At 48.4% G+C, this 138,536-nt stretch overlaps 24 protein-coding genes across 24 annotated transcripts in view; 12 read left to right on the top strand and 12 right to left on the bottom strand.

Annotated features, from left to right (window-relative positions):
- ENH_00036880 (ATP-binding cassette sub-family B member 5, putative) overlaps positions 1-401 on the bottom strand; it is a gene marked incomplete at both ends in the record, with an annotated part of 2,211 nt that extends 1,810 nt beyond the window's left edge. Inside the window, 2 exons of the mRNA XM_013585097.1 lie at positions 1-50; positions 323-401. The exon at positions 1-50 is cut by the window's left edge and continues 57 nt beyond it. Of these exons, the coding sequence (XP_013440551.1) occupies positions 1-50; positions 323-401 (129 nt within the window). The remainder of the gene's footprint in view (positions 51-322) is intronic.
- A 4,426-nt stretch (positions 402-4,827) lies between these two features.
- On the bottom strand, positions 4,828-6,959 carry ENH_00036870 (myosin heavy chain, putative; the record flags this gene model as incomplete). Its single annotated transcript, XM_013585096.1, has 5 exons — positions 4,828-5,016; positions 5,232-5,486; positions 5,648-5,873; positions 6,118-6,503; positions 6,771-6,959. The coding sequence occupies 5 exons, from the start codon at positions 6,957-6,959 to the stop codon at positions 4,828-4,830; spliced, it is 1,245 nt and encodes a 414-aa protein (XP_013440550.1).
- Positions 6,960-14,060: 7,101 nt separating this feature from the next.
- ENH_00036860 (hypothetical protein, conserved) lies at positions 14,061-14,784 on the top strand (the record flags this gene model as incomplete). Its single annotated transcript, XM_013585095.1, has 4 exons — positions 14,061-14,111; positions 14,278-14,392; positions 14,508-14,587; positions 14,737-14,784. The coding sequence occupies 4 exons, from the start codon at positions 14,061-14,063 to the stop codon at positions 14,782-14,784; spliced, it is 294 nt and encodes a 97-aa protein (XP_013440549.1).
- A 2,650-nt stretch (positions 14,785-17,434) lies between these two features.
- Positions 17,435-17,986, top strand: ENH_00036850 (hypothetical protein, conserved; the record flags this gene model as incomplete). The annotated part of the gene is made up of 1 exon (XM_013585094.1): positions 17,435-17,986. One exon carries the CDS (start codon positions 17,435-17,437, stop codon positions 17,984-17,986), a length of 552 nt encoding a protein of 183 aa, XP_013440548.1.
- A 1,746-nt stretch (positions 17,987-19,732) lies between these two features.
- ENH_00036840 (hypothetical protein) lies at positions 19,733-20,491 on the top strand (the record flags this gene model as incomplete). The annotated part of the gene is made up of 2 exons (XM_013585093.1): positions 19,733-19,847; positions 20,217-20,491. The coding sequence occupies 2 exons, from the start codon at positions 19,733-19,735 to the stop codon at positions 20,489-20,491; spliced, it is 390 nt and encodes a 129-aa protein (XP_013440547.1).
- A 20,433-nt stretch (positions 20,492-40,924) lies between these two features.
- ENH_00036830 (hypothetical protein) lies at positions 40,925-42,995 on the bottom strand (the record flags this gene model as incomplete). The annotated part of the gene is made up of 4 exons (XM_013585092.1): positions 40,925-41,056; positions 41,261-42,061; positions 42,412-42,566; positions 42,887-42,995. 4 exons carry the CDS (start codon positions 42,993-42,995, stop codon positions 40,925-40,927), a joined length of 1,197 nt encoding a protein of 398 aa, XP_013440546.1.
- A 4,150-nt stretch (positions 42,996-47,145) lies between these two features.
- Positions 47,146-51,858, bottom strand: ENH_00036820 (hypothetical protein, conserved; the record flags this gene model as incomplete). Its single annotated transcript, XM_013585091.1, has 4 exons — positions 47,146-47,792; positions 48,034-48,268; positions 48,460-48,530; positions 48,885-51,858. 4 exons carry the CDS (start codon positions 51,856-51,858, stop codon positions 47,146-47,148), a joined length of 3,927 nt encoding a protein of 1,308 aa, XP_013440545.1.
- Positions 51,859-60,662: 8,804 nt separating this feature from the next.
- Positions 60,663-63,498, bottom strand: ENH_00036810 (hypothetical protein, conserved; the record flags this gene model as incomplete). The annotated part of the gene is made up of 8 exons (XM_013585090.1): positions 60,663-60,820; positions 61,223-61,517; positions 61,652-61,735; positions 61,855-62,208; positions 62,336-62,440; positions 62,636-62,763; positions 62,883-63,161; positions 63,288-63,498. 8 exons carry the CDS (start codon positions 63,496-63,498, stop codon positions 60,663-60,665), a joined length of 1,614 nt encoding a protein of 537 aa, XP_013440544.1.
- A 1,704-nt stretch (positions 63,499-65,202) lies between these two features.
- On the bottom strand, positions 65,203-66,417 carry ENH_00036800 (hypothetical protein; the record flags this gene model as incomplete). The annotated part of the gene is made up of 1 exon (XM_013585089.1): positions 65,203-66,417. One exon carries the CDS (start codon positions 66,415-66,417, stop codon positions 65,203-65,205), a length of 1,215 nt encoding a protein of 404 aa, XP_013440543.1.
- Positions 66,418-73,147: 6,730 nt separating this feature from the next.
- Positions 73,148-75,671, top strand: ENH_00036790 (Tyrosine kinase-like (TKL) protein, putative; the record flags this gene model as incomplete). Its single annotated transcript, XM_013585088.1, has 3 exons — positions 73,148-74,926; positions 75,150-75,369; positions 75,466-75,671. 3 exons carry the CDS (start codon positions 73,148-73,150, stop codon positions 75,669-75,671), a joined length of 2,205 nt encoding a protein of 734 aa, XP_013440542.1.
- A 1,272-nt stretch (positions 75,672-76,943) lies between these two features.
- ENH_00036780 (actin, putative) lies at positions 76,944-78,282 on the bottom strand (the record flags this gene model as incomplete). Its single annotated transcript, XM_013585087.1, has 2 exons — positions 76,944-77,387; positions 77,596-78,282. The coding sequence occupies 2 exons, from the start codon at positions 78,280-78,282 to the stop codon at positions 76,944-76,946; spliced, it is 1,131 nt and encodes a 376-aa protein (XP_013440541.1).
- Positions 78,283-85,427: 7,145 nt separating this feature from the next.
- Positions 85,428-86,065, top strand: ENH_00036770 (hypothetical protein, conserved; the record flags this gene model as incomplete). The annotated part of the gene is made up of 2 exons (XM_013585086.1): positions 85,428-85,469; positions 85,589-86,065. The coding sequence occupies 2 exons, from the start codon at positions 85,428-85,430 to the stop codon at positions 86,063-86,065; spliced, it is 519 nt and encodes a 172-aa protein (XP_013440540.1).
- Positions 86,066-88,002: 1,937 nt separating this feature from the next.
- Positions 88,003-91,169, top strand: ENH_00036760 (GTP-binding conserved hypothetical domain-containing protein, putative; the record flags this gene model as incomplete). Its single annotated transcript, XM_013585085.1, has 7 exons — positions 88,003-88,506; positions 88,624-88,677; positions 89,108-89,186; positions 89,397-89,842; positions 89,972-90,065; positions 90,261-90,412; positions 90,534-91,169. 7 exons carry the CDS (start codon positions 88,003-88,005, stop codon positions 91,167-91,169), a joined length of 1,965 nt encoding a protein of 654 aa, XP_013440539.1.
- Positions 91,170-91,556: 387 nt separating this feature from the next.
- On the bottom strand, positions 91,557-92,062 carry ENH_00036750 (hypothetical protein, conserved; the record flags this gene model as incomplete). Its single annotated transcript, XM_013585084.1, has 2 exons — positions 91,557-91,715; positions 91,859-92,062. The coding sequence occupies 2 exons, from the start codon at positions 92,060-92,062 to the stop codon at positions 91,557-91,559; spliced, it is 363 nt and encodes a 120-aa protein (XP_013440538.1).
- A 1,790-nt stretch (positions 92,063-93,852) lies between these two features.
- Positions 93,853-95,460, top strand: ENH_00036740 (hypothetical protein, conserved; the record flags this gene model as incomplete). Its single annotated transcript, XM_013585083.1, has 6 exons — positions 93,853-93,947; positions 94,073-94,167; positions 94,292-94,380; positions 94,864-94,997; positions 95,107-95,182; positions 95,374-95,460. 6 exons carry the CDS (start codon positions 93,853-93,855, stop codon positions 95,458-95,460), a joined length of 576 nt encoding a protein of 191 aa, XP_013440537.1.
- Positions 95,461-96,181: 721 nt separating this feature from the next.
- Positions 96,182-96,931, bottom strand: ENH_00036730 (hypothetical protein, conserved; the record flags this gene model as incomplete). The annotated part of the gene is made up of 1 exon (XM_013585082.1): positions 96,182-96,931. The coding sequence occupies one exon, from the start codon at positions 96,929-96,931 to the stop codon at positions 96,182-96,184; it is 750 nt and encodes a 249-aa protein (XP_013440536.1).
- Positions 96,932-98,173: 1,242 nt separating this feature from the next.
- ENH_00036720 (hypothetical protein, conserved) lies at positions 98,174-99,552 on the bottom strand (the record flags this gene model as incomplete). Its single annotated transcript, XM_013585081.1, has 4 exons — positions 98,174-98,521; positions 98,697-98,776; positions 98,958-99,016; positions 99,161-99,552. 4 exons carry the CDS (start codon positions 99,550-99,552, stop codon positions 98,174-98,176), a joined length of 879 nt encoding a protein of 292 aa, XP_013440535.1.
- A 1,230-nt stretch (positions 99,553-100,782) lies between these two features.
- On the bottom strand, positions 100,783-101,460 carry ENH_00036710 (hypothetical protein, conserved; the record flags this gene model as incomplete). The annotated part of the gene is made up of 1 exon (XM_013585080.1): positions 100,783-101,460. The coding sequence occupies one exon, from the start codon at positions 101,458-101,460 to the stop codon at positions 100,783-100,785; it is 678 nt and encodes a 225-aa protein (XP_013440534.1).
- A 5,533-nt stretch (positions 101,461-106,993) lies between these two features.
- Positions 106,994-108,321, top strand: ENH_00036700 (Dynein heavy chain family dynein heavy chain, related; the record flags this gene model as incomplete). The annotated part of the gene is made up of 3 exons (XM_013585079.1): positions 106,994-107,352; positions 107,461-107,783; positions 107,972-108,321. The coding sequence occupies 3 exons, from the start codon at positions 106,994-106,996 to the stop codon at positions 108,319-108,321; spliced, it is 1,032 nt and encodes a 343-aa protein (XP_013440533.1).
- Positions 108,322-112,178: 3,857 nt separating this feature from the next.
- On the top strand, positions 112,179-113,392 carry ENH_00036690 (hypothetical protein; the record flags this gene model as incomplete). The annotated part of the gene is given in 3 exon segments (XM_013585078.1): positions 112,179-112,508; positions 112,698-112,925; positions 112,931-113,392. Coding segments are annotated over 3 exon segments (1,020 nt in total).
- A 69-nt stretch (positions 113,393-113,461) lies between these two features.
- Positions 113,462-115,626, top strand: ENH_00036680 (hypothetical protein; the record flags this gene model as incomplete). The annotated part of the gene is made up of 5 exons (XM_013585077.1): positions 113,462-113,790; positions 114,079-114,377; positions 114,493-114,677; positions 114,787-115,011; positions 115,291-115,626. 5 exons carry the CDS (start codon positions 113,462-113,464, stop codon positions 115,624-115,626), a joined length of 1,374 nt encoding a protein of 457 aa, XP_013440531.1.
- A 142-nt stretch (positions 115,627-115,768) lies between these two features.
- ENH_00036670 (hypothetical protein, conserved) lies at positions 115,769-116,857 on the top strand (the record flags this gene model as incomplete). Its single annotated transcript, XM_013585076.1, has 3 exons — positions 115,769-116,107; positions 116,258-116,368; positions 116,552-116,857. The coding sequence occupies 3 exons, from the start codon at positions 115,769-115,771 to the stop codon at positions 116,855-116,857; spliced, it is 756 nt and encodes a 251-aa protein (XP_013440530.1).
- Positions 116,858-131,777: 14,920 nt separating this feature from the next.
- On the top strand, positions 131,778-135,477 carry ENH_00036660 (RNA helicase, putative; the record flags this gene model as incomplete). Its single annotated transcript, XM_013585075.1, has 7 exons — positions 131,778-132,830; positions 133,042-133,488; positions 133,642-133,703; positions 134,141-134,310; positions 134,422-134,642; positions 134,970-135,232; positions 135,351-135,477. The coding sequence occupies 7 exons, from the start codon at positions 131,778-131,780 to the stop codon at positions 135,475-135,477; spliced, it is 2,343 nt and encodes a 780-aa protein (XP_013440529.1).
- A 2,203-nt stretch (positions 135,478-137,680) lies between these two features.
- Positions 137,681-138,536, bottom strand: part of ENH_00036650 (protein phosphatase methylesterase 1, putative) — a gene marked incomplete at both ends in the record, with an annotated part of 2,750 nt that continues 1,894 nt past the window's right edge. The window contains 4 exons of the mRNA XM_013585074.1: positions 137,681-137,782; positions 138,020-138,067; positions 138,184-138,293; positions 138,399-138,442. Of these exons, the coding sequence (XP_013440528.1) occupies positions 137,681-137,782; positions 138,020-138,067; positions 138,184-138,293; positions 138,399-138,442 (304 nt within the window). The remainder of the gene's footprint in view (positions 137,783-138,019; positions 138,068-138,183; positions 138,294-138,398; positions 138,443-138,536) is intronic.

The raw sequence follows: 138,536 nt of genomic DNA, 5'->3' as shown, positions 1-138,536 counted from the left end.
TTCCGTGGCGATGGCCGAAATATCTGCCAAAAGGTCATTTTGCAGCAAACCTGAATTGGCGAAGACAGCAGCAGCAAGGGCCAGGAGCAATTAGGCAAAGCAGCCGACGCTGCCAAGTGCTGCAGCAGCAGCAGCAGCAGCAGCACCAACAGCAGCAGCAGCAGCAGCACCCGCAGCAGCAGCAGCAACACTAGCAGCACCCGCAGCACCAGCACCAGCCCCCGCAGCAGCGCCTGCCGCCGCAACTGCAGCAGCAACTGCAGCATCTGCAGCACCATCATCACTACCAGCAGCAGCTGCAGCAGCAGCAGCAGCAGCAGACCGAGGCTGCCGATGGCGCGTGCTGCGCCGCCAGTGCCCAGCAGCACGCAGGGCACCGCCAGCATCCCCAGCGCAGCCATTTGCGGCGACAAGTAAAACATGAGGGCCCCCCCGACGCTGACGTTGACCACCGCCGCCAGCAGCTTCTGCGCGCCGCTGGTCACCACTTGCTGCGCCGCACGCACCCGCAGCAGCAGCAGCTGCTGCAGCAGCAGCAGCAGTCGCAGCCGCAGTCGCAGCAGCAGCGGCAGCAGCAGTCGCAGCAGCAGCAGTGGCAGCGGTGGCAGCAGCTGCGAAAGCAGCAGCTGCAGCAACCGCAGATGCTGCTGCAGCAACTGCAGCAGCAGCAGCAGACCAGCAGCAGCAGCAACAACGGCAGCGGGGGCGGGGCTCGGCAGCAAGAGGCAGCCGCGGCTGCGGCGGCAGCAGCAGCTGCTGCTGTTGCTGCTGCGCTTGAGCTGCAAGTGCTTGCCTGCATGTCTTCCGTGTCATTCAAGATCCGACTCGCCAAAGTCCCTGTGCTGTTGGAGTCGAAGAAAGCTGCTTCTTGTCTGCAGCAAAAAGTTCAGGTGTACAGACACCGCAGGTGCCCAGACACCGCAGCTCTGCAGCGCCTCGGGCGCGCAGCAGACCAGGTGTACAGACACCCGTGCAGCCAACTCAGGGGTCAATCCGCCTCCAAACCCTAAACCCTAAACCCTAAACCCTAAACCCTAAACCCTAAACCCTTACCTCAGCAAAGTCGCAAAAAGCCGTTTCTGCATCTCCACCACCAAATGCCAACGCGCACACGTAAACAGTGCGTCCTGCGCACCCACCACAAACCCCAAACCCTAAACCCTAAACCCTAAACCCTAAACCCTTAGGCCCCAAATTGGAGACTAAAAGTGGCAAAAGACACATGAAGAGACACAAAGTCATGGCTGCAAGCAGCAGGAGTACTCAGGCGCCGAGAGGGCTGACAAAAAAGAACGAAAGAGAGAGACAAAAGCCGCGCACAGCAGCAGCCCAACAGCAGCAGCAGCAGCATCAGCAGAAGCAGCAGCAGCAGCAAAGCAGCTGCTGCCGCGGCAGCGAGACGCAGGCAGGCACGTGCTGCGCAGAAGAGACTACCGCCGTTGCCAGCAGCAGCAGCAGCAGCAGCAGCAGCAGCAGCAGACCCTCGTTACGGAGCTCAAGGCCTCCACTGCTGCTGCTGCTGCCGTCCGCAGCACCAGCGGCAGCAAAGCGCCACTGCGTGGACCCGAAGGGGCCCCTAGGGGGGCCCCCCCCTCCATAAGGAGAAGGTCAGAGGCCCCCTGAAGAGGGGGCCCCCCATCTGCTGTACCCTCTTTGCAAGCAAGAGCAGCAGCACAGTCAAAGACACGGCCCAGCAAGTAGGAGCGGGCAAAGGAAGCAGCAGCAGCAACAAGAGACAGAGCAGCAGCAGGAGCCAACAGCTGCAGCGACAACGTAGACCTCAGCTCCTTCAGCAGCCTGCAGCGCAAGCAGCAGCAGCAGCAGCAGCAGCAGCAGCAGACGCACAAGCAGCAGCAGCGACAAACGCAGCACCTCAGACATCAGCAGCATCAACAGCCCCAGCAGCAGCAAAGAGCAGCAGCTGCTGCTGCTGCAGCAGCCGCTCAGGCGAGGCTCTACGGAGACGGCAGAGAAGCATTTGCTGACGCCCCCAGCAGCAGCAGCAGCAGCAGCAGCAGCAACATGCCTCGTTAGTCCTATTGCGTCTCTTTTTTCTGCTCCTGCAGAGCCAGCGCGGGGCAGCCGACACAAAGCGCCCCACACAAGACGGGGCCCCTTCAGGACCTTTTCAGCAGCAGCAGACAAGGGGGGCCCCCAGCAGCTGAGGGCTCGCCTTGCTGCTGCTGCTGCTGCTGCAGCAACTCCCTTAGCGGATCCTCGTTCTGCGCTCGTTGCTGCTGCTGCTGCTGCTGTTGCTGCTGCTGCTGCAGGGCCAGCCCACAGCCTCCCACAGCCAAGATCGCGGCGAGAGAGCCCCGGGCCCTTCTGCTGCCAAACTGCAGCAGCTTGGCTGCTGCCAAGTAGCTGTGGCTGCGCAGAAGCAGTTTGTGCCCACTGGTGGGCCCTGCGAGCAGCAAATACCGTGGGGGGGCCCCCAACGGGGGGCCCCCCTAGGGTGCACCGTGGGGCCCCCAGAGCACTCTCTGGGGAGCTTAGGGGGGACTTGGCAATAAAGCCACAGCCTCTAAATGCAGCACCGTGACCTGGGCTTGCTAGTAATGGGTGGTAAGCACGAAAAGAGAAGGGGGCCCCAGGGGGGCCCCCATGGGGGGCCCCGCCTGCGCTCGCTGCCGGCCGTGTGTCTCGGTGCAGAATGAGACCTTTGGAAGCAACTAATGCTACAAAGTGGAATACAATGAGAAAACAAAATGGAAGGGGGAAACAAAAAGACAAACGGGGGGCCTTCCAAGGCATCTTCGTTGGGGGCCCCCCTAAAGCCAGTCGGCCTCGGACGGCCGTAGACGACTCTGAGGGCGCCTGTAGCAGCCCCGCGTGTCCTTGCAATGGAAAGAGCACTGCATGCTTCAAATAAAAGAGAAAAAACATCAAGAGAGAGAGGCGAAGACTTATAGAGAAACACTCGAGGTACCCCGGCAGGCCCCACCGCAAGGGCGGGGCAGCCGTGACTGCACAGGCAAGGAGCCGCTAAAGGGAGAAAAAAGGCAATTAAACAGCTACAAGAATGAGTGAAATGCTTTATTTGATTCATTACTTTTATTCTTGACACAAGTTAATGGCGAACTCAGTAAACAAACAGGTTGCTGCCAGAGCAGCCTCTGTCTCGGGGTGTCGGCCACAGCTCAACGCGCCTACTGCTCTCCTATATCTTGTGAAACGCTGCTTTGTGAATTATTTCAAACCATTTAACAACATTCTAGTAGTGTTTTTGATTCTTTATCTGGTGCGTACACTCTAGTTTTGGGCCTTGGCCTGGTGCCGACTGCAATCGGGCGCAGGAGCCGTACAACACAGCTAGTAGCGCTTGAGAGGACAAGGACTGGGACTTTCTCTTCCTAATTTTCAATTGTAGTTTTTAATTGTCCATCTGAATATTCGAGGAGATTCACTTTTGTTTTCCAGTCTAGTCTTTCAGTCCGGTGTCTTGCTCCCCTTCCCAAAACACTCGAGACATCGCTTGTAGCCTCGCCTTTTTCCTACTGTCCCGCCCCATCAAGTGCTTCCGCAGCTGTTTCTCAAAATTGAAATCTTGAACTTATGCAGTCCATTATATCATTCTCTCACGCTTTTCTGACCCCTACTGCCGCTGTATGGTATCAAAAATATGCCACAGCACATGCATAAACCAATTGAACAAGGAGTCGCACAAGCAAGAAAAAGGTGATACGTACAACAATAGGTATCGTTATTAATAATTGCAAAAGCCTCTCATTTTTGCTCAGTGGAAAGGAGGTACACGAGGGCGGCTTTGCTGCGAGCTTAGGGAGGGCACACAGGGAGGTAGCTGTGACCCATATTAGTGCAGAAGAAAGACGCTACATTCTTTATTTAAAAACTTTTGCGAGAGTACTCCGTTGACACTGACTGTGAAAGGCGCGGTGGAATCCTCACTTCCCAGATGACCGTGCAGCCCTACATAACTGATTCGAAGCGTTCGAATCTGGTTTAAAGCAGTTTCCTTGTTCTATAGATATGCCCCGTTTGTCTCGTTTTTGGGCTCATAATTTTATATTCAGCCTCCATGCAGGCGACAGTTATGCTGTGTCCTCTGCAAGCATAATAACTACCTGTTTTTACACTGCCCAGCTACAGTAGAGACTTTGCTACCGCTGTAATCACAGGGACTAGCAGCAATCCGTAAGAACCCTCAGTTGAGATAAGCAATTGGGGTACACATGCAGCAGCAACGTCCTTCAACAGATTAGCATATTCACTTGAGGCTGCATGCAGCTAATTGGAGCTCGCCTCAACTAAACTTCTACCAGCACTAACAAGCTGTCTGCCATTAACGGCACCTTATGAAGATATCAGCAGCTAAATGCAACTATTTGGGCAGTATTGGGAGCAACTTAAATAGTTGGTGTGGGTGTGCCGACTTATGAAGGGCAGCTTTTTGCACAGAACCCCAACCGTCATCACTATAGAAACGTCAGACACACAGTGCGTCCGGCTAAAGGCTCAGTCGTCTCTTTAAGTGGAGTACCGCTGCCTTCAGGACCTCGGTAGTGACCACACTTGACCACGAGAGCTAGCCACAGCACTGGCTGTCCTAGCATTTAAGTAATAGTAGCCCGCGGAAGCACGCGTTATATTGTGTTATGTACATATTATAGCTATTCCCTGCCTTTGTAAGCCCCGAGGGGGCCCAGTAGCCAGTAGTTCTGTTCTGCGGGCAGAATTGTCTACGTGGGTCCTGGTAATTCAGCTCAGCAAGCGACTGATATCCTGCCGAGCCGCAACGCGTTGTGTTCATCTAGCCTCTGCTGGTTATAATTATTCCAATACTACCTACGCCAAACCATATTCAGCTTATATGGCGTGGAGCTCTGCGTCCTCATGGCTTGTCGACGCTAGAATGACTTGTAACTGTTCTATGCCATTCTTCAAACGCAGATGCAGTTCATCTCGCTGCCGCTGCCACTCCCGCTGCTGCCGCTGCAATTTTGCTGCTGCCATACGCCCCTCTGCCTGGGCCCGCTGGCACTCAGCCTGGGTGCGCTGCAGCCACATCAACACCAGAAGCAGCGGCAGACGCGCCATCAGCTTTAGCGCCAGCAGTAGGTGCAGTGGTACTTGTCAAGATTGCAGGGGAAGCAACAGAGAAAGAAACAGCGAAAGTGCCAGGGTGGTCTTTGCACCGTAGAATTTTAGGTGAGGCGAACTACATTAAATTTTAGAGTTTCGAGTTAAGTCTTCAAAGTATTAGTCAGCACCCTAAGCTCGTCCTTAAGTTGCTCCTGCACTTCTTTGAGAGCTCTTATATTGGCCTCATTTTTCAACGCCTCTGCTTGTGCTGATTTGAGTTGTTGTTCTTGCTCCTCTATTTGTTGCTTGTGCTGCTGCAGTTGTAGCTGCTGCTCGGCTGCCGTAGCCTCTGCCACTGCTGCGACTGATTTAAGGTTCTCTTTTGTCGTCGTGTGGCTCTGCTGTTCCTCTGTGAGCTTCTGCTGCAGTTGTTCTAGCGCTCTCTGCAGCAGCAGCAACAGAAACATTCTACAGGTCCTCTCACCGATTCGTTCAAGTGATTGACGTTTGAACCTGAGATTTGGTGATAGATTCATCATGCTTACACTTCATGGCTCCTAATTTACGGTTCAGGGCTTAGCGCGTATGGGGACAAATGTAGCACCTGGCGAGAATTGAGAATTGTGCGCTGTCTTTGCTGCTCCGCGTCTGCTGCAGCAGCCCTTGCTGCTAATTGCCTATGCTTAGCCCGTAGCTCTTCGGCAGCTGTGGCTGCTGCTGCAGCTTCTTGTTGCAACTCAGCCACTTGCTGCTCCAGCTGTTGTTGCTGTTGTTGTTGCAGTTCCTCCGTCTCTCGCCGCTCTTGTAGCCTTTGCTTCAGTTCCTCTACCCTAAGTGCACCCCGGCCAAGACCCTAAGTCTTAACCCTAAAGGAAAGGAGGCCAAATCCTTACGTATGAGCCTTAGAGCCTCCATTGTAAATCCTAAATCGTCTAGAATAAACTCTGAAGCCTGAGCTACAGACTCCCATTGCTGTACCCTCTAGCGTAAAAGCCCCTCAGAGCATCAACTCTAATGGCCGGATCTACATGCCTATCCGTAGGCATTAAGCGTTTAACGTTATTCCATAATTACTTTTGCTGAGTGCGCTTCAGGTCGGCAGCTATGCTCTGTCTTTCTTCGAGAGCTTCTTTTTCGCTCTGATGGTGGCGCTGTGTTTCTTGCTGGAGCTCTTGCTGCAGCTCAAGAATTCTGTGTTGCTGCTGCTGCAACTGCTGCTGCTGCTGTTGTTGCTGTTGGAGCGTTCCATCCTGCTGCTGCATGAGCTTATCTTTCTCTTCCAAAAGTTGCTTTTGCAGCAGTTGCTGCTGCTGCTGCAGCCGATCAACTTCTTGCTGCAGCAGTTGCTGTCGCCTCTCTGCTGTGCTTTGCTGCTGCTCAAGTTCTGCCTGCGCGCGCGCTGTGTCTTGTTGCTGCTGTTGCAGTAGGAGCTCCGCCTGTTGCAGTTGCAGGTCGCGCTGCTGCAGCCATCAGGGCACGTAATAAACAGCGAATCAGCGGGCAGCATTGAATCCTTAAGATCCAAGGCCAAAATCAAAATTAAGGCATAGGGGCTACAGTTTGGGGTCCAAAAGCAAGAGTCTATGGGTTATGCCTTAGAATCTAGGGGCGGTACTGTGGCAACTGAGAATCAGAAACAATCTATGCAGTCAACAAAGGTGTACGCTGCCTCTGTAGCTTGATAACTGAGGCAGTCGACTGCCGAGCTTGCTGGATAGCTGGCTGACTTGAAGGTCGCTGAGGAGTTTCTCATTGGCGTCCTGTTTGTCGTCCAGCTGCCTCTGAAGCATGCTTTGCTGCTGTTGCTGTTGCTGCTGCTGCTGCTGCTGCTGCTGTATTTGCAGCTTCTGCTGCTGCACCAGAAGTTGAGCTTCGCACAGTTCTCTGTACCTCTGCTCCAAACTGCCCTGCCACATCCAAACCCGGACAGCTCTACAAATATCTAAGCGGTCTATTGTCATCAGTGTAATCTATAGGCAGCTGGCTTGGCAGCGTGGCAGCGTTGCCGTATGTTTGCCTAGGCAGCTAGCTAGATGAGCAGCTGCATTCGTGTAACGAACTTTTAAGTGGGCATTCTCCTTGAGGAGCTCTCGGCGTTCATCTTGCATTAAGTTTGCTGAGGTAAGGCAGAAAAACAGATAAGCAGTTCTTCGTCTTAAGGCTCTCCCGAGCTACAGGCCTCAAGTCCTAAGCCCCAAGCTTTTAACCATACACCCTTGCTGACACTTGACCGTGGCGCTTTGTAGCTCGCAAAGCTTTTGCTTTAATAGTAAGTTTTCTCGTTTCGTCTCATTGTGTCTCTGAGCCGACGACGTAAGATCTGATTCCAGACGACGCAGCAACCGAGCGCTTTGCTGCAACAGCGACGGCAGCATAGTATTTGAGGAGCAACAACAGCAGCAACAACAGCATTCTTACTTCAAGATGGACTTAAAGAACTCCGATTAGCGCGTACGTTTCGTTGTATACACTTCAGGGGTTGTTTTCGGCTTTTGCCTTTGTGCTGTAGGTAGTTAAGGTCACCTGCTCAGTGCTCCTTAGCTCGGCCTCCATTTTCTTGATGTAGTTATCTGTTTGCTGCTGCTGCTGCTGCTGCTGCTGTTTCATTTCTTGATCCTGCATGTGATTTACAGTGCGCTGGTGTCCCCGGCTAGGCGGCTGATGCTGCTGTGGCGGCATCGAGTGCAGCTGCAGCAGCTTGTTGTTGTCGGCGCAGCAGTTTGATATTTGACGGAGCGTCGAGGGCCTGGCCCCATTGCCTGCAGGTTGACCCATGCTACAAGACGTGTATGAAAAATCATGCGTACACACATTATGAATGCATGTATGAACATTTGTACACAGATATAAACGGATATATGAAACTGCTTAACTACGCTGCTTCCTCTTGATACTCATATCTCCACATGCGTAGCTGTGGGCCAAAACCCATATGCCTGCCAATGCTCGTAAAGGTCACGTATATACTTCAATCTGCATATGTGTTTTCATCTTTTTGGTTAGAACTATGAAAAATGTATGAAATTTACATCTGCGAGTTGTACATTAGCTCCACAAACTCTCATGGCCGTTGACCAGAATCACTGTCTATGCCCGCTGGATCGCAAATCAGTGCAGCTTATTCGGTTTATTTGGGAGTTTCGTTTGTTTCCTGTCTCGCGAACGCAGACTAGCCGAAGAGATGATATCATAATATTGCCTTATTTTTTCTTTTGCCCACCCGCAAGGTCTAGAACGGTAATCCATCTGTTTGGCCTCAGCGCCATGGCCAGCTGCGCACTGCCTTCCTCCCCTAGTGAGTTGTTTCGTAAATGTATCTCCTTTAGGTTCCGACTGTGCAAACGCCTCCAAATTCCTGGGAAGCATTGCCGTCTGAAAGCTGAATTTTACACTCTACGGATCAAAGTCCTTGCCCCTGGCGGGGTGGTTAGCGTACGCACCTGTTTCTGAGGATCAACTCGCTGAGGGCGTCAGCAGCGGCGCTGCCCAGCTGGCAGTGTATAAGTGACAACAGTTGTAGAGACTCTAGTCCCCGTATGCTCTCGCACAGCAAAGGCACGGACCCAGACCCACTGCAGTCATCCCCTGCAGCAACAACAAGAGCAGCGGCACCAGACGCCGGCACTGGCAGCAAGCATGTTAAAAAGTATTGTTGTTTCTCGTAGAGCCACCACATCTATATGTTAATACTTTTATCTGATACAGTACGTGCCTCGCTACGTTTACGTCTCGTGTTTCAAGTCCCACGACTTAGAAGCGTACCGGAGCCAATCGGGTTCCAGTCAAGCCTGAGTTGCCTCAGCTGCCTGAGATGGCAAATAGCTGGAGCTAGAAGTTTGAACCCTTTTTCCGATATATTATTACCCTATATGTAAGGCGAAAGGATACAGAACGTGGGACAAGGCCTACAGCAGAGGAAAGTGCCGTATTTTACTGCTTGCATAACTACATATTTGCAGCCCACATGCGTTGTATATGTATATTTTCGCAGATATATATATATATGTAGATTGTAACATATGCCAACGAGTGTTCTTCTCCTCAGCGGTCAACGGGCAAGATTGCGTCTCATCACAGCTCCTAGTTTGTAGGAAGTTACATTGACTGCTACCACAAGTGTTTCCAGTAGCACTAGCGACTGTTTTCGTTAAAGTATAAAGTATCATCATTCTTACTATCACCAGTCAACGTCTAAAGTATTTTATGTTGCATAAACATTAGCTACTCTTACTACCGCTATCTATCCTAGTCCCTCTAAAACGTATTTCCTCGACAAGAAGATGTTTTTGAAGCTTCGTGCTGCGCATTGGAGCGTACGTACAGCTAAGTCAAGAACATGAATCGAAGTCCATTTAAGGAGACGGCTGGCGATGGCACTGCAGGCTCCATCGCCGAGACACTTTTCAGCGAGGAGCAACTCCGAAAGAGGACTCTCGCCCAGCCCGCGAAGCAGCTCATCCACCTGCAGCAGCAAAGATCCAGCGCATCTGGAAGCAGCAGAAGCAGCAGCTGTCGCATCAGCTCTGCTGGCGGTGGCTTTGTTCTCGGTGCCACCGTAGCCGCTGCTGTTGCTCAATTGCCGCTGCAGCACTCCTGAATTGCTAGAAAGATTGTTTTCCGCTGAAACCTGCAGATCTGAGTCTTGACGGTTCGTAGGCTTCGAAAGGGTTCTCCCGAGCGGGTACCCAGAAGCACATCCTGGGGTGTCTAGCATTTCGTAACCAGACATCCCTTGCGAAATTGAATCCACGTGGCTTCGTAGTCTCGTCTGCCCTACTTTAATAGAGCCGCTTGGCAAGACCAATAACGGAACCACCACCAACACCAAGAGTAACTCTATGCTTGTAAGAACCTAGTTATCCACTTGGCCTCAATGTGGTTACCTCTCAAAAAAAGGGAAGAGGAAAGAACAAAACTATGCTTCTTCTGTTTTTTTCCCTGGCACGCATTTATAGGTTTTAAAAATATGCTTGCCTTACCAATTCACTAACTCACAGACACATGGCAAAGGGATCTCTGCGAGCAATTTCTGGAGCTTTGGCCATCCAGACAAAACAGATTACAAGCCTTCGGCACTAAATATTGCCTTCAAGTCAAATAACTTGAATCAGATTAATTTGTAGTTACATGTAGCATGCTGCTGCGCTAGGCGAACAGAAGACACAAAGATATAGGCCACTTCATGCTTGATGCATCCAAAAATTAATTGGGGCTTTGCATGCAACCACACCCAGGCTCTCTCGGCATCGGCTACATTAAATACTGATCATTCCTCAGGTCAAGATCAATCCCTTATCGTTCTAGTCCATTAGGAGCCCGTAATGAATACAGAGGGGAGAATTTCGTGGTGTAGAAAACTTATGCTGTTCCACCTGTGACCTGTGTTTCCCTATAACAGCACCTCCTTGAATTGAATTGCTTCTCCTACTGGACAGCGAAGCTCACAAGAAACGCAGAGAGTAATGATGTGCAGGGAAACTGTTAGACGCTGCTCGCCAGATGCAGGCAAACTCCAAAAGCCAATAGAAACAATGAAGGATCCACAGATCCACATAACAGGAAGGCGAATAATGGAACCACGCATTGTACACTGCAGTTCTCAATGGCTGCCACTACCAATAAAAGAGCCAGAGCTGCGGTGTGCACAACCTAGGTCTGGTTTTCTTTGTGTGAGCAGCGCACAGCCCCATTTCCGTAAGAAAACGAGCCTTGAAGCCGGCCAGAGGGGTTAAGAAAAGACTTCTGAGCCGATTCTTAGCTTGCTACCATGTGGTGGCACTTCGAACAGCAGAACATCTACTCCTGGTGTTCCCTCGCATGCATTTTAGCGTGGACTGTCCACCAACTGTAGACCAAATAAAGGGAAAGCGACGCATCACCGCTAAAATCAGCACAGTGCTACGTTAAGTCTGCCCTATCATTCTTGTGAGCCCGTGGCCTAGTAGGGAACCAGTCCTTCACTTCTACAGGTTTTGGGGCCTCCATCCCCTGTTGCAAATATTGGTTGCAACTCCTTCATTACAGGGGATTCTGTGAGTTACGAATCTCCGAAATAAGCCACACGCTCATCACAGAAAAAGTATTTTGCGCCATTCGGCATAGTGGTTTCATGATCATACTAAACACTGTCCTACAAGCAAATAACACAAAAAGAGGTCTTGCCAGCAGCGACGAAATGTGGGGAAAGTGACCAGGTCGCACACCAACCTTTGCCCTGAATGGTGCGCATCTTAAAAGACATCTTAAATACCGTATTCTTCTAATTATACTTGCACTTTTTCTCTGAGATATGCTAGCACTGGCTATGAATGTGGTCACGGTTTTCCTTTAAAGTCAAAATTATCATTCCGCTTTTTGGTGCTCCTGCGCTCACAAAAGCTGCACCCTTATACATCAACACTTCACAGATCTGGAAGGCCCTGCACAGACGAGCAAGAAAAGATCAACTTTGAACAGTTAATTGGACTGTTTTGTGCCTTCGCTCTTCGGTTTGGTTGCTTATGTCATGCGTACATTGCGAGAACGGCACAATCCTAGACATCCCTCCTTCTAGAGACAAAGCATGCGCTCCCTTGGTTACTATAGTGCGTCTTCTGCGTTTGCACCTCATAAGGCAACTACTGCGGTGGAAGTATCTGCCTCCTGGTGAGTATTTGCGACAAATTGTGAGCGAGCATGGCCCACTCTGGTATGTTCCAGTATGTCAGGAAGATTTAGTCCTAGGAGGGTTTCAAAGCCGCATGTGAGCTGAATAATTCAGAGCAGCAAATAATTAGAGCAGCAACAAATCTTTTTTCCTCAGTGAATTCCACAATATTCGGGGCAACAGAAAACTCGTAATGGAAGATGATGTCGATCCCTCCTCGATGCAGGGGCCATGCCGGCTGCAAGCAAACAACTTCTTTGGCACACTCACAGAGAGCTCGGTGTTCGACCAATCTAACGTTCATGAGCTCCTTCTTTCTCCCATTAATGTCTGACGCTGATTTGGGAAGCAGTAATCGCAGCTTTGAAGGGTGCAAATTTGTATGGAACCTAAAAGATTTTGTGCAGTATCCTAGGCGCGGCTCGGCTTCAGGCTGTGTTCTGGTTGCACAGCTTCATTCCCATCACCACTGCAAAAGGATATTGTTGAGCATGAAGAAGGTTCCAAACAAAATCACTGGTTCTTTCAGCCCCCACTTCTGTAATTGTCTCCTCTGCATTAGTTGCAATTATGACTCCAATCTCTACTTTTTGAAATACAAGGCGCTGAAGGCCATTCCGGGGCTACATTGTACTGCTGCGCTTTACATCTCTTACTTTCAGCGATGGACTACAAATTTTGGGTAATACAAAGTAAGGAGACTAGTATGTGGGTGTACGCTAGTAATAACTCAGATGCGTCTGTGGAATTGAGCATCCCCACAACATCTAGCGAGATCTCGAGCAAAGCGTTCTGTATCGCCTATACCACCGTTTCCTCAGGGCATTCGTCCGCACATTGGCATAGCACTGCTCTTCTGCGAACGAACAGGAAGAGCATCATTTTGTCTGCGCAACTACATCAGTAACAAGTGAGCTCATGTTTCTCATAAGTTATCTGACTCTGAATGCTAAAAAGAATTCGCGTCTAATCTCACGAAGAATCACCAATCCTGCTGTTTACTCATCTTCTGCGTGAAGGTCGCTGAAGGGACATTTGGTCTTATTGTGTTCACAAATATGCAGAAGTTTCCATGGCAGCAAGTAGACTGCCGATGAGTAGCTTAAAGCATGTCAGATCCCGTAGGAGTTACAAGCCCCCCTATGCTGATTCCCCTTTATGTAGGATAACCGGATTTCTGAATTGTTTAGCCTTAGCCGTCTAAATTCTTTCCTACAGTTCGTAATGTGTCTTTTAGAAGTGCATGCATTTCACTTCCAGCCCCGTGGATAACTGCATGCAACTGCTTGCGACAGTGCAGTCAAGCTTGGGTGCGCTTTCCGTAATAGTATTGTGCTCTCTGAAATATATTGTACTACTCTAGCTTATTCTTGTAGCCCGCCCTCCTAGCTGCAGCTATGCCTGATAACCTTTTTACTAAAAAATATTTGGATTAGATGGCTCAGAGAGACTCTCGGCACTGATAGCTGTAGATCCGTACATATTTATACCGTACCTTTCATGCTACAATAATACTACTAAGCATGCAGGGTTTGCCGTCAAGCCTGCCGCGTTAAATATTTTTACACTTTCCTGGCAGTTTAACGTTGTGGCCTCAAGATACCTGGATATCATTTTGAGGAAAATTCAATCTTGCGCACCCTGGAAGCGTTTCTGTTCTATTTTGACAATGGAACACAGTGTTAGTCGGACATGCTGCATTCTAGCAGCCCTATCAACTCCCCAAGTTACACGGTTGCCTTACATTCGTAAACAGGACTAAGTATCGTGCAGGAGCCTATGTTTTAGTACTACTGCATATTCCACGGGTCACCCGTAAATATGAGCTCGATGCTTAGGAGATCATTAGACTGAGCTGCATATGCAGCGTCTACTATTGTTCCTTTTGTACAGCCTGCATCAGACGAGGGGCGTAGCTGTCTGGTCTCCAGCGGAAGAGGAGATTCTCAGCCTACGCACAGCACCAAAGCTTCGTCGTGCTCAGTTAGCCGCTTGCTTGATGGCACAAATGCGGAGCATCTAAAAGTTATGCAGGCAGAATTCGCCCGACATGGGGGACGATTAGACTTGCAGCAGGTGAGAACCAACTAATTGCTCATCTGGCGCCCTTTCCAACTCTACAATGCATTTGTTAAAGTCACAATTTCGCTCAGTCATTCCACAAAAATCCATTTCTCTCGTATGAACCCTCGCTGCTGACTGCGATACTCATAAATCTTGATATTCTTAACATAAATAAAATCCTAGAGTTGGTAAGCGTTCGTTTTGCGAGGGCAGAGGCACTAATGTGTGATCATCCGTATGTCTATACGAACTTATCGACTCCGTCCGTCTGTGTACGTATTGGCCTACGCATTAGTTCGCTGAGTTGATGTTTCAAATAGCTCCATGGAAGTCATCAGAGGCGGCACCTCCTCTATCAGTGAGTTTGCCACAAACTTTCAGTTTGTCAAAGAATTTCTCCGTAATGTCGTTCTTTTCATCACCAACTCATGCAAAGGGTACAACGCCAGCGAGCATTTGTTTGCTTGTAGAGGGGGCCACCGTTGTGTAATTCCATACACAAGTTGACTGCGAATGCTTTTCAGCTCCGGGAAGATCAGCTTCAGACAGAACAGGCCACTGGGAGAAAAAGCCCGTCGGCACTTGAAGATGAGCATCTCCTCTCAGCTGAGCGCTTTGCATTTGAATTGGCCGACCAAAGTACGTCTACCGGAGTGTCGCCGCAGCACTGCGCGTACCACCAAAAACCTTGTTCTGGGCGATCCTTTGCCTTTGCCATTTTGGGCAAAACCACCGCGTATTTGTGTCACTTCAGCAATTTTAAGCAGGGCTGCGCTCATGGCTGAAGCATTTGAGGCCGTGGACGTCAACGATGAAGGCTTTATTAGATGGGAGGTCAGGCGGGGAGGGAAACCACATCGTACTGGAGTAACCGGATTCCCACTATACTGAGGATCACTTGCATCGCGTTCCAATGAAACTTACGTCACAAAGCGAGTTTTGTCTGCATCTTCCAGTCGGTTTCTGTGAAATTTTGCGTGCAGTCAATCACCAGCTACTTGGAGAGGAGCCTCGCCTCAGGCAGGTTCTGAACCACTCACACACTGTGCTCGTTCTTGATACAATCTCGCCACTAGAGTTCTGCCTAAAAGTAACTAATAAAGCCCCTGGAATTAACCTGGATAATCAGGCTCGCAGGCCTACGTTCGGTGAATCAGCGTGTTGATGTGAAAATGTGTGCGTAGCTTTGGCGGTAACGAGACTCTGCACCCTGTACGGCCTATTTCAGTCAGCAGGACAGCTACGATGAATCCAACCCATTGCTCAAGGAGGACAACCACCTTGTAGCTGTCTTCCCCTAGATATCCTTCCGTGCTGATTGTCCTGTGCCCCTCCCCTTTTTCCGCACTGTGTAACACAGCTAAAGCCTAGGAAGTAACCCTGTAGTAAGCTTTTGGACTGCATCCCGTACTTTCATGTTGTCCTGCGTGTTTAAAAAAATCAGTACGCTTTTACTTCTTCGAAGCCATTGAATAGCTCCCAAGACCATATCAAGAGGCAAGCCTCTAAATTACTAGAGCGCATCGCTGCACAGAAAATCCGTTAAAGGAAGTCAATACAATGTTTACAAGAACTACAGCTAATCGGCTGATATAAGCCCTTTTCGACTTTTAGGCTATGCGCATTGGCTCAATAATTGCTACTTTTGAAATGGGTCCATTCCCATGACAGGCTAATGTTTGTTGAGCCCGTAGACAGGCTCTACTGCATTTATCAGTCCTCCAAGTTTTTACATATTTTGAATGCGAGTTCAGTAAGCTGCGTCAAAACCCATTCCGGCTCTCCGAGTCGGCATTACTGCCCTAGAAGAGATTAGGTAATTTTTCTGCAGCAGAATCCCGCCACAAGGATAGTGCTGAGTACATCCAATCTGATTGTGTTCTGCTCAAAATGTGCAGAAAGAAGTTGTGTGCCAAGTCCCATCCTTGTCAGGTAAGCTAAAGAATCAAAACCTCTGTATACACTTACGCGTCGAAGGTCACCTCGCCCAACTGAACTATGGCACAATCTTTTGCTCATGTATGCCATATATCTGCGGCTTGGAGCAGGCGCCATTATAGACGTGTGCTACGTAGATGCTTACGGGAAAGTTGCTTTAGCAGGTGGGACTTACATGCAGAACATAGAGGCTGCAGTGAAAGTTATCTGGCATACGCTACGCGCAGCTGGCAAGCAGCTTTCATTCAAGTTGCAGTAACTCGATTCTTTCGGTATGCCGAAGCCTTTGTCGCTTAGCGCATGGCCAATCTTGCAGGGTACGATGGAAGCATCCGTATGATGACAACGAACGGATTAATGCTTACCGAAAAGCTGTCTTACAAGCACCATCCACCGAGTTGTCTCGAATGGATGAGTGGGCCTAACAAGCTACTGAGGTTAGCCCACGCTGTCAAATTTGGCTAAATTTTGAGTTAAGACGTTCGGGTGTTTCCTGCTTATTGCACAATGCATTTTAATTTTTTTTATTGCTGCATCGCACGACGTTTCCCTTATCTGTAAAGCAGCGACGCAGCAGCTATTCTGCCGGAATGTGCGTGATAGCTTATTTTGGATATGCGTTTTCTTAGCGGATGTGTTGACGGAACAATCCAGCTATGGGATTTGATTACGTTTTCCGAAATAAGCAGCAAAAAGGCCCACAGTGATTTTATAAATCAGATTCTCCATGCTCCCGGTATGTGTTATTCGCCACGCCGCAAGCCAGTGTGCATGAGATTTTAATTAGGCCGCACAGAGAAAAAGTAACAAAAATTGGAGTGCTTTCGAAGCAATTCAAGCCCTTGCGATAATTTTGGGTGATACTGCCATACTCAGATGAAGGGGCTTTTGTATCAGCTTCAGCGGACGCGACCTTGAAGATTTGGGACGCGCAGCTGCTGGAGTGCAAGCATGTGCTAAAGGGCCATTCACGTAGTGTGACTAGCATTGCTCACTCAAAGGATTACAATTGTTTTATTAGCGCTGGTCTTGACCAGGTCAGGCATCCGAAAGCCTGCACTGTGTATTCGAGGCATTCCTTGTCCTAAGAATCTTCGCAAAACAGCCACAACATCGCAGACAGGTTGCTTACTACCGCATGTTAGCTAATGCTCTCTGTCTTTGCGCGGATATCAGGATGCATTGGTGTGGAGCCCATGCAATTTGAGAAAACCTATTTGTCACTTGAGAGGCCACCCGTACTCCCTCTGCGGGGTGGTCGTCGTTCCCGGTACCCCACAAGTTGTGACCGCAGATGTCTCAGGAACATTGCGTCTGTGGGATCTCCGCAATTTTCGTTCACTTCAGACATTTGGAGGGAGTACGTAATGGCAGCGCTCATTTGTTGACTATGCCCCTTGACATGGAGACAAATCGCAGACAGGCCAAAATGCTATGACAGCAAAAATGCATAGACAAACAGGCTGTCCCTCGATTTCAGCTAGCTTTAAAGCCTGATGATTGTCTGACACTGATACAGGGGCAACTTGTTACGGAGACCTGGCATCTATTTGCGCTCTGCCCCCATACACACAGTACGTAAATGGGCAGCCTCATTAGCCACAGTGGTATAGCATTCAAGCTGTTGGAGATACTCTCGGATGCCGCTGCACTATTCTGCATGGTTTCAGGATTGTGACGGGAGGATCGACACTTGATGTTTACACCTGTCAGCAGATGTCTGTCGCTGAGAAGCGCTGCACGATGCCGGAAGAATTGACAGCAGCAATTCATAATTCGCAAAGCAACAGCATTCTGACGATTAGCAAGACGAAGGTCCTCTCCTGGGATGCAGCTCAAGGCGAGGTTTCTAGGGTGGGTCTGCAGCAGGAGCTTGCGATAGGAAAAGGCAGACTTCTCACTAGAAAATTCGCGGAAGCACTTTTCGCATCTAACATTACGCTGACCATTCACCCAACGTACTATTCGAGTTGTACGCAACAGGTTCTTCACGATGCCGATGGTCCTGACGTGACGGCTGCAAGCCTGGATTCCAGAAAAAGGAAACTGTATCTCGGAGATAGTACTGGGGGAATTTCTTGCTTCAATGCTTCCACTGGAGCCGAACTCTCGAAAGCGCAGCCGCATTCTACCGAAATTACCCATATCTGCCCATGGCCAGGAACGAAGTGTTTCGTCTCTGCTTCCTCAGATGGCCTAGTGCTTGTTCAAGAAGAAGTTACAACAACGCAAGTCACTGAACTGGCAGGGTTATCTGCACATTTCAGAGCTCTTAGCGTTTTCTATCTTTCGTGATTTTAGTAACAGCTCTTTGCCGCACTAATTTTAAGGTCTGAAGGCGCACAGCGGAAAGCAAATCATCTGTCGGCAACAGGCAGCCAGCAACCTGACCATAAAATTTGGCTTCATGTTGTATCCTTCCGTTATCGTGAGGCGTGAATAATATCTTTAGGACTCAAGAGACGCAAGTCATTTTTCAAGCTAATGTTGGCAAAGAAGGACTCACGTGTATGACAATATGCGAGAGTTCCAAGCTGCTTGTTTGTGGAAGCAGCAAGTCTGTCCACCTATTCTGCCTGCGGCGATTACGCAAAGAAAGCACGTTGGAGAGTTTTTCGTAGGTCAACACTATGTAGAACTCACACAGCTTGCGTTTCGCCTATACCACCTACCATACCCGCTCCCTCCATATTAAGTGCTTGTAGGAAAATGCTTGCATTTGTCTATTCAAGGCTGTGCTCACCCTGATGGCGGTTCTGTGACCTCAAACGGAAGCCCTTAGTATGAAAATTCGAAATTCTAATGCATCCCATGCACCAAAACCACGTATGCCAGCTATTTCATCGTGCTGTGCCTGCTTCGTGTCCCAGTTCCTCTGTCCAAGCCATTGATGTCTCACCGACTGGGGAATTCCTCGTAGCAGGCGAAGAGTGTGAGTGTCTGCTTGCAAGCACCTAGTTGCGCACTCCCAGACCCACAACATTTTATCAAAATCTGTACCTGGCCGTGTAACACTTGCGACAGTACTTCATGGTTCTTCGAAAATCCTAATTCATGAAGAAAGGTGCCGTTCGTCAGAGCAGCCACCAAAGAAAACAATGAGCGCATTACCGCCCAGAAGTAAATTTGGGTAGCGTGTTGACTGTAGCTACATCATGCGCCAGAAAAGAAGATAGGAATGTTTCGTCGAAGAAGAGGTCCATGCTTTGTCCCTTCGCGTGCAGCTGGTATCATATCCATTTGGCACATGTCCGATTCTGACCAACGCCGGTCATGGAACTTCTTCTACTGCTGGGAAAATATTTCCCAGCTCGAAGCGTTAATGTGCGATGGCCTTACTGTTGAAGAGCTGCAACATCAACGACAGGAAGATCAGCAAAATGCAAGAGGCACTCAGGAAATGAGGTTTACGTACAAACGAAGATTATTCTTAACTCCAAATGATGTACAGAGCCTTGTTGTACCCGCAAGCACAAGGGCCGTCAAGGTGAACAAGTTTGCCACGAGCAGCTTACAGGTGTACAGCGCTGATGAGCGAGTGAGCTTTGGGCACTAACCAAGCAAGAGTCTTACCGGCATGCAGCATGAAGTGCGTTCCGGATGCTGAGCACTGCTGAGCCATATTCGTCTCCAGACTGAGTGCCTTCAGCAGCCGTCATGCTGACAATGCACAAGCAGGGGCATGCTGGTGTTGTCGCACTTCCTCATAGGGCACTATCAGGTTATGGGATCTTGGCAAAGTCCAAGAACGCCTGTCAGTGCATCCACTTCCCTGCCTTCCTAAACAGTGCAAGTCTATTGGCTTTACTACGAGAGCTGATGACAAAGCTAGTCCTCGTTCAACCAAAAGTCCTCTACTTGGCAGGTACGTTCCACATAGACTGAATTTCAGCACCTACCTTTCCCCAGAAGCCCACATCACGCTAGAACGAAGCAAGAAGATCTGCACTGGAAGGTATCTTAAGTCTAAGACGAGACATTGGGCACTTTTTCTTATCGGCATCATCAGCACTCCGTTCTTGCAGAGTAAGGCCAGGAGTCATGGCTGCACGCTCAAGAACGTTCCTTACTCAACCAGTATCTGAGCCTACCAGTCAAGGCAGTGGCGAGGCCAGTGTACATCAAGCCCCCCGCAAAAGAAGGGATGGAACACACGGTGAGTAATCTTTGTTTTCGCTTTCGATCTCACCAGCCCCGTACATCGACTTGTGGAGCCGCATGTTCCTCGCGCGTGAAATATCCTTTTACACACTCTAACAAGGGCATGGTGCAAAAAGTAGTGCAAGCGCGTCAATGTGTGCGCGTGTTTTTACCAGAGCTACGGTCTAGTAGAAGATTCCTCGGTATGCTGCAATTGTACCAGCTAAGGACAGTAGCGGTACTTCAAAAGGCTCTATTCCCTGTATATTTTGAAGTCTTTCTCCCTCGACGGTTGCTGCATTTGCTGTTATTCTTCTTATCAGCTACAGAACTGAGACGGTGACTGAAATTTCTGTTGTGCTAGCAATTTGTCTGCACGATGCAGAAGCCACCCTACTGCATGAAAGCTCAGCGCACAGGGACGCAGTGCTCTCCCTCGACCTCTGCGAAGCTGCAACATCATCTGACGCTGTTCATCCAGAAGATGCTTCTCTGTCTAAAGCGAATGGCTATGTTCGATGGATTCTTTCCGTCGGGACTGACAGAGTTGTTAAGGCGTGGTCTGTGGACCTTCAGCGCCTTGGGCAGCTCACATCTGTCCGTTTCATCAACTCAGAACGGCACGCTTTGGCAATACACACCTCCTTCCTGATTAAATGAGATGCAAATGCGCCCAGAGTTGTACAACTTTTGCATGGACCTGTAATTCATATGCTGCTGCAGGAGGTGCCGCGTGTGTGGACACCACTAGGGAATAGGTGGTCGGAACGAAGGAGAAGTGTGCTGCGAGCCGCGGGACTGAATCTAGCGGTTCTTCGTCAACGGCTTAGATGCAACATTATACAGAGACAAGACAACCATTCGAACCAATCTGAAGCTGTAGACGAGAATGTGATGCTGCCATCATCGCCTGACACAGGTAGCACTGCCAAGTATCAAAAACAAACAAGACAAACAGTGTGCTGCATCTACTCCAGGCAACCTACAGCACCGCCAATCCATTATGTAGCCACGAAGAGCAGTCCAATTCTGGTTGCTTGCAGCGATGAAATCCAAACGCATAGGGGCGCCTACCACAGCGGCCCAGTTGGCAGCCTTCCACTTGAAGACATGGCCTAAAAGGTTAATTTCGGTAGATCAGTGGCCGTGCTCTTGCAGCAAAATTACAACTCGGCAAATAATTGGCAGTACCTAGATTTCAGAGTCGAAAGACGCTCTTGAACAGCGAAGCACAGACAGCTAGTGATATTAATTTGGTGCATTTTCTGCGAATCCAGGAAAAACCCCCTGAGAGCTGGCGAAATTAATGCTGCAATTAAATTTGAGCAGGTGTGTTTCATGGAAAGTAGCAAGCAGCAGCAAATGAATGTAACTGAAATTGAGCCTTTACTCGGTAAGTATGCTAGTAAAAGATTTTTCGAACCAGCTGAACCGATGCGCCTTGTAATTGATGCATTCCTTTGAATGCAGATGCTTGACGAGCTTCTAGGGAATTGAAATTATCGGGATTGACGCTACGACAACCCGCCAGATTGAAGAAAGAAGGAAAAGAAGCATGCTCAAAAGGTGTCACCAAGGAAAAATATTAGAATGCGCATTCTGTCTCCTCATCGCATTGCCGAGTTTCGCGTTCCCAACTGGCAAGCTGCTTTATAAGTCTATGGAGCACGTGTACATGGAGAAAGTAGTCTAGGCTGGCGACGATGATATCGTTTCTCTCGTTTGGAAAGTAAAATCGAATATCTGGGTAAATGTAGGGCTACCACTGAATGAGATGAATGTTCCACCCATTATCCCTGTTAAATATGTGCGGTCATTCATTGTGGTGTGCGACGGGTGCTCTTACGTTCCATTACCAATGTCGTAAACTTGACACGCAAACGTAGCAAGCTAAAATGCTCCCTCCTGTTCTAGAAAAGCTTCACTGCTTCCAGGGTTTTATGAGGCGTCACCTCGAAAGCCCAATTGTTGTGCTTGCTCACCATCGACGGGGACAGAACTGGCGAGCATTAGGCTTAGTATGCCGCCGTCTTTTTCCTTCAACCCGCAGCGCGAGGACTTTGCTTTGCTTGACCATTCATTCAACTACGCTGCCAAGGCTGATTCCTTGGCAAATCTTTTTTGCAGCTCACGCAGCAAAGCAATTGATGCGTCTCAAATCTTCCGCGAGCAAAATCAAGCTTCGCTGAAGCATGCCAGTCTGGTAGAGCATTATTTTATCCTTGCTTTCGATATTTCTTGCTCTAATGTTGTTTTTGAAGTGGCGCCTTGAAATCATGCTGCATTGTGAGCGTTTTCTCTGTATCTAGGCATTGAGGATTTCTCAAAGTTTCTACTAGTTATGCAGTGCTGTAAATAATATAGATTCTCTGGAGGCACTTAATCGCAAGGCGAATGTTCTTCTGTAGGAGACGCGCGCGACGAACCAGTGAGTCTACACGGAGGTGTCCTTGGAAAATACTAGTATACTTAGGAACCGTGGACAAATTTTTTGCATGTTTGTAACTGAATCGCTAATCACTTGAACGAGAGCGCTACAGCTTTGTATGGTTGTTTGAGAGCTTCACTGGCTAACTGTGAGAAAATTTTTGCACAATTCTACTCAGACTTTAGGCCTTTCGACTGAAGTTGGCAAATATTATCCTTCTCCAGTTGCTTATCTCAGAAATATGTTCGTCAGCATAGAGTTCAGCAAATGCCGCATAGACGACTCCAAGCACAGATGATTCCGCGAAGGCTGATGAGAATTGTCTCCCTTTTGCAGTTTGCATTCACTGTCCCCCGCTGTCTACAAGTAAACAATGTCGGGTACAGCACGCAAAACTAAGTTCCGTGTACTCCAGATCTGGCACGGTTACTCAGGCTGGCAGTTAGTACGCCTGGTGTACTCACAGTTGAGCTCCATAGTCTAGCACTTTGCAGGCATGTAACTAAGGAAGCGTACAGCATTCAGGTCTTAATACCGCCCAAAGGCTATGAGCACCGGATTACTGCCAGAGGCAACTGAAAAAATGCATCATGTTGTGAAGGAAATCGAAAATTGTGTGTCAATCCGCACATTTAGCACACAAGGAGCAGCGGCGCTCTGGGTACACTGCAACCATTAGGCGTTGCAGACCATTTAAAGAAGGGAAACACTTGAAACGTATAAGAGCCGCATTCAGGAGATGCCTCCACTTAGGCGGATGAGTGCTGAACCGTTGGTCTTTGGGCCAATGAACCTGTGCTGTGGGAGGCGTTCGAAGGAAAACAAGAATTGCAAATTCAACTAAAATTTCTTGAAGTACGGGCAAGTTCGCTTCTAATCACGCTGTAGCTCAGATTTTATGAGGCCGGCGACTTCTGTTTCGTCTGCGTACCAGCGTGTTTTCATACCGGCGTCGAACCCAGACTGTAAAGGAACTCTCTATGCAGCATCTTCTGGCATGCTGCCATTTAAATCTGGGGCTATGCATGTCATGGGCTCGGCTCATGGCATCTGAGAGTGTCAAATGCACATGAAATTACTGTATCTGCCCCAGAAGATGTGCCGTTCAAGAATTCGGGCGCCGAGTTTGTCAGCGGCCCAGATTCCTTGTAAAATGCTTAGTAAAGTGAAACGACTGGATGCCAAACAAAGTCTGGTAGCGTTTTTGAGCTTGGCGGCAAGTATGACACCCTGGTAACTTAGTCACAATGGAGGCAAGTGTCTTCAGTATTTAAATTCCAAAACAACAAATCTTTGATCCGGAAGATGCGACTTGTGGCCCGCAGCACGGTGAATATCTCCGGTAATTAGGCCTATGAAAGCGTGTGGTGGGGAATGTAGCACATCACATGCCTAGCGACTGCTGAGTAGACAACACCTGACGACGCTACCAGAGACGTAACATTTATTCATAGCATCAAAGTGCTCCACTGACGGTGCGTCAAACTAAGGAGGAAGCCAGTGCTACTAGCGAGTCAGATATGACGCACAACAGTTGCATCGCGCTATACTTTGGCGCTTGTCCCGGAATTACCGCAACGGAGAGGCCTGCCTGTAGAAATTCTGCTTCCAACCTCAGGGCATGGGTTTCCGCTACATGGTGCTATAGACTAGAGGTTCATAAAGCAGAAGCAGGTGATATGAACAAAGTTTGCTTGGCTGCGCGCTCCCGCCGCAGTCCAGCTTGCTCTGCTATCTGCTACATCTGTGCTATTTACAGTTAGCTTTTAGGAGGGACGAGCTGAAAATAATTCCACTCACAGTGGCTTTGCTTCGTCTTAATCGAACTCTCAAATACTGCACGTCTCTTTGTGTCATCAGCAATGGAGAATAATGTTAGGTCACCAAAGGCGGAGCTCGGGTGATCGAAGCTGCAAGGATAAGGCGTTTCCGCGCATAATTATTGTAACGCTAATATGACTTTCTTCCACAAAGTGTGCTTGTAGAATCGAGTTGCCCCGGAGGAGAACGTTGTGAGAAATCGCCCACGGACATCTCAGCGTCCACTGGCTTCATATACAGTATAACGTTGTTTTCTGGAGGGCTGCTGAATGCTGAGCAAGGAACAGCCTGCTTAGCATTTCCTGGAATTGTTTGTTCCCGATAATAACATGGTGCAGCTTAGCATTCTGGCAGATGTGGCTCGCATGCTGAATATCTTGATGAGCGTGAATCGCCTTTCTCAGGCAGACAATGCGGGGAGCCGGTTTTTCAACTGTTATTGGACAGTGGCCTTGATTCAGCTCGTTTCTGTAACAAAACACAGCGGCTATGCGGTGCCACTAGAAGCACCTAGTAACATCCCTTTTGCAGCATGGCACTGCTTTAGCATCGGCGTGTCCATCCTTCAGTGGAAGACAACAATGAACTGACGTTTGCGTCTCCCGCAATGCCTTGTGGCTAGCCTGTGGGGCCCTTTCACAACGCAGGAAGTTAGGACTGTACTGTAGATGCCTCAGTAGAGGTGACTATTGAGTCATTGATACCTGCAAAGTCCCACGGAGTGGAAGTAAGCAGTGGAGCAATACTCGTCTTAAAAGTAAGGCAAGTACAACGCGCAATTCGGGAGATGACGTCCAGCAGCTAGGGCAGCAGATACGAAAAGGCTGAGCATAACACACAAACGCCACACAGTGACCGGCTGGAGGTCAGTGTTTGTTGGACTCGCATCGACGTTAAGGCGACTCCGCCCGCATATTAGATTCTACGATTGTGCCTAAACGGTTGCACTAAGCAGCAAGTGTGTCGTGTGTTGCGGTCAGTTCTGAAGCGGCGCTTTTACGATTGTGATTTAGCTCCTGGCGTTACTACCATGCTACTGCCTGGCACTACAGAGGGCACAGTTCAGACGAGAAAACTCTTTCATAGCCTACACAGAGCGTGATGCCGACTGCGATGCTTCGGCATCGTGGGGTTCCGCTGCTTCAGCAGGGCACACGGTTACACTGGGGTTCAAATCTATTCACAGAAAAGAGACTTTAGCAGATCGATTCAGTTGCGCCTCGGAAAACAGCAACGGACCGTTAATACAGCCAGGCTTGTGAGAGGATGCACTTCCATGTGTCCGTAACCCCTTGTGTTGGGCGCCTGCCCGCTTTTGTCGTATTAAGTAATTTGCATTATATATTTAAATAACTTGAACGAGTTTTTTTGCAGCTCTAATACCTGCGTCAAAGGGAATTCCTGGTGCTCTGCTGAAGGAGGCCGAATAGACGACTTTGACGCATTGCACTGTTGTGACTTGTGGCGTCCTCGGCGCTTGTCATGGGGAATGGCGGCATCTAAAGGCCGTTCACTCCACAGCTTCAGTGATATTCATGCGCTCCGAAACGTTTACGACTCCTTCCTGCCATTCTTATGGGCTAACACCCCGTAAGCGATATCATTTCTTGTCACTTTGACTGTCATCGAGGCGCCAGCAAGAACAATTATTACGTCTTTAGCTTGCTTCTGCTGCTGCATTCTTAGGAATCCCCTGAGTCTGTTTCCTTTTTTGCCTGGCGTGCAAGCAAACATAAGTTCTGGACTATCTAGAAAGCTGCGTAGAGGAGTACCACCAGCTACAGCAGGAGTAGTAGAGCACTTCACTTGCAAGAAAGCAATAGCACTGGGGTCCGAGTGCTGCCCTTAGTTCTCCGTACCGTTCCAATCAATCTGTTTATTAGTCTTGCTCTTAAATGTGTCACTCCGCTGGCACGCCGGACCACTCACTGGCCGTTTCCGCGTAGGCGGAAGTTCTTTAGGGAATGACAGCTTTATGCACGAGCACCTTACCCAGGTCATCGAGGCGGTCAGTCTGCGGACAGAAGGTGATCCGTGAATCTACGCGGTAATATCATGAATATACGTCTTAGGATTACGTGAAAAAAATGGGCAGTGCCAGTCTAAGGGATATTTGTCAATAGCGCGATTTTCCCCATGATTTTGCGTGGAAGGCAACTGGGAAGCGACGCAGGAACAGGTTGTCATAGCTCTTCTTCCAGCCGAAGAAATTCATCCTAGTTCAAATTCCATGAATACATTCGTTCTAGACGTAGTATGGGTTTCCTTCTTTCTACTGATTTTTGGACTGAATGGGTCATAGCTCCTGGTAATTGCTCTTTCTCTGCGCTAACGCTGGGTTTTCCGCTGTATGAGCGATTATTTAATTCGTTTTCAGCGTGACGGTCCTTTATAGCATGGCACTGTTACTGCTTCAGAACGGTTTCCGCAGACAATTCTGCTGAATTGCGGAGACAAGTAGAACGCGGGGTCTTGGTTGACGGCTATCGCATTTGAAGTGCTCAATGCCCGTTGACAATCAGGTTTTGTCATTAATTTGCATAGTGTCGACTCGTTGAAGAGACTCCGTCAACGAGAAATCTACCGCTCTGTCATCAGGTCATTCTTTATTTCAAAATGTTGCCGGTTCCGTGCTGTAAACATCTTCATGCCGCGTTATTTGACTGAATATTTACTTTGTGCGTGAGCTCTTCCGTGCCAGAGCATCTTGTCTACTCTTGCGGTGATAGGCATAGAAAGTTCCCATTCTGCCTGTTGTTGTAGCGGCTTGCGGACCGCTCTTCCATGGTCTTCTTAACATGTATGTATCATTGTCGCAGCATGTTTTGTGGTTTAAAGCCATGAACATCTATGCCGTCGCCACGTTGGAGACATATGAATAATTCCAGAATCTCTCCAAAACCGAACCCGGCTTCACAAGGATGTACTGGCCGGCAATATTTGAGCAGTTTCCATTGGCATCTATATATGCAGTTCAATGCCCTATCCCTTGGACAGTGCGTCTTGTGAGAACGTAAGTGTCAACGGCCAGTTTTGTCCCGGCACGAGTAGGGACGCAAAAACCAGGTAGTCTCAAGACTCTCAAATTTGCTAATATGTTCTATTCTAGGGGCTCCCATGGCAATTCATTGGCTGTTATTATGTGACTTTTTCTGTGAGATTGTGTAAGCAGCTGAGTGTTCTTGACGCGCTATTGTCCTAGCTGCGCATGAAAGCGGGATCTCACACAGCGGTGCCTGTTCAGCGAAACAGTTGAAGGCTTCACTGTGTCTAAAGAAACGCTGTTACTTGGAAAGACGCTTATGCGACGAAACGGGTCTGAGGTTGCTTTGCGGCAGTTAGCAGGAGGAATTATTCTGCTTTACATAAAGACTATATCCTGCACGCGCTCCTTGTTTCCAGAACCATGAAAGGGGAGTGAACAAAGAGCGCATCTACACAGCATGTTGGGTCGTTGACGTCATGATATTCAGCGATGCGAAATCGGATTGCTTTTAATCAAGTACTTGCCAGGTAGGTTTAGCGCACACATATTCTTCTGCACTCACACATATGTCGCTTTCCGCGACACCTACCGAAACACATTTCTAGGCTATGGTTTGCGGACTGCTGTCTTTTATGCAGCCGCGCTATGATCCAAATTGCTCATGAGATACAAAATGCTAGAGATTGATTGAGTAACTTGAGGCCAAGGAAGGCTTGCAAACGGACTCATATGGAAGGAACAAACCCGTTACCAGGTGTCACATGAGCTCTTCCTCGTTGTTGTAATCTCGCTTTCAAGCGTCTATCTGTGTCTATTGAGCAATATAAACTGTGAAATGTATGGTGCGTCATTGTTGGCGATGTACGATGCTGGAGTCCACAGTCCAAAGCAGACCGGGGAAAAAATTCATATTCTACCCATGAGGTGAAGTATATTGGTGGAGATCAGCGCGGCTTCTATGGTAATTATGTGAGATCATCTGGACAGCAGCTGCACAAAAGTCAGATATTTTCATATCGCTCGCGCTTTGTCGTGACGTGATACATTAGTCAGGGAACGAAACCTCCTGCCTAAACCATGTCAACGTCCTTCCGGAAGGTCGGCTTAACGTTAAACATGTTAAGGTGTGTCGTAGCAGTTAGCCTAATGCTTACCAGGTCAGCTAAGGCTGTATGACTATACAGTCATAAAGCACTCAATTATGAAGTAAATCAAACAATGTGTGTTGAATCCAACTACAGTAGTAGCATTACAAGACAGTTTTCTCCTGTCCACCACATTTGTCGTGGACATTCACGTTTCAAGCTGGCGACCAGACCTCGTGAGTACGCTCGAAGTGATACAAAACTGTGAAGCACTGATAATTCTGTACCAGGTCTTTCATGCAGGACTGCTGTAAAAGCAAATGCTTCTGCATAACGGAGGAAAGGCTACAAAGTAGAAGGCAGCAATGAAAAGGGAAAACATGATAAGAAATGCCGACAACCGCTCTTAAAAAAGCATTTAACTAGATGCTCTGGGAGTAGTCTAGCCTCAGTGTTTCACAGGCATGTAAAGCAAAATTTCAGGTTTCTTGGAGTATCGCATACTAAGTACTTGTCTAGAGTCGTCTTCTTCACTTTTGAGTTCATTGTACCATCTGACGAATCGTAACGCTGTCATGACTATTCATCATTTATTACCAATATGACAACAGCAAGTAAATATGCGTATTGTGCGGTGCACAATAAATGTTTGATCGCAGAATTATGCACGGGCCGGAGCTCCTGGACAAGTGTAATGCAATGATATTTTTTGGTGAATTACATGCTGTAAAAGTGAGGTAACTGAAACATCGCTACGTCATGCATATCGCGCACTGAGGCACTTGATGAAGAAATCGTTTAGCATTTTCCCAGTGAAAGTGTGTATATATCGTTGGTTGTTACCTTCTATTATGTATTCAAATAAATCTTAACACCGCCGCCGTTTGTGGGTTATTTGCTGAACCATGCAGGGCACAGAAACTGGAGCACTTTATTGTGTTCCTTGAGCTTACTAGTAAGTAGATGAGGAAACACTGAGAGCTAGAATACTCACCAATTGCCTCTTGAAAAAACGCCGAAATACCAAAGAGCAAAACGCTCCTTGCTAGGTTTGCATTTCCAAAAATCGCATGCGTACACAAAAATATTGCTACGCATAGTTGAACTGCTTTAGATTGTTGTTGATGCCGGATAAAAATGCATTTCGCTCTGACCGTAAGAAATACGACGTATGGAAAAGAGCACACTGATAGCCCACAAGCATTCGTGTATTTCGCAGTCAGCGCATGTCAGCTTCCATATACGGTGAGCAACATACATCGCCATACTTCTTCCGCCTGGGGATGACTTCGGATGTATGCAGCAATTGATCCAAGTGTGTCAGTGATGCTATTCAGTGACTTTTTGAATGCTAATATTCCAGTCGTTTGTTGAAACCCAGCGTGAATATAATTGGCCTCCACAGGCTAATGCAGTTAGACCATTCTGTTTCGCCTGAAAACTGAACTAAAGCATTTAATCTCTCAGCATGAATAACAGCGCGGAAATAATCAACGAACGCTCATCATTGCTCGTGTCGATTAAAAACAAAAGGTATACTTGCTTCATCCTGATCAGGAGACCTCAAAGTCTTTGATGCGCTCCACCTGTTGTGACATCCTGCAAGGAGACAAACATCCATTCAGAAAATGATATATTCTCCTACGATTACATTTTCTAGACGCTTGTTTGTTACGAAAAGTGCACACTAGCGTGCGGAACGGATTATTCATAGACATCCAGTGTTTCCGTGACTACCGTAAAAAATCTCAGGTTTATAGCTATGCTGGAACGCTGGGAAACTAGCGTCTGCTGCACCAGCGCCGTTTTGTCACCTTTCTGACGCCGATCTACAGCACCGTTCTCTGAGATCCGCAGCAGCCAGGATGTGTACTCTACGCGACTCTTCATATTGTAGTTTTAGCTTTTCCTGCAGTAGCATTCCTCTAAAGTTCACTCCAATCTGCAAGACATGTTTTTGAGCTCCGCATTCTTGTGGATTTCATGCCCGCGTGGCTCTTCATATGGCAGTTCGTGCTGATCAGTTACTGCGAATTACATGCAGCGGAACTAAGAAAATCTGATGCGTTTTGACCAGTGTATCATATCATGTTGGTACTTCAGTCCTAGACATCTTTTCTAGTATGAGGGCAACGCAGTTTGTCAACTCGATAGATATTTAGCGTTTTGCTGCTTTCTATTTGTAGTCGCATTTTCCTACATGGCTTTTTCATCCAGTGTACCGCAGGAAGCATCACAACCGAAATTACAATTTTCTTATTGCATAGATGCCGCCCTCCTTTGGAGTTTCAGCAGCTAAACGTGCATCTCTGGAAGCTGGAAAGGCTATTGATTGCCTGACGCGTTCGGCAGATTACGGGAATGACCAGTCCTTTTCTGTGATGTCACCCTTATAAGATTACATTGCCACCTTCCCTGGCATGACAAACACTCAATGGCAATCGCACCAGGAGCAACACGTCTTCGCAATGTTATGTGCTCAAGTAGTGCTTCTAGCTCTGATGTTCTGGCAGCCTGACTAAAACAGTTATCTGACCTTCTTGGTTGCGCCTATGAGACATTCAAGAAGCAGCCTCGCCTAGTGTTTTGAGCAGAAGCAATTTTTGAAATATACTAAAATAAAAATATTAAATTCTTTGTCTACACGCAATAGTTTTTTCATGCAGGGCAGTCAGATATAGTCCCCTTTTTGTAGGTTTCACAATCCCTAAAGTATGAGAGATAGAGCTGTATTGCAAGCAAACGATCCTTCGCTGCGCAGCCCGCAACCCGCTATCAATCCTGATCTCGAACTGTGCTTTACATTCATTTGAGCCAACTTGTGAGTCGTTAATACATGTGTTGTAATAAAGCTACGAGAGACCTGCAGCAGCTACTCTTCTCACGCGGCTTTAAATTTCTTCAAATTGTTTTAACATAAAAATACCAACTCTTCTGCTGTGCGGATTAGCCTATTCCATTATTGTACTCTTTTGTTTTATTTGTAGTTCTTCGACTTTACGTTTGAAAAAGTTGCCTAGCTACCCCTACGTTATTCTCCTGCCTTCTCAGGAACTCCATTTTTCCTCGTTTAAGCTCCCCGCTTCGATAGCTCATTAAGCTAAAATGGTTTCCAGCAGCCCGAAGTTATCAGAGTGCAGAACGAATCCTATAGTGCTGTTGAGTTGCGGCGCGAATCAAGAAAATAATTTTTATTAAACTGGGTCTTTCCAGAAGTGGCCTTTGATTTGACGACAATTCACCATGTGTTTTTTCCATGACGCTTCGGGACCCACCCTACAAATCGTGAGTTACAAAATTGAAGTGAGGATGCCAACAGAGCAGTTTTGCGTTCAGCAATGGAATGCATTAAAAAAATCTCAGCCTCCCTCTTCCCAAATGAACAGAAAGAATGGGCATTAAAAAGGAAAACGTGGCACGTATATCATGCACGCTTGTTTTCATCAATTCGGCACACCAATCCAATATTGGGTATTTCACAAAGCGTTCCGCAGAAAGTATGTCCGATCTATCCATTGTGCAATGTGCCTCTGAAGTGTGCTTGTAGCAGATGAAGCTGATGGCTCTCCCTCTCGCTTTCTGTCGTCTGAATGGTAAAATGCATTTCTTGAAATTCCACCTTTCTGTAGACAACTGCACGTCAAGACTCAGTGTTACTGTTTAGCGTAATTACAAGAATTTTAGTCAGACAACGTTAAGGAATGTTGGAGGTAAGAGACTAACGGTGGAGCTCGTCGAGTCTCAAACGCATCAAAGAACTGTGGTACCCGAAGACATGCAACTAATCAATGAATATCAGATGACATAACAATGTGCAAATGATGGAGAGAACTTCGCAGTTGGGCAGAGCAGCGGAATCGGCCTTTGTGTGTCTGCGGCGGTAACATTCGATGAACGTTGAGTCTCCGATTCATCTTCGTGTTCACGGACTGCGATTCCTGCCAACTCTCCATCAAGGAGCGCGCGATGGAAATGCCAGAACTTTCGTCAGAGATTATTTTGGATGTGTGAAATATTGTTCACAGCCATCGTTCCCTTTACCGACTGGCGCACTTCTGACGCGCTGCACTCAAAAGAGCAACGTAATCTACGATACTGTCCGTGCGATTCAATGAAGATACATCATTGTGGAACCGAGTTCAACAACGAGCGCAGTTTTTCATTTCCTACAACTATGGAAAGTTAGCGGCTCCACGACAAGGCACATCAAAATTATACAAACGCTGGTGATGATTCGAAGCATAGGCTGTTCTGGCGGAGAGTAGTGAGATAGGAAGCATAGGGTGTTGTCGCGATGAGCCAATATCATTTACTGCTGTTATTGCTATCCTAAACCCAGTTGTGCACCTCGTAAACAGGCATTCACGCATACGGCTTTGAACACTTCATGAACTCGCGAGCATTTTCTCCCTGTGTCATTTTAGAACACGTTTGTGTGTTTCTATGGGAAAGCAGGAAGCCCAGCTTCAGGCATTCTAGTGCATATTTACATAAGCAACCAGAAGGCCCCATGTTGTTCTGATGGAAAATTCTACTCTCCTATTACTGCAATCTAGTTTTGCGATGAGCTGGCTTATTCTTCCACCATAACAACTTGCGGCTGAACAATTTATCAGTTGCCGTCTGCAGTACTTGCCAAAGCTGCCTGTCTGCTTGTTTTTCATTCTAGTTCTGTTTCTGAACATTTCCGTCGGAAGCTTTATGTTACATTTATCGGCTGACGCACCAGTATTAAAAGCGTACTCTGTTACGGTGATGAAATGAGATTACATACCCAGCAGAATTTTCGGAGCTTGCGTATCCTAGCTGCAGTCCTGCTCAAGATTAGCTAGACTAATGTTTAGATGGTGGAAGCTAGGAATACAGCATTGCTCCCGGTTCCATGGAGAAAAATTGCCAGGAAGGAAATAAATTGCGTTGTGAGTGATCCATATTTCGGGTGGGAGCATGAAGCGCCTGCCCTGCAAGAAGTCAGCACGCCTGCTTGTGTTACGCGGTCGCTACCCTCACGTTGCATTGCCCATCCATCCCATTTTCTCAGCACACAGCATGCTGCATTTTCCCAACACTACCATTGAAGCCTGACTTCCAAAGAACAGCTGCGGGTGAATTTATCAGCAGAGAGCTGGTCAGCTGCGCCGTGGCTGCACTGTTGCTGACTCCTACAAGAAGGGAGCACAGGAAAGCACTACAGCATTTTATCACCGCACCCGTACATGCGAAAGTTAGTGGTGCACGCAGCACCGAAGGTCACTGCCATTTAACGTAGAGCTTTTACCGTTACTCCTTATCGCGGTAACCACTAATTCAAGCGATTCCAACATTGCTCTGTACCACTGAGTATGCTACGCGAGAGCGCCACTGACGTGTGAAACACTGCTACTGCTCAATAGAACCGGCTCCTGAAAACTACAATCGCTACGCATTCTCATCAATGCAGAAGTTAGTACGAAGCGGCACTTGTTTCACCTGGAAGCATTGTCTTAATGCTGAGGGAAACGCAGAAGCTCTAATTTGAACCATCGAGTCTGCAGGCAAATTTAAAAAGCAAATTTACAACAACCAGCTTAGTCGCTTCCGCAGCTCCCTGTGTTTGCTGCTTAACGCCAGAAATATTTACACTGATGCGTGCCGCCTTCATACTCGGCGACTATATTGAGTTTCTGAACGGACGTGCATATATCAGGCCGCGATTGCTTGTCTTCTTATGCGGTTGTTCCTAACGTGCATCTGCAATATGGAGTAGCAGTCATACAACGAAGGCATCCCACTGGTGTGACGAGCAGGCTGAACAAAAGCTGCTTTACAGATGCACAATTGGTGCACAATTGGGCAGCGCGCTTGTAGCGCTGCACACGCTATGCCTTTGGATAGACCAAAGAGGAGGCTGCTCGCCATGTTTTCATGTTGCCTCCAGGCGCGACCTAACTCCGTACGCCTTCAGAGACGTAGTTGATGTTCGTTCGAGGGAGGTTCTCTAGGATATTAGAGAGCAGCAACAGCCAGACACCTTCATGATTTGACCACTGACATTTGATCCGAAAAATACCCCATGAAAGTAACGAGTCGGTCTGTTTTTTAGCCAGGCAACACGGAGCAACGTCTTTACGCCACGACCGCAATGCACAGCACTGCAGCATCTATGTCGTCAATTCCGTCCTAGGTAAAAGGATTCAAAAAATACGTAATTCCGTAATAATCATAGCGAAAACAACAGTGAATTTCTCAATGTGAAAGCAAGAAACAACGCTGAGTCCTGACAATTTCATATGCTTACGCTAATACCCCACAATATTTTATGGGGGCCCACAAAACGTTCAGTATGCTATGGCCATTACAGCAGCACATAAGCGCTTCCTGAGTCTGGTAATCTCGTTTTCATGAACTAGCAGCAAATGGTGGCCAAGATCAGGAAGGACGTTGCCACTAGTGAAGCTAGTCTAGCTGGATACCTTTAGAAAAGACGAAATGCGCTGTGTATTTCGCCACACTGCCTGTGACTGCACAAGAACGGAAGTCTGCGGGAAATTCTTAAAATATTTGGGCACTGGAAGTATGGTCATAAGAAGATTTGGATGTTTCAGCTAATTCTGCTTAGGTTAGGACAAAGCGGAAGAAATTTTGTGACAATCCCTGACATGTCCTGTGGCCTGCTGCTAATATTTCATGCAAAAAGTGACCAGCGTTTGACAGGAAACAACGGTCATATGTAGAAGGATCACTGCTAATCTCCTTTCCGCAAGTCTTTCTGGAGCAGCTGCGTCGAGGCTTCAAAATACCATGTAAAAATACTTCAGTAGCAGCGCATCTGCAGTGATTGTCTAATCGAGCAGATTTAGCTCTCCATTGCCATAAACAGAGTTTCATTGAGGCGTTAGGCGCTCAACAATACAGGGCTCACGCTGCAACGAGCATGTCCTTCCTCCGAGCTAATTGCCTGCGTGGAAAACGAGCAGAAATGCGCAGCACGCATGCGCGCTGAGGTCGAAATATTTGAAGAGGACAAATCTATAGCATAGCAGTGGGACATAGAACTATGTTGAGCCGTCTCAACCCTTAAGCGATGCCTCTACCGTGTCCTGATAAGGATGAAGTCATGATGCCACAACAGCCAGCACCCGCGCTGGGGTTCTGCTGACTACAGGTGAGTAGAGAAAAATCTACGAAAGCTGCAATTCACCGATTTATCCGTGTTTCGTCTGTCGCTGGCAATTAATGTTCAAGTTGGTGAGTGAACTAGATGGCGGTCTTTACTATTCGGGTTATTCTGTAGCCACTGATAGGAAGACCAAAAACGTCCCAGACTCGAACCAGTTTTCTATGGTCGTGTTTAACTGGTTGAATCCTAATAGACTTGTTACTATGCAGAGCTGGCCCTAACAGAACACAGGAGGAACATTTTGCATGCAGGGTAGCAGCAAGTCTTCATTGACAACACAACGGGATGGGAGACGAATTTGTGCTGCGCCCAGCAACATAACGCACTTGTTCGTAGATAAGGCCAATGCGACATATGTAACTTTGCAACACACAAAGCATGAGAAAATCCTCTTGTAGCATAAAAGCCATAGAATGGGTTGCCATTGTGAACAGATCGTGGCACATCGCTTATTCTTGACTGGCTACCAATACACAGCAGACGACTGGCATTCAATGCAAGCGTAGGCGGCGGGGAGCAACCTTGTGTGCAGTGCTGTGGGAGAAGCGTATGCAGTAGAAACTTAGAGTGGAGGTGGTTCCCATCTGGCACCTCCCAGACACCGTGGGCTTGAAGACGATTTAACAGGCATGGCTGAATAATCAAAACAAGGCGAGTAGAAAGCCCATAGGTTCCTTCGGATTCCGAATTTTTCCTGGGAAACGTCGGCTAACAGTTAGTGGCTGCTATTGAGGGCATGCGAAGAAGTTCACAGCCTTTCGAACACTTATACTAAAAGCCTCATGCCGATGCAGCGGACGCTTATGCCTTACTGCGACTGCGCCGCTGTGCTGCAGACAATGCTATCCTCCAAGCTAACAGGAGAGAAGTGGATTAGTTTCGCTGATGACCAGCAAAGTGCGGCTGAACAGGTCGTCAACAGGGAAAAAACTCGACTCGAGGACAACTTTCCTACTAAGAAAAAAGTCAGAGCAAAAAGTCGGATGGACTGTTGTGACACTTGCAGTGCGTTGGTAAGTACACATCCAGAAACATGCGTGCCGCAGTTGAGCTCATGGCTTACGGCGTAGTTCGGCTAAACGGCGATACGTGGATCTTCCCTGTAGAGCCGGAAATGTACTCTGCAGCAATGCCAACTTGCTCCAAACACCTTCCTAGCTACACTAGTCAGCGAAGCCAGCGGTGTATAATGAAATTGATGCGGTGGAAGCTAGCCTGGGGAGTCCACGAGCGACTTTGTCTCTTGTATGGTGATCTGGCTTCATCTAGTGTGCCACGGGTTCAGAATCACCGCCCAGAGCGCTCTGCTGATGCTGCTTGGGATGCAAGATGTGCCGAACACTACTCATTACGTTAGTCTGCTCCACGTGATCGGAACTAGCATGCAGTTGCTGTCTGAAGCAGCAAATAGCAATCAGGGAAAGACGAAAGTTTGCTCCATGTTATTGGCTGGAGGTTCGTGAAAACTAAGGGAAAGCCGCTCAATAACGGCTGGTTTTGCTTCTGGCTTTTTAGGGCTTGACAAGCAACGACCGTCAGCTTGTTCTCTATCAGATATACGAATGTTTCGTGGAGTAGAAATGTGATTTTCCGTAATGAATTCTAACGCAGGTAAAACGGGAAAATCTGCGTGCAGCGCAGACGTGGGCACTTCCGCGTATTGTAGACCCAACGAACCATAGTTGCTAGGTATCATTCATTTTGTTTTATTGCAGCAGAAGTTGAATTCCGTGTTGAAAGCAGCCAGCGCTTTTCGTCCGTTAGTTTTTGCCCCAAAATTCCGCGCGTAGTACCGACGGTTTGCAGGCAAGCGCGCATAAGTATCTCATGTCGGTCAGAGAATGCAGGCGTCTCATTCTGCCCGCATCCAAGAGAGTTAACTCTTCGTCGCTGCTCCTTTTGCAGCTTAAAATGGAGCGACAGACTTATGTGGCAACATGACGGTTATCTGCCGTGACGCCGACATTGTGTGGATGCCGTCGGCGGCGCGGTACCATTAAATTGAGAATTATAGGTTTTGTGAAGCGCCATCCTAGACTGACATAGGCGATTCGGCATTGATATCATAATTCAGCGGCCAGCGCTAGGCGTCACTGGTTCGGCGCACATCGCGTAGCAAGGGTGTCTCGTAATTCGTCACAAGCAAGAAGGCATTTAGCTACGAGCGTGTCGTTCTTGGGCCATTCTTTTCTCCCTGGGGTAGCAGGTAACACGTCGGAAAAAGCATGCAGGAACTATCTGCCTAGTAACCTCTAGAAGAGATGTTTTGGGGGATCCCGAAGTTACAATGTCTCAGCATGATGGCTGCATGATATGCCCACTGGAAGACTCTCAAAGAGCAGGAAGACAAAACCCAGACACACTATGAAAAAATATGCCGGAAGATGAATTCACTGAAGGCTTTGAATCAAAGCCTACAAAAGCTAGGCGCCTACACTGGGCGAAAGTGAGGCAGCCAGCACTCTCATATTCAGGGCCTTAGCAGTACGCCGTTGCCACACCATCGTTTTGAAAAAAGGCAGAGATGCAACGTGAGAGAGTAAAGCAGGAAGAGCTGCTAATACCAGCTAAAAGCAGAACGAATGATGGCAAAAACCCCTTATTCTTACATTTTCTATTGGTCAAAAGGCCATCATTTCCGAAAACTGCTGCGGCAAACGACGCTTTAGCCTCTGGACAACGTAGTACGAGGCGCGAAAGCATATGGATTCCTGTTATGTGAAGCGAGCACGCCTTTGGAACGAGACCCAAACCACGAAACGATTCATTGGAAGCCCTAATGAATGGCGCTTCTAAAAGAGAACGTAGACTAACTCTATTCTTGGCAGAGAGCTTGCAACGCCTTGGACAATTACATGCCTTAAAAGGTACAGCCTTCATCCCTACAAGAATTACTATGGATGGATCAGGAAGGCCAGGGAAACGCGAGGCATTCGCTGAGCAGTTACTGGAGCCTCCTAGGCAAAAGCACTCCTTGCCAGGACTTCACGAAACTCGGTTAAGGCATTCAAGTTCATATTGGAGGCTCTGCAAAACAAACGATATCTGCATGGCATAGTAACAGACTATGTGATCGGTAAATGATAGACATCGGCTGTTCATCTGTGTATTTCGTCATCCCCGTTGACAAAGTTCAACAAAGTGGTTATATTGTCACTGGTGTAACAGAGTCACGTAGTGTTATACAGGGGCAGCTCCAACTTGAGCGCTGCCCTGCCTAGGAAGATTCCTCCATTTCCGCTTTAGGTATTTTAGCAGCAGCAGCAGTGTTGGAGGGTAGGTACGTAGGTCAGCCCAGGCAGCCTCAGTGACGAGCCTTTTATATGTGGCAGGAAAGACCTCGCGTTTGGCATATGCTGCCCTTGGGCCTTCTAAATGGCCATTGTTTTCCGCTATGTGCGTCTCCATCTTCCATGCTGCTAGATCTCTTTTTCCCTACCATGGGATAATGCGGCATACGACGAAGGATATACTTCCTGTACCTAAGGATGTGAACAAACGCGGACTCTGCAGTGCACGCGTAGTTTATGTGGATATTAGTAGCACGCTCAGAATTCTTAGTTTCTTCAGTGAATTCCGCCAGATATCCTAATCTTATTGAATTTCCCTTATACTGTTGGCAAACTCAGCAGTGCTTCGTCACGCCACCGGCACTTGTTGAAACTCCGCCCCTCAATCCTTCTACAAAGGCACGAGTGCAGCCTATGGAGGCACGAAGAGATATATTACGGTGGAAGCCCTGCACCACAGCACGCTTGTAGCTTAGACAAATAGAGATGATAACCCTTCGGAGCAATCAAACATACAGAAAGTTACCACATGTATTTAGCTGCATAGATGCAAGCTACGTGATGTGGCATGCTCTGCCTAGCGAAAGGTAATATGCAGGGGGTGTGGGCTTGTTCCTAATACCCTGAGTTCTGTGGAGCATTGCTCCTAGCACGTTTCTAATTGCATCTGCCTTCCTCAGAAACAAGTTCACGGCTACATATGGGTCGGAGTTCATGCATGCCTATGACCCTACAAAGAGAAATGGTGAATTTGTTCTTATGCGAATGCCACGGACAGTGTTACTTTTCTGTGAGAATGAGACCGTAGATCTTTTTTTCCTAGGCCTACTAATGAGTGCGACTCAGAGCAAATGCAAATATATACTGTCCACTTTTGGGAAACTCGCCTTGCCATTGAAACTTGCCCATGTCGTTTAGTCTCTGAAAGCAGCTGCGTCTTGACCAGTGTCATTTGTTAAAGCGAGAGTCTAGATGTGCGGCCAACGCCTTTCTCTCGATGCTGCATTGAATCCTTTCAGTAACGACCGGTGATCCCAGCGTTGGAGTTAGCTAAGCGAGAAGCGTTCATAAAATAAATTCGCTCAAACGAATGATGGTGACGACTGCATGCGCTGCTCAAGGAAGTCCAGATGCGGTCGAAGTTGAAATGCAATTAAAAATTTGTAGCACCATATTGCTGTAAGTGAAGGTTAGGTGAAAATAAAGGCGATTCAAGAGCATGCGCAAATGAGGGGCTGGACAACTGACAGTCTGGTTAGCTCATCGGGCTCATGATCCACTAAGAAAGGCAGCGAATCCATGAGAATAGCAATTGCAGGGTGCTCGCATTCATAAGTGCCAGTGCTGTGATATTACATTTGCTCGCCGCAATGCTCAGTATTTGCCAGAAGTCCTCAAAATAACTTTTATGCGAATGCGCTCTGTTGCTAGATGCTTTCATGGGTGAAATTTTTGATGCAGTTGACTTGCGTGAAAAAACTCTTGCCAAGCTCATAGTTACGTTTTATTCAAGAATATTGTGGAAACAAATTCTGTGCGTTCTGCATAAACTGCTTTTCAAGGAACATTTACCTCGAAAGAGATCGACGCGGTTTGAACCTTTTCTGGGCACACGAACGAAAACGGAAGATGACATTTTCGCTCCAGTGCCTCGTCGCACAGTTTCTCTTCGTCCACCATCAGTGCTCATTCGCGGGCGCTATATCGTTAGGGCGCAGCCACACCAGACAGAATGTGGAAGTCCGACTGCACCTGACGAAAAGGTTGGTGAGGGAATCCCCAAAGCAAATTTCGAGCATTGACCTCGTGGTTGGAAGTCGTGCTGAGCCAGGGTTGTCGCGGACGTAGGCTGCAGGAAAATCTAGGACAACCCATTAAAATTGTCCTCCTAGTGTACTGCACACCGCTTTCTGCTGTTTCTACGGTCCACGATTAGGGCGTCCTTTGACAAGCCCTCTACATTTGACGCATATCTCATGAAACAAATACCAAATTATCAACAAAAGGAGTCATAGTTGGAGCTGTCTATCAGATTTTCCCAAAAAGTGCCTCCACGCAGGGCCATTGCTTTCGTGATCCGGTGGGGTGCTGTCCAGCTCGGGTGTCGGCGCTATCGCCAGCCCCACACTTCGGGTATTCCCACTCAATTCTAGTTTACGGATACTAATTTCCTGTTAAGTTGCATTACTTCGTTATTAGCAAGAAGTTTCCTCGCTCCTTCAGCGTCTTAATCTGTGTCACCCACTTGCAACCGTCTTAAGGTCAGCAGCAGTACCTGCTGTAATGCCTGCGCAGAAGTTATCCCCTCACCGCACAGAACCGGGCTACTCATAACACATTATTTCTGCCTCCTCATTCTCTATTCTCTCATAATGGTAGTGCCGTGAGCCTATGCAATGCGAGGTGCGCCCTCCCTCCTCGTCATGGAAGGCTGCCAATCCTGCGGGAGGCGGAAGCTGACAGACCCAAACCCCTAGGCTTTGGAAGGAACTAGATGGTTTCGAGCCCCAAGAAGTCTTCGCTGGTGGCGGTGCAAAGAACGAAGCAATGCCAGGCATCCTGTAAGGTGGTTAACGGTGTCCCAGGTGGCTTGACCTTCAGGAGTTCCGTGGTACTTGATGAGATACTGGGGCGTCGGCTTCCCAGCCGCGCTGGCCCACGCTATAATCTACCTCTTGCTGCTGTGTTGGATTGCCTGCCACTTTGCGGATGGGGGTCCAGCCGGCGTCGGCATCCTGCGTAACCAAGCGGGGAAGGCGGCGGCGGTGTGGAACTAACTGCGAAGCGTGGAAAACGTTGTGGTATTCATAGGTGAGAGGCAAAGCGGGACGGTAAACGACAGCCGTTACACAATCGATGACTTCAGAAGGTCCTTGGTAACGGCGCTCGAACTTAGGGAAGCTGTCCAAAGCCGGTAGATGCTTGCTACTGAGCCGCAGCTTGTTGCTTAAAGGTTCAGTTGTCTCAGTCCTGTGACGGGTGGGCTGTCTGCTGCTTTTGCCTTCCGGCTGACTCCTGCCACGGTCGTAAGGAGGACAGTCCCGAGCACAGTGTCCCACAACGCCACACTTCCTACAGGCCTTCGCTTGACGCTTGGTACGTTCTCCCTTTCTGGGATAAAGGAGTCGCGGGTATCCACGACATTGATACTGATAGCAGTTTCCAGGGTTCCCCGCAAGGGAAGTTTCGTTCTGGTGGTTCCTCTGGGTTCCACGTGCCTGAACAGCCGCTCTGATAGCTCGGCTGGACCTTTCTTGTAGCTCTAGCACGGTTTGCTTAGTCTCGTAGAGCCGCGCTGCGGCTGTCGCTGCCTGCTCCCACGACGAATGCTTCACCTGCCCTTTAATGGTTATGAGAAGATGGAGACCGTCTGGCAGCCCGGAGCAGTAATAGTCAGCGAGCTGCTCTGGGGTGGACTCCACACCACGCTCCGCTACAGCCGCAAACTGGTCCGTGTATTCCTTAGCGTCGCCATTTCACCCTACCATAGCCAACTCCGCCAACAATTGACTGTGCAATATTGACTTGTCGAACCGTTCCAAAAGCCGGTTCTGTACTTTTGCCCAGTCTTTTAGGTCGATAGTTCGTCGTATATACATCTAATAAGTTAGAGCTGGGCTCATAAGGTGGTCAATAAGTGCGCTCCCCCAGTCGCAGGGATCCAGTCACATCTGGGTGTACCGTCGTTCGGTGCGCAGCAAAAAGGTTTGCTGATGTCGTCAGCAAGTATGGGAAACCTTGCGCCCGATTCCCAGGGCCCGTCCATAACTTTCTTCATCACAGCCGCTGAGGGAAGTTGGTCACACGTAACATACGCACTGTCCCCTGACAAGCCAGCAACATTGGCTATAGGCGCATCCTTATGCCCATGCGGCCGATCTTTTACGGTGAGTTCCGGAGTAGCATGACCATGGCTGGCCCGTGTCGCGCGAAGCACTTTGCTTACGGACATTGAGTAGGCGTCTCCTGCAGAGTAGGGACAATAAAGCGTCTGTTGCGTAGGCGCATCCCTCACCGAGCTAGGCTGTCTAGGTGTGAATCATTACGGCATAGTTTTACGACTCCTACGTATGGAAAAGAAAGATCTATATCCCGGAACAGCCCACAAATCTAGTGCACAACTCCTTCTGCTGCTACTACGTTGCTACCTGGCTCACGAATAGGTCGCCCTTTGACAAACCCTCTCTTTTCAACGCATACCTCATGAAGCAAATACGAAGTTGTCAATAAAAGCAGTCATAGTTCGACTTCTCTATCCGATTTTCCCAAAAGGTCCTTCCACTCACGGTCCTTGTTTTCATGGTCCGGTGGGGCGGTGGTCCGCGCCGGTGTCTGCGCTACCACCAGCCGCAATCTTCGGGTATCTGCAGACACTTCTAGTTTACATATGCTCATTTGCTGACAAGTTCCCCTACTCCCTTACTAGTAAGAAGATTCTGCGCCCTTTCAGCCTCATAACCTGTCACCAGCTAGCTACCGTCTTCAGCTCACCAGCAATCCCTACTGTAGTGCCTGCGCACTACACCTGGTATGCAACATAGTCTTGTAATAGTAGTAACGTGATACTAGAGTTGGCAGTTATACTTTTACTCTACATGCTGTGTCGAACTTCATAGGCGATCTATTCTCCGAAGACCCCGAATGTCACGGGTCGCATCAGCTTACCGAAGATCCTGCGCAGAAAACAGCACAGCGAGGGCTAGCAAGGTCTGGGTCGCTTTTCTTTTAATCCCCTGCGTCTAACTAGTCGTCCAGACCAGGACAACGCTTTTAAGCCACTGAAATGAATTCTGAATCTTCGACAGCACAGCAAGATGAAGTTCGATGGTGCTTCGACAGGAGGAAGCAACCTTATTAGGAAGGAGGCGCAACATACGCCACCGGCAATCCCATCGCTAGCTGGGACGTATCGGTCGTACTCCTGCGGTCGGGAGCTATCTCTTTTAAAACGGGCATGTAACGTACTTTACGAATGCTGATCTCTAGACACAAGGATTGCAGGGAGGGATGCAAACAAACACTCGGTCACATTAGCGGTATCGCGAGCGTCAAAAAAATACCCGGCGTCAGCACATTTGAGCTACACCGGCATAAGGAACTCAGATAACAACTTATTACTGCGTCCCTACGTCTGTGTCATTGAAAGTAGCGAATTTCGGAGAGCCGGAGGACCCGCTATGCCATGCTGTCTTCACGGCTTTTTCTAGCTGCTTCTGTGCGGTGCCGAACATGACACTACGTGGATGAAAGGCCGTGTGCAATTTATAACATATTAGTTTTCTTTGAAAGCGAAAAAGCCAACGAGTCAGTTGACAGTGAGCAAAGTTGCGTCGTAGCAGCTGATGGTGCTGGAACACAATAGGAAGGTGCTCGAAATTTGGGGAAATGGGCGGTACATTTTTATACATGAAAGCAGAAGCGCAGAAAGGCGTCCTAATTATTGTTACCTCTGTCTCTTGAAGAATACCACAGGCGCCTCAGGCTCGCTCGGAGACTATCCTAATAACTGACAGAGCATAGAGGCTTCGTGCTTCACGCTCATGCATACTTTTACGTTTTCTAGTCTTGCTTCAAGCTAATTCTTGCACATTCTCTCTGACTCACGCGGAGACCAGAAGCTTGCTTTGGCTAGTTAATCTAAAATATTCAGGGCTGTCCTTAAATGCAAGATACACATAATTCCATGCACAAAAGCAAGCTATTTGCTCTTAAAACAAACTGTGCAGCTTTTCAGAGAGACCCGCCGAAATGCACATTACGAGCAAACTGTCCATGGTCAAACGGCAAGAATAGCTCCTTCTAGGATTATACGCTATAAAAGGGTTGCATGAGGTACTTCAGTCTCACAGGCTGCTTGTTGCGGACTTCTGACACACGCTTTTAACGTTTCTCGTTCCATCATGTTGACTGCCAAAACATTATCTGAATTAGAGTGCGCACGTAGTCCGGATACTCTGTGAGCTAATTTGCTATGCCGGGATAGCAACACCGTTTTTACGGGTGACGTCCACCGTTGTCTTAGCATCAGTAATTTACCTTTAATAGAATACCTATAGAAGACAGCAAGAATTCTAGGAGCGCTTGGGGTTCAAGGATTAAGCACGAGGCGTAGCTCCTTTTCAGTGTCCTTATTATGCTTCTGTGTTACGAGAGCAAAGGCACACCAAAGGTATAGAGCGCTGGTAGTTGACGTATCTTCTTGTTAATCAAAGTCAAAATGATATGCCGTCATACGGTAAATGGCAGACTTTAGGACTTTGCTGGGCAGCAGCCAACTGCGGCCGTTGTGGAGACGGTCAGAACTCCATCAGCCATGTCAGCTTCTGCGTCTGCTTGTGTCTTGTAGGATGCTTTGCTTGCACCACGCTGTGCACGCCAGGTTACATCTGTAGCTATATGAATTCTGCATACGCGTAGGGAAGACAGATTAGTACCCAAATGAAGGCATGCCGTCTCGGTTGGGCTTTCATTGTTTGCAGTCACTCATTGAACAACCTAGTTGAGTGTCAGGCTGTGCTGTGAGCTGCGGCTGTTGGCGCACGCGACTCAGATGAACTGACCCAGCACATGGTTGTCTGATCGATGGTTCCTGCCATTATCTCTCACATGGCTTGTAGCGCTCCAACAATTGACATAAAAATGTTGACATCTTCTGAGCTGGTATACCTGGAACCTGTCCGAGCAGCACTGAACATTCCTGTGTTGCAGAAACGTGGGACTAGCGACAATCAGGTTTGTTTATATGTGGTTGTAGGGAATTACTGCCACCATGAAAGTAGTCGTTCGTGCAGTCAAGAAACAGTTAGCATTCAAAAAGCGAGCCCTTAATGGCGGTGAGCACACATTTCAGCGCACTCGCACTGGCTTAATTGCCGTGATTCTAAGGATCAGTAGAAAGTAGATAGTGCATTAATGCTCAATAGCGTGTCATGGGATGGGCCTACCGCAGAAAAGAGAATAGCCACAGCCTTCCCAACGCCACGTAGCACAGCCATAAGCGGTTTGTCCTGTTTTTCATGCAAATTGTTCCACCAGAGCGGCATAAAACTGACGCTTCCAAACATGAAGGCACCTTGCCTCTGTCGACGCTGCTGTTTGTCCCCCTTCACTTCGTCACTACCTAGCAAAACATGTACTTTTAGCTCCAACGTATAGTTGTTCTTTTCTGCTGGGAAGCGCTGCTGGTGTGCTCTGCAAGCAGGCCGAATGTGTTAATTTTCGTGTACTTTTTGTCTTTTCTCCCTAGTAGAGAAAAGTCTTTATGGTTTTCTCTCATGTCATGACTATGCGAAATGGTCCTTGATTGTGCCTCAACGACTATCAGGTTTGTAAGCTGCACCTCTCCCTTTGGGCCTGGGCCCACATGTTCAAAAATTCAGTAGCAGAGTTGCCATCAGGTACTTGTTGGTGCACTGTGCGTACTTGGCACATTCCAGGGTTTGCAAGGAGTTGCGTTGTCAGCAGCAAAGTGTCCTAGCCCACAGCTTTCATATTGCCTGTAACGGTCCATGAACCATTAATTCCTGCAGGAATGCTCTACTGCAGGTGCCTGCCTGAATTTCCCAACACATGTTCTCTTGATTCAGCGTTTGTCATGGATTTCGCACATCTGTGGTCAGTTGTTGGATCTGTTGCGGTGCTACCGCCCTCGGTTGGCGAAGTTGTATCTTTCTGCTCATCCTATAGATGTTCGGTGCCTTCGTCGATTCTGTTGGCTCTCGAACTTGGTAGTTGGCAAATGGTTTCCACAGGTTTCTTACTTGGCAAACATCTTCGATTGACTCTTTCCGGCTGCTGCTTTGACAGCAAACGCTCGCTCAAAGTTGCATTTTCTCTGCTAGTGTAGTCTGCCGTTTCTAGGCTCAGGGTGAGGGCCAGATCGCACAACGATCGAAGAGCCATACACTGGAACGTGCCAAAGAGAGCTTGGCTCGAACACAGCAATATTCAGTCAGCTAGCATTAAAGGTCTGCTAGCATCGCACACGAGCAGTCCAAATATTTAGCAAGAGTGGCCGTCTAACGTAAAAAAGGGAGAAATTTAAGAAATCACCCCACATCAAACTATCTGTGATTCGAAACTGACCACATGGCCATAACAGGGTCCCTCCATGTCACAACGCCGCTGGCATCGTGGGCTTATTACAAGACAAGCAGGGTCCATGCTCTTTATACAGTCTGGCAACTTGCCTTCAACGAATATACTTTGTAGGTCGGATAAATCTCGGTTCAAATTTAAAGTACACTACTAGAGCCACATTTGTGGTCCGTTGTGGTGCACAGCACGGACGGCGTTTTGTCAGGGTCTTCGTCAGCGCTGAGCCAAACAGTCTTATCACTAACCAGATAGCACTAGACTGTAACCTACAGGTCAACTAAACTTTTTCTACGGCAGAATTCTTGGAACTAGGGACAGCTGGCTTTGGAAACAAAAGACATCAAATTATTTTGAGGAGGTAAAAGAGACTTCCAGTGCGTCGGCCAATCCACGCGTTCCTGAGGCGTGCTCACAGCCAACTCCTCTAGTCCCTCTTAGATCTACCAAATCACTTTAGCTCTGCAGAGGTACTGCTCATTTGGCTGTTTGCGTCTACAAGCTGTTGCTGGGGTCTTGTCGCCGGCACCAACGAAACTGGAGACGAAAACTGGTGCGAGAGCATCTGCTGCTGCTGTTGGCTTCTCGTGCGAAATCCGTGGAAGGAAAATAGCGCTTGCTGTTGCTGTTGATGCTGCTGTGTGTCGTCTCCGGCTCTGCTGTCATTCAAGGGTGGAGTAACACTGCGAAGCAGATGCTGTTGCGTCATTAGCTGATGCTGCGAGTTTTCTGCAAGCTGCTGCTGCGATGGCTGTGCAAGAAGATGATGTGTCAGCTCCTCATGCTGCCTTGACCTTTCATGCAATGATTCTGGCTGGGAGAGGAGCTGCTGTGTAGTCAGCACTTGTTGATGCAGAAGAAGTTGCTCAGTAGCCAGATCATGTGCAACAGTCTGCCTAGGCTCCTCCCGTTCTACATCTGAACATGGGTTTCGCTGCCTCTTAAAACCAATTTGAGGACTAGCATGCAAATTCGGTCTTGCCATCACGGTGCTTCGCTGAAACTTCATTCTTAAAGACTCTTCTACTGCCTGCAGTGTCTCTGGGTCGGTATCTTCTGGGCAAATGTTTGGAACCATAGCCAGTACGTCCTGTTCGGCTGCATCATAAAACGGCCTGGCAAGCCAAGAATCCCTACATGACTTCTGGCAATATTCTGACGTTTTCGGTGAAACGAGAGGCTATGAGAAATAGTTAGTCACAGGGATATGCCCCTACCAGGAAAGAAATAGCAGACGCATCAGTAAGCTGTAGAAGGACTGTTCAGAATGAGCTGAATGCTCAAATTTGTAATAGCAGTGATTCCAAAACTCTACAAGGCATACTTGAATTTGCTTTACCTTTGAGCTCACTGGCAAGAGCTTCTGGAGACAAAGCTGCTCTCCATGTTTCGATCTTCTCGATAGCACAAAGTCTGCTTTTTACAAATCCATGTTTCTTCACCAGAAATCTGCGAGCTTCTCCCCTCATTTGGGCAACCCAAGCAAAATTTGCAGCTTCAAAGCGAACCCCATGGACGTATGGTAACTCCATTGCTCTACGGCTCAGCCGAGCAACACGGCTGGCTGAAAAATCCTGCAAAGACGCTCAGCAGCTCTCTAATCAATGTTTTGCAGGCTTTAGCAGGCCCCCGCGCAGCGAATGAAACACAGTTTTATTATTGCAGACAAAGCAATGCAAGGCGTTCCTAGGGCAACTCATCATTGGGCAAAAAGACTGGTAAGATACTGACTCTTCGTCCAAGATACCGTCCTGTCCTTCCGTACTTTGACAGTGGTTTTGCTTACACTTTTGGGCAAAATGAACTCCTGGCTGCTGGTCCTTGCCAAATTAAAAGCTCCTCCTGGAGGTCCTGCAAGCCCAAGAGTCACCTGCGGAATTGGAGTGACAGCGTTTCCAGATCTCCTGCATGCTTCCTTCGCTCCACGAGCTGCTCCGCGAGCAGCTTCTTCCCTGCTGTCTCCACCTTTACTCTTGCTCGTTCGGTCGCTTGCGCGCTTAGAAGAGCACTGTCTGCGGCCTGAAGAAGCAAAACTGTCTATACTAGATGACACGTGGAGAGTATTACGGATTGAGCATGATTGCTTACCTACAGGCGCTACTAGTTTCTGCGTGGTGTAATAAAGGCATCCTAACCACAAGGCAGGTTTCGTGGCTATGCGCTGTAGTGCACATAAATACATAGACCTACAGTGTGTGGCATATTGCTGGGCTGTTTTCTTGGCTCCCTCAAACCCCAGAGTTGCTACAGAAAAGGCCCTGCTTTGTTGTAGCAACCCACGGGCGCAGCAAACAACCCACGCCCCCATCTGGGGAGAAAATGTCACTTGGACATTGCCCCTTTGTGTTCTTCCCTGGCCAAAGCCCTCTGCAGATATGATTAGCCCTAATTCTGCGGGGCTTGCTGTGGAGCATCCATTGGCTGCTCGCCGGGAATTGTTGCAAGGCCTTGCAAATGGTACGCTGTTGACGGAACTCGGAGACTGTCCATTATTAAAAAGTATGTAAGAGGGTAAAGACGTTCCTGGCGGTGAGTTGCTGACTGCATTTGCCGTCGCATCGCAGATCCACTCAAGATGAGGAGGCGACGCCACCGTGGAGGTAGTGCCTCCGCCCGACAGTGCTCCAATCCCACCACGACTGTTAGAAGAAAGTCCTCCACTTGCTGTTATTTCCGTGGCACGTTGGATTACTCCGGCCGCACCTTCAGGCAAGGAAATCGAGCTACCTAAACCCAGGCTGCTCCCACCTATCAGGCCTTGCAACCGGATACCAACCGTAGTGCCTGAGGACCAACGTAGTCCTGTAGCAGGTGCTACTAATCCTCGTGGCGCGCATCCACACTCAGAATTCCACGAAAGAGAAGTTTTCTCCTTGCTGGAGGGGTGCAAAGGCTCACAAGCAGGTTCTTCGTTTGCTACAGCAGTGACAAATGCCATTGCTGAGGGTGGGGGGATAGAGCAGTCTGTGATGATTGGTGGGGCTTCTGTGTTGGAGATGTTGCTGCCGCTGCTTGGAGGGCCATCTACGCTAAACGCATCAACTGAAGACGAAGGAAATTCAGAACTCCTTGCTTCTATGGGAGCTGTAGCTTCCGCACATTCTCCTGTAGTAAAAGAAAATGCAAATACGGGGACATCTAGGGAGAGAAACATCAGACAGCACAACAACGACAGAAAGTGCGAGTCCTCACCGGTTGTAGAAGCGCCAAGGCTGGCCGTTTGATCTCCATGCATTGAGAGCGTCGATAATGAGGAAAGGTCTGCATCAAGGTGAGGAATCGAGGGGGAAGCGAAAGAATAGAGAAAGGACAAACTAGTGCTACTGAATGGCATCGATGGCAGAGTTGATCCAGATGCCGTGCTGTGAAAGCGCGATTCCACTGCTGGCATTGCTGTCCCTACAGCGCTGCTGAGGCAAGCTTCATCGTCGTCAGCTGACCCCCCTGAAGTAGTGCTATGCAGTAGGGGCAGCCAGCGTTGCAGGATTGGCCTCGCTTGACGAATCTGCTGAATTCGCTGTTGTTGGCTATTCCTCAGAAGCAGAAGCTGCAACCTCACATGCTGAAGTGCGGATGGCTCCTGTTTCGACACTTCAGGAAGAGGTAAGCACAAGAAAGACGAAAAAATTAGGAGGTACTCACGTAGCTCACTCAAAGAACAAGCATCTAGGTGTTCCTCGTGAAAAAATCGCTGGCCTTCCCAGCTTTCTGAAGCACCATCGACGCTTCCAAGGGGAGGAAGAGGTGGTACCTCAGTAGCCATAGCACTGATTCCTGCGACTATTCTGCATCTTGTGCTTGCGGTGGGGCAGGAAGCAGCTTCCGAAGAATCGTCGTGACAGTGTGTGCCCTCGTCGTGTGGTGTCGTGGAGAACGTGACATCTGACGCGGTGGACTTATTTAACCCGGCCACGTCCTTGTGAGCTGTGATCCCTGGTGCAGCTTGGCATGTGCTTTTGAATGATAATTCGTCCTCCTGTATGGATACAGAAGACGAGCCTTCTTTGTGATCACCCTGAGCTGTGTGAATCAGTCCACCAAGGCAGCAGTCAGAAGGATTCTGCATTTCGTTTTGAGGCACTGAATCCACGCACTCCCTTGGTTCCGCATGGCTATACAATAGCGTTTCAGTTTTCTTTTGGTCGGCAGTTTCTTCCGCTGCAGAAGACGTTTGTGTACCGCCTGTCGTAGGCTGCCAATTATACATAATGCGGATCAGAGAGCGAAGATGCCGGCGCAGGGCTGAAATAATGACAGCTACGTCTCCTTTTGGACGGGCTGTCGACGAAAATGAAGGCTGCTGTTTCAAGTATAAAGCCTGTTGCTGATTCTGCTTCTGCTGCTGTGTATATGAGCCCAGAGCAGCGAAGCTCCCACCTGCAGTTAAGGCAGACGGCAAACACTGATTTGTCCCGAAGCTGCACGTTGAAAGACGGTGGCCTGCTGAACCAGAAAGGGCTGATGATCCAACAGTATTATTGGCGGAAAGGGCCGGCGCCTGGCTGTTGGGTCCCAGAAAGACTGCTGGATGGAGGCACCCAGGAGTACCCGATGAAGAACTCCTAACATCTCCGCCTATAGACACTGTCTGCAGCCTTTGCTGCGTCGGAATCCAAGAGCGCCCACCTGAACTTCCGACAGGCGTAGTTCCTGTGCCTCCAGGATGAACAGCAGAGGCAACCACGGGCAGCGAAGGAGACACATGAGCAGAGGCATTACATGGAGGTGATGCATCATTTGCGCTAAGCTCAGACGGACAACGAATGCTTTTGGTACTTGATTCAGATGGGATTTTTAAGCTTGGAAGCGGCCGCTGACTGTCATCTGACGAAAGAGAGTTGTCCGGGTCCTCACGGCGAGTCGTGTTGGCATTCTGGCAACCCAAAAGGCTCTCACCATGGCCTGGAGGAGACAGAGACAGCTGCTGGCTTGGCTTGTTGGTAGTCTGGAGCGAAAAGCAGCTCGTCCTGCTGCCAGCACGACAGCTACTGCTCTCTTCAGATGTACTGTCTGAAGGAGCAGGTGCGGCGTTTCTTCCTCTATAGTCTGCGTCGCTTTTCTCCGTCTGCTCCACGTCCTCTTCGCTGGATCCAACCCCCCCGGGGCCTTGCAAGAGTAACGATTCCTCCGAAGCTGCCTTTATATTTGATTCCTCGCAATTCATTGCTGCAGACCCGTCAAACAAGTTTCTCCAACGAAAAGAAGAGCTGTTTGAAGGCCACATAAGAGAGAAATGGGCCGCAAAAAGAGATCATAGCTCTGACGCCCAAGAGCCGTGCTGCAGCTGTAGGCTACAATGTGTGATTTTGATGGAGAACGTGTTGCTGCAGTCCAGAAAATTGCAGCTTCTCATCGCGCTTCAAGAGCAAATAGAGGACAAAGTTAAAAGGGAACTTCCGCGGCAGCGTTTCCTGTTATAGTTGGCTGAAATTCATCACCGTGCGAAACCATCTGCACCTACAAGTTATGTGCCGAACGCAAATTTTCCACAAATGATCCTCCTCTTCTTTTTCCTGGTCTACTATGGTGATTTTGCAGTTTTGCTAAGCATGTCGAATGCGCAGGAATGAGGCCTGTAAGCACAAAACCAGGAGTGGTTTCTTTCAGGAAGCTTGTTAAGTTTTACCTGCCTGAGCATGTGATGTATCGGCACCTTGGTAATTCGGGCGCACCGTTAGATACGCTATTAGTAGGAGCTCTGCACTTCATACTATGAATTTTTATTGCTAAAAGGATTGCATATCTCAGCGGAATGTATGCGACGCATTCTCAGTCAAACTCATACCTTTGTGGCTGGCGGATCTACAGGCAGCACGCTTTGATCTTAACGGGTCCCGGAGGCATTACAATCATCATTAATATGCGAACCAACTTCTATGGTAGGCAGCTATGAAGGCAGCACGTAACTAGAACAACATATGGAATGCGTTGAAGCCCAGGATACGTGCAGGGAGAAACTGATGTGGAGGGTGCCCTTTGGACGCCAGAAGATGCATTACTCAAGGAGCCATTGGGATCTCGCTTCCTTCGGGGTCTTGGGTCAAAATCTCAAAGGTGACTTCACAGTCCCTTGAGGAGTCAAGAATATATTAAATTTTCGAAAAGCGCCCGGATTTGATGCTGTGAATGTGGGCGTTTTGGATTTTCCATAGTTTGTGCTTTGGAATAACTTATTGGTTAACGCCAAAGCACACGAGTGCAAATGAGGTTGGCGACCTACTATGGGCCAAATCAAGAATGATGAGCTTGATCTCACGCCAAAGATTCTCCTGTTCTCTGATAAATGTGAAAATGATGGGGAATCCTAGGCCGATTTGGGGGATTGTTCTGACTAAGCTGCCCTTGCCAATTCCTTTTCGCACCTACTCAAGCGCAGAGCAGGTTTTGTGTTTGCGAACTCAGCTTTGCATTTTAAACATGACACTGTAAACAGTGATCTATCTCTGCGAAACTAGGATATCCCTGAAGGAACTCATGAGTGTCGACCATCCGCTCACCACGCTCTGGCGACAATCATGCAGGTCGGGTAGACACATATTTACCCAATAAAATTACGTCTCATAGAGGTTTTGTGTCTCCCAGAGTAACGCATGACAATAGCCATAGATCTTTTACACTACTTATATCGTTTGTAGCAGATGTTAGTGCCACTGGCTTTCCGCATGTGCTTGGCATTCGGGGCTGTAGGCCAGCCCCGAAGCGCTTCGGCATCTCACTAAGTCTGGAGGCAGAAAGATTATACAGTCCAGACCAAAAACGATTTCTAGTACAGTTCCCAAGCTCTAAATGTATGCACGTACCCAAGAAGAAGATAGAACGAGCACCTGTCCACATCCGATGCTTTGAATTACGAACCTTTCTGAAGTTCTAGAACCACAGAGTATATTACGTATTGTGCGTTCTCCCTTACAATTTTCGACGTATGAAACTTTTTGAAAAACGAGGTTTCCTTTCGACGAGGAAGAATTCCTCCACACCAAAGGTAGTCCAAGGCGTGTGGAGAACTGGAGAGATTTTCTACAACAGTTGATGAATCATCGACTTTCTCAGAGTAAACGATGCATGCATATTATGCTGGAAATTCAGCATTTCGTGCTCTTTTGCTTTGACTGCCGTTCGCTTAGATGCAAGCGGCCTCTGAACAGGGAATCACACTAACACATAACTCGTCTAAATGCTTATATTTTCGAATCAGTCCCTTGTTATTAGTATCAAAGAAACTCGAGCTCTTCCTGCGCCCAAACAAAATTGGCTTACCCAGGGCAAAACAGTCTATGTCTGCCCCCGGCTTTTCTTTCTGAATCTTTTTTTGCCACATGTGAGCTTTTTTGAAATTTTCAAACGAATTCAAGGGCGAGGAGTTCGTGCTCAAGTGACTCCACTTTTGAAGTGTCTGGCAAGTCTCCTCAGAGCTAACAGCGAACGCGCTTAGATGCAGTAAAGAAGAAGTGACCTTACTGAACAGAGTGCACAAGGGATCATGCATCTCTTTGGGTAGGAGGTGGGTGTCAGCACTAAGTACACACGGCAGCGCCTTCCTTGTAAAACCATCTGGCTGCAACTGAGCAAATACGTTCCAGGTGTCGTTACATGCATGGCGTTCGCAGACATTTGAATAGAAATATATTTTTTCGTCAATTTCACAGCATTGTATGTTAAACTGGAAAAGCAAATTGCAGCGCCGATCGCAGCATTGGGTGAAATTCGAGTCACTGTATCTAACAAGCACTACCACACATTTCTATACTTTAGTTGGATGTTCAACAGAAGTCTCGAAAGTGCTGAAAGCGCTTCAAAGCGCAACTGCAGAGAAAGGGCAATCAGCCAAAAAGTAGGGGAAGGAGACAACAAAACTAGCTCTGATTGCTGCATCGACTGCACTTTGGCTCTGAATCCTAAGGCTATGCTTTACACGCAGCAGAAGTGCAGGCATTGACAGAATCCTGGATATTACTATTAGTAATAACTTCAGTGCCTGCCTTCGACCAACACTATAGAGCTTTATTTTGAGCCCATGTTTTCCGGCGAAACTCTAGGCATGCTGAGGATGGCTCATTCGTGTATCCTTGTGGTAAATGCGAAACAACTTTTTTATTTGTTTCACAGCGCTAAGAAGAAAACATACGATCGAGTGCCATAATGCAACCTCTGTTCCGAGCTGAGCAGATAATGGCTGCTTGCCAGAAAGCCAGGGAGACCACGAAAGCAGAGCTGTGAAGACATATCAAAAACACGCAGCGCGCATACTTTGTGAGACACTGGCTTTATTATATAATGTTTTCGAGAAGTGAGGCCAAGGACACAGATATAAACACAATAGAAAGAAAATTTTGGATAGATGGGCGTTCAAACGAGCTGAAAACAAATTAGCACCATATTAGGGGAATACACCATCGTTATAAATTACTGGGGGATCACGCAGAAGCTCAATTGCTGAACAGCAAGAGATTCCATCTGTTGGGGTTGAATTTAGAGGCTATTCGGCAAAGTGTTTTGGGAACGTGATGAGCAGTATGCCGGCGCCCTTGAGAATATCCCGCTACGTCATGCCCCAGAACCAACGTCTCCAGACAGCTGTTTAAGACATAACGAGGCTCTCAGGCTGTTGGACTACTTTGGCAGTTTCTAAATTCACAGCAGACCTATCCTAGGTTTTCCAGTTAACCAATTACATAGTGAGGCCACGTGGTCGGTCATCTTCATTGCTGCACTCTGTTCTTCAGTAAAAGGGCTTTATATTTGAGATTTACCATGGCGATCATCGCACAAATTCAGTCCAGTCTATATTTAGGCATAGATCTGACGAGTACTCGCCAGCAGCGCGCAAAAGAGACGAGTATGTGAAAACGCTGGTGCTGTCGCAGTGGATGCCAACCCAAGAGGCAGAATTCCTTACGGTTGGGCGACTGGCATTGCATAATGAAAACTCGCTGGCTAAACATTTGTGCGTTGGTTGTGTACGGTTTGTTTCTGGGGGCCCCTGGAAGTTTCCTGTTTGAAGAAGCTGACCAGCTAGTGAATTCCGCAACGCGGCTAAATCAGTTTACTCTTAGCTAGCTTGCGTAGAAAACAGTTTGCTGGCTATCCCCTTGTCGACCCTTCTCTCGGAGACCTACAGAGGGGAGACAAACTATAATTCTTAATCGGTGAGACGCTCAGCTGGGTTCCTGCTAGAACCATGACTCCTCAGGAGGATACCTAGGATACAGACGTGGAGATGGGCTTATGTATTTCTAGCACTTCGCTCCCAGTTTGTCATTTCTACTAGGCTGGTGCTGTAGCAGCCTGTTCACTGTAGGGAGCACCTCCTCACTGGTTGACTAAGCTGGACATGGCTACTATGGGACTGCATCTGTCTCCCCTTGGATGTCTGTCACTGCCTGGCCGTGCTCTGCATTGCTAATTCAGTGTCTTGGCAGATCCAAACTGCCGAGAGTAGCTGCAGAGCGGATTGAGACTGTTAGACTGAGGACCGAACTCCTAAACATTCTAGTTACTTCCAGTTGTTGTATCGATGTGCAAGTTTTCGAATCATATAACCCTAAAGGCCATTTGGGGCCGTATCGTATTGTTGCGCACTAACTCGTGTCTTCAAAAGCCTGAGGAATGGAAGGTCGAGGAGCGTTGGCGCGACACGAAGGGTGGTTAGTCCTACGTGTGGCTGATAGCTGGTGTTGTGTCGCTGCAACAATCGAACAAAAATACCTGGGAAAAGCTGGTCACACCCTGCTATTCCTAAGGTAGTGGTACAGTCTCTGAAGCGACAGGCACCGCACTAAGGGCCACGTGCAGCACAGCGGTAAGCCGGCATGGCCAGGAGATACTGAAATTTGTGTGGACAGTGGAAAGCGGCAGCACAAATCTTTAGGATGAAGATGCGAGAAAATGCAAAACAAGGGACAGAATTGTCTAATTTATGGGTGTAGCTGAGAAGATCTGATGCCATTCTTGTAGCGACAAAGAGGCCGAAGCAACAGCAGTGCAGCGCCACAGTCTGAGGGTTTCCCGGGACTTTGCACCTCTATTGCAATCAACATGCTGGCACTGGAGAAGCTCGACTGGCACGCCCTTTTGGTGCCCGCGTGTATTCAATTTGGTCAAATTCGGGAAAGATAGTCGGCAAATCGCTTCATTTTTCTTGTTCAAGATTGCTCTTCGAGAGACAATATTCACACCCACCCAGGAAGCTCAGCACTAGCAAGCATTACAAGCCTAAAATGGACTATAATTTAGTGTCACAGAAGTTTTGACGGTGATCTCCACAGAAATTCGTATTTGGTCAATGATACTCTAAGCAAAGGCACTCTTGGCAGCCGTGCGTCGAATGCATGAGTATCTGCTGGATTCAGTAAAGCTGACGAATTCACTTGCCTGCTGCCAGCAGCTGACGACACCTCGAATAAGAGCAGTGTTTGCTTTTGCCAGCACATTCAGCCTTACACTAACCTCAATCCGACAACAGAGTCGGCTACATGCAGTATATCGTCCGTACGTACGGTTTCCACAAACAAACGCTGCCTCAGCCGCGAGAAAAAGATGAGCTCTCACTTGAGTATAGCGAGGCTTGGGTCCAATTCAGCTTTGGAATGGGGAAGCTTGATAGTAACCCCTGAAGTACTCAACATCTAGAGTCCATGCGTCAGTTGGAGCCAATGGGGAAGAAGACCACCGTAGGCGGGACAAGAGACAACGCAAAGACTCGTCATTAACAAAGACAGAAACTGTCCAGTGGCGCCTCAGCGATGCAGTGACCAAAGGTATTTCTAGAAGTTATACCGTGAAGACAAGCATTATTTGCTTCAGGAGAAGCTGATTGCAACTGTCAGTTGGTGCTGTGCAAGCTGGTGCATCCGGTCTAAAGGTTAAAGACATTGGAGAATACAATTAGCCTCAGGGCACCTCACTAAAGGTGAAATATACTAGATGAAACTATAGAGAGGATCCCTGCATAATTTGAGGCACATGAGAAATGGGCTTCATACTCACAACGGCGTTCTAGTGAAGCAACTCTGCTTCATTGCAGGTCCACGAAACGCAGGAAGAACTGTCTCGTCTAGGCCTCCAGCACCGAACAGATGTTACTCTTAAGTGATGGTGTGGTAGGGCTATACGCAGTGCATTTCCCGTGTGTCTTCCCCAAGTTCTAGGCTATTCCAGGATGTAATAGGGGAGGAAAAGATAAGCCACACACTGTCCACTCCGACCCAATTATCAGAAAACAGCACTGTTGCTTCTCGCTCAGCTGTTGCGCCTTCATACCACAGAACGCTATGCCCCCATTTTTGACTCCTGAGAAGTACCAATATTGACACTCTGCTCCTCCTAATGCCGAGTAGTTGAATTGTTTAGTGATAAAGTCCTTTACGAGGGCGTTGGACACCGCGAATGATCATATTCAGAGATAGACAGAAACCGATCTCAAAGCTTCCTAAACTCCTTCCTGCAGGACTGGCGTAGTCTGTTTGCCTGCACGTTGTGCTGAGCTAGACGGCAAGTACCTTTGGGAGGGGTTTGTAATGTGCCGACAGTAGTTTGCAGATTAGTAGTGCCAGCGTCAAAAGGCTGAGGAGGCTACCGGAGCCTTCACATATTTGGTTTCGCTTTTCAGGGTTTGTGTGGGAAAAGTCCTGAGACCCCAAGCCCTTGTAAGGAGTGTGATGCCACTTGCCGCATAGTGGATGCAGTGTAGCAGGCCAAACTCCACCGGCTCCTGGTGTCACTGGCCCGGTGGCAGGCATCGGCTTTTTCAAAATCTTCTCTCAAACCATACTGTCTGATTCATGCTGGTCCTAGGTTTCTTCGAATATCATCGGCTTTGAGTAGTGAGCAGTACGGGCTGTGCGCCAGCGAACTGTTTAGGGCTAGCATTGCCCAGCTGAGTGGCGCCCCATTTTTTCAGTAGTTTGTGCCTGTTCTCGTCCGGCAAGCTGCTCTGCACTTTTGATTGTCACAGGGACGATTTTTCTTGGCTTCCTTAGTGGATATCTGCGAATGGACTATGACGGCATCCCGCGAGCTCCTTGTAGGGTCCATTATCATGGGTTTCTCATTCACGAATGCGAAGAGTCACAAAAGCCACTGCTTTTAGGACATAGACAGCAGCTAGGATGGGTAAGTTTGCGGAAACAGGGAAAAGTGGGACTCTTCATGTAGTAATTATGCAAAGCAGGAATTGCTGCAAATTGCTGCCACCTCCTGTTCAGTATCATGCCATAAGTTACTACTGAGGGCTACTCTGGAATGATTCAAGACAAAAAGCGCCGAAAAGCGATCCGCTCAATTACACGTATTGTTATGAAAATTGTCATCCCTTCCGTGACAAGGACTGCTGTTTTTTTGCTTTCTTCCTTGCCTGCAACCAAAGTCGGAGGTTTGGTACCGGCACACAAAGCAAACAAGTGCTAACGCCTGCGTTCGGCGAACCCACGCCAATGCAGAAAAAGCACCAACCTCTTTTAATCGGAAAGAGGCAAAAGTGCTCGTATTTGCATTCGTTGCTTTTAGCTTCCTGAAAGCTGTAACGAGATGCGTGTGTTCTGCACTACGTGACGAGATACGAGAATAAAGGAATTTGGCGACATGTGTCGGTATACCTACTTCAAATCGGGGTTGCTATGGCTACATCCCAGTAGCGAAGGACGAGAGTGAGAACAAGGTTTCCATCCACGTAGAAGGATCCATGCATGTCAGTGAAAAAGAGGGAGGGAAAGAACGCGAAAAAGAGGGCGGCATAAGGGAGACAATGGAAGCTAGGAGGAACGTTCAAGCTGCTCCTATTTCGAGCTGAGGCAAGAATTAGCGAGCTCTTCATATGCACGTGTCAGAAGGTCAACGATGGCAGGGAACTTGGCGTCAAGTGCCGTGAAATGATGTTTAGAGTTTGTGGGGTCTGTCATTTCGTGAGGCTGTTATGTTGGGATGCCCGCGCTGGCCAACGTGTCGCATCTTATCAATCCTGCCCGCACGTACGTTTGGGCTGGAGTAAGTTCATGACTGCACATCCTGAAGTCTGTTGGGATAGAATAGGCTTTATAGAGAGCTCCGCGTGCACCTGCTTGGACCGGCACATGCGGATTCGTGTTGTTCATGTCTCTCCGAAGGCTCAAAATACGCTTTCATCTCTCATACTTACTCGATAGTAAGCTCAAAATGTGTAAATATTCGATTGATTCACTGCGCAGTTTAAAAATGAGCAAGGGTTCGTTAAGAATGAATCTCTTTGGTTTGGCGCAATCTCTTCGCTTTAGTGAGTTCATCGAAATCATTCATTCCGGCGCCTTAAACAGCAAATAATATCGATTTTCGCAGTGCGGGCGTCGCGCTGTAAGGCTTTCTGGTTAAGATTAGTATTTGTCAGCTCTCCTTTCCCCCTATGAATACGGTAGTGAATTGACTTCATTCCATGTCGAATTACGGCATGCTATGGTTTTGCTGCAGAATGCTCTACACATTATGGGGAATCGATTTTCTCAATAAATGGGCGATGAACGGGGTATCTAAAAAATATGTCAGTTTCACGAATTTTTGGTATAAGCTACTCTGTAGCTGCAAAAATACTAGCAACTGCTTAAAGGCCTGAAGAGCGTTTTGTACCAGCACATGGTGTCAAAGCCTGACCGAACGCCTTTGTCCTGCGTTTCATATAATAAAAATGTGCCTTCCACTTTGCGATGCAGCCAGCTTCACTTTTCAGCTCTCGTTGTTCGCAGTGTTGTTTTTATTGTCACACTTTAGCTGGCACCCTAGTTTAGCTTGCACATGCATACTTTAGATGGAACCCAACTGCGCATTTTTCCAGGCATTAGCGGAGACTATCTGAGAATAAGAAACAGAGTGACTGACCACCTGGTTAATTGAAGTTGCTGGTACCTGGACCCCACCCATGCAGCCTATGCTTTAGTTAAGATAGCTTGAATTTAGCCTGAGTTTCCATATCACCTGTGGCATTAGAAAATAGAGCAATTTAGTTTAGGCTTGTTCTATGAAATATAGCTTCTGCGAAGGTTCCCCAGGATCACTCGGAACTAGCCCGGTCAGTGAAGCAGAGACGGAGTTGAAACTGCGGCGAGATGGTCCGCCAATGCTTCGTTGCAACGCATTTCGGATAATCAAGCGGTGGCATTTCTCTGCAAAAGTGAAACAAGTAATGCTACTCTGACGTGCCACCCTACAGATAAAGTAAGTAACACAGGAAGAAGGTGCCGAACGAAAATTGCTGCTTATGCTAGCAAAATTTCCCGGTTTAGCTGCATAGCTTCGAAACACTTCCCTGATTGAGCAGGATTATGTTGCCGTATTGAGCCCAAATATACGGGCACAATGTAAAGCTTAAAAAGTATTCAAAGTCTATTCACCGTGCACTAAGATATCCCAAGATATCCTGTGCGCTCGGCGACTCACCGCATCATCTGCATGCATTTGGGCGACTTTGAGACCAAAACGCTTGTGTGTGCAGAACCAGTATTCACCGGTGTGTGAGTGGAAAATTTAATAATCATTCACAGGGGGAACTGCTAGAGCAGCAATACTCTTCAGTAGCCTTCTTTGTTCTCCCTCACAAAGGTGACTCGGTAATTTCATCCGCTTGATGCAACCAGCAAAGATTATCAAATATTTTTCTAGGCTTTGGCAGTGTTGGGCTTTTTCAATCCACAGTGCATGCCTCTGCAGCATTGCCATGTGAAGGGTGGAGTCTTTTGCGGAAAATTCAGGTCCAAGCGCATTCAGGCAATGAGTTCGCAAGTCGCAGAGGAGAAAGCGAATGGCTGCTCGTCCCATGGAAAGAATGCTCTCCGAATTTGTCCGAGCGGCGACTATCTTTTCCTGAAGACGCCATTAAAATTTTTCAGATTGCAGCGGCAAATTGAAACATCACCCACTTCTACGCTCAGAGCTTCTTTCACGCATAAATCTGCATCTAAAGCAGTTGACATGTATAGTCCTATCTGTGTGCTTACGTCTTCTCGTTGTGCTGTAATGGTTGTGCACTTCGAGTCCTCCTCGAGAGGAATGCCATTTGAAGCATGGTTGCCGACATCAACCTGGTTGACAGGGAACATTACAGCAGCACCTTTCATGAGAGTTGCCCAAAATGCCTAGCTGAGAATTAGCTGGAGTCATTGCATACATGGAAAATGGCGCGGTAGGCACAAACGCTTACGCATCCTGGCAGTAGAATTGGCAGTGCTCCAACACCCGAGCTCGATGAAAATTCGTTTGAATAACCTGCCTGCTGAAGTGTCTCAAGTACATAAGTATTCCAGAGGTCTGGTGTGTCTGAATCTCGCGTTAGGCGATAATTAAGGCTTCTCGCCTCCGTTATAGTGTTACTCATATCATGTGCTGGTTCACGCGCCTCGAAGCTTTCCTTTCTCAGTTTGTCAGTGGCAAATGCGCTACCAGATGCTTGTGAGCGAGCTCTTTCCATCCTTTTGCGCGCATTCACAGCCAGAAGGCGAGCACCAAGGAATCCAAAGTGCCGGATTGGAAAATATTCAGCTCGCCGCTTTCCAGACTGCAGAAACAGCACTTGAAATACACGGGTTTATTCCTAGCAGAAAGAGTGATTTATTAGAGTTTCGGCACAAAACAATCCGTGTCTTTCTTTTTATCTCATGGAAACATTCATTTTCTAACTGTACCTGGACGTCAGTAAACGTGCACGCCCATCGGAGCTGCTTTTTGTCGAACCAGATGCCTGGTACTCTTGTCAGTCTAGATGCGTGCCGTATAAGCACTCGTGAAGGCTGCACAAATGTAGCGAAGTAAAACAAGTGTAGACAAATTTGTCGCTGGCAAGATTTTACAAATAGTCTAGGAATGATTATTGGAAGGAGGCCCATGCGAAAGTCTAACCATTTAGAGGCGCTAGCGAGCTTAAAACTATGAACTGTTCAGGGCCAAAAGCAAAAGTTGGAAATGAAGTCGCTCGTCAACCTCACTGCCTTTGAAAGTCGTCTATCTCTTTCCTCGTCGTATCCACCGTCCGTGATTGCGCCGAGCGTATTAGGTTGATCACTCTCAAAAGAAGTCTCCGAAGCACCAACGACAGAGGTGGGTTTACTTCTGTCTGCAAGGAGCGCAACCCTGGTTCTAAATACATTGGCTTCACAAATGATGGCGTCAATTTGGGAAAAGCTGTTTGGCCTGCTGTTCGGCCAAAGAAGCCTAGTGTGCACGACGACTCACAGTCGCACTGTTCCGGAAAACTTGAAGGACTGCTTTTATTTTGTTCTGCCTTTTCCAGCTGCAAAGCACCAGGAGCGTTGGGGTCCTGTGCTAATAAAGACGCAGCAGTACTTCTTGGTGATTTCAACTCAGATTGGGGAACTGAAACTGGCTGGGACAACACTTGAAGTGCAGCATCTTCAAAGGCGGCGCTTTCTTTGCACCTAGAGCCTCTTGGAATGTGGTTTGTCAGACGAGTATGTATTGCAAGCAATCGTGCTCGGTCGAAACCGTATCTTGCTGAAGTAACAGAATTAGCACACATTCTTTTAACAAAGGAAACGCATTTCTTCGCTGAGCACAGCAGCAAGTGACAGTTCTGAAGCTAATCAGCATGCAGAACATTCGCGCGCAGCCAAGACTTACCGATGGGAAAATACTTGGCTTTTCGGTGTCCTGAGATGTCGTACCAGGTTGCCTTCCACCTCAGTGAATGCTTATCAAAGTGAATGCCTGGTGTGTGATGCATTTGATGAACCTGCTGCAGACGAAGACGTTCGTATCTTTCGGCTCGTCCCCAAAGAAAAACGCCTTCTTCAGCACTCGGTTTTGAGAAGCTAAGAAGGCGTGCAGCCATTGCTGCACGATTGTCCTCAACAGGCAGTATTGCCGACTGTTTCTTCTGGCTGACGCTGCCAGCATGCATAGGCCCACACAAGGAGTGAGAACTATGTAGCTCCGGTGAAAGGAGAACCGTTGGAGCTGTTGCTCTAGAGGAGCCTAGCTCTTCCGGTTGCAGGGTTTGCTTAGCCTGCCAGTTAGAAGCTCCCTGCTGAAAAATAATAGTCACTCGAAGAAAGAATGGGTGTAAAATACTGGGCAGGAAATGGGAAACAGATGCAGATCTAGGGAAACCGGATGCGCAAGATCACAGCAAAGCAACATTCAGCAGATGCCGACGAATTAGTGAAATCTTTTGACAGAACGGCTTTGGCAAATGTTTTTTTCCTTTTACTGTGAGGAACGTGAGTAGCAAAAGTACAGTAAAAAGGAAAGCTTAAAATAAGAGAATAGCAATGAACTGTCTAGAGCTACTAACATACAGGGAAGCAGCAAAAGAGAAAATAATGAAAAGCTAAGATGCAAGGGCGCTACAATTTCGCAAAAGCGGCTTACTGCGTGTGTATAAGGCTCTAGAGAGCTTTGGCGAACAGGATCATACTTTTCTTGAGCAGATGATGTCTCAGACATAGTTGAAGAATAACCTCTGAAACGGACGCTACTTTCGTTGGTCAAGGCCTTGGTATTACTGGCAGTCGATGGTCTGGAAACACTGGCGTTGGTTTCATCCGCGCTGCTCCCAAATCCGCACATTTCTAGGCCATCGGAACAACAAGATGCTTGAGACTCCTCCGTGCTCCTATCAGAATTGTGTGCAGGCTGGGGGATGAATGGTGAAGGCGGCGCTAGCACTCCGGAAGCCTGCTCTCTAGACTTCTCCGTACTGTTCGAATAGCAAATATCTGAAGATATTAAGGGCGTCGCCATCATTGCCTGCCTACTTTTGTTGTCAGGGGCTGCACTACTAGGACCAGACACTTTATAGTTGTCTACGTCAGGAAATGTCGTGAAGGGCCACTGCGCCGGACTTGGCTGCAAAACCGGTGTATTGGAGAGTATGCCCTGAGGTTTTCTGATAGGACTACTGGGCCCTGATGTATGACCGCGACCTATTTGGCCACCTTGTTCTATCTTATTAGTTTCAGTAGGGTGCAGACCTTGCTGCGAGGGCGATGGGAGTGCTCTAATACTACAGTTTTGTGGCTGAACGCTGCTTGGACAATGATTGGTGTCCGGCGATCTTGTTCCATTCCCAGCTGCCACCCTTTGGCTCCTCCCTGTCAGTAAGAGACCTGGCGTAGCTAGTGGCTTCTCTGGACAAGACAGAGGGCACATTTCCGTGCTACTCTGCCACGTCTGGCCGCACAGATTAGTAGGGCCAGTAAAAGCAGGTTGCAGCTGGAGAGACATTGCCATAGGTCTCTCAGAAGCAAGCGGCACCACATTTGTACCTCCAAGGGGGCCAATAGCCCCTGCCACTACTGCTCGGTCGCTGCCTTGATCGTCACTCCTCGTAGAGCTAGGCGGCGGCTCTGTAGCTTGGACTGGATTAGTTAGAAGTGGCGAGGAAGCCTCCAGAGACGTGGTTTTGGTGGACTTGAAGCTTACAGCCATGTCGTATCCCTCACGCATCCCGAAAAGTTTAACTGGGAAATACTTTGCCGCTCGACGCCCATTGTGAGCCCATCCAACAGACCAGCGAAGCTGCGCAACCATGTGTTCAATGCCATGCAGTACACAAGATCAAGATGAAGACTGAGTGACCATAAATTTCCCTTAAATTTACCAGCAATTTGTAAGTCACAGCAGGCCGTAAGTAATATCTCTGTACCTGGTGCTTGTCAAAATATATGCCAGATATTTTAGGGTATGTAGCAGCTCGCCGGATGAGAGCATCTACTATCCGGGTCCTCTCTCTCTTATACTCTTCTTTAGGGGCACCTCCGCGAAGCTTTTCCAAATGTTCTAGCCAAGATCGCCCATCATTGGCATCATCCAGATATTCCATCGGTGGCATAATGGTTCCACAACGCATAGAATTTCCACGATGCACCAAAGTGGAGCTGGTGCCAATAAGACTACGGCTTTCGCAAATATTTTGTGAGCTCGTGGATGTGCGGCACATTATTTGCTCTCTAAACGATTCCGTAACACTCCACTGTATCTGTAGTCCACCAGGATATGCCCCTTCGCAGGAGGGGCTCCACGTTGATGGCGCCTCTGGCGCTGTTTTGCAGCTAGTGTATGGCCAAAATGGTGGACACGGGCTTCCTCTGTCGAGGCCCTCGCCATCTTGCCTAGTGCTGGCTTGGTTTACGGCTTTTTGGCATTTTGGAGGAGGAAGTACTCCCTTGTCGAAAACCGTTTCCTGTGAAAAATCTGATGAAATACTTTTGAGCCAATTGTTGCTGCTGGAGTCTGTGGCATCGCCAGCGGTAGATACAGAAGAATCGCTTGAGCAATCTTCAACAGAAGGCTCAGCTATGGCGGGCAGCAAAAGTTTTCGCTCTGGATAAGGCATACCCCGTGGAAATGACGGCCAGGGAGGCCCCTCGGGTTTAGACGAGGATGCGGTGTCACCGGAACATTTTTGCTTTTGTTCGTCGTGGCATCTTGAGGCTGTTGCTGGGTGCATTAGCCACGGAACAGCACCCAAAGGTGAGGCATTATCAGAGTGCGTGCAGGGAGCCGGGAGAGGAAAGATTGTGTTTGCTGCGGGAGACTGCTCCGGACTGCTGAACGGGATTATATTCATATCACAGCTTACAGAAGAAGATAATATATTACTTAGTTTGGACGTGTCCTCGGGCAGACTGCATCGAGGAAATCTTGCGTCTGCCTCGACGCTTGCTGAAGTTGCTCCATACCGAGAAGATGCTAAGAAGCGATTGGACTTATCTTTACATGCATCGCCAAAGGCTACCTCAAATGCCATTGTTTTTCTACGTCTAATGCAAGTATTTGAAAAGTTGACGCTGATGAGACAGCACCATGTAAATATCAGCACTTCAATCCTGCCCGTGGGATATCAGCAAACTGATGCGCGAGTACCGAAAGAAAATAGCAGCACTTATTTACCGCTAGTAACTAGTATTGGCTGTTTGGCAACATCTGCACACGGAAAACTGTGCTAGGAAGCAGCCTCACACTCTGTCACACAACTACCACTAGGTGAACAACGGCAGCTGCCCACGGACGGGGGCTCTAAAGACGCTTTTCAGGAAAAACTCGACGCTCGTAGTGGACTAAACGTAAATAAGTCACTTTGAATGCACAAAAAGACACCAAATTCAACTGGGCAGTGACAAAATGTGAACTACACCAATGAGCTTCCATGGTGGCCCGCACACCCCCTACCAGCCCACGAGCTTTAAGGAAGCCGAGGTCCACTGTGGTGTTAGCGCGCTTAGTCATCCTACTCTGTATTTCCAAATATATTTTTGTCTTGAACGTTAAGAATATTTACGAAAGGAAACATGCTGAGAGCATCCACGGAATGTACGCTCCCTTCACAAGCACCCAGGATCCAGCCCCCATGCACTAGCCGAGAGCGGACGTACACGTGAAGCCCCATGCAGTGTAGAGCTTTCTCGATGTACAAAGCATATTCGGCTTGGCAACTACATCAACGCCACATAGTGATTTTGCGGCTGCCATGCTGCGTCGTCACTACATGTGGCAATACTGCATCATTCTACTGTAGCCACTACATTGTAATTGGACTCTATACAGGCTTGGAAACTAGCCTTAAACAAAGTTTGACGAAGTTTTCACATATTTACAGGCACAGTATTCGCATTTATGCAGGAGTTAAACGTCATGCTGCCAGATTATGTATCCATTGTTGAGATGATTTCAACGCCTACGGGTGCGAGAGGTAAATAAAATCTGTCGGAAAATGCGAGTAGTAGAAGAAGCCCCACTAGAAATTTTCTTGTGATACCTGTAGGAACAGTTAATACTGCTGTTTAAGAGAGTTTCAGAACTGGACGGAAAGAGCGCAGACACACGATAACGCAGAGCTGCAGAGACTTTGGACTGGAGCAAGCTGCTCACGCGCATCATTTAGTTTCTTCCAATCGTACCTTTTACCCACTTGAAATAACCAATCTCTTGCTTTTGCTAAATTCACCGGTTAAGCCTGAAGGAAAGCTGCTTCTTTTTGAAAACTGCCACACGCGTCCAAACGCATAAGGAGCCCACCATCAAACTTTGCAAGCTCGAAGCGTTTCATTTTCCTTCTATTTCTGGCCACTCCAGCGTAGCCTCTAATTTACACATATGTTTTCCCTCCTGGGAGATAGAGAGGCCACTTGTGTGGAGAATAAAAGTAGTTGCAGGTGTGTTCTAGCGGGAGACGCTGTTTAAAAAAGAATAAGTTCTTACTTCCTGTGAGAGGGCGTCTTGGAACGACACGTGTTTTTTCTTCTTCAAGAAATTCGATTTGAGATCAGAGCTCAGAACGCCGTTGACGGAGTTCAGGACGAGTTTCATACTAAAGGGCCTACACGAAGAAAACTACTGTGTTTTACACCTGGACGCTACGCCGTAGGCAGAAGCTACCCATTTTCCTCCATTGATGAGCGCAAACAGAAGAGAAAACAAAGGAATAAAAACTCCAAGTGGATACTCTGCATAAACAATTGCTTCAGGCAGCAGTTGGTTTCACAAGATTGAGGACGAATTCAACACATAATAAGGTGGGGAAGTAACCGCCTATAAAGCGCTCAATAAATCACAACGTGAGAATAAATATTTTGGACTACTTGAAACGGTAGAACAGATTTTCGGCTGCTCTTAGCGTGAAATTGCAGCTTTATTTTTCGGAAGTCCCACTAAGCTGCATCTATCAGAGTAGCGAGAAAATTCTGTTGAACTGGCAAGCTCAAAAAGTAAAAGGCAAGGTCGAAATGATGACTTTGGAAACAGAGAGGTCATTGACCTGAATAGAAAGTAACTTCCAAATGATAGATTAAGGAACTAAGACATTTATAACCTGAAGGAGCAGAAAAAGGTTCCTGGCAAGTTCACAGAAGACCCTCTCTAGAGAACATGTGAAAGATTGCCATTAAAGATCCAGTTGGAAGTACCTTTCGCAGAGGTTCTAGCCCTCTGGACGAAAAGATCGCAAACAATCAGCTGTCCACGGCATCCAACAGGATCCCTTCACTGATTCCCGTCTTTCAAATGAAAGAAAGGGAAAACTACTGTTTCCCAGTCCATTCAGCGGAGATATATTCTGATATTTAGTCAGGTGTTTTGAAAGCTGGTGCAGGCTTCCAAGTTTCCGTGATTTTTTAAACAACATGAGTAAAGTAATATTTATGAGTTCCCTGATTTTCTGATGCTGGCCTGGGACGAAGTGTAAAAAATTGCACAAAAGTACAGCCTATTCAACGCTTCTCCCCTCTCCGTTCTACATTTTGCACATTCCTACATCATTTCTAAAGATCGCTTCTCCAACACAACAAAATGCATTCTGAAAGAAACAATCAGCGAGTTCTTCAGGTCCATAGCTGCCATACAATACTTTCGAGAGATAACATCTGCTCTAGGATGAGGACCTTCTGAGAACCGGAAACGCCATTGTGGAGTTAGAACTCCGCGTTAATCTGTAGTGCTGAGGGTGACCACAGCGTCAGCGCTGGGATACAAGTGAAGCCTGGAGAGCTTTGAATGATCACAGATGGGATATTCCTTCTTAAGACATGGTCCACATCTACAGAATTTTTGGAGCCTCATGAATTTGACCCTTCACGCATTGAATTCCCACAATAGCGAAAAGCCGAAACACCCAAAACACCTAAAGGTTGACTCGATTTTCACGCATCGTAAAAGTTGCCTAATGGCTAGTTCGCTAAAGCATACGAAGATGCATACAAGTAGCCCGCATTAATCCAGATTTTCGACGCCTACGTTTGACGCATCGATACCGAAAAGAGTTTGCATGTTACGCCTAAACTCTTTAGTATTATGAGCATCACCTATGAAAGTTTGCTGTCATTGGATATAGTGTTGCACTTTGTTAGCCTTCCTCCTGGATATTGCGCTGTTGCTGTGGTGCGCAGCGCTAAAATGGCACGGAAGAAGAACATTCAAAGGATGTAGGATACAGTATTGCAAAGGCTAAGCATAGTTAGAAGCAACTCAGTTACATAATCGCGGCTCTTCCTGCAGCCCAGGCTCGGAAAGCTAATTAAATATGGTACTAACAATCTTAATCGTGATAAAAATGATACACTATAGAAAAAAACGGGAAAACAAAGAACGAAGAAAGGCACAACGACCCCAAATGCGTCTGAACAAAACAGAAAGTTAGCTGGGGTAAACAGCAGTGAATGCGCGCGCAATTCACTTAATAGGGGAGACGAAGACTATGAGCATGTATCCATAAACGAAAGCGGCTCAGTTAGTCAGAAAGGAGTCACCAGTGGCGCGGGCAGGAGCAGCTGCAAGAGCTGCAACAGGAGCGGATTCAGACCCCACTGCCGTAACAGCTGCAGCAGAAGAGGCAGGTGCAACATGAATAGCTGCAGCGAATGCAACAGTAACAAGAGAAGCTCTAAGCGGAACAAACATGATGAGGTTCTGGCGGGGATAACACTTGGGCACGTGAAAGGAATAGAAAGCAGACGAACTTAATAAAGCTGGAAATGACAACAGGAAAAAAGACAAAAGAAGAACAAGCAGTGGCTTGCCTTCAAGACACAAAGTAATGGGGGGTCAAGGGATGGTAGCTGCTGGAGTCTAGAATGGAGAGCGAAAATGGGTTTGTCATGTACTAGCAAACCGAAATGAACGGCCCAAGGTGGACGTTAGCAAGAGAATTTGTCAAAGGGTAGGGCTCTGAAGCGTGCCTGTGACATACGCTCGGTTGTGAAGCTTTCTTATTAGCGCAAGAATCAGCAGCAGCTGTTGCTGCTTATGCGGACAGTGATCATCCTGATGCAGCAGGTGCTAAGGCTGTTGCTCTTGCTTTTAGTGTTTCTGGAAGCGGGATCACCTCGTTTCCTAGCCTCATGCATATCACCGTTTACAGATGATTGGTGCGGTATACACATAGCAGTGCGCTAAAAGCAACTATTAAAATGGGGTAAGTGGTCAGTAATAGTAGAAGTGACAATATGGCCAAGGGGGAGGTATACCAACGGAAGTAACCTCAGAGGTTGCCTCGTAGCGTCTAACGCCTTTTGTTACGTGGTAACGAAAGAAGAAAAAGTTACTTCGTCTAGGCACACTTAGCTAAAGAGGAAACAAAAGTCACGAGCAGAGATGAAATGACAACAAAGGGGATAGCGTCAACGGTCTGCTATTGTTGAGTATACAAAACTGGGGTTTCAACGCCCTCAGCTAATGTTTGCTGTCGAATCTATATATATATATATATAAATAAGTATATAAGGGACTTTTTGACCTTTAGGTAATCCGCCTTCAAGTAATCCTTTGTTTACTGATTTCCGTATACTATTCCAGTGGAGGCGGACACTATTTGTATGAGGCGCTACAGGCGCTTCGCCAAACTTTTGCAGTCTCTTACTGACAAAGAGTTGATTTAACTGACTTCATTAGCCGGCTTTCTTAGCGCAGCAGGAATGCTACACCTTCAAGTGCTCAGAATGACTCTGAATGTGTGGCTTACCACGGAAACGCCATTGCCGTTCTCACGCACATAGATTTAGTTCAGTGTCCATTTGTCCAAATAATTGAGAGCAGCAGATATAGTTTACCTTTCATGTCTGTCGGCGACCTACAGTAGGTTACACTACAACGCTAGGGTCCTGCCTGAAGGGTAGACATTGTACCTATGGTATGGGCTAGCAGAATGCTTGTGTATGCCGTTGGTTCTAGTACAGTCGTACTGAGGCGTCCGCTCTCTTCACATATTTCGACGCATGCTACGAGATGACCTTTAGGTAATCCAGTGGTGTGCGCTTTATGGAATGTATTTCAGTCTCTTCGCACCTAATAAGACTTGCTGAATCAGCACATCCGCAGCTTGGCTATGGAGGGTGCTGGACATTTAGTCGGCCGTTCGTTTCCGCCATTGCTACCGCAGCTACCTTCACGTATCACGCTGATTGATATATATATATATATACACAAAAGTAAGGACACAAGTCGGAGCACGTACTATTGGGATGGTTGGTTATATTTTCTCTTAAATATGGTGATGCTTGACTTGGCTTGGTTGTTCTTCCTTGGACGTCATTCCAGCCAAGTTCATGCTAAGGCTCTGTGAAGGACTTATTTCTGGCAGCTGCTGCGGATGTATGCGGATGTAAGAAACTGCAGTAGAGTGCCTTTCGTTTCTGCTGCTCACTCAACAAATGCGTGTTAAAGCACAATGCAGCACATCCAAGATGGTCTTTGAAGTTACGATATTGTGGCATCTGTTTACTCAGATGGCCCTGAAGTGAGGCGATAAGCAATCAGTTGCAAGGCTACAGTTTATGTGGGGAAAGCAACGAGTATTTCATAGTAGAGAAGCTTTGCACCGAGAAAAATGGCTTGTCAGTTACCGGTCACCCTGAATTGAAGGTTGCTGGGTGGCCTCTTGATATAAAGTTACTGTGCTAATGCATTTCTTATACTTATCATTGATTGCATAGAATGTGAGGGTAACAAGTGTGTACCCTGTTGGTTGATCTCAACAAAGTCCTTAGGAATACGCCTTCTGGGGTCAAAACATTCTTGATGGAGCATTCCAGTACTCTGCCATTTCCAATGTACTTCAGGATGATTATAAAATCAATAGTCTGTTTATATTATCGCCATGATTACAAAAGCAGTAGTTTGCTCCTGTTTTTGCCTAATGTTCATCTACGGCCGAAGCCTTTTGTAATGCACCGTACCGATCCCGTCCTATTCAACGCGACGACAGCAAAATCCAGCTAAATTCGGTTGTGTCATCCTTCAACCCATGAACTATTTCTAGTCTGTTTTCATTTAGGCTCTACAATACAGTTTTGCTTCCTCGTTCGGGGTTGTGTGGGCATGCGGTGCACTGCACTGTCGATTGTGGTGAGTGGTCGCTAGCTATGAGCAGCCGTGGTGTCTATGACCCTGTTGGTATCATTTGCCCAGGAAAAGTCAATGTAAGCAGGCTGTTCTCACAAAAATAAGGTGTTTTGTATCTGACGTTGGCTAGGCTGGTAGAAAAGCCAATCTTTGTCCTAGTCGTGGCCGACCTGTGTTCCGCGCTCGGCAGCGGCCACGAAGACAGCTGATGAAACACCTACTCGCCAAGCAGCTCGGTGTAAGAACGATGGCGGCGAGTTGAATTATTGATCATTAGACGAAAAGACTTCTACCCAGAAACAACAGTTATAGCTTACTGGGGTGTTACACGGCTGCACGTGAGGTCCATTTTCTCTCTTCAATACGAGCGCATCTTCATGGTGTTCTGCTGGTGCGGCGCCACCGCAAAGCATCGGAATTTTCACTCTCCACCATTCGTAACTCATTTTGCCTGTACGGAGGCCACTGCATTTTCCATAACTCAGGCTGCAAGCCTCTCGTCCGCCTTCCCGTGGAAGTTCGTGCTCTCGGTAGCGGTAGCAGCGACATCTCGAACAGTGATTCTTCCAACTGTTTTCATGTATCACTACAAGCTTCTCACGGACTTTTAACTTTTCTCTTCCTACTCCATTGTAGTGGTCTCTACCATGACGAGCAGGCCTACGATGGTGGCTACTCAGAATCGGTGCATCGATTCACCAATATGGGGACGCACATACTCACCTGCAGGCTTTCCTGTAAGTGACCAAAGCGATACAAGGTCTTCAGGATCAGCATCCACCTCCGACAGATGTATTCGGCTCAGAGCAGGCCATTCAATGCCGTGTGGGTTGCCCTGGTACGAGTTCAAGCAAGAGCCACCACCTCACAACACACCCCATCCCCCGAGCCCAGATGCAGTGACACCGTCTTACGTCCTTCAGGAAGGCGCTCCACGGGTTTGGAGGGGTGCAGGGGCTCCGTTGTCTCAAGGGGGAGGAGTTCGCTGTGCATACGACTCTTACATGTCCTCCCGATCCAGTGTTGTCTCATTGGTCACTCCCAAAGATGTCAGGAGGGCATGCCGTACGCACATAATCAAGCAGATATCTTTACCTCAAAGACCACCAGTTTTTCCCCACAGTTACAATTTCAGTGGTGGCTCGTGCGCCCTGGAGACAACAGGGGTTGATAGTGGCACTGTTCCTCCAGTCCGGCGTATTGAGCCCCCTGTGTTATTCAGCTCCTTTTTTGACAGAATGCAGCTTGATCATATTGTAGCTGCAAAGGAGAAGATATTGAAAAGGGTTAAGAGCCGAAATGCCGAGGGGGCAATTAGCTTTGACCCCTCCTCCGACAGCAGCATCTCTGAAAACTGCCGCGCCTCCGTCAACCCAGCATTACAGCTTATGGGTGCAGTGGATCTTCGCAGCTTGTATAACCGTTATCAGAAAAGCGAGGGATGCCGAGCCTCGACGAGCGACAGAGAAACATCAGCTTCTCAATGCACAGCTGAGCCATCGCCATCGGCGTCCGATTCTGAGGTTGAGACCTTTGTGCCACAGGAGAAAGTCTTTCGAACTGAGGCAGCTGCAAAGCTGGCTGCATCTCCAGCAGCAAGTAAGATGTCTTCCCATGCTGCTGCTACTGTCGGAATGCGTGTTATGACTGTGTGGCCCAAACAGGCCGACCAGCAGCGCCCCGGCTGTCGTGAAATGGAGCCGAACAGCCCAGCACAGCCACGGCAGTCAAGGTCTTCGAGCCGTCGCGTTTGTCGAATAACATATAGGCGTCGGGACGACGCAACAAGCCCACCCCCTGATCTGCCCCGTCACGCACTTAGCAAGGTTGCCGCAGAGGGGTCGTATACTCACATGATTCCGGTTTCGGGGAATGGAAATATGAAGGGACTCATTTCCTGCACCCCATTTGCATGGGCGGCCAAAACCCGCCATCCGGACCACGCATCCGCTCGTGTTGTTGAGTCAATGGGCTATCGGTATTTTGTGTTCAATCTCCCTGAAGAAGAGATGATCAACAGCGTTGATTTCGCGCTGACGTCGTGCATTAGCCAGGGGAGCTTTGGGACGGTGTACAAGGCCCTCTGGAAGGGTGAGGTAGTGGCTATTAAGCAAGCACATGGCAAAATGACACTGGAAGCAATGAGATCGGTTGCACGAGAGATCAACTCCTACCGCATGATTCAACACCCTTACATTGTTCGGTATTTTGGAGTTTGTATCGATCAGAATTTTGTAGGTCTGGTTACTGAATATTTAGATGGTGGGAACATATTTGATATTTTGTACGAGAATAAAGCGAATATTCCTGCCGGTATTCGACTAAAAATGTGTAGGCAGCTCATAGAAGCAGTGCATTTTTTGCACACGGAGAAGCGCCTTGTCCACAGAGATCTTAAGACAGCTAACCTTGTCGTCGACCAAGATGTAAGCAGGATTCGCACCAAGCGCTCAATTTCTTCGTAGCCTCCTTTTCATCTTTTACCAACACAACTCGCCAGAATTCATAACTTGTTGCCATGAATATTCGCTGGTTTTTGTTTCACTTGGGTGCTATTGGTTGGCTATTCTTCCAGGATGGATGGTGAGCACAGCTCGGTGACTGAATTTCGCCCTTGGTTTCTCTGTGGTGTTCAACTTATGTGTGCAGTACAACATTCGGCTTTGCGACTTTGGCAAGACACGGTCATTAGAGCAGCACGGAAAGCTTAAATTGGAGGACAACGGAGGGTCTCCCCGCTATATGGCTCCTGAATGCTTCGTGGAAGGCAACTACGTGGATGAGAAGCTTGATATTTGGGGGCTTGCATGCTGCCTAATTGAAATACTGGGGGGTCCGATACCCTACGAAGACATACACTCTAACGAGGGTAAGTGAAATTCATTCCAGCAAATGTATGCAGCTTTGCAACCAGACCTTGCAGCAGCCACGACGATTAGCAATACTGATTCCTGTGGATGCGTAGGAGTAATACACGCGCTCTTGTACAATCGTCGCAAACCTACCGTTCCTGCCTGGTTTCATCCAAGCGTTCGCACAACGCTGGACAGTTGCTTCACATGGAATCCCTGGGAGCGCCCAGATACGCAACACCTCAAGAATGTGTTCGACAAGTTGACACCTAGCGAACTCAATAAGTATGGCATGAACCTTAAAAGATCATTTTTTTAAAGATCAATTCCTGCAGATGAGCGCTATAACGCGCCGTTTGGCTTTAGTAGTATCCCATGAGAGTCAGCTACTTGGGCTGTTCCAACAACTCAGAGCTCTCTCAAATTTTCTCTCTCCAAGGTGAACATACTTTCACGGTGAAAATGACCTAATAAAGTAGTCGTTGAGGAAACAATGCGAACTTAGAAAGATACCTGAGGGTACCAGAGGCTCTCCTAGCTACAAATGGAGCGGCATACACCCAATCCATGACTGACCCTGTTACGCACCACCGAAGAATCGCCTATGTCTGCATTAACTAATAGGCCGACCAGACGGTGCGGTAGGCCTACCCCACTACTGATGATCTCCCAGAACTTCTGAAAAACATCCATTTAATGCCCCTGCAAGCCTCGCTGCTTCTGCCCATAGAACAGCGGACACTCCGCCCCTTCTTAATCTTTCTGCTCCATCAATCTCAAGTAGTTCCATTGAACTGCTTGTCGCAGACTTCCGCGCACCTGCTCTGCCTCACAACTTGCCGTCCTCCCATAAAATACACTGCGTAAGCCTACAGTAACCTGTTGCTTTGCAACCTAGTCTCGTGCTCGACAAACACTACCGAACACTGAGCAGAGCTCAGTCTCATCTACATAAACCTACAGTAACCTGTTGCTTTGCAACCCAGTCTCGTCCTCAACAAGCACTCACTATCGAACAATGGGCACCACCCATGTCAACCGACTGCAAAGTCCCTACATCCTGCCTACTACACTACTATCACACCTATTACTGCACAGTGAAACGAGCATGCTATCCCGATCCATCAGGTGCGATGCGTAAGCCCTCATAAGTAAGGTTTGAAGGAACAAGGGGGTCCAGCACGCTGAGCAGTAACGGCCCCTCTTGCTGTTCCCCTGTGCCTCGCTGCGTCACGCGGAGCACATTTCTCTGGGTTCACAATGCACGGACTACACTGCAATACCGCCAAGTGAGGGGCAAACATAGCATTCCCTAGCCTCATCTTCCCACCAGGCGGGCAGCTACTTGCTTAGCCTGAAACGCATTTTCATGACTGATGTCGGGAGCAACAGCTAGCTGCGCCTGCCCCCCACTCGTCGCAGATGCTTTTGTCCAGCTATTCCACAGAATTTGCGCTCGGTCGAACCCCTTGCCGCTCGATGCAGGAGCTCAGCGACAGGAAGCACACAATAACGCCTACTTCACGTTGCGGCAAAGCGTATTATCAATCGAGAGGCCGTTTCGCAAGTCATGAACTACTCTGCTGCACACTTAGAAGCACTTGCGGTGAACGATGCTCGGTCCAGACTCATCATATTCTTCCTTTGTGATCCACATCTGCTGGAAAGTCGATAACGAAGACAGAATAGATCCTCCAATCCAGACACTGTACTTGCGCTCAGGAGGCGCAACAACCTTGATCTTCATCGTAGACGGAGCCAGAGACGTGAGCTCCCTGGTAAGGCGCTCGCCAATGCCTTCGTACATGGTTGTGCCGCCAGAGAGAACAACATTGCCGTAGAGGTCTTTCCTGATGTCCACATCGCACTTCATGATGGAATCGAACGTGGTACGATGGATACCCGATGCCTCCTTGCCCAAGAATGAAGGCTGGAAGAGAGCCTCAGGGCAGCGGAAACGCTCATTGCCAACAGTGATTATGTTGCCATCAGGCAATTCGTAGGACTTTTCGATGTCACTCGAGTCTTCGGCATTCTGCGGACACAAAAAAGGCACGAAACATTCACGTGAAACAACAAAAGCTCAGAATGAGAGCCGTCATGGCAGCGGAAACGCTCACTGCCAACAGTGATTACGTTGCCATCAGGAAACTCATAGGATGGATGCTACATGAACAGAACTGAGCACTAGAGGTCTACTCGCAACAAATTTCCAACAGCAACAAACTGTCCGGGTGCCGAACCTTCATCTCCTCGTCGAAGTCGAGCGCGATGTAGCAGAGCTTCTCCTTAATGTCGCGCACAATTTCTTTCTCGGCGGTGGTGGTGAAGCCATATCCACGCTCGTGAAGGATTGTCATCATGTACTCTGTCAGGTCACGACCGGCAAGGTCCAACCGCATCATTGCGTGCGGCAGTGCATAACCTTCGTAGATTGGAACAGTGTGGGACACACCGTCCCCCGAATCCAGAACAATACCAGTAGTACGACCCGAAGAATACAGCGAAAGCACGGCCTGGATGGCGACGTACATCGCAGGGACGTTGAACGTCTCGAACATAATTTGAGTCATTCGTTCACGATTTGCCTTCGGGTTTAGAGGGGCCTCTGTAAGAAGAACCGGGTGCTCTTCTGGTGCAACACGCAACTCGTTGTAGAAAGTGTGGTGCCAGATCTTCTCCATATCATCCCAATTCGTGACGATCCCGTGCTCGATGGGGTACTTCAAAGACAGGATACCTCGCTTGCTCTGCGCCTCATCGCCGACATAGCAATCCTTCTCCTCCATCCCAACCATGATGCCGGGATTCTTTGGGCGGCCAACAATCGATGGGAACACTGCGCGAGGCGCATCATCACCTGCAACTCCGGCCTTCACATTTCCGGACCCGTTGTCCACGACGAGAGCTTGGACCTCTTCGTCCGCCATTTTCGCACGAAATGAAAAAATTAAGGAGATAGCTGGTGAAAGCACCCAAGAGACGTCGACAATTACCTGAAAGGTCGCACAAAGCACGCACACCAGACTGACACTACGGAGCACAGAACGACGGACCCAGCCAACTGCACTGACAAATCTCCAGACGAACTTAAACTGAGTAAAAATATTTCCTACTACAAAGACTCCCTCGAGTCACATCATCCGCTCTAAGTGGCCTACTCTGCAAAACGCACACGGGGTGGAAGTGTCAGAGCAGCATCAACGAAAACTATGAGCGTGTGGTTGCAGAAGTGCCATACTTGACGAACCTGCAGCACTAGTGCCCAGGGGAACGCAGATGTGCAAATGATGATCAGCAAAACCGTCGTAAAATGGGGCCACTTTCGTTGCGAAAAATGCAGATAGATGAAGGGGGAAGGTGTACCTGCGGAACCGCCGCTGTGCGGGCCAGAGGGGCTGGTGTGCTGCTGTCAGCCGAGCACACCGTACTGCTGCGCTTCCAGCTGGCTTGATGACATTCTTAACAGCTTTCACCATTCTTGTTCCTACACATAGAATGGAAAATAAGTGTTACTTTTTAATGCACCTGATTGCACTTTGTAGTGTGCTATGCAGCAAAATGGAACGGCAAATGTCTATCGCACCTGGCGACTGAGACGGCAGACTGGTGAGTAACGAACTGTGATGGCTCAAAACAACGTTTTCCTACGGTAACCAGTAAGTAGAGGGGTCATGAATACTGATTTCTTTACTGTTCTGGAAGGCGCTGTGAAAGAAAGTGAATTTGGGGGCTCCAGCATACCTGTGTAGCGGTGTTGCGTACGGTTTACTTCGGTGTTCCGTTACAGTCCGTCAATCAACTCGTCATACTAGCGTGTAAGCCAGCCTTCTTCAGAGCGATCAACTTCAATTTTCGCAACATAAGAGAGAAAATAAATCTATTCAGCTTAATTTGGGGCCACTCGTGTGATCTGGATGAATTTATTCGTGGCGCTGTAGTGCTGCCGATTCCGTACATGGGCTCTGTGTGTTGGATGTTCGTAGCCGGAGTGAGTTTGAGTCTGCAACTAACGATATAGTGACGGCGATTGCATTTGAGGAAATGAACAACGGTTGCATATGAACGCCAAAACATTTAGCAGTGAAGGAATCGTTTTGGAGCGTGCGAACCTGACGCGCGCATTCTGAGAGGCGGCCAAAGAGGCACGCCAACTGGTACTGCCTACAAAAGTACTCCTGGGAGTGCGTGCGTTGCGTAGTGCTCGACAAATACGATATTATCTGTTTTTCTAATATATAGAAATTAAAGTAGTCGCGGAATGCCCCGGCTGGCCACTCGGATGAAAGGGAATGGGAACTCCGGAGTTCTCGAAATAGTGGTGGAGGATCTCCTGGAATGCAAAGTGCACTGCAACTCCAGTGTCCAAAGCATACGCTGTTTTAGAAAATGCCAGTAGGGCTCTAGAATGGTTGTGCCAATGCGGCAACTCCACTCCACCTTCCGCAAGTAGGAATGATGCCAAGTTTCGGAGGAAGGGAGAAAACACTGAGACCAAAGTGCCGAGACCTTTGTTCGGCTCCTTATCACTGCAGTACAAGGCAACCTTTCCACCACTGAAGTGATTGGCGGGCAACGTGCAGGCTTCACTGTGTCCTCAACGCGGGTGGGCAACCTACCTACATTAGGACTCACTGTTCTAGATTCGCTTTTAGATGTGTCATGCTTCTCCGCTGGAGCCATCAAGTACCGGTCACAGGTGGCTCTGAGAGAAAGGAACAGTGACATTCCCGGCCAGTAGGATGCGCTGCACATCTACTGAGTACCGACTAACAAACACACTGAGACTTTGCGCCCTCGATTCATGGCAAAACGCCCGAGCTGTGCAGCAGCCTCTTGAGTTCTACGCTTAGCTAATTCATATATCAGCCGTAGCCTGGACGCTGGGAGCTTTAGCGCAGCCTAGAGAAGTGTTGAATAGGAATTGACGAAGTTGCTCTGCGTGACGTCCAAGCGGCGAATGCTAAGGCAGCTCACAGAAATGTTGGGTAGGAATTGACTACATTGCCACTGTCATTGTTTTTAAGCTTTAAAAATATGAATTCTGCATCCTAGGATGTTTTTTTTAAGTATAGTTCGAGCTTTTCAGCCAACTGGGTCAGCGGCACGCGACAGAGGCAGGAGAAGTGCCGCCCCAATGGGACAAACTGGGGGTCGCTGATTCCGTACTACGTTCAACATCTTTGCCGTTCTTTTGCGTCCTCTGTCAGAGGGATTGCTACGAAACAAAGCTGTCAATTGCCGTCTCCTCTTCTTGTCCGCTATCGAGTAGCCCTGACGGAAGCAACATAGAGAGAAGTTCCAACTTGAAACTAGTGTCTGTACGACGCACGGATGACCTTATTTATTATTTGTACTGGAAGGCTATGTACCCTCTGCGGTCACAGTTAAACGGAAGCAGATGGGCACCTGGTTGGCAAACTTGCAACTGGTGAGATTGAGATAGAGCTGATGTACCTCAGGAGGGCGCTGCAGATGGTCAGTGGGCCATGATTTGCAATTAACAGCATCGTTCACATGTAAACAAACAGCTTTGACCTAGATACGGTTGGGCGTAAGTGTTGATGGAGAGCCCAAAGGCCACTGGAGCTTTCTTGATCGCAAGAGGTCCAACCTCAAAACAGTGAACTCAGTTCTCAGTACAAAGCAGTTTCATCACAGGCCGCGTCTTGGCCACATGAATCCCGTAGATGCGTGGCAGACAGAATGAACGGATATTTAGTGTTCCTTATATTCACGGCGAATGACGGACTTCGAAGAAGCTTGAAATGCAGCACTACGACATGATAGTTATTGGCTAGCTTTGCCGACAGTCCAACGGGGAGTGAATTTGTTATAACAATGCGGCCTCATCCTTTTCTTTCGATCGCCTATGTTACGGTTGTCTTTCTCCACTCTGTGCAGCCAGTCACCCAACAAGCTTTACTCTTGCGTGGTGCCAGGCTGCGTTAATATGTAGTCGTCTTCGGTGTACTTAACGACTACGAGAGCAGCGAAGCTGAACAATTGTGCGGTTGGGCCGTTTTGCACCACAAGCGGGGACAAAAAAGCTACCTCCTTCGCTCCAAAGGAAGATGTAAGGTGGCCCATATTCTCAGTTCTGGAGGATACATTGAAGCATTAACTCCGTTCAGGTGGTTAGTGGGACTGTGTGAGTTCGTGTGCCTCTCCAAAATTAGCTCCTTCATCTCCAGTTTTTACCTCTGCTGCCGCGTGTGTGAGGCATCGCTCAGGGTATGGGCATAAGACACTTGTAGCCGCTTTTGGAGTCTAACCTGACGCTTGCCTGACCAGCAGGCCTAATGCTTCTTCTGGGGGGATCCTGCATCGAGCCCTATTCCTGTTTCGGTTCTTAGCTCGAGCTATATCCGGCGCGGCATATACAGCTGCCTCACCAGCAAGTCTGCAGAGGGTCCTACTGCAGGTTCATTAGTCCGCAACCAGGTAGACAGCACCAGTTGCCGTTCGCATGGCTTTTCAGCTTACCATATTGGAGTCACAAGGCTTCCGTGTGCCGTGGAGGCCGGCCAAATCTTAAAACAGGAAGGTAGGGAACAGGTTCCTCCAGGAAGCCAGGAAGCCAGCCGAAGAACACTTAGTCGCAACGTTCGTGGAGCCACTCAGCAGCCAGTACACAACTCGTGGCCGTTGCCACGGTGAACACACGTTCTGCGGAGTCGCCACAGCCATAGCTATGGCGGCTCTTCAGCCAACAGAGACGCGCCAGTATCGTAGAATGCTTCACTGGCTTCGACAGCAACTTCACGTTGACGAAGCCCTCTTAAACCCGCTGCATAGCACTTCCCGGAGCTCGCTAGCGGGATTTTCTCATATGTTGCGCCTGTAATGAACCAAATAGCCTACAGTTTAGTTAAATTGCACCTTGACTGAATCCAATGGGGACCTTTCGATCCCACGTGATTCCGTCCAAGGGATGCCATGAGGAAGGCAGCAGGAGCAGCAGGACGAGCAGCATAGAGAGCGCCAGCAGCGCAATAGAGACAGCGATGGGGACGACAATGCCAGCGATCGGCGCCACGAACAGTAGCAGCATCAGGAGCAGCAGGGAGAGCAGCAGCAGCTGCAGCAGCAGCAGGAAGACGAGGTGCAGCGCACTGAGGTGCACGGGCATCTCAGAAAGCTAGACACAGGGAGCAATGACCTCTGCGGCACGAATTCGCTGCTGCTTTTTATCTATGCTTTCATTGCTGACGTAGCAGCAACAGCAAAGTGCCTCAGCTACATCGGTTTGCAGTCAAACGACCTCGGCCTTGCTACATTTGCTTCTGCTGCTGCTGCTGCTGCTGCTGTCTACACCCACCATCGTAGTGGCATTCTCCAAGCGCAGCAAAAGAAGCCACTGCAGCATCAGAAGCTGCTGCGAGAGCAGGAGCAGGAACAAGAGCAGGAGCAGCAGAAGGGTCCTCTATAGCTGCGACAGCGCCAGAAGAAGCGCTCGTCCCCACAGCAGCACCAGCAGCCTCTGCTGGCGCTTCTGATTTTAAGGTTTGCTGCCCCTGGTAGCAACCTCATCAGCATCGACATTTTGGAAGCGATCCCCTTATATATTCCGTCATCAGCAGCAAAAGCAGCAGCGAGTACCTAGTCCGTAGCATGATTTTCCTTTAACACGCCCCTTACACAACTCGCCGAGTCTAGTGGTCTTCCCTCCTGATGGAACGTTCCTTTGCTCTTTGTGCATTCATAACAAATGATTGCCCCTCTCGAATCTTGACTCTCACTGCCCACAGTCTGCTCTGTTCTTTCGTTATTGCCTTTGTTCACTCCCTCAACATCCATTATGTTGCTTAGCTCCGTGAACCACCTCTCTGTATGGGCATGCACTGCTCCTAGGTTGCAGGCTAGGGGTTGCGCAGCCTCCTCCCACGAAAACTGCTCTGCTGGCCCAGCTTTCGCACTTGCCTTGCGTAATTGTTTCAGGCTTGTTTGAGGCTTGACACATCGTTTCTCCCTACAGCTAGAATGTGCTCTGCTTCGCTGGCGTATTTCTGGAGAGGATACAGAGTCCATTTTCAAGCAGCTAATTCACAAGCGCCTTGTTGCCTATGTCTACGGCGTTCCCGAGATGCATGCAGTGTGATACTTTGGAGCTCATGGGGCACACAACCAGCTTGTGGCCTGCTCGCGGCCCCAACGCCTTCAGTTTATCCCCACATCGGCGAAACGGGTCACCTAGAATTAGCCTCATGCCGATTGTATCCTTTTGCTTTAAGGGTTGTCAGTGCGTCAAATATACATTTTGTCAAGCCGTACTTAACCAACTTTCCCTGCGGGTGCCCCACGCTCGCGGCCATTTGTCGAACGACATATATCTGGTTCGAAGCTATGCTTCCTCCCCAGTAGACTAGGAGTGCAGTCTTATGCTCCCATCTTCTATGGAACTCCTGCAACTCCTTCACTTTGTTTTTAAGTTGCTCTGACTGAAAGATTTCCAGGTTTCCTGTTTGTGCCCCCTCTGCAGCCGTGGCTTCACACGCATATGACCGATAAGAACTTTTTCTGTTTGTTAAGGAAGCTTGGGCATCACATGGATCAACTCAAGAACCATACTTGTAATGCGCGGGAGCTCCCTGCGCAGCCAGATGATGTATGTAAATGCGCTGAGGCCGCTGCGGCAAAGCGTCACCATACGTGAGAAACACAAGCCTCTGAATAGAAATTATTCTTTAAGGCTGTCTATCGAAGTCTGTTTCTTGGTTTCGAGCACGATTTGTAAGAAGTCCAACTTTGATGCACTAAGTCGACCTAAATAACGATGAGGGTCTTCCACCATAAATCACGATTTATGGTGAAAAGCCACGAAGGCTTTAACTTCATGATGGTAAGATGTATACAAAGATGCGTGCCCCTCCCCAATTATTTTGTGATGAGCGAATGGCGTTTGCATCTCACGTAAACTCGCGGTGGCGTTCTAGTGTGCAAAGGATACTGAAGGCGTAAAGCCCAAATTCACTTTCGTTCCCCTCTGCTCTTCTGGTGTTACAACGCACTGAAACCACTTTTCACACTTACAGGAAGACCAAAGGTAGCCGTGTTCCCCAAAGCGAGTCAAGCTGTGCTGCACTCATGATACTCAACGGCTCAACAAACCGAAGACGGGTACAACTATTGGTATCTACACAGCAAATTATACCCAGTCCTTTCAGTAATACAAACATGCAATTATTTAGCAAATTTCATTAGTCTTAGGAGCATGCTGTAGCGTTGGCAGCGCTCCCCACGCATTGGTCGACCGAGACCAGTTGCTTCACGCGTTCGTTGCGTCGGCTTCTGGCATCTGGGGAGCAGGAAGTCGAGGCATTCTGAAAGAATTCCCATTTATTCTACAAGTGTCGAACCACTGAAGGAACGGTTCCGGCGGAGAGCGAGTTGCATTTCTCCGACGACTTCCAATTCGTGCCAATAGCATCCCGGTTCACAGTGTGACGCATTACTGTGGAATGCAGTCAATCAGCTGGCAGCTAACAAGACGCTGCTGGCAGCGTACGCCGGTCCTTGGCCCGGCATAGTATTTTCTACACCAGCTTCAAGAACGTAGTGGGCGCAGCAAACGAAACTGCATCCGGTTGCATGCACGTCATGCCTGTTTACTACGCTTCCACCCTCCTACCATTCTTCAGATGCACACAGGAACATATGCAGGCCACACATGGGGATGTAGTCTTGCTGCCCGGAATATTTTCGTGAAGAAGTTCAAGGGACACTACGGGGCCGGTGTGTCGACTGCGTTCCTCAAGGAGCTGTGCCTCTGAATTACGACGAACGCAGTACTATACATACTACCGAAGGCAAACAGGCCCTGACCTACCGACTGGCTCATGCTCACCCCGCCTTCCACGGCGTCTGCTTCCCAGATGTGGAGTGACCACCGTTTGGTTATATAAGCACATTGAAGGGGCCTAGCAGAGTGGCCGTTGCTTGATTCTATACGACACCAGTAGTCACTCGTTCTAAGTGTACACGGTGGGCAGCTCCATGCTTCTTGAGCAGCTGTGGTAGCTCAACGCTACTGCTCTAGCCAACTCCTCGAAGAAGCGCTCGGTTTCCCATTGTAATGGACCCATTTACGTTTGTCAGATGGCTAGGGGTTTGTGTGGTGAGTCGAAAAGGATTCCCGTACTTCTCTAAAGCATGCGGTAGTAATATCTGGGCAGCTCTTTAAGTGCTATTCAGTTGGCTCACAGCCCTCTGTCGGTGGTTGCTTACAATTTTCAGGAACCCTCCTTAGAGGAAGCACAGCCCGCGTGGTGGCTGGAGCTTCAGCGGGCTGAATTTTTGCAGAGGGAAGAAGAGAAATCTGGTGATGTGTGCCAAAGAAACACACTGCCTTCTGTTCCCCAAGCCAGCCTGGCGCCGGAACTCCGTAGGCGGAAGGTACATTTTGCGGCTGAGCAGACTGCTGGTGCCGATCTCTGCGTCTATGAAAACGACTCAGAGTTCGTCGTATCTTTCGCGCACCCAAATATGCATGGCGCTGGAGAGACAGGTCTCCCTCCTTGGGATGCTAGGGACCTGGATGACACTGAGTACATACGGCAGATGCTTCTCCCGCCAACAGAAACGCCGCCTCCGTCCCTCGCTGGTAGCTCCTCTGCCAGCAGTCTCATGGAACTCAAATGCGGCAGCCTTCCATCAGATGAGGAGAACGTTTTCCATGAACACTGTGACACTTCCGCGGAAGGCCGAATTTGAGGGTTTCAGCGCATAACACGTACGGAGAATGTTAGAATAGAGAACGCAGAGAACACTTCAAGCTTTTAACGCATACGGACGAGAAGCATTATCTGTTTGTTGAAGGATATCACCCTCAACTGTGCCGACCAGTTCACATCTACGCTCATATTACCATGCCCTTGAGTGATAAGGGAGGCGTGGATTTGGCAGGAGCCATACCTGGCATATTTTTTATTGCAGCAGCCTAATTGATCTTCTTCCACAGGGTAGGCAGTTGCAAGTGCCGCCTGTGCTTTGTGAAGATAACCGGCAGTGGAGGGAGGTATTGAAGCTTCCATGTCACGAGAAGCATGCCCTTTGAGCTGTCATCAAGATGCACATCCTCTTTGTACCTGTTGGAGGTGCCCGAAAGTCGTGGATAGTTTTTCTTTGAATTTGTGCTGCACTGCATCGCCACGAATGTAAGGGGGATAATAAGGGGGCACATACAGGCTGCCCGGTGTTCAGGCATCACGTTTCGCGAAGTGTAACTGAGCCGTAGACCTTGCGATTTGACGGGTAGACCCTTCCTTGTTTTAGGAGGTTTGGATTGTAAGCACCCAGTACATCGTCGACGTGCACGTAGAGATGAGTAGACCTGTGCTATGTGAAGTGGCGCACTGCATATGTGGCGCAGGTGCTTCAAATGGACTACTGCGGAGATGCCTCTGCTATTGTCTTCTTACTTTATTTTCTCCTAAGGCCAAATACACTGGTGTGCACGCCTGCATGGAATGGGAATGAGAGTATTCGAACGAAAGTTTTACTGAGTACCTTTTATTCAGTCCTGGAGGAGTCCCCACACTTCTTCACAATTAGGAAGAGATTCCTTTAGAGTGCTACACACAGATGAGTACTCCGTGATGTTATTCGGAGCTTTCACTCGTAATTTGTCTGTCACTGAACTCGAAATGCCAGTTCGCGCAATTCCCTTCCCAGGCGAGCTGGGGCTCGAGCACCGCTCCTCACTGGGCACTCTCTGGAAGAATCTACGGCGCCTATGATTTGTAAAGAAAAAAGACTCTCCTAAACGGGGCTGTGGCTGGAAATGTTAGTAGCTTTGAAGGGCTCGGGCGGATAGATGGCTCGGCAGACTACCAGTTACGACGGGCCAGCTTCCTGCACTACATGACTTCTTTGCAGGAATACAGGCAGTTACGTGGCCCTAGTATATTTAGTTACACAGCTTTTGGTTGACGTAAGCCACATCCGTGAAAACAGACGCACTCACAATTGGTAGGTGAGTCGTCCCACGCAGTGTAGCTTCTCCACTTAGTCACGATGGGAAAAGCCGCAGGCAGTTCTGAAGGCAGCGTAGGACAACATAACACAAATTGCGAATTGTACACTCGGAAGGGTGTCTTCCACCAGCTGCGCATCTGCTACAGTGGGCAGAACGCGGCGTTACTTCGCCTACGATCAGGTTGCGCACCGCTGTCGAAGTCTCCTACACATCAATGACAACAACAGATTAAGAGCAAAAACGAAATCTTGCTGTTATGAGTGGCTCAACTCTCAGCTGCAGCCCTTCAATTCAATGAAGCCTAGCTTGCTGCACTGTTCTTCAGACACAAAGACCTCAACAGAACAGGCCAGTAGTACTTCCTGAAGTCTATCTAAGACTGGGCTTGCCTTACTTATTACACTTGATTAATTTTTCTGTTTCAGTTTCCCGTACCTTTCAAAGAGGAGCAGGCATTTCATGATGATGCCCTGTTGCCTCAGTTCGCGTTATAACGATCCCTCCCTGCAGCGCAAGATCTTTCTTTTGGGCGTCGCAGTCTCATTTGCTGCATCGCTTGCTTGTAATTTTTGGTCCTCTGGAATATCTTCATCCTGCACAAGCCCTTCTTGACATAACGTGGGCGAAGGCCTCGTCCCCCTTCCCGGTCTTGGCAAACGGGCTTGTCCGTAGCATGGGGCTACTTGGGAAGTCTCACTTCCTTGCCTTCCTCGTTCACAGTTTGCAGGCTCCATCAATCCGCACAGGGCCAACCCAGGATCTGTGGCCCCCAGCACGATTTGACTGCTTTCTAGATAACTGCCACAAGGCCTCCAGTGAATTGCTGGCACGCGGGGGAGGCTTACACCATCATGATTGTGTTGTGGAAGCAAAGAATGGAGCATCGTGCTTTGCCTCTACCTCTTCACGAACGCAGCATGCAGAGGAGCTCCACAAACGAGAACCCTCACCACTCATCCGCGTGGCAACTGCTGCTGAATTTTCGACAGAGCGGCTCCTTCGTATCCGGAGGAGAAATATTCGCTTCCTTTGTGCTAGCCGAAGAAATAGAAAACGCGGGTTGTTACCTCCAGCAAAAGCAGCTGCAGCGGAAGCAGCAGAGAAGTGGAACGCGGAAGAGGAAGCATTTCTGCGGCGTTCACTGGAGCTCAAAGACCCGCTTGTGAATGAAGCGCCAGTACGACGATGGAGAACACAGTGGTGCGTTCGTATTACTTCTGCATATGTCTGTGAACTTTCTTCCCTTATATCTTCTTACCTTTCTCTCTGGGCACTACTTGTCTTCCCATCGCAGGTTCCCCTCCTTTGCAAGGGCATCACTTGTCCCACTAATGCAGGCCGCCAGTCGGTGCGACGCCATAGTTGAAGTTCGAGACGCTCGCCTTCCTTTACTCTCCAGATGCAACTTGCGTGTATTGCATCTGCCAAAGCCCAAGGTTGTTGTCCTAACACACGCAGACCAAGTGGGGCATATTTGTTTCCCTTTTTCGCTACCTTTTCAAGCTAACCCTTAATCTTTATGGTGATGAAGATTTGCGATGAGTCATGGTTTATGCAGAAAGAATGCGAAAAGTGGAGTGGCATCAATCTTCTGTGGTTGAGAATGCGAAAAGTGGAGTGGCATCAATCTTGTGTGGATAAGCAGTTGAGCGCACAACGGCAAGGAATTACAAAATTATCAGCGTCCAAGTTCTTGCCAGTGCGCTGCTGGACATTGATTCCGGGCAGTGGAAAGTCGTCTGTTGCTCAACTTGCTGCATGCTTTTTCCTTTGCACAGGCGAGCCCAACCGCAACACGCCGCTGGCAGCGGCACTTTCGGCGCGAAAGTCGGGAAGCAGCGGCTTTGGAGCTTCACAGTGAGCTCACAAGAGCTCGGAAAAAATTAAAGCATCCCGGTAAGCGTGTGACTCCTGTTGCTAATTACTACGCTTTTCGATTGCACTGATGCATCTAGCACGGAGATTCATTAGCGTGCGGCTCGAAACCACGGAATCTCATTAGCCAACAAAGACTCCCATCACTTTGGCTTTGGATGCTGCGCATTTCTTTGTATTTTTACGCCACAGCACTATTCCGTTTGGTATCCGAGGCTTGCCCGTTGGCACCACGGCTGCCCTATTTATTTGTTGACGCGCGGCAGCCCGCGGCCGTCGTGCGGCTGCAGCGGCTTTTGCGTAGTCTGGTGAGGCGGCACTGTCGGTACAAGAGAGAACTGGAAGCATTCCGCTCACTGTGTAAACAGGCCTTCGCGGCTGCAGCAGCAGAAGGGATAGACTCATCCGCTGAGACTGCCAAAGCTGCGCAAGTGGCTGCATCCCTAAAAAACACAGCAGATGAAGCAGGACGCTGTGGAAAAAAGCTCTCTGCACGAACTATTCTCCAGCAGAAGAAGCCCTTACGCATTCTTATCGTTGGGCTTCCGAACGTAGGGAAAAGCAAGATCGCAAACAGTCTGGTGGGGAGAAAGGTGGCGCGCAGCTACCGCTGGCCAGGCACGACGCAGTCTGTCAATGTAAGGCACTCAAGTGCTTCGTTTTTTTTAGAACGCTAAAGCCAATTACACTGAGCTTTGATTTGCGAGACGCGATAGGCTACGGAGTAAGAGAGCAAGACAGGCTGGCTTCTTGTGGGCGGTTCGCAGGTTCATAGGCAGCCGGTCACACTGGCGCGGCAAGGCGACATGTCTCGGCTTTTCGACGTTGTAGACACTCCCGGGTTTATTCCTGTCTACCCTGGTAAGAATAGCAGGAAGAAGCGGCTAACTTTATCACAGCAGTGGCAACTGCAGCGACGGCTTGGCACAGCTTCGCGGCAGCGACAGCTCGATTTGAGCATTTTCTTTGATTTCAATCATCCACCTCCTTCTCCTGATGAACTTGCCTTACTCGGGGCTTTCCACATGATGCCACACAGTTGCCTTTTTACTATAGAAGAAGCAGCGGTAGCCCTTGGGGCCGCGTTCTTTCGCATGGAAGATTTACTACCGGGAGCTACTGACTTTGACAGGGTAATGACTCGCTACAAAATTGATCCGCTGTCCGTAAAGCATGACATGAACAAGGGGGTACAACTTCTGCTGACGGTGAGTAGCGGGGGTAGGAAGCAAGGAAGGTACATGAGTAGAAAGCCCGCATGCTTCGTTTTGACCTGATAAATGCTCTAGCCACAAGCTTCTTCCACTTGCTTTGCTGCTGCCTCTTCAGCTAGCGGAACAAAGACACCACTCCAATGAGGGCGCTGCGGCGCAGCGACTTCTCAGTGATTTCACCCAAGGTTACTTAGGAAGGCACACCTTTGAGCTACCTCCAGTGCGGCATCCGCCCCCGCGCGCTGCATCGACTGAGATGACCATGTGGGACGTGCGAGAAACAGGAGAGGATATACGAATTGATAAACCTGACTGCGTTGAGGAAGACTTAGTTCAGCCGGCCTTCGGTGGCGTGGATGGGACTTCATTGCCGAGCACGGAAGGCGGGAGCAGCCGCCAAGTCCAAGCAGATGAGCATAGAGTCACAGTGGGGCTGGCAGCATCGAGGAAGCGATGGACAATGCGGCGTTATGGAGACAGAATTTCCTTCGTGCTGCAGCCGCAAAATTTTGGGCAGGCTGCGGCCCACGATGGAAAGCGTACAGAAGTGCTTCAGAGTGAAGAGTGGAAAACGGCTTGCCGACCTCACCTAAGCTGCAGTAGTAAAAGAGGAACAGAAGGCCTCCCGGGAGCAGCACAAAGCCAAGCATTAAAGGAAGAACGGAAGTGCAGTGCTTCCTACTCCGATTGTGGGGGAGGAATGCAGCAACAGTCGCGACTGTTGGCACCAGGATGGCTTGAAGGGTGGTAGAACTTCGCCTTTGTGTGCCTCTTAAGAGCTTTATTCTGGTTTCAAAGACTGAGCCAAATTCTGCGCTTAGTACAGCAGCATACATCTGCTTCGGTGCAGGGTCTAACCAGATACGGCAGCATGGACCGTCCCGAACCTCACAACGTGCAAATAGCCAGAAGCAACGCAGCCTGAAAATCTATATGCCAAATTCCCTGTCAAGGTAGAACATAAAAACTAGAGCGTTTGAAAACCAGCGTACACCAAAGCGCGGATGATTGCATTCGCGGTGTTACGCATTTGACGCATTTGTGCATATAGTGTTTCAAGCAGTCTAACCCCGCTGACGCTTACAACCACTATAAAGACTTTCATGCATGTCCTGCACATTTGATTTCTGCATAGGGTTTAGTCTATTGTGATGCGAGTGCCGTCCGTCGCGGCTTCCCTGTACGCTGTCCTCAGTGCTTCCCGCACACTGCGTACAGCTGCTACGAGCTGTTTCAATTCCGCTGCGGCAGCTTCGTTTTCTTCCTCCAAGTACCTTATCTGGCTCTCAATTTCGTCCTGCGACAGTGAAGAACAGGAGGCTATGTTTACAGAAGCCGCTGCAGTGTTCTGGCACGCTTTCACGGTCAGGAGAGACCTGCCACTCCACAGGTATACATGAAATAAACGCCTAGACACTCGCCAGGTCTTCTTTCCCTTACTTGTGACTGAACGCCTTCTGGGAGTTTTTCTATTTCTTCTTCTATGGTGTGCACGAGAGTGCCGACACCCTTCGAGCAGCTCAAAATGAACTCATTAAGCTGTTCCTCAGTCATTGCGGTTCTAATAACGACATTGGAGGTTGCAGACGTCTCCGAAGATTCGCTGACATCCACCGAGCCACTGACTGACCGTGGCGGTGCCATTTCCGACAAATGTACCACCACGTCCTGGTTGCAAACGCAGGCCACAACACAAAAAGATTTACTGTGGGGATAATGCAGACAGATTTCCACGTAACTCAGTCAGAAGAGACTACCTTGAAACCTGGTGGGGATAGGCTTGCCGTAAAGTGTTTGAGCAAGTTCCCCAAGAGGATTTGCAGCTTCGTTACAGGGTCCCGAGCAGGAGGTGCCTGCAGTGAAGAGCTCCCAATGGGTGGCTGCATCTGCCCCCAATGGTCAAGCAACAAAGGAGGTGCCTACAGTCCCATGCAGCTGAACGTCAGTAGAGGACCTTAGCAGGTGCTTTAGGATGTGGTGAAGAACCCCTTCTCGTCAGTAGTCTGCCATGTCCGCGACACTTTCACAGAGGAGCAATGAGCACGAAATGCTTAATGCGGTCTGTTGCGAATGCCTTTCTTACTGGGCTTCACCGTGTTCATCAGCAGACCTCTCTTTTAAATGCCTTTGGACTACACCACTGTGGTGATCTGTTGTCACGTAGCTCCCTCTTAGGGCTGCCCAGTGCTCGTCTGCCAGATTTTCCTTCCAACAGTTTTTCCTTCTACCACAATAGAAAAAGTCCAACTGTACTTTCCGTGCTCAACAATTCTGGTTGTCGTTTGCCCACATGAGGGGCTGCCAATGTGCATGCTTCCGCAGGCACATGTCCCACATGAGTATAAAAAAAGAAATATGAGCAAGGATTCGAGCCTTTCCCATTTCCAACACCATAGTAACCTTGGCAACGCTTTTACCGTGGCGAAATTTCACTTAGAGGGAAATGCGTGGGTTGACGTCGTTGAAGGGGTGGACTTGAGCGTGCTTATCTATCGGGCACTGCTGATCCCCAAAAAATGTTCCATCTGCAACAGGCGCATCGGAATTATTAATCTTCACCTTGGGCGGTCATGTTTCATTCCGTCAGGTCTGAGGTGGCTAGCAGAGTACGATACAAAACGTTAAGGGAAGCTACCTGTGGACACGCTACCCTTGAGGGTGCGCCTTCGTCGGACAAGTTTATTCACTATGAGGATGACATGGAACTTTGCTTTACATAAATTTGGTTGCTGGCCCACGAGCCGCGTCTCCTCGGGCCACTTGGGACGAAGCAACCGCGAGTGCGTTGGGAGTTCGATTCGTGGTCTTCGCAGCATCTCCCAGACCTTGGCAAACACAGCTGCGGCAAGCATTGACTGCGTTACTTGCTTGGAAACTAGGCCATCATCCTGGCTTGATAGTAATAAACTACGGCGGCTCAAAGGGTTCCACAGCGGTGGAGGCGATCGTTTCTTAAGATACAGGAGCCTCTGCAGTAACGGGGAACCCAGAACAAACAATGCTCCTTTGAGCGGCAGTACCTCGGGTATTAGTGTGGATCCCACCGCTCCAGGTCGTCAGTTCATCTGGCAGACTGTCCGTTTCTGGCTGAGATGCGGGTAGAACTGTTGGGTGTTCGTCTCGAGAACTGGAATATTGTTTGGCTAGTAACCTTCAGGATGATATGGTAATTATGTAGGAAGTGGCCTTCAATTGCCTCTGACATCGATATGCAGAACGTGTGTTCCGTCCGCTGCTGCAGACCAGAGATCGCTTCATCGATTTTTGTTTGTCCCCAGAGGAGGAAATGCGCCTAAAAGTTCTTCATGAGCGGGTGGGATAGGCCACGCCGCGTTATATATCTTCGCTGCTTCGTGGTGCGACAGCGCCTTTTTGTCAGATCCTTCACAATGCTAATTACTTGTGTTCAGATAGTTTCATCTTCTCGGAGCACGATGACTGCGGAGGAAGTGGCTGAATGCATGCTAACTCAAAGGGAAGGAGAAGAACAAAATCTCTCTTCGCTTCAGCGATTGCGACAGTTCGGAAGGTTAGATCGTGTTTCGCTCGAGATTCTGCTTTTCTTGCGTGTCTGCCACCTGTTGGTGCAGCATGTTTTGCAGCTAGCTTTTCCTAAAAAAACACAATCTCTGTGGTTCTGAGTTGGGTCTTCAGTTACATTTTTTCTCCTAGGGGCCTTGAAGAGGATGGTAGGCGGCTATTCCGCACAATCATTCCGTGCTATGAAGACACGAACTCGACTGCAAAGCGTAAGCCTAACAGTAAGCACTTCAGTTTGAACCATTCTCCCTCACGCACGTGTGATTGAGTCAATCGTTAGCTCCGCTTTCGCCGCTGACAGTTGAAATGGCGCTGTTGAACTGCTTGTTGCAGATTTCCAGATAGGGAAGGAGGACTTCAACGGTCGCATCTATTTCTTGCTATTGCATCTATGGTCTCTTCACTGTGCTCTTCAGAAATCAGTAAGTCGTGTTCTGCTTTCCTGCAGTGACTGTTTTACATATACCTGTAATATCTTACATCCCGACAGTCACACACGGAGATGCGTGGGTAGCGCAAAGTCGCGATTAAACATTAATAAGTCTTTGCGGTTGATGGGAGCCATGCCTGTGGACAGGGTCTGGAGACGTTGAAGATAAAATTATGGGATGCCCTTTGGGACTTCTTGACGAATCTCTTAATTCAAGAAGGGGCAAGCCATGAGCACGATGCACGTCCTGACGCAGCTATGAGATATGAAAGCAGGGATAAGCCATATCCATTTACGCTGTCGTGGTCGTGCAGCATACGTTGTTCACGAGACCAGTGCACTTTGTCCCTGCTTTCAGTGCCGGTAGTATCCGTTCACGCGCGTACGTGTGTTCATTCTACTGTGCACTCATTTCGCGTTAGTGTGCCTCTTTTCAGTGAGCTCGACTTGTGCATCCGTCATTCTGTTTTTTCAGGTGAGCGAGTTCAGAGTTCCAGCTATACTTCGCGAGCAGCAGTTCACCTCTCTGGGTTTTTGTGTCTCCTTGGATGAAGCATTTGAAGATGAGAAGGGTTTTCCCGCAGGGCAACTGGCGCATCGTCTTTGGGTGTATGTGAAGCTGGAATATTGTGCCATAAGAGCTTTTTTCGTTGAATTTCTGATTCTTGAAGCTTGAGGGGCAGGGAATTGGGTGTTTGCTGTTTATCATCTCGTTTAGGACGGTTTTTGAGGCTGCGGAGTCGAAGCGGGAGTCTTCCGAACTAATCGAGCTGACCACCTACGCGTTGAGGGCAGTAAGCGACTTTTGTGTTGCATTTTCCTTTTGCAGATGCGTACTGTGGAAATGATGGGCTTGTAAGACAGCTAATGTGGCGAGCGACACCAAATGAATTGGAGGACATCACTTAAACTGGCGAATCAAAAACGCAGATGCCGTATGCACATTTTAGCGATTTTTGGTGTCCTTTGAGTTGTGCTTTTGCAGCGAAGCTTTGCTTTGCAGCTCTCGCGAGATGCTTTGATACAGGGGACATTCCGGTGGCCGACATGGCCCCCTGTGGAGGCTTGTTGATAAGAGCTAAGCCTACAAGCAGTTTGAAGCCCATATACTGTGGGCGCGGTGAATTCAGGATGGCTTTAAAGCCGTACAATTTTGTGTGGAGGATCTTCGTTGGAAACTATCAAAATTCTTTTTTTGCCGCCGGCACTGGCAAGCTTGACTGACAAGCTCGCAGTCATTGCAAAACTGCGCCACTCAAAGCGTGGATGCATTTTGTCTTGGGAGCCTGAAGCCATTCAGTGATTCAGCGAATGGACACAACTGTTTTCCTCATGGGAAAAAATCGTCACAAGACACTGTATGGTGGTTAGCGACTTTAGGTGTTTCACGTTAGGTGGTATCCGTAGTTTCAGCATATCGAGCCATACTTCGCCCAACAAGACTATATCCAGTGAGATGCAAGTGCACCTGATACACTGCCAGGCTACGCTTTTTTCAAGGCCCAGAACGGCTACGTTGATGATTCCGCCGAAGCCATAAAGTTGCTCCCCTCCATTAAAGGTAGCAGCAAAGGAGCAGCTGCAGACATATTTACTGAATGTAAAACCAAATATTTGGGGACTGTGTCCCCTTCTGACGCGGTGTTGTTGAACGGACGAAGGCCGAGCTGGAAGCCAGGCACTTCTTCATCCATTTGCCTTCTCGTTTTCAGTTCTTTTGTCTTCGAAACAATCATTTTAAGCGGTACCCTTTGTGCGCCACCATCAGGATGTTGGCATGCCTTCTGTGTTCTTCAAGGGTTGATGTAGCTTGAGGAACGCGATGCTCCCTGCGCCAGAGGATCCCAGTGCCGGGGCGTTGGCGATGCAGACGGGAGAGCAGGGAGCTGGGCTTGAAGGGCCTGTTCCTCTATTTCTTCCGCAGTTTTAAACTCAAATGTCGTCCCGCCAGCTTGCAGTACGCGGTAGAAACTCCACAAAACCCTGAGGTTAGCGTGAGAAAGAACCAGAAGGAGCCCTAGCAATGCAATTCGAGCGCATAGAACGACGCTCAGTGGCAAATCTATGATTAAGAAGCTCGCGCCAGGGAACCATCTTGATCTATCATGTTGTCTCCATCCAGCTGTAGCGACTGTGTAGGTTGTCTTGTCTGGAGCGTTTTGCTGGACTTTCCAGTACAAGTAGATGGTGAGACCCAGTTGCATTACCCATATTATGTTTAGCGAAATCTGGGTGTAAACTGCCACGAATGCAGGGAATGCATTCCTTTTCCCGATTGCAGAGAGCAACAGGCTTGCTGTTATAATGCCCACGACCCCACCTGCGGTGAATGCGGCGCCAGAAACATTGCGATCGAAGAGAACGTAGGTTGAGATAGCCAGGAGGAAAACAGCCCAGATTGTGACAGTTGTTCCAAGAGAGCAGCAGCAACACTGTCTGTATGTAGTTGAGACTCTGCCTTTTCTTTGGAGCAACGGCTGAGTCTCTTTGCCAGTGGCCTCGCTTTCCGTTAAACCTTGAGGCGCGGCCTCCTGATAGGCCATCGTGCCCGCCTTGTCTGCGCTACACGACTCCACAGCCCGTAAAATGACTTCAATTACTGAAAAGAGGCAATATCACAAGGTTTGTGTGGGCGTTTCCTTTGACTCTTCAGTGGCCGGTGGCGAGTTGGCGAGCTACGCAGCCGACGGCGTGAGGTTCCAGTGGGAGAAGGGCAAGAAGCAAGGGATATGCAATATGGCGCTAAGTATAAATAAAAGTGTATCTCAATATCCGAGATAGAGATGCTTGACCATGTGGAATTGCCCCGCGAAAACGCAGTAGTGTTAACCCGCCTGCAACCATGTGAGAGCCTCTTCAGTTGAGGCGGGCGGAGTCACTCAAACGTTACCAATGCCGTCACAACCTCACCTGAAATTCACCCTTGTAGCCTCAAAATCTACAATGAATTGTTGTATTCACTGTGGTCTTGGCGCTCTGCACTGATCATTTTTCCGTCTAGCAGAGATCTGCCTACTAACCATGAAGGGCGACCTCGCTGTACACGAACTGCAAAGCGGCAGCCAGCTTAGATCGACCCAGCTCCTTCCATAAGCACTTTTCCAATGAGCACAAAAAGTTTTATTATTAGTAGTTGAGGTTCTCTGAGTGTGCCAAATAGAAGGCAGCTCCAAGACATCGAGGAGATCGAAGGGCCAGCGGCCATGACGGCCCCACAGCCGTCCTCTTTCTTCACGACGAAAAATGATCAAACATAGCCCTAGTTGAGCCTTTGCAACTCCTTTAAACAGTGCAGAAGTATAGCTATTTTGCTTCTAGAATGTAGGGTGGGTGGGTCACCACGCATGGCTGGCTGAGCTACGACACAGGAATGTGAGCCAACATGTGCAGTTGCTTTCAGCGGGCCACTCAAGCAAGGATGCTTATCCTTGGAAAATATAAAGGTTGTTCTCTAGGCGCAAAGAACAGTGAAAACGTCTTCTATAATCTAGCGCGCTTTCAGTTTGGGCAGGCAGTGACATGCCTCGAGGCCTTCTCAGGAGAGAGTCCAAAAAAGATAAAAAAAAGCGGCAATAGCCTTTGTACCCTGTGAAAGGTAAGGGCAAGCATGCCTTTGGTGTGTCAAAGGATTTCACAAGTCACGCTTGAGTATGCAAGAACGCACTACAAGCAGTACAGTGCGCAGTTTCACCGAACACCAACGTGACCGCTGGGTCTATTTAGCGACACAGAGAGCACATGCTCGCTCAAACTTGTCAGCTTTATCTTTGAAAAGAAGTCTAAAACTACTTGCGTCGACAAAAACACATGCAACAGCAGAAGACAAGGGCACATATCAACGCTACACCAATAAAGATAAGGGAAAGTGCCCAATGAGGCATCCCGCTCCTTTGCCGGCCGTATGCCGCAGCTGCAAAGGTCTCAGGTACTACATACGCCTCTTCTGCTAGGCGACCGGCGGCAGGTGCTGCCAAACCAGGCGTCAGAGTAGGCTGCTGCTGAAACAGCATTTGCTGCCTTTGCAGCTGCTGCATTTGTTCTTGCTGCTGTGCTTCTGCATCGAATGTAGTTTCCTGCTTCACCGCACTGCTGATGTCATAATGCGTCGGCTTTTTAATCGCCTTGCACAGGACCTGAAAACGAGCACAGAAAAACTTGTAAGGCCCGTGTGCGTGAAGCAATCACTAAAAAGAGCCAAACACCAGTGTAGCTGAGCATTTTCGATTCGTTGCCGAAAAAATTTTGAAAGTAGGTCCCAAGTTGATACAAAACCTTTCATATGAATCTCCACCAAATTTGAGTATTTACCTGAACTGCAGATTTTTTAGCAAGGGTTTTGCACGGCTTTGTTCTTGTTGCGACGGGAACAAGTCGCCACTCCGGCAGTGCTGCACCAAAATAAAGCTCACTAAAGTTAACAAGTGACCGCAACCCAAGAGTGATATCAAGAGCGAATCTCCACAAAGTTTAGAAACAAGCGAATAAGGAAGCTCCACCTGTCTAAAAGGTTCGAAGAAAATTTCATCAAAAATATGATGGTTTGCGTCGGAGATGTTGCTAAAAGCTTACCGTCCTCAGCAAGAAACATCGCCCCTTCACAAACACGACCACATCGACTCCAGCATGCCCTGGGATAGCAGTTAGCAGCAGTAAAATACGAGATGTCAAGCTCCTTTGGGATGTACTTTCTCTTAAATTCCCGCGAATTAGTACTAAACTATCAAGCAGTGCTACATGCGGAGCAGGTAAGCTTCTGCTCAACATAGGCTCACGCTTCCTCGCCTCCTTCTTCTGGGTGAAGTCCTCTGAATCCAACGTCTGAGCAGAAAGCAAACTCGGCGTGTCTTTCTTCTTCCTTCCAAGCACTCCTATGCTGCTCTGAAGTGGTCGGTGCTTCTTCCTGCTCCTCCTGCTTCCCTCCAAATAGTTTCTTAAAGATTTCCACGAATCCGAGTCCGCTGGCGAGTGCCTCGCTAGTAGTGGCCTCTCGGTTTCCATTGGTAATTTCATATACATCCGGAGTAAGCGTATGCTTGAGTTCAGCTCTATGCGGCTTGCGTAACGTTCTGTCCGCATGGAGCGCCACGGGTAATACGGCGACGAAGAGGAGGATGGAAAACAGCCGTGAGGTCTGTAGGCCAAACGTGCTTCTGTGCACGCCCATTGTCTTTATATGTTAGGGCTGTTTAGAATGGAGAGTTTCAGCACCGAAAGCTGTAACGGAGAACGAAGTCTCTATCCCAGCTGTAGGGACTGCGACTCAGGACCTCTTGCTCCATCGCCGCGGGGACTTCCAGCCCCCTGGCCTCTTCACTATTTGCAGTGAGTATTTGTGCTTTGGTTGTAGACTGCTTGTCTTTGGTGGAAGGCAGCGGTCAGCGAGCCAAGCAAACGAGGACGAGGACCACCTCAAGGAGCTAGGTTGTCGAGCTGGCGGAAAAGCTGGTCACATTACATTTAAAAATTCACAATCCTCAATCACGAATTTAAAAAAAAAAAGAAAAATTAAGATAGTCCGACACACTAAGCTAGTTCCGTGGAAATCGAACCCAGGGGACTGGTGACTTCCCTCCAAGATCTCGGTAGCGCTCTGTGCTGGAGCCAGCCACCGTACAGCCCCTGAAGCCATTGACCCTCATTTTGCCCCCAAAGCCACTGAAATGCGATTTAATATGTGGCATTTTTTTGTGAAAAGTCGTAGGCCTAGGACCAAGGACAAGTATTGAGACCATAGCCCACCTTGTGTACGTGCCCACCCATGATGGCGGTGGGGGCTGGCGGGAGTACGACGGCGTTTACTAGTGCCTATATGTTCTAATCAAAAAGACACATAATAATTTAAATGCAGTTCACGCGCTCTAGCAGGCACAGAGTGCCCTAAAGAAAATGTACATGGTGAGCTTCTGCAGGCCCGGCACTTCCGGAGAGCTCAGCCTTGAGGCGTGTACGGCTCTCCACGTGAAGCAACACGCCAGAAGCAAGTTAAAACCAGATATTCCGACACTTAAGCGCCGCCGGCAGCCCAGCAACACTCAGCCAACTAACGACGCCCTGGGAACAACCCATGCTCCCTAGCAAAGCGAGGCTCAAAGTCTAATCTTGTTGCAAGCTCCACGTGAGACCTCAATGGCACAGATTCATACCACTGTGGAATCGTGCTACCTCGAACGTCCTGAGAGTCGGGCCAAAGTGCTTAGTGCTTCACAGAGGAACTTGCAAGTTCAGGTATATCGAAACGGAGAAAAGGACGAACCCCGCAGTGTACAGGACATGAAAAGAAAACCTAGCTTCCTTTTCCTGTCGAAAAGCGCTTCGTGAATGTTTAGGGTATACCACACCCCACTTCAATGCCGCCCGTCTTGACCAATCTGGAGATTGTGTGATTACGCGCTGCCTACTGAATAAGGCGGACCAGCGCGTCATCAAACACGCGCCTATACAGGCCGCCATACATCCTTACTCCGAGCGATAACATTTTCTCGATGTAGGGTTGCTGCATTGCTTGCGCCTTTTGACGAAACGACTCATCTTCCCATACCCGCAACTCCACATAATCGAGTGTGTGCCTATCTTTTTCCGCGTTTCCACCGTCCCTAGATGCTTCAAGACCCGCACCAATACCCTTGCGGCCACCACTACGGCGCTCAAAGTCTGCATCCACCAAGTCCGCCGCTCCTGCCTGCGCGATTTCATCAGACGCCAACTTGCGAAACATCTGCGTGTAAGTGTATCCCGGCTGCCGTTGTAGCAGCCGTGCTCCTTCTTCCCATAGTTTTTCAAATTTTCGTCTTGTTTGAAAGGACGACTGGGTGTCACTTTGCCCCCGCGTTGCTGGCTCTATTCGTTGCTCTAAGGGTGGATTCGGAACCTTGTAAAACATTAAATGGACGGTGGCACAGTCTGCATTCCTTGCCTCCCTTTCATGCCTCTTGTACTTCCCCCACACAGCCCCACCAAAAATGCCGACGAAGAAAAAGCCCAGGTTCCTATGATAGAGGCTGGTCGACCTGTAGGAATCGATACAAGAGCGAAGCCACTGCTGCAGCAGGTAGGGGAAGTCCCCGCGTCCCATTTTTGATATGCTCCTAGAACCTCATGAGGTGTGCGTACGCGGCGAGCCGATGAGTAAAACTGAGAAAGGGACTAATGGAACGTGTGCGGAAAGCAAGCCGACCTCGTCAGGCCCCCAATGCCCTACGGCGTTGTCGAGGCGTGTAATTTGCGAACAGCCGTTGTTTCTGAGGCTCAGGAAAGAGAACTCAGCTGCGGGTGAGTACAAAAGGCGCACTGCTAGGTAACCAATGACCGGAAGCCATCCACGCAAAGGGACGCAGTTTCACTGGACGAATGGATAGCCTCTCTGAAGTTTATATTACACAGACTCCTTTTTCTGAAACGCATGCGTTCAATGAAGCTTGCTACTCCGTTCGTTAGGTTGGTCTACTCATGATCATGAGGAATTCGCATGCAGTATGCCCGCGAGAGCAACCCGTGTCCTTGCTCTTCCCTTGCGTAGCCTTGTGGCAAATGCAAAACAAGCGTAATTTTATACAACTTCAAATGGCTTGACAAAGGATGCTCTGGCTGACTGGGGTAGGCTCGCCCGATCTCACGGCGTTGGACGCAACACGCCCGTTGTACATACCGAACAATGACTGTAGCTCCAGTGCAGCAACTCTTGCTCGTAGAACCCCTCTAATACCATATAAAAATACAGAATCTTCGCTCTTTAGCATGATTTGAGCTCAGCTGTTATGCTGTAACAAGCACCAGCACAACCAAATTACAGCGTTCCGCAATTCGCCCTCATATATGAACAGAGTTTGTGTGATTATGAATACGATGTTTAAAATATTATACAGCACAAAGTAATGAAAATGCCTTTTCCGACATTGAATATTCTTATTGCGTCCTCATCGAGGTAATTTAGAGGGTCGAAGCCGGCCTGCTGCTGGTTTCGTGTTTAACAGGACCACCGGAGCAAAACTCACAGAATATGGCTCGAACCTACCTGATTGATTCTCATAGCGAGAAACCCGTGCCATTTATGCATTAAAGTATAGCGAGGGCTAGGATCAAAATGAAAGGGAAAGGACAATGATGACCACGAGTGCATCACGCGATGACCCCTGAAGGAGATCGAAATGCGCATGTAAGCAGGCGGCGAATCAGAAGAAGCTTCACATTTGAAAGCGCATACGAACTATACCACCAAAGTGCAAAGAAAGTAGGTGGAGGGTGCTCAATGACGTCTGCTGGGAGGAACGAGCTCCGCTGAGTAAACTCTTCCCCCAACGCGCACAGCACACAGCATACTGCACGTTCAGAAGCGCAGATATTCCTTAAAAAAGTGCCCATGTAATTAATTGATCTCCTGTTGCCTCTCTTTACAAGATGTGTCAAACCTGTCATCCATACAGCCTTTCTAAACGGGACACGGCTCCTCAAGATACAGTCCTTTTAGGGAGCATACGTTTCTTGTAAGCCTTGTTTCTGTTCATTTTTCTTTTTGGCTCCTTGTGATTCGCTCTTTCACCATGACTTAGCCTCCACCGTTGTGCTCATGGCACTAGTTTGCGCACACGGGGCGGCACTGCTTCTTGCGCGTATTTTGACGAGATATCGCGTGAGTAGCTCTCATTCTCGGTATTAATCTATTTTGAGCAGTTTTAACTGCCTTTTAATGCTTTGCTTGTGGCTTCTTTCCCTTTTCTCATTTACTTCTCGGGGAGGGTCCGAGAGGACCTTAACCCTTCGTAGGACCAGAAAGCAGATTCGGGCTCTTCCTGTCATGGTAAAGTGCTGAGCAGACTTTTAATTCGGGTTATACTTTATCTGTTGTGGAGATTCATTGTGTTCCACGCCCGCAACAGGTCACGAGGACCCTTGACCTTCCCCGCCATACCCAATTGCAACATATTTACCAGGCTCTGACATGAGCGCTAAAGCCATCAGGACTTTTTTTATTACTGAAGGTATCGAAACATCTACATATGTGCTGCTGGGGTCTTTGTCGAGGTCACGGTGGGATTACCACAGCAGCTACTCCACGACGAGGACAGTCTACGGAAAATAAGAAACGCAATACGCTGGATCTGGGATTTTCCCCACTTTTGCGTAACCTGTTTGTATCTTTTGGGTGAAATTCGTGGGATACCGGAGCAATTGCAGAGTATAACATGTCGGAAGCACAGGACTGACGGTGCGCTTCTGTACCAAGCTGTTCAGTCCTGGCAACCACTGGAGGGCATACCTGTGTGTCAGCAAGTGCTATTTGTTGCTTTCAATGTTCATTCTCAATGCATCTTGGCTCTTTTTGGCTTATTATTGCCTGAACCGAATGAGTGGATCCCAGTCTGGGGCTGACGCCGGTATGGGACTGATAGGAGCTGAATGTGCTGACACTTGATATGTTACAGCACCGAGATGAGCAGCAGTCTTATAATTTACTAATGTGAGGCCATCTCAGCTGCTACGTCTTTGTTTCCGCTTGCTACCGAGGGAAAACGTGAAGTAGATATTTTGCGTTTCACCAAGGTCACTCCTAGAGGAGGGCTAGCTGTGTAGTCATGGCTGCCTGATCAGTGTCTTAACGCCCTTGATAATGCTCGACTAGCCTTTTATACGGGATAATCAGTGTATTTCGCCATTGTTGTACTGAAAAGAGAAGCTTCTAGACCTGTCGCGCCTAAATCTCCCGTGGCGAAAATGGTGGGACACGTTTTGATTCTGTAGCGAAACGCCTCGCGGCAGACAGCTTAGTAAAAGCAGCACGATTTTCTCACATACATGCTAGCCAGCTCAGTGTGCTGCACTTATTCTACTGAGCAAAGCACCCCGCCGTATCAATTCAATTGCCCGTCTCTGCACAGTAGCTTTAGACTAAAAATCCCCAGTATCCATCACCTTTGCGGGAAAAGCGTAATTAAGGAGATTCCTAATGAGCCAAATTCTCCGCTGTAGACTCACAATGTTAAAGCTTCAGAATAGTTGAGTAAGATCCACGAGTGTTCGAAGCACCACAACATCCACCGCAGGTAGACCTGTCGACCGCTGCGTGCAGCCGCGTGGGTGCGCATGGCACCGCTTGACAGCAGAAGGGACTCCGACTCCTCGATGGGGCCATTCACTAACGGCTTGCAGCGGTTGTTTTGTTGTTTACGGGGGAATTGGGCCTGCAGAGTCCGAGAGTCCGACTACGACTCCTAAGGATGACGCCTACGTTTTGACTCTTACCTCAGAAGCGCCCAACCCACGTCAGCTTCTTAATAGAGCTCTTTTATCCCGAAATACTAACGGTCTAGTCCTACTGTAATTTTCAGCACAGCATACGGCAAAAAGGCACGCTCAGACAGCAGCAGCTGCTTGCGTTAGTAGGACATAAAAATACTTCGCATCTGAAGAATGCTTCTTTTAGTCTACATTTTGCACTTATTCAGCGAGGCCATCATGGTGCAGAATTCAGCCAACTGGGGACCTGCAGCCCCGAGGCCGCTGCTTCCACACTGCTACTTATATTGGCGGGTCGCGACTTTTCATTTGGGGTGGCTGTCTCAGCTACAGACCATTTGTCTGTTCCAATGAAGCTTGGATTTTACATGTTGGTGAGCTGACTGTGAAATGATGCCTGTGTGTGGCACCAAAGTCATCAATGTAAGGGGACCTGCTACCAGTGTAATGCAAGCTGTTACCGGTGCTGGCTGCCAGAATGGCGCGCAGTAATGACGAATAAGAACTGCTACTAGTAATACTGCACACAGAACTGCTCTTCTTTGCAGAGAGTGGGAGCTTCTCAGCAGTTACTTGCTCTGCGGCTGATGGAGAAGTTACGGACACAGTAGAGGCAAGCTAACCCTTGCCATTTTGCTTGGTGCTGTGGCAATTTGCACCTGCCCATACTCGCATCAGAAGTGTTTTGTGTGACTTTGCTCGGAACTGCGTGGCCGGATGGCTAGCGTAATGACGCGATTGCATATCTCTGTTTTGCAATACTCTCTCTCAGGGAGGCAACGAAGCAACAAGCCAGATGTGAGCCACGAAGAAAAGGCACCCACTGATTTGTGACTATTTTATCTAACTCATTAGCTCACATATTCCAGCTTAATTCTGCATTCTTACTGAATAAAGGTTGCACCTTCGAAACCTGCACTTTCTAATAAGCCTGCAATGTGGGAACACTGACGAGTCGCTTTTTAGCTGCGTCGCAGTGGCGTAAAACAGGCTTGCTTTCCCTTGTTCTCTGTGCGTGTCTCAGGGGCTGGGAGACTGATCAAGCCGCGTAAGCTCTGCAAAAAATACGAAAGGCAACCAGGTATCAATCTGGTGCTGGTTTCCATGTCTTCCTTTTTTGTGTTGTGTTGGTGCGACTCCAGCGAAGCGGCTGTTGCGGCTATCGTTAACACCCTGGACAAGGTAAACACAGCACAAACATCGATTCAGCCTAAGTTGTCGACGCAGGGCTAATTTGATTTCAAAGTGTTTATCCAAGGTGGCAAGGGCTGTTTGTTCTGTTTGCTTGAGCGTGAGCATATTTGTGAGGGGCTCCTAAGAATATCGCCTTAGCTGCCAAGTAAAACGCGAACCAGTGGTGCCTTCCTGCTCCCTTTCAGGTTGAAGGGCCACGATTCCACGTGGCTTTGCAAGAGCTTCTAAGTCTCGAGCAGGTTGACAAGAAACCCTCGGGTAACCGCAAAGGAACGGGCAATGGTAGAAGCACCCCTGCATGTTCTGAAAGAACGTAGCTGCTTGATAGCATGATATCAGTAGCCTTCAGCGGGACTGAAGCATCGGAAGAAGCTTTAGGTGACCGCTGACTGTCTAGCTTCACTGTGACGTGAGGGCGAAATGCTGTTTGAAGATTGCTACCATGCAGTTCCGGGGACACCAGTTGGACGTTGCGGCCATTCCGCGTGTCTGTGGGCACCCTCCCCGCCTGAACAAGAGATGGAATTCCCCGAAAGCGAATGCATGTCAACTAAAGGGCTTCAAATAATCGTATTTGGCGGATGCGGAGGCGTCCAATATGAAAGAACTGCATTAGCAGATGTTTGGTCACTGGATTGCGGGAGCTGGGTTTGGCAAAAGCACACGTTCACAGGCACCGTGCCGGCTGCTCGGTAGGCCCCTTGAATGGTCCAGGCTACCAGGGATTGCCGTGACGTAGATTAGTTCTTCTTTGATTGTTTCTCCCGGTATCTCATGCGGCTGCATAGCATTCTTTGCTGCGATGCAGGCAGGGACATTCTGCAGTCGTGAAAGGGAACACGATGTTTGTCTTCGGTGGTGAGGCTCCCTAAGTGCAAAGTACACTGGACAAGTAAGCGGCTGCCTGGTGATTCAACTTTAAGAAAGGCTATGAAGCGTGTTTGTGGGCTCCATGAGCTGCATGTGCGCCTAGGATGGAGCAGTGAGGGGAATTACAACGACCTATTCGCCTATGATTTGGAAAACCGAGACTGGTTTGTCAACACCCCAACACTACAAAACTAGTGCTCTTCATCCTGAGCGGTTTAGGGCACTGGGTAAATTAAGTTGCAGCGGGGCTGTTTGCCTAGTGCAGGTGTGAAGTTGATGCTCCCTGGCCTGGCGGCGGCGCCCGTTGGAATATGTGTGGGCTGCTTGTTAATGCTAGACCGAGGACGAAATTCTTCATTTATGGAGGGGCTTCAAGCGAAGTATCAGAAAATCCCAAACGGTTTCAAACACGACTCTGCTCAGATATAGAGGTTTTAACACTCGGTGAAGAGTGCCACTGGGACGTAATCCAAACCGTATCTGCAGCCACAGCGGCTGCAGAACAGCGCGAGTCTGCGGAAAAGGCATGCGTAGCGAAGCGTAGGCCACAAGGCACAGCGGCAAATGCGTCGCCTCAAGCAGCAGCAACTGCGGATCTTCCTCTGCCACGCGAAGGCGCGACCATGGCATATTTTGCCGAAGACTCAACTTTGGTTGTGTTTGGTGGCTGGTGAGATTGTTTGCACACGCAGGGGCTTCTTCCGTACGATGCATTTCTTGGTTGGTACTAACCCATAAGATAGATCATTGAATAACTTCTTGACCGAATTTCGTTCAGGAGTGGCAAATGGCTTGGCGATCTTTGGACATGCTGCGTCTCCTCCGTCGTGGGGCCTCCATACGCTATCCTTGACGTTTCACCACCTCATGGTCCAATGACGGGAGGTACACCAATTAGTGTTAGGGGTGCTGGATTTACAGCTGGTTCAATCTGCGTCCGCTTTTCTGCTGGCGAATTCTTCGTGGACGTCCCGGGCACATTCATATCGTCAACGGAAATTCGTGCTGTGACTCCTAATGTTAAGGCCGCCTTGGGTGGGTCAAAACACCACTTCAGTCAGCTCCCTCATTTAAGCCTGAAAAAACGAACTTTCGGCAAAAGTGCGCACAGTAATCAACCCTGCATTTCTAGGCAAGCTGCAGACTGTCTAGTTTCCGTCTTTATCACAGGGATTGGCAGAGCGTAGTCCTTAGTTGACATCGGTCACAGAGCACACATAACTCATTCGAGAGGACTTCATGCACGCCATTTGGTTCTCGTGTGTGGCTCTTGATTTGTTGTTCTACAGGCCCACGAACGTGCGAAATTCGCGTCAAGATTGGAGCCAAGGATTTGACTTCTTCTCTCTGTTCATTTCAGTTCTTCGCAAATTCGTGCGCATCATACTGCCTCGCCGTGGGGCCCGGGTTGCTTTCTGATGGAGCTCCTGGTGTGCCTACGTCATTTTTCATTGAATCAAGGAATGCGCAAAATGGGAAAAGGACCACCGGAGGTGATAAGTTTGTTGTAAGGGCATTTGTACTCCCTGAGGTAAGCCGGACTACCTCTCCAATTCTGTTTGCCAGAAACGACTGCCATCATGAACAGAAAGAGTGGTCGACAAGTTGTGCCACTGCCTTCAAATTCTTGACGGCATAATTCTTGAATGCGCTCATTTCCAGCAACAAGAGCCGCCGCCGGAGGATTCTGATGAAGAAGACGTTGAAGAGAAGCCAACGGAAGATCCAGTTCTTCTACCCGTAACCATTAAAGATTTTGAAAATGGAACATACTTGGTCACCTACACTGCGCCTGCACCTGGGAGAGTGTCAGTAGGGGTCCTACTCGATGCACAAGACGGGAATCCACCACAGGAAATACGGGGATCGCCTTATGTTGCCACATTTGTCGAGAAGCCTCGGCCAAGAGCAAATGAATTCGCTGGGCCTACAGTTACCACGTTTATTGCAAACACAATGAACACACTGGAAAAGTTTTGTCTTCGGACGGAATCGGGACTTCAGGTATGCTAATGAGGTGGCTTTGGTCAAAATCAAGCCAGACGTATCCCCATCAGAGGCTTTTACCAAAATTGTTTCTTCACTGTGTTTTTCAAGGGTTGCTTGCTGCAGTCAACGGCAGTACACATAATCCAATATTCAAGGTGTGCGAGTGAGACCATTTAGGCAACTGTTAAAGCGGATGATCGTCGAAGTCTTCTAGATGTCCGGCAGCACATCAAAAACGTGGGATTGTTGAAAGCTGAACATGAACTGGATTTCGAAGTCTTAAGGGTTGCCCTGCAGAAGCTGCAGGAATTAGGCGCGAACGTTGATTCGAGCAATAGAGCACTTAAAAAGATATGTGAAAAGAGAGCTGCCCTCGAGTCCGTCCAAAATTTGCCTGTAGATTGTATTTTCCTCTTTATCTTTTTAATGAGGCATTTGAAACCGTACAATTCGTAAGCTGTTATCGAGTTTGACTTGCTCCAGTTGAGGTTGTCTTTTCTGTGCTCAGGGCTGCTGCGGAGAAACGCGAGAGGGAAATGGCGAACGTGTTCGAAGAAGAAGCGGCAAAGACTAAAAAGGCCATAGAAGAGCTGGACTCTTCTGTGTGCGCCCTTCGTCAGACTCTAACAGGGGAGTGCTTCTACTCCTTCGCGACCTCCCCAGCAGAAGCCAGAACAAAGATTACGGACATTTCGGAGCAAACCAACGAATTAGTTCGAACGCTGGAGGTGTGGCTACGTACATAGTAAATACGTATCAAAACAACCATGTGTCGGTGCTGTTTGCATTGACTTGAGGCAATCTCGGAACACGCACGAGCAGCGCAGCGAGGCTAAGACCAGCCCTTAGAGGGCGTACTTTCTGCAGAGATTTTAAGCTCTTCCACTAAAGGCCTGAAAGAGATGATCCCGCCGTGTGGAGACGTTTCAGGCTCTACAAGTACCTGCGTCATCGTTTGATTTTCCTGAGCTACTTAAGGGAACGCGACAGACTCTCTCATCAGTCGAAGAGGAACTGCGCAACGTGGCCAAATTCTGGAACGTTGCGGAATCGATGATACTTCAAGTTGAGGGGTACAGAGGACTCCTCTGGGAGAAGGTCGATGGTGTCGAAATTGAAATTTCTGTCAAGGCAATGCAAAAGAGTCTGCAAAGAGACGTCAAGGTCAGATCTGCTCACCATTACGGTTTGATGCTAGGCAAAGTGCTTAGGCTCCACCTTGTCAAGCGAGTATGCACATCGTACAGCCACGAAATGATTTTGCAACGGCTCGAACTTATTCTAGAGAGCTTGGGTGTTTCTGTAGATGGACAAGAAAAGCGATGCGTACCAGGGATTGGCTGCGACGCTTAGGACCTGGATACAGCTTGCTCCACTAATAACGGAGCTCCGTGGACCTTACATGCGCGAACGTCATTGGAATGAGCTCATTAGCCTAGCACATGCTTCTCTTGAGATCTCCGCAGAGACTAAACTGAGTGAAATCGAAAGCTTGGATCTCTTGGCGCTGCAAGCAACTGTCGAAGAAATCACTGATAAGGCATGCGCAAGGCTTTCGTTGACAGCTTTTCTGTGGACGGCGTCCCACCCACCACCGTGGCAGTGATCCTATGCACTTGGATTATATTTGTTCTGCGCATTTAATGTATAAGATGAACTGAGCTCAGGCGTTGTGTAAAACGGGTATCAGGCATACAGGCCTCAATGCATACTGCGTCATGTTTCAGGCAAAGCAAGAGGAAGCAATCGAAAAAAACTTGATTCTCCTTACAAAGACATGGGATTCAGCTGTGTTCGTGCTGACACCTGCGAGGCAGCCTGATGTCAACGTGCTGTCCCTATCAGAGGAGTGCAGCGAGCTGCTGGAAGAGCAGCAAATGATTGTTCAGAATATGATGTCTTCCAAGTAAGGTGCTGACGACCATTCCCCTATGGTAATGGTAGTGAACATCTTATACTCCCTTTAGTTTGCATCTCCTAGCGCCAGGACGAAGGGTGTTTGGTGCCATAGAGGACTCGAAGAAGTTAATTGTGTGCCGTACGGAGGCAGCATACAGTTAGTTGCACAAGCAGATTTCACGTGCTCTGCCTGCTGCGTTTGCATTGATATATTGGGAAAGGCCGTTGAACTCGGTAACACATGGTTTAGACTGATCTCAGGATATGCCTATGCGGAATCCAGGTTTTTCGCAACGTTTGAAGCCGAGATAACGAAATGGCAGAAATCCTTGGCAACGATAGGAGAAATAACTCAAATCCTGCGAGAAGTAGAGAGATCCTGGACTTTCCTGGAAAATCTCTTCCTTTGCTCGGAAGAAGTCAAGCGAGAGCTTCCAGCGGAAGCAGAGCGCTTTGTGGCTATAGACGCCAAGATGAAAGAACTTTTACGGCAAGGGGAAACCTACTCGAAAATCAAAGACTTTTGCGTCATGCCTGAGATTTCGACTCAGCTTGACGAGCTACAGAAACAGCTCTCTATGTGCGAAAAGGCGCTCAACGAATTCATGGATTCGAAGAGGAAAACGTTTCCTCGTTTCTTTTTTGTATCATCAGTTGACCTTTTGGACATCCTCTCTCATGGCAATGACCCTCCCGCTGTCATGGTGCACATGCCAAAAATTTTCCAAGCCATACAGCAATTCGACTGTAGGGATGCCCAGCCAACAGATAAAGACAAAAGCAGACCAGTGGCTACAGGAATTACTTCCTGTGTGGGCATCGAGCAGCTGGCTCTTCCTGAGGAAATGACGTTCGTAGGCAAGGTTAGCCAAAACTGCTTTTTTCTTTTTATCTCGAGAGTTGCTGAGCTCCATGAGTTTAAGTGCACCTACTCACTGGAAAAAAAAATATTACTTAAGTTATGATTTCACAGGTTGAGTCTTACCTCGAAGACTGCATAGCAATGATGCGCAAGACGGTCCGATATTACCTGAAAAAGTCATTTGCTGGTCGCTCGGCAGCACCAACAAAGAACGATTGGATAAAAGCTGATCCAGCTGCTCAGGCAACACTACTAGTGAACATGGCTTCTTGGGTTATGAATGTTGAAAACGCGTTTGCACAAATGCAGGAGGTGAGCCAGCAGTGACGACTCAAAGGCTCTCATCTCCGAGGTGCTAGTGGGTGCCTAATGCGCAGACTCCCCCAAATTTTGTGCCTGTGCTTGACTTATTGATATAGAATCCTGCGGCTATGCAACAGTGCATGAAAAAGCACGTGGAAGAGCTGACGTCAGCAATTAGGCTTGTCCAAGGTCCGCTCACTCCAGAACTTCGACAAAAGATTATGTGTATCATAACTATTGACACGCACGGCCGGGATATAGTTCAAAGGCTCCTGGATGAGCACGCTACCTCCGTTGACTGCTTTCAGTGGCAGTCGCAGCTGAAGTACTTCTGGGACGTGAAAACGGTTAGTCAACGCAACTAAATGAGCTTCGTGCATCCCCCGCAATGCACGCTTGTGCGTACATTCGTCACGCCTACTCTCTCAAAATATCCTGTTCACATGCAAAGTGTCGCAACTTTCGTTGCTGCGACGAGATGCTTAATATTTGCGCAGGAAGAGGCCACCATAAGAATTACAGATGCATCATTTTGCTACGGTTATGAATATCTCGGCAATGGGCCTCGTCTCGTAGTCACCCCTCTGACTGACAGGATCTACGTGACTGCAACCCAGGCACTGCACCTCTGCATGGGATGCGCGCCAGCTGGTCCAGCAGGAACCGGGAAAACAGAAACAACCAAAGACCTTGCTTCTGCTCTTGGCAAGGCATGCTATGTCTTTAATTGCTCTGACCAAATGGATTACCAATCCATGGCGAACATTTTCAAGGTCAGCTGATTTATGGTACAGGCAGGAACCGTCCGTATGAGAAACCAGGACAAAAGCTCGCCAGCTAATCTCGGGAGAGAGTATTTGCAAAGATGAAGAAACTGCCAAGTCTTGCTGCCGGCATTTGGCTGCAGTGTGTAGTAGAGTGGCATTATCTCATGTGTTTCGCCGTTTTTATGTGGTTGTCAGGGTCTGGCGGCTTCTGGTTCCTGGGGATGTTTTGACGAATTTAACCGTCTTGTGCCCGCTGTACTCAGTGTGTGCTCCGTCCAGTTTAAGTCAGTTGTCGATGCTATCAAAGCGCATGCGAAGACGTTTTTTATCCAAGGAGATGAAACAGCCCTCGATCGCACATGCGGAGTGTTTATTACTGTGAGCGAGCGAAAAAGCTTGCCTCCAAAACTATCCAACCAACGTTAAAATCTTCTGAATACAGCGTAAAGCTACAGGCCACGTGTTCCATATGTCAGAAACATAGTGGGCTTGAACTTGGGTTGGTGTGGCCCCCGCAGATGAACCCTGGATATTTAGGTCGCTCTGAGCTCCCTGAGGGGCTGAAGTCATTGTTTAGGCCCATAACAGTCATTGTCCCGGACTTGGAGCTAATATGTGAAAACATGCTAATGGCTGAAGGCTTTGTTGAAGCAAAGGAGCTCGCGAGGAAGTTTACCCGACTCTACGCCTTGTGCAAGGATTTGCTATCGAGAGCTCCGCACTATGATTGGGGGCTGCGAGCGATCAAGTCTGTATTGGTTGTGGCTGGTACTTTCAAGAGACAGTGGCCTGACCTATCTGAGCAGGCAATTCTCATGAAGGCGCTGAGGGACTCTAACCTGGCTAAAATTGTTGCTGATGACGCAACAGTCTTCCAAGGTATACTGTAAAGCATTGTACACACGCACACTGAAGCACATACCAGGCCGAGACTTTGTTAAATAATAGAGCAAAGTGCGATGTCGCTCCTATCTGCACTTGGTTCAGGACTTTTGGGCGACCTATTTCCTGGAGTTGAGCCACCACCGCAGACTGATGCTGTTTTCTCTGAGACTGTAGTCAAGGTGTGCAGTGACATGGGCTTGACAGTCAACAAAGTTCTCTCGTTAAAAGCTTTACAAATGCGAGACCTGCTTGCCATTAGAATGTGCATCTTCGTCATGGGGAGGCCAGCGTCTGGGAAAAGCACAGTGTGGAAAGTGCTTGCAAAGGCTCAAGATGCTCTCGGAAGCAAAACCACCGTAGTCGACATCAACCCGAAATCAGTAAACACAGATGAGCTTTACGGGTAAGGCGAGTACCCCGCATTCACACTGTGTGAACAAATCCACCAGAGTGGAGGCAAAACTCACCCTTTTCATCAGCTTTTGTCTGAAGCTCTTTCCAGCGAGAATGTGGGATGCACAAAAAGTTACTGTCAACCTAACAGCCTCGCATGCCACATCCTTCATTTTCATGCCTCTTTGATTGTGAGGTTTGCTGCACATGAGCAAACAAGCTGCTTTCGGGATCCAAGATGCCTGCCTACAGAATACACTTAGTACAGCCTCGCGTCGGTTCGTATCGTTATCCACAGGTTTGTTAAAATGTCAACGAGAGAATGGCAAGACGGCATCCTGTCAAAAACAATGCGATCGTTGGGACAAATACCGGACACGTTGCCTAAATGGATTGTGCTGGATGGTGATCTAGATGCGAACTGGATCGAGTCTATGAACTCTGTGATGGACGACAACCGTATTCTGACACTTGCTTCTAATGAGCGCATTCCTCTGAAACCTCATATGCGCATGATCTTCGAAATACGAGACCTGCAATTTGCGTCGCCAGCCACTGTTTCCAGAGCAGGAATAATCTTCGTTAGCGATTCGACAGGTAGGCAGCAGCTGCTGCTCACTGCTATCGTCTGTGCCAGCAAGGGACGGCAAGATTCTAGAAAAGTCAGGCTTCAGCTTCACTGCACACTGTTGCGCCCTAAGTATGCATGCAGGGGAGCAGTGGAGGAGCTACGCGAGAAGCTGGCTTCAGCGTCAATGCTGGTCTGATGCAATAAAAGCAGATGTCGGGAAGCTGTTTGAAAAGTACTGCCCCTCGACGCTTGAATTTGTTGAAAGACAATGCAAGCTCAGTGTCCAGGTGTACAGCCTGCAAATTGTAGCTGCCCTGTGCAATATGGTGAGTGCTTAGAATTTGTGAGTAGCATTAAAGCAAATGCAAAGAACAAATTTAGGGGGAAGTCCGACATGGTAGACCAATGTATCTATATTGAATACATGCTTGTAAGCATCATTACGACTCCGGCTTCTCTCAGCTCGAAGGACTCTACCAGGAGGATCCCCAGGCACCTGAGTTTGCCTTTGTATTTTGCCTCGTTTGGGCAGCAGGGGGCAGTCTGCAGGAAAAAGATGGGATCGACTATCGCAGACAGTTTAACAACTGGTGGCGGTCGGAGTGGAAAGTGATTAAATTCCCCAGCAAAGGATCTATTTTTGAATACTTTGTCGATACTGTAAGTTATTCACTCGCAGTGCTTGGCAGAGAACTGAAACTCTTGCCGGCTCCTGGATATTCCGGAAAGTGTATACTAAAGAGCTTTGCTTTCCGGTTGCAGTGCTGCTTTGGAGGCCATTCGTGAAGTTTCCTGCCTTCCTTGATGTTTTGAATCTTGCAATTAGGACTAGTAACTTTGCATCTAGAAGCATCCCGCCTTAAATGCGCATTTCACGGGCCCAATGCAGAGTACTGTGAATGAAAACACAGGGCCTAATGAAACCATGTGTTTCTTCAGGCAAAATTCGAGAGCTGGGAGTCAAAAGTACCCACTTTACAGCTCAAGGGAACAGAAGGCATTGACAGCATTTCGGTGCCAACAGCTGAAACCGTGTCTATGCTGCACTTCTGCAAAACTATATTGAAGATTCATGCACCAGTTATGTGCATTGGTTCTGCTGGTTGCGGAAAAACCCAGCTGTGCAGAGCAGCTTTGTCATCCCTGGATGCAGATGCCTTTTCATCTTTTACGGTCAATTTCAACTTTTACACAGATTCCGCGCTGCTGCAGACACTTCTCGAACAGCCTCTTGAGAAGAAAGCGGGCAGGCAGTTTGGTCCACCGGGAAAGTGAGCTTAGAACAGTTTTGCTCTGCGCCTGAGACCTGCTGATTGTGCAGCTCAGCAACCCAAAATGTAGCTGAGATTTTTTGCATGTTCAAAGCATGTGCATTCGTTCCAGGTTACACTTAGTATACTTTCTCGACGACTTGAACATGCCTCAACTTGACCCCTATAACACACAGAGCGCTATCGCGCTGCTAAGACAACACTTGGACTACCAGCACTGGCTTGACAGGAACAAAATGCAAATGAAGGACATCGGCAATACGCAGGTTCTGGCTGCTATGAATCCTACAGCGGGGTCATTTGTGGTGAATCCACGACTAAGCCGGCATTTCTGGGTGCTAAACGTCCCCATGCCTGAATTGACATCCTTGTTTACAATTTACGCCTCAATTATGAATGGATTCTTTGATGTGCGAAACTTCCGAAAGGCTGTGAAAGAGCAAGTCATGCCAGTAATCAAAGCAACCATGAGCATCCACACGGAGGTGAGAAGAGTACTCAGCTTCCTTGCAGATTCAGTAGCGGGGCATTCAACCAGATCCAATGAATGTGTTAGCTGCTAACTATCCGCCGACGCAGTAGACGGCTTTTGTGAGCATACACATATATGCAGTTGTTTGTCACCCACTGCTCAGGTAGTTCAAGCTTTCCGGAAGACAGCCGTCAATTTTCACTACGAATTTAACATGCGCCACCTAACGAGTGTGTTCCAAGGGATCCTGTCAACGTCTCCTCAGACCATGCAGGTGCTTCGCATGCTGACGGAAAACTCCATTGTGGCACACATTCTGGACTGCTTGGCTTTGGAACTATGACTGGGTGGTATTTTTATACCTCAGGTGCTCAATGTGTTCCTTCGCTTCTACGGTCTCAGTGGAAGCATTCAATAAAGATCTGGTTCTTGATGTTCGGTGCACTTACACATCTAGTTACGGGAAGAAGCGAACTGTGAGCACACATTGCGGACTGCTTCTCTCTGGCAGGATCCAGAAAAGCTGGTGCTATTATGGCTTCATGAATGTGAGCGAACGTTTTGTGACCGTCTGGTCACGCCAGAAGACTGCAAAAAGTACAAAGCCATTGCAGCTGACTGCGCAAAAAGAAACTTTGGAAGGTTCAATTTGGGGAAAGTTGTACAAGCAAAAAACCCGGAGCCGCTAATATTCACTCACTTCGGAAAAGAAGGGGCAGGAGGTCAATTGGACGCAGCGTTGCGACGCCACTGTAGCTCCTGAATGATATCAGTTTTGCTACAAATTCCTTCTAAATTCCAGTGACATTCAAAGAAGTAGACATGCTGTCTCCTTTTGTGGTAACGTATGCAATTTTCTTTGTTTGGAGCTTTGCGTTGCAGCATATGATCGGATTGGGACAATGGACGAACTTGCGGCAATCCTTCGTGGGGCCCTAAATGACTACAATGAGATAAATCCGGCAATGGATCTGGTGCTGTTCGACGACGCAATGCATCACGTTTGCAGCATCTGCAGAGTAATTAACAATAGGGCAGGCCATGCTCTTTTGGTTGGAGTAGGTGGATCTGGCAAACAGTCATTAACGAGGCTGTCGTCTTTTATAAGCGGGTTTTTCACTCAGCAGCTTTCCATATCGTCGACATATGACATCCGGGACCTAAAAAATGATATTAGGGTACGCTGCCAACAGAGCGTCTGTAACCGACGTGCATGCCCACAACCCAGATATTGCTTCTCTCGCACGAGTGCTGCGTATGTGCATGAGCTACGCAACATCCTTTAGGCACTCCACCTTATTAGCATCTGCTAGTTTGCAAGGTCAACTCATTGTGGGACCGACGTGCCCTTCAAAGCGCATCTGTGGACAAGGGTAGGACACTTGTGGTTTGGCTCTCTTTTCTCTGTAGAGTATGTATTCCCGAGCAGCGCTTAAAGACGAAGGAGTTGTATTTATGCTAAGCGACGCTCAAATCGCAAGCGAAAGGTTCTTGGTGTATGTAAATGACATACTTGCATCCGGAGACATTGCTGACTTGTATGAGGGAGATGACAAGGACCAGCTGATGAATGCCATCCGACCACTAGCGAAAGCTGCCGGAGCTTCGGACACCCGGGAAGGCTGCTGGAACTTCTTTATTGACAAAATCAGACGTAATCTGCATGCTGTACTGTGCTTGTCACCAGTCGGTGATGGCCTGAGGTGAGTGTAACAGAACGATTTTTTTTGCTTCGTAGTCGACAGTTTAGGTAGACAAAGCAGTGACCGTTTCACAGAAAACTCCACGGTGACATGCAACTTGCTCGCATGTGTGTTGTATCTAAAATCCTATCTACGAATGTTGAACTGAGTGTGACTTAGGACTCGAGCTCGCAAGTTCCCCGCTCTCGTCAACTGCACAGTAATCGACTGGTTCCAGCCTTGGCCCTACGAGGCCTTACATTCAGTGGCTAGCAAATTCTGCGCTGAGATGCCACTTGGAGATGAAGAGTCAATCAGCAAGGCAATTGTGGACTTTCTACCGTACATGTTTTACGCCGTTAACGATGCAACAAGAGCATACTTGGAAGTGGAGCGCAGGTAACAAGCGAAACACGCAAGTGTGCACTTAACAGCTCGAGTCGGCGAATTGTCAGTCTGAGGTAAAAGGATATGACATTCCTTTCTGTGTAATAGGTTCGCTTATGTTACCCCCAAGACATTCATAGAGGCCATGAAGCTCTACAAATCCATGCTTCTGAAACGCATATCATCTATAGAAGAGCATAGCGAACGCCTAAGCAGCGGCTTGTCAAAGTTATTAGATACTCAGGAAAAGGTGTCAGCACTGGAAGATGACTTACGAGAGAAAACAGTTACAGTGGAGGAAAAAAAGGCAGCGGCTGAAGAATTCGCGCAGAAGGTGGGAGAAGAAAAGGCGAAAGTCACTGCAGAGTCCGAAAATGCGAATATCGAGGCCCTTAAGTGCGCGGAAATCCAGAAATCAGTTTCTGAGCAACGAGTAAGCTAGCTCTTTGGCAGAAAAATACAGTACTACACGGTCGCGTGGTAAGGCACATTCTTCCTGAAGCTCAAGACTTTGACATGGGAAACACTAGAACTCGAATAACATTTCAAGCGCACATAAAGAACTTGCATGAGGAAGTACGGCTCGTTGAAACACAAATGCATGAACACTGGACGAGAAAGTAGATGAACGTTGATATTGTGTAACAGAAAGCTACCGCGCTGGCTTACTTGTTTGTCGCACTTTAGGCATCCTGTGAGGCGGACCTAGAAAAAGCAATTCCACTAGTACAACAGGCAGAAGCCGCTCTGAATACGCTTAACAAAAAGGACTTCCAGGAAGCAAAGGCGCTTAACAAACCTCCTGCAGGGGTTGAAGATATTACTGCTGCTGTCATGCATCTACTTGCAACAGTTGATCCAATTATTGACGTAAGAAAGCTTGAACAGAAGCTCTAACGGAGATTTGCACCCAGCTGAGTGGTACTGCGATGCCACACTTTTATGAGGGTGCATGAAAACATGTGGTGATTTTCCTCTTTACTTTTTGTCGTCTTCAGCGAAGTAGCTTTCCTTCGGTCCTTGGCTTTTCATTCATTTGAGGCATTGGTACGTTTTGTGCACTATTCATATGCCCATTGTGGAGTAGTTTGGTTGCTCGTATCTTTAATTGTAGGTCGACAAGCAGGGAAAGCTGAAAGATAAAAGCTGGAAGGGGGCGCAAAAGATGATGAACAACCCTGAGAAATTTCTGCAGACACTGAAGGACTTTAAGGGGGTCATCGATGAAGGCCGCGTACCCGAACAAAACTTTAAAGCCGTGGAACCGCTACTAGCGCTGCCGCACTTTAATCGCGAGGCTATCCAGAAGAAGAGCACAGCAGCAGCAGGTCTTGCAGAGTGGGTTGTCAACATATATCAGTATTACACTGTAGTGGTCTCTGTAGAGCCCAAAAGAAGGGCGTTGGCAGAAGCTACGCAGCAGCTGGAAGACGCAAATAAGAAGCTTGTCGAGGTACAGAATTTGGTTGCGGAGCTTGAGGAAAAGGTAACGCGCGGCCTGTCTAATGCAACTCGTGCGAACATTTACATCTGGAAAATAAATAGATAAAAATACCCATTTCATTTTTCCCATTGTCGACGCTTAACAACTGAGCACTACACGCGCAGCAAAGCTAAAACCTATTCCAGACCATTTGTTATCTCCTCAGCTAGGGCAGCTGGTAGCGGAGTTTGACTCTGCAATAGCAGAGAAAAATGCCGTAGAGGAAGAGGCACAAAAGTGTCAGAAGAAGTTGGATCTAGCCCAAAGGCTCATGCGCTCATTGGGATCCGAAGGAGCCAGATGGGGGCAAACGATTGATGACTTAAAAGAGCAAGTAGGTTGCCCTATCGCATCCCATATCGAGCTGAATATTAATCTCATATTAGGCTGCATCAGCCTTGCGCACTCGCTCTTATATACGCTTTTTTAAAGTTTCTAATCACTACGCACACCAGAGCTGGGGAGCGGCGGGAGCTGAGGATACAATCTAAGACTGCTTTGTGTCCCTGCTCAGCGACGAGTCACTGTTGGAGACATGCTGCTGTCTTCATCCTTCGTGGCGTATGCTGGAGTTTTTAGCAAAAAATATCGGGATTGGCTGACATATGAAAAAGCCATGCCTTTCATACTTGACCGAGGAGTGCCTTTACGACAGCCTGCAGCTGTACTTGCCCAGCTCACAAATGAAGCTGAAATGGCACTGTAAGTGAAGCGCCAACGTAGCACGCTTCAACATTTAATATTCACTCAGGTAGCTCATCGGGCAAATGGTCCTAGGTCCTACGTCGTACTCCTGAATGATGAAAATCATGCGCCATCCACCTACGTTGATTGAAGCCTATCATATGTGATTCTGCCCTTAGGTGGAGCAATCAAGGTCTTCCATCAGATCCGGCGTCTTTAGAAAACGGCGCAATCGCCTCTACCACAGAGCGGTGGCCTCTCATGATAGATCCGCAAATGCAAGGAAGGAAATGGGTCGTAGAAAAAGAAAAGGGGAATAGTCTTCAGGCAAGCAATTTTGCACTGGTACCTCGTCATAGTGGCACTTAGAAGTTTAGTTCCTGTCACCAGCCTTGTGCGGCCAGCCAGCAACCCTGTAACAGCCACTTACAACGCCTAGAAACACCAACAGCCTAACGTTTCATTTGGGAGGTGGCCACGGTGCTGAGCCTGAGAAAATTCTCGGTTTCTTCATTTTACAAGCACAGCGAAAACAGTGACTTCAAGAGCGAACCAAGGTGTCAAAAACAACTGCAGGTGATGCGCCTCAACACTCCCCGGATGGTATCCATCATGGAGATGGCTATTCAGCAGGGAACTAGCGTACTAATCGAAAATTTGGAACAGTCCATCGACCCCGTCCTGGCGCCTGTTGTCGGACGGCTAACCATCCGGAGGGGCCGGTCGCAATATCTCAAACTTGGGGACAAGGAAGTGCCTTACAATACAAACTTCAGGCTATTCCTGCAAACACGATTATCTAATCCACATTATCCTCCCGAACTTCATGCTGAATGCACCCTCATAAACTTCACCGTCACAGAAAAGGTAAAGCATTTCCAGAAGCTCTTGCTCCTCAGTGGACGGTCCCACAGAAAGACGCATCAAGTTATTTTTTCATCGTAGTATGGGAACCCAATGTGCATTCAGCTCGACATTGTTGTCTTGTGTAACTATGCGTGCGCTCTTGCAATGACGAAGGGCCTGGAAGATCAGTTACTCGATTTGACGATGCAGAAAGAACAACCTAGGCTCTTTAAACGAAGAATTCATCTTGTTCAGCAGCAAAATGAGTTTACCATTCTTCTTGCCGATCTTGAAAACACGCTCTTGCGGGAAATATCCTCTGCCGAAGTAGGGCAACAACGCGCTCATGGCCAGTATTCTGAACACTAGACGTCCTTTGTTGAATGGCGTAAAACCATACAACAGTTATGAAATTGACAGCTTTGCAATTACCTCAATAGATGCTAAACCTCTTTGCCTTAAAAGTGCAGCTACCTGTGCAAAGAAAGCTAGGGAAACACGCGGAATAAGCTGTACTTGATTCATTTCAGGGCGATGTGCTGGAAAATATCGAGCTGATCCAAAACCTCGAAAAGACAAAGCAGATCACCACAGAAGTTTCGGAGAAGGTTGCCCTTGCGAAAGTAACTCAAGAGAAGCTTAATGCTGTATCGGAAATGTACAGACCGGTAGCCCGTCGGGGAGCCAGCCTGTTTTTCTTACTAGCTCAACTTTTCAAAATACACAGCTTTTACCTATTCTCGATGGAATCGTTTGTTGCAGTTATAAACCGGGCAATCGATTCAATATCAGAGGTGAGGAAGCATTCGACGGCTTAGCATACCAGCACTTGAGTTTAGCTGCTTATCTCCATTCTTTTGGAGTGACAGGAAAACTGGACTGAAGTGTGCTGGCATTGCGACCCACTTTTTGGTGTTTTCAGAAACCATCGGTGCCAAAGGAAACGGAGCACTCTGCTCCTGACCCAAACGCTGAGGATCTTGCGGAAGGGACCACTTCAGAAAATTCTACGCCGAGTAGCGATGCTGCCGTGGCCAAAAACAACTTGGATGCTCCTCTCAAAGAGATGTCTAACGACGAGGACAAAGATAAAGTAAGCTGAGGCATAATCAAATGCGCTGCTTTATTCACCTAACTAGATCACTAAATCTCTATTTCAGAATAGAGAACGTGTTTGCCTCCAAATTTTGTCTGGAACACCGTTCGGTGTGGGCGGCAGATTAACAGCGAGAATGCTGGACCTGATATTCCACGGCCTGCAAGCGAATCGGAGTCACGGGCATTTGACAATGTAGAAGATGCAGCAATTGGATCTGCAGTTCCCCTCTCACAGAACGAAAGAGGGTCTGCAGACCAAAAACAAGAACTCCCCGTTGGCGAAGAGCCACCCAACGACGAATTGATTGAAGACGAAGAGGAAAAGGATGCCAGCCCAGATGCGTCTCGTGTTGCTCTGCTTAAGGATGTAATAACGAAGTTTGCTTTCGTATCCTGCAACAGATGCCTACTGAATAGTCACAAGTTAACTGTTGCAGTCTTCCTGACCTTACGAATCATGGCAAGTCTACCGGAATTACTATAGCCTCCTTGCTTCATTTGGTCAACTATTCCTTGCAGTTAGCCTTATCGCAACTGTATTGGCTCTTCCTAGCTTGCAACATCACTTATTTGTAAAGCGTGACACTCATGAGAAACTAAGTGGCTTGGTACCAACTTCTACAGGAGGAACAAAACATCGTGACAAAGGAAGAGGTTCGTTTGCTGACTCGTGTCGGCCCTGACCCTACAGCCCCACCTATGCCAGAGGCAGCTCGCTCGTGGCTATCCGAGGCACAGTGGTCTTGTTGTCGGTCCCTGGAACAGCTGAAAGCTTTCAAAAACAACCAAATATCCTTACTGCAAAACTTCGACCAAGATTCTCTTGGATGGGCTAGGTAAAGAGGTTTTAGATATTTTTCGCCAGCCGGCAAATCACTGCGTACAGTTGACATGACTAGTCCGTGATGCACTGCACAGTGCTTGTCTGTCTTGCGGAAGCTGAGATATTCGCATCTGCTGTACAGTGGATGCCCTCTTGAGGCCTGTGCTTCTCTGGTTAAAATCTTCTGCATCGTGCTTCTCTGGTTAATACCTTCTACTTAAGTGCACAAGCAAACGATGCCGCGAGCTGGAGCAGTGTTTCGATTTTACGTCATTTAATGTGCAGATGGATGGCTGAGGACACTCCAGAAACCCTTGAACCTCCACGATTGTTCCGCGGGATTACTGAATTCGAGAAGCTGTTGCTTCTGCGGTACCTGAGACCAGATAGAATGATGTCAGCACTTCAGCAGTTTGTCGCTGGGCAAATCGGAAGGTTCTTTGTGGAGCCTCCTGCTATTGATATGCATGAAATCGAGAAAGAAGCTGACAAATTCACTCCAATATTCATTGTTCTTTTCCCTGGTGTTGACCCCACCCCCGCGTTAGAGGCTATTGCAAGATCAAAAGGGTGTACAGCTGTCAGTCACGCACGTTTATCTAAGCACAGCGTGGGAAACGCTAGAGCGATAAGGCAGGCTTACGTAACGCGCGCAACACCGCCTGCTGATGATTTGAATTGGATAGCGATTAAACACAAACGCTTCTTCTTGCTCAGGAAAACGGAAAATTCATAAATATATCCATGGGTCAGGGACAAGAAGATCGCGCAATCAGTGCTGTCCAGGAAGCAGCTGATGCGGGTGGCTGGGTTGTCCTGCAAAACGTGCACCTCATGCAAGAATGGCTCAAGGTAAGAAAACATTTGACTTTAGGAATCGCAGTGTAGGGCCTAGGGCTTGAGCACTACAAGCGTGCACCATTGCACCTTTTCTCACTTCCTACTTGCTTCAGCTACATTGAATACAACCTTTCTACGAAGCGCTGCTTGGTACCTCAAAAACATGTATCCTTTTTGTGGCTTGTGATATTGAAGCGCCTTCAACGAAAGTTAGAAGAAGTAAGCTCAGCAGCGCATCCTGAGTTCAGATGTGTTGTGACATCTGAGCCCCCTCCTCTACGTGACCTGCAAATTATTCCCGAGGCACTACTTCAACGGAGCATCAAGATTGCCGATGAAGCTCCTCAGGACCTTAAGGCCAATCTTCGCAGGGCACTCTCCTGCTTCTCGCGGGTAAGCTCATATAGGCGACTTGTTGCTGCTACTTGCTTACAGTGAATGGAGCTGGCAAGGCAAGTAGATAACCAGAGGAAAAGCCCGAAAGACGTCAGTGCAAGGGACTGCATTTTGTTACCAACAGAAGCACATAACATTTGCTTCGTTTTAAGCGCTACAGCACAGCTGACTAAACGGTGTAAATGTACACTGAAGATATGTATACTTCAGGACATGGTTGAGTCTTGCTCTCGTCCTCGGGAGTTCAAGGCACTGTTATTCTCTTTGTGTTACTTCCACGCGCTGATCATCGGCCGCAAGAAGTTTGGCTTTCTGGGCTGGAGCCGGTCGTACTCATTTAACGAGGGAGATTTGACAATATGCGGCAATGTCATAAGGAATTACCTAGACAAGTAAGACCGCACACAAGGAAGAACCAGTCAAACGGCACTGTATCGAAGTTGTCCCTCAGGTATTCAAGCACTGTCCATCTGATGTATGTTCCTACTGCTGTGTTGGGGCTGTTCAGGTATGCTAATATACCTTTTGAAGATATCCGGTATATTTTGGGAGAAATTATGTATGGTGGCCATATCACGGATGGCTTCGATCGTCGCGTAAACAATACATACTTGGCAGGCCTGATTTTGCCTGAGGTACTTCAAAGCTACCAACTTGGGCCTTCTTTCCGAACTCCAGACCCAGCGAAAACGGACTTCGCTCTATACGAGAAATTTGTTGAGGAGCGGACGCCTCCGGAAAATCCTCAGGTATGACTGGGGTGTATGTCATGCTGGCATTCTGATTGTCACTTTTTTTCACTGGAAGCTTCTGGTATGTCTTGAAAGACCAAATTTTGACAAAAGTGACAAGTTATGACACAAATGCATTTGAATAGGTGTGCCTGTTGTGAAGGTCTTCGGTCTTCATCCTAATGCTGAATTGGGGTCCCTGAGTTCGCAAACAGATGAGTTATTTACAACCCTACAGGTACGCTTTGTCTGCGGCTTGACAATGAGAACTCCCACGCACTTTTTTTCATGGAAACCACGCTCATGCCGTGTTCAATTGTCACATCGATGCAAAAAGTTCCTAACTAGTCGCTGAAGTGCCAGGAGCAACCTGCTTTTGAATGTGAGCACACTCAGGAAGTATCTGGCTTTGCTGGTGCTACAACTTCTGGCGGTGGGAAAGACGATAGTGTACTGGCTGTCGTGGATTCTTTGCTTTCGAAAATACCTGTTCCATTTGATGTCGCTGCAATTCGGGCCAGAGTCAAGGAATTTCATCCTTCAAACGTCGTCTGCCTTCAAGTGAGTTGCGGGTATTTCAGAAGCCAGCATAGCAGGAGCTTGGCCGCTACAAATCATCGCGTTGCATGCAGAAGAGCCATGAAGCACAGTAAGCCAGCAAGTTTTCTGCGGCAACAGTGACCCACGCCGTGGTGGTTTATGTTGCACTGAATGCTACGCTCATTCAGGAAATAGAGCGGATGAACGTTCTGTTGGTGGAGGCTAGGCGAACCTTGGAGCAAGTCAAGAAAGGCTTGGAGGTAAAAGACGCACGAATGCAGTGGTACTATTACTCAAGTGCCACTGTCAGAAGAGCAAAAATGCACCAAAAGTACTACACGGTGTTTTCATGCAGAGCCGACTTCAGAAGGCTCAGCGTAAGCCAAATGACGCTCAAAGAGAAGATGCCTAGGCAGCCTATTTTCCTCATTTGTGTGCAGGGTGCACTGAATATGACTGAGTCTATGGAACAACTGTCAGCGTCCGTTTACATGGGCAGGGTTCCAGAAGCGTGGAAGCCATACGCCTATGAGTCCCGCAAGCAGCTGGCGCCCTGGTGGGTAACTCCAGGGCACGAAAAACCTATACCTGCGTTGCCTTCAGTTGCATAATCCTATGACTGCATGTACCAGCTGATGAGAACTATCCTCCAGGAAAGCCATGAACTTCCTGAAGTGCAGTGGGTGTTCAAACTTCAGGGTAAATGACCTACTGCATCGGGTGAAACAACTAGATGATTGGAGCACAGACTTTATCCTCCCATGTCCTCTGTGGATATCGGGGCTTTTTAATCCTATGTCGTTCCTGACGGCCGTAATGCAGGTAAGTTTAGTTGCTTAACAATAAATCAGCAAATTATTTGGCGCAGGGAGTCAAGCAGCATGAGCACACTATATGTCGCTGACCTTCTATGCTTTCCTTCGTGTTGCACGGCTCAATTTGCCTTAGGTGTATCTTTCCTCTTGTGGTTAGGTTCGTGCGCGAGAGGAGTCGCTCGCGCTAGATCGCATGTGCCTCTGGTGGACAGTGACAAATACCCGGCATGGGGCTGCAGCAGGAGCGGCGCAGATAGGGTCGCAACCGCAACAGCCGCCTATAACAGCTCCCGAAAAAGGCGTACTGATTCATGGGCTTTTCCTGGAAGGTGCGGCTTGGGAGGATGGCAAGGGAGACGTCGAAGGGAATCTTACTCAAGCACAGCCCAAGGTTCTACAGTACCCAATGCCCGTCTTCCTAGTGCAGGCCATACCAACTGAGGAGGCCGACATTACGGGCATGTACAACTGCCCTGTTTATCTAACATCAGCAAGAGGACCAACCTATGTGACCACTGCAAATCTGCGGTGAGCTGTAATCTGCAGGTCACAAGAGGACATCCTGCATGCAACAGCTCCGGGCTACTCTCTTCAGTCGACCCTGATTTTTGCGAGTCTCATAGCTGCGTTCCGCCAGTGCATGCGTTGTGTACTGTCTGTGTCTGGATCAGGATGAGTGCGGATGATTTGGAACGACGCTGGGTACTTGCGGGAGTAGCACTGACGATGGCGACCGATGCATAAAGTGTACTCTAAGCGAGCATTTGACAGTCAAGCCGTCGCTGCAGATGTCATTTCCCCGGAGGTAACTGAAATTTTCTATGGCAGTGGAAGAACTGAATCGTCCGACGTCCTCGTAGCCTTGTCTTCTACTTATCGTTTACGTTGCTCCCTCTCGCTGCTGTTGCCATTCGTCAGTTTTGGACTGATTGGGCCTACGCGGCCCTCGCCAAAACTTTTTTAGTCTAGTTCACCTTTACGTTTTCTTTATTTGATGAGTACTGCACCTGCCTCGCTTGGATTTTCGAAGAAACTGTAAATCGCACTACTTGATGGCACAGCCCTATTTGTGAGCAAGCTGCTGAATGAGACAGAACTTTATCCGCGCAACATACCCTTCTGTGAAGCCAGTACAACTGCTAAGGAAACTACAGGAATCTAGTGTCTGCGAAGTATCAGCCCCTCGTTTTAAACGACATTCCATGGCAGTTACCATGTTACCTGCGTAGCATCCTGAAACTACTTTATCTGAAGCGCACCTGACAATGTAATAAGATTCTCGAATTTACACACATCGCAAGACATGGATATCTGTGGTCGAATGTAAATGCACTGGGAGAATAAAGTATTAGGCAAATGAGCAGGGGCCCTAGTAGCTTGCTAAGGAGTACCCGAACAAGCTTCCTCTGGGCGCCCCGACGTGGCTTTCAATGGTGGTTTCCAGATAGGCCTTCCAGGGATTTATTCTTCAAAAACGAGCTTCCTGGAATTCCAGAGGTGGCCGTCTATGGGGAGCCCCCAAGAGGGATTTGTTGGAGTAGCTTTCAGTAGTAGCCCCACATTCCTCAGTAGGTGTCTCCCCGCAGTATATGTATCCCTGGAGAAAAATGTGGCTCCTAAGTTGCTCTGTACATTTGACGTGGGATTACTTGTTGTCAGGAAAGTGTATTATGGCCTTAAAGTGTCTGATATATACTGCTAGTTAAAGATGGACAAGGGCGATATCTCCATGGGAGACGGGAGTTCGAATGCTCCTATCGTAGCATTGTAGGCACGGCGTTACACAAGAGAGGTGCCAACTGTGATACCATGGGAAACCACATAGGGGTTTATTAGGGCTTGAGAGTGGATCGATTCTGCGGACCACTTTTGATCGAACAATCTCGATGAAGATCTGGCCCTTGGGAAGATGCCCCATTTACTAGCGCCTCATAACGCGTATATGCGGAGTGGCAGAAATTCAAGAGCCTGCTCAAGTGTCTCTCAGAAAAGCCGTAGAACTTCTACTAGGTATTGAGGCATTATAAATAGAGTATGGTGTACACCATTCTCTGCACGGAGGGTGAAGATTTCTGAGAGGCAAAGCGCGACAACAAACAATTCGGCGCTTTCCCTCCGCTCCACTTGCAGCGTGAAACTGTGGCCTGCTGCACTGTTTCCTTTATTTTGGCGGGAATGTGTGGCAAACGAACCTGGCAATGCTCTACTACCTCTCGGCCCCTGAGGTGGTTGAAGGGCTGAATAAGACAAATGCCAGAATATTTTTCGCCCACGTTCCTTCATTGAACCTCTGCACAGCTGTAGTTATGGAAGTTTTCGACAAAGAAACCTATAGAGCGAAAACATTTTTCTGGGGGACTTCTGCTGAGCTCGTGGTAAAGACAGGCCTGCAAAATTGCCAACTAGGTGTATGGCGTTATAAAAGAATATGAAGTGAAAAAAAACGGGCATTATAAATGATTATTGACACCTCAACTTCGAGCTTATGTGATAGCCGTGATCAACAAAAATCTTCGACAAAAGAGCTGGAAGCAAGTGCGTACACTTTGCATTTGTTGATTGCCAACATGGGCAAATTGACCTTTGACTTCCTTGCGTTAACGACGGTGAAATCCAGCCCAAAATGATGTTTAGCCAGTGGCTTGGCCTCATAAAGTCCGTAGGGAGTGCACAGGGACGGGCCAAAAGGAACGAGCTCCATGGGAATAACACTAGATGCGCCCAGCTCAGCAGCCATGGTGAGGTCTGCAGATACACGTTTATGGTCTTGTGTGATAAATGACGGAAAGACGAAGCATTTGAAGAAGCCATTTCCTCAACAATAAGGGGGAATTAAAGGTAAGAAGTCTATGCAGCACCTTGAGCAAGGTAGCAATTCTGACTAGAGTTCCAGAGGTAGCCAAGGAGGCAGCCCACCACATCGCCACGGGGACCGACTTATAAGGCATGACTGGTGATAATTATGAAAAGTTTAGATCTGAAAAGAGGCCAGGAAGCCAGTTGAGGCACGATGAAGGACAAACGGCTCACAGCTGCCTGTGGAGTAGTCGCCAAACAGCTGAACTGCAGGTAACTGTCGACAGATGCAAGCAGTCACCAAACTAAAGGTGTCTTCGAGTGGGCGGAGAAAACGGTTGGACCCTAAGCTTCTGTAAACTGTGCGAAACACAGTGAAGGGTTCCCACGTACCCATATTGTAGCAAAAGCCCAGTCCCGTGGTTTTCTGTGTCTAGAAAGTGCCAGCAATGGGCCTTTCAAGAAGAAATTCCAGAGAGCTACAGTGCTATTGGGGTCATGCCTGAGGCGGCAAATGCATTCGTGTAGCATTTCCTAGGCATTGGCATCACGGCAACTAAGTCCAAACTTTTGTGGACTAGGATATTGGAAGCTAGAAATTGAATTGGAAACGATGACATGCACGAAGATTGTTGCGCGCCTTTACTGAAGGGCGAGGCAGCGGTGATACAGCAGGAACAAATGGCTCCAACAGGAGACTGCTAAGGAAGCGCATCTCTATAGTAACAGAACAACTGAGTGGCAAGTCACTTAGCCAAACCGTAGCTATGTCAGAGTTGCTAGTGACGATTCGTATTATCGATCAGCGAAGCCAGGTGTTGTTGGAGCCATGCAGCATGGCCACCGCTCCTCCTAAAGCATCTTATGCGGCGAATGAGCATTGTATATGCTTGCACCGAAAGTACCTGACTCTTTGAGCGGCAGAGGCGTGGGGCAACGTCTTTGCTTACTCCTCACGAGATCTACCACGGGAATCCACTTACCATATAATGTGACTTCCTCTACGGTGGAGGAGCTAACGCCCACTCTACGAAGATCTTTGCCGTCACCAAGGTCAGACTGAATGAAACTCACTTCCTCTGTCGGTTTTAATTTTTTCCCACGAAGGAGTATGTACCAACTCACTACGTGGTTGCGCCTAAAGACGTGAAAATTGTATGTTTCAGTAGATGCTAGCAACCGAAATATGCGCAAACTTTGCCACGGTTGTTGCTTCAGCAGGATGGCGTCCATTGTGCGCTGTGTTAGTAAAGTCTTAGAAACTAACCCTCCTATGCAGACGAATTGATTGTTCGAAGACTGCTAATTTGTGGAGTCGCCACGATTGAACCTCATACCTGACAAATCCTTTTGAAATTATTCTCCGCACGTTGTTCTTGATCAGAATTAACAATGAGCTGCTTGTACGGGCACCGTGAGGGGCTTGACCAAAAGCAGCATATTGCGTGTGAAATCCCCGTGAAATCATCAGAACCCCGGCAGTTCTGCGTCGATTCTCGTCCTCTGCTTCTTTTGTTTTTCTGCCCCCAGACACACAGCTGTATTGCCTCTCCACTTTTCTTTAGACCGAATCAAATGCTCTTTTAGGGATTTATGGCGTCGAGATCGGTCTTTGCTTGAGAACCTGCAAGTTACCCTGGACGTCTCACTCAGCCGTGCATCTCACACCCTAGCACAGACTACCAGCCTGCAATCTATGTAAATACGCTATATTTTAGGCTATGATAGGCCTACATGTATCATATCCTGCTAATAGAACATGGCTACCATAAAGTAGCCGTTATAATTTAGAGCAAATCTCCGCGAATTGTTACAATACACCACTGGGCGCAACAAAGAGGCTACGCAGACAATTTAGGTATGACGCCAACAGAAATTATTGCAAGGAATAATTTTGTCCCTCTATACAATTGTCGTCAATATTCTAACAATATACGGCAAAATTTATAGCACATGGGACCGTAATCTTGGGCAGGGCAAAATCGGCAGAGCACTCATGGGGCCCAATGTCTAGAACCTAATGCGGAACAACAGCTGCAGCAGTACCGGATGTTCTTTCACTGCTGATTAATGATCATATACCTGATGCCGCTTTCGTATTGATAAGTATGGCATATTACGCTCGCATTCCTCTGGGACGCTGCTATCAACAAAGCGGGGCTTCCTTCGAGATTTCTGTTAATCCAACCAAGAAAAGTAGCATCCTTTCCGCTTGAATCTATCCACTGAGTGAAATCATGGCATTCATTAAGCGCGTTTGATGATCTTAGGAGTTTTGCACCCATTCCTCCAACATATGCCCAATGTTTTGCCTGGCCACCTGTAAATTTGTTTACGTAGATTCATGGACGATCCACGCAGGCTGACCCGTCAACTTGTTCGTGATGGTGACGATTGAAATTACCATTATGTCGATTTTGAATCAACGGACGCTGTTGTAGGCGAATTTCCCGCGTCGAAGAGAAACTCCACGGGAGTGGCGTGGAAAACTCACTTCGAGAGTAGCATCCAACTGAAAACTGTAATGTAGACAAACATTGCAGAAATGGTATATTTGGAGTAATGCAGAGGTCATTTCATATCCTTGGAAACCTCTCTGGTGAGCTTCGCCTCGCTAGTTGGGGGAGGTCATGCACTCGGCCAGCACTCCCAAGCCGTCTTGCGATCGGTGCAACGGCAGGAAGCTTTTCTTGCGTGCACCGGCATCGCCGGATCTTCAAAATCTGCAAGGGCTTTTGTTGCCATGCGATATCGGCCTCCTCAGCGTCACATTTTGGTGACGCACGGAGACAGCCAGGAGTCCGGGCGATTACTGGACTGTCAGCTGCCAAAATTTCTGCCCTCCCCATATCGCCGGAGTTACAAGAAGGACTGCAGCGCTTAGGAATCAGGAAGCTAGCCGATGTCCAGAGGCATTGCCTTCTGCGTGCACTGGCAGGCACAAGCCTAATTGTTGCCGCACGACCAGGTGCAGGGAAAACGCTTGCGTATCTAATCCCTATTTTGCAGAGATTTGTGGCTGAGGAGATGAAGGATACGCTGAATACTTCGGCTGAAGCATATTCGTTTCCTTTTGCCTTGATCCTAGTCCCTTCACGGGAACTGGCTAGGCAGGTAACGAGCGTCGCGATGGCCCTGCTGCCGCAAGCACCGGTAATCCTCTTAGATCCTACATCTCCCATGCGCCAACATAAAGAGCTGCTGCAGCACATTCCCGCTAAAATTGTGGTATCCACGCCAGATAGAGTGTGCGCCCTGACAGGGTTTAGGCACCCACGGGGCATGGGGACAAAACGATCAGGACCGCTTGAGCCTTCTCCGCTTAGCTTAAACAATCTGCGTGTGTTAGTCGTTGATGAAGCAGACGCACTGTTGCGTCGTGACTACCACTCGAAAATACAATTCCTTTACCGGACTGCGCTCGGCTGTAAGGATGGCAAAGGTGATAAACATTTGTCTGGCGAAGGTCTGCAGTGCTTCAGTAGCTCTCTCCAGCTACTTTGCTTTAGTGCTGTCCTAACGCAAAGTATGCTTTCCATCTTCGAAACAGACTTCCCACAGGTTGAGGTATTAAACCTCCTTAATGCATCCAAACATGTGAAAGACGGAGAACTGGTCACTGAGGAAAATTCCACAAGGGGTAAAAGTGGAGACACGTCAGAGAAGGGCGCCTTAGGTAAGCTTTCAGCATATACGATATCATTACACATCTTCCTTCGTTGATGCGATTAAGTTGTAGCTGCCTGCTCATTGTTGTGTAATTCAACCAGGGAGTGCAGTATTGGGGGCCGGCGTAACGCACCACATATGCTTCATTCCTTCACAGAGTCTAGGTGACGCCTTGAGAGACGACGGAAGCTATGTTGAAGGCGTGGCAATTGGAACGACACCAGCACCACAGAAAACTGGCGAACAACGACGGAACCAAACGATTGAAGAAGAGCACATGGAAAAGGAACGGAAGATGCTGGCTTTGGCGGAGACCTTGAGAGCCTACATTCCACGTGTGACTGCTGGAGAGAGGCAACCAAACATGAGAAATAGGGGATCAGCTGAAGCTTCAGCAAAGAAGAGCTGCACTGTAGATGACGAGGCAGAGGCACCGCTACCGACAAACAATCTAGCAAGTGACTCTTTGGAAGCTCTCGAGGCAGCGGTCACTTCAGCGGGCCATCAGCAGCCTCCAGGCGAATCAGCATCATCAACAGGCATAAAGCTCTCCAAAGACGACATGCCGCCGCAGTGCATTGTCTTCGCCGATTCTCAAGAAGAGGTTAGCGTTTTTTCAGCTCGTAGGCATATTACAAATTCAACGAGCCCTTTTGTTGGTGCAGCTCCTCAGTGCAGAACTAGGTGTGCATTGCTTGTTCCTAGGTGTGTTACATCAAAAGTCACCCATTACTGGATTCGTGGTCTATTTCTTCAGTGCATTCAAATATGGATACGCAAGATCGCCAGCGTGCCATGCAGAATTTTATACAGGGAGATGTGAGTTTCCGAGAAGCGACGTCGGCACAGCTTTGCTAATCCCGAACCCCATAATAAGCCACAATTTGGCAAGTGGTTCATACAACAGTGGTGGAATTTCATACACTCGGGATAAATACTTACGTTGCATGAAACCCTGCAGACGTCAGTACTCGTCAGCACTGACGTAGCAGCCAGGGGCCTTGATATACCCTCCGTCGTCCTTGTGGTCCACATGCACCCGCCAAGTACTGCTGAGACTTATACACATAGGTGGGAAAGCAGGAAAAAGTGCCTGATGTTCAGGCACACAGCTACATTGCACGACCTGGCTGCTTGAATTTAATTACGGGTGTTAGAAGCAATGTGCCTGCGTTTAAGGCCAGCGAACTTTTAATGCTGTTGAACCTGTCAAGCGCCTGCCAAGCACTGCTTCTCGTATTCTTTGTGTGCTCCAGAGCTGGCCGTGCAGGCCGGGGCCAGACTCCTGGGACATCAGTTGTATTGTGCAGCAGCGCAGAGCTGCGTAAACTTCGGGGCATCGAGCAGCTAAGCCACGTCAGCTTCGAGCGCCGGCCACTGCCAGCGGTTGGTGACTGTCAGGAGCTTACACTAAAACAACTAGCAGGTAGGGCAGTTGCCTCGACGGGGAGCAACACCTGTCAGTGTGAAGTTCCAGACCTGTGCTCCACTTTAGATTCACTGCATAAGCCTAAACATTTGCTTGTTTGCCTTGTAGCGGACATGTTAAACGTGCCCTACTCGCAGTACGCACCATTGATAGACTTGGCACAGCGACTTCATGACAAGGCCGGGGACCAAGCCTTTGCAACCGTGTTGCTCAAGCTGGGAGGGGCCAGCATGCACAGTGCGTTACAGCTCTCGAGCGCCAGCGACCGATCAGCTCTCTCTGGAAGGCGTGGATTTGTTCCGCTTCTGCTGTATGACCCCACCCACGTGGTGAGCCCCACAGTCAAATGGTGGTTCAGTGTTTCCCGTTTCGTTTCTTTAAAAGTTCGCTCTATTTCATATTTACCATCCTGATGCTTCACTGTGTGGAAATTCATTAGCGCCTCCAGGGTTCATTGGCTGCTCGTCGCCTACTTCTGAGCTTGTTACCAACAGGCGCAAATCCAGAGGTCAGTACAAGATGCAGAAGTTGCATGTCACTTTCTTGCTTATGACCGGTGAGCGTACTGTAAGACGGAGCGAATTATACTGCAGTTTCCTCTAGGTCTTGAGAAGTAGCTTTGCGCACTGTTCTTGTCAGTCTGTGAATTGATGCAGGTGGTGGGAAGGGTCGTTAAAAGTGTTAACGGCTTTGTAGCTGACGTCTCCACAACATATGCAGATTACGTCGTAGAAGCTGCAGCATTTGAGGATGCTCATTCAAAGGACTTCACAAGCGGAGAACTGGATTCGCGTCTCAATGAGCAGCGTGTTAAAGAGGCGTGGGTTCCAGTATTTCACTTGGAACAACTTCCGCGCCTTCTTGGAGGTGGGATCGGGAGGCGCAGACACGGACGCCGGCTGCCGTGGACACGAATGAAGTGAGAATCGTTGACAATCACACTGAGGAGGAGGAGCATATGAGGGATTAGACAATGCATTATGCCTTTTAGTAGCTTATCGCGTTTGCGTTGGGCCGCTTTGCTACTGGCTTCTCAGGCTGTCCGTAGTACGTTCGAAGAAAGTGGCGCGCCGCCAAGCTTTGGATAGAGAGCGAGTCTCCAGAAGCAACTCTTTGCAGCTTGAGGCCATCAGGAACGTGAGCCTTGGCACTGCAAATCGTTGATGAGTGAGTGGCTGTCCGGATGTTGCTCTCGGAGTCAACGGTATTTACATTTTCTTCAACTTGGCTTCACGGCACGACGGTTGAACATGAAATGCCCAGGGTCTGGCAGTGCACTGCTGGATCGAGCCGTGCGAACCGAACAACTCTGCATCAGGTATCTCACCGTACAGCACACTGAATCCGGTGTCCCCCTGTACGTTCGACACACAAGAGGCGACGAGCCCACATATCCACTGATTAAACGTTTAGTGTATTTATCCCAGGGACTCCTGAAATATCTGGAACGATTGGGGATCATCATGCTCGTACTAGTGAATTCCTCCTCTAACGAGAGGGCGCATATCTAGTGACGTTGCCTATGAATAAGGCAGTGATTATTGCTTTCTAGATTATGCAGCGCGTAAACTTTCGCAACTGTTGCCAAACAGTAACTGCGCCCATATAAGCGCCACTTCTTTCATAGCTGCAGGAGTAATGAGGGCTGCTTCTGTTGGTGCTTCGCCTTGCACAAATTGACGCAGCTAAACCATGGTGACGAATCATAGCGTTGAAACGGAAATCGAGGCGAATAACCAGCTCTTCAGCTTCAGGGCTAAGCTGACATCACAGTTTTGTGTATGCACCACCAGCTCAAATTCAGAAGTGAGACAAAGGAGACGCGGCTGCCAACGCTTTGCTGTGGCGTTCCTCCACGGTAACGCAGCTGCGCCGCGGTACCCAGCCCCGTCGCCCCAATAGGTTTGCGCATTGCGGAAACAACTATCTGTGCAGATCTTGTTCCATGCAGTCCGTTTATGAGAAAGGAACACTGAGCTAGCATGGCCAGCCCGTTGATGAGCAGCTGAGTAGCTCTAAATCAGAGCTGCCGCTTTGTTGGCTCGCTGCCCCAAGCGAGAGCAAAGTGTAACGTGCACGTGGACGCATCTGCCAGTACGACACGCACGAAGCGCCATCGCTGCGAACAGTAGCCTGTCACCGAACGTTCACAGGTCCCTGCTGGCACAGAGCAGTCCCAACTCCTCCCACGGTAGTATAAAGAAGCCTCTCCAAGGAACAAACGTCCCTGGTTCCTGCGAGTACCCTCAGTGGAAAATGCGCCTGCTTCCCGTCCGCCAAGGTCTGAAACTGCTGCTTTCGCTGACGCACTGTTGCAACGTATTGAGCAATACTCTGGGCCAGCTCTATTCAGTTAGATGCAGTGTTACCCAGGTGACCGTTTGGCAGGCTTGCCGGTTAGCGTCTTTCTCAGTGGCACGCCTGGGAATTTATGGCATGGATGCAGCCTAGATACCCATCCTGAAGGCGTCGAGCAGAAAAAGGCGTCAACTGTCATGCAGGATGTGCTTACTCACCCTAGTTGCTAGTAAAAACTATGGCCGATGCTTGTTGGGGAGTGCTCTTTACCAAGAACCACACAGCAATATTCTCTTTTTGGACCGCATAACACTGCGAGTTAAAAACAGGAATTTGCGTCTTTCCAACACGCATTGTTTCCTGCTAACTGGCGCAGTATCCACCGAGAGCTTGACTTTGCATACAGGCAGCAAACTTCTATCGCTACTAAAAGTTAGGAAAAAGAACCTTGAAATGTACAAATTTTCCACAAATCGAGTTCTCCTCAGTCCCCAAGTACATGTGATCTCACCCATCGGCGCCCTGTCAAGTTACCATTTGCTATCTACACGTCGATATCGTAAATATCAGCAATTCAGTCAAAAACATGGCGGATGAACACGTTTTCTAATAGTACCTAAGAGGGTTACAAGTAGCGGCTGCCGGCCACATTCCCGCTTCCTACAGCGCATCTTGCAAAAGCGTGAGGAAGCCAGTGAGCAAATCTTTCTTACGAGGCATCGTCTTCCTGCACAGCCACTTGTTGCCGTACCAAATGAGGTTTCTCAAGCTACTTGAACTTCCTGGCTGCTACATTCACCGACTGTGCCGCCTCAACAGTGCAACGTGGAAATACAGCGCGTGCAGGCATTTGCTTTTCCAAGTAGAGCAGTTGCTCTAGAAAGTGGTAATCTGCTTGAAAGGCGCTCGTCACAGTACTGCAGTGAAAACACCATTCACACCACTTTTACTTAAAACCACTGGTGTGCATCTGCTGAGCACTCAGTAGGCGCTGCTGTGGAGACGGCGCTACGGTGGCGATGATATGTGACACAGACATAATGGCGCCTCCAGCTAGAACCGACAGCCTTTATCCACGTATCAATCCTGCGCGCTGGCTCGGAGGAAGGTGAAGCCGATAACGAGTAATAAATGTCTGGACGACGCGGCAGAGTTCAGCGGGCTGATCCTCCTGAAAAAAGCGACGCAGCCGAAACAGGCATGATCCGAAACATTAGCTTCACTTCGCCACAGCAAATGCAGTGTCAGGTAAGGTTGAAAAAACTACCAACCACAGGAACCCCTAAACAAAAGGGCTTCGCAAAAAACGAGGACTTGTGCAGAACGCATGGTACGGTAGAACGTAGAATTTCTATTGCTAAGAACTCCACTACAGAAACAAGGCCTTCAAGTATTTGACTATTCTCACTTCGATTACATGACCTGAGCCGCTGACGATCTGCACTTGAAATTTCCCCTGCACAGATGAGTCGCCAGACGCAATGGCGATGCAGGTCCTAATTCTCCGCAGAAGACATATAGACTGAGCAAGTGCATACAGAAGACTAAATCATTCGTGGAAAAATTAATCACCTGCATGTGGGCTATCATCAACTCCTTATCCAAACGGTCACTGCTTGAGCATATTAAAATCTTGACGCAGCGGCTCGACAGAAAGGCATGTGACATCCCGCGGAACCAACCTGAACAGCATAACAGGAAATCGGCGGAAGTGTCATTGCTGGTATACAGTAAGGCCTAGCGAACACGTTGTCTGAAGGAGCAAGGCGTAGAGGGACAGCACGGACCCTCCCAATATGGCTCTGTGGCCATTACGTCAACTCGCCATGTCCTGAACAGTTCCAGCAGAGACAATAGTTCAGCGCCTTTCCTTCACTTCAAACGAGAAACACTGAGAAGAGCGTTCGAGCTAAAGACCAAAGAAG

This window comes from Eimeria necatrix, genomic scaffold (genome assembly GCF_000499385.1).
Source record: "Eimeria necatrix Houghton genomic scaffold, Enh_scaff26, whole genome shotgun sequence".
In the NCBI taxonomy this organism is placed as follows: Eukaryota; Apicomplexa; class Conoidasida; order Eucoccidiorida; family Eimeriidae; genus Eimeria; species Eimeria necatrix.
This window is presented reverse-complemented; position numbering and strand designations above follow the sequence as displayed.